At 47.2% G+C, this 144,179-nt stretch overlaps 1 protein-coding gene across 4 annotated transcripts; it reads right to left on the reverse strand.

Moving 5' to 3' along the window:
- Positions 1-5,461: 5,461 nt before the first annotated feature.
- Positions 5,462-103,907, reverse strand: Gfod1 (Gfo/Idh/MocA-like oxidoreductase domain containing 1). 4 transcript variants are annotated; one of them, XM_057787569.1, is made up of 2 exons: positions 102,900-103,907; positions 5,462-11,610 (listed from the first exon to the last, which is right to left on the reverse strand). In XM_057787569.1, exons 1-2 carry the CDS (start codon positions 103,150-103,152, stop codon positions 10,691-10,693), a joined length of 1,173 nt encoding a protein of 390 aa, XP_057643552.1. In that variant the 5' UTR covers positions 103,153-103,907; the 3' UTR covers positions 5,462-10,690. The 4 variants fall into 4 exon arrangements, with proteins under 4 accessions (XP_057643552.1, XP_057643553.1, XP_057643554.1 ...); XM_057787570.1 differs by lacking the exon at positions 102,900-103,907 and adding an exon at positions 102,433-102,841; XM_057787571.1 differs by lacking the exon at positions 102,900-103,907 and adding an exon at positions 102,298-102,411.
- Positions 103,908-144,179: the final 40,272 nt, after the last annotated feature.

Genomic DNA, 144,179 nt, shown 5'->3' on the forward strand with positions numbered 1-144,179 from the left:
TTTCCAACAGTTGTATTAGCATCCATGTCTTCCTGTAGATCTAATCATGTGTTCAAGGGGCTAGGGGAAGAGGTGAGGCGAGGAACCAAAGAAGGCTGGGAAGGAGATCCATCAAAAGCAGGGAAGTGACCATGCTTACTTTGTTTCTCCGTGTAAGATGGAGAGAGTACAGTTTGTGTCAGGTGAGCAGGAAACAAAAAAGGGACTTAACTAAAATGAGCTCAGTTTATATGGGTAGATTAGATGCATGGCTGGATGGATTAGCATTGATGGATGCATGGATGGATTAGCTGCACAGATTGATACATGACTTGATGGATTAGATGCACAGCTGGATGGATTAGATGAGTGGCTGGATACATGGTTGGATGGATTAGCTGCATTGATGGATGCATGGTTGGATGGATTAGCTACACAGATTGATACATGATTGGATGGATTAGATGCATGGTCGGATACATGACTGGATGAATTAGATGCATGGTTGGATACATGGCTAGATGGATTAGATGAATGGATGGATACATGGCTGGGTGGATTAGCTGCACAGATTGATACATGACTTGATGAATTAGATGCACAGCTGGATGTATTAGATGCATGGCTGGATACATGGCTAGATGGATTAGATGCATGGACAGATACATGGCTGGATGAATTAGATGTATAGCTGGATATATTAGCTACATTGCTGGATTCATGGCTGGATGGATTAGATGCATGGATGGATACATGGCTAGATGGATTAGATGCATGGACAGATACATGGCTGGATGGATTAGATGCACAGCTGGGGGATTAGCTGTTGGGTTGGATACATGGTAGATGCCTGGATGAATGAATATGACCAAGTAAGAGAGTCTTCTTGCAAATAAGGGAGAATCTGGATGTCACAAGAAATCCAGGAAGACAGAAGATCTAGACCTATCTAGGGACCAAGTTAGGTAATCCAAGAAAAGAAGCCAGAGACTCACCTGACAAGCTTCCAGTTTGTGGATCAGGCCTGCTATGCTGGGAACTTCCCCAGAAATGTCTGGTGTAGGAAGAGAAGGGAGACGAGAGTGACAAGCTTGTGGGCAGGTTCTCTGAAAGCTGAGGAGGACCAGGAAGCCCTGGGAATGCCAAAAGACCCAGGAGAGGGTGAGATGGCAGCCTTTGTGTCCTTGCCAAGTTTGGGGAATTCGCAAATAGGAAAAGCAACAAGAAAGGAGAGAACACAAGAGACGTCACTTACTTAAGGCCCAGTGGGAGACACTGAACATTTTTCCGTAAACGCCAACAGCTTGATAGCTTCAGACAGCCAGATTTCATAAACTTCCTGCAGGGACTCCTCCGTCATTCCTTCTCATTGCCATCCTCCTCCTCATCCAAGCTGTTCTTAGAGCACGGATTACAGCCTGCTGTCTGCAAGGGGCATTGGCTTATCTTCATAGCCTCTCATATCTTGAATGCCTCACTCTCTGGCCTTTCATCTGCTGTCTCCCTTCCCATCTATTTTTACCCTTGCCATGATCCTATCATTTTGCTGCTGCCCATCCCCCTTGCTGTCCTGCTCTTGCCATTCCTCCCCTATCCCCCCCACACAGGGCCTCTTCCGTGATCTGAATAGTGCTGTCCTTTCACAGGTGGATTCCCACACAACTGCCATTTTGGGGTTAGTTCTGTCTCCTGCTTTGTACCAGAAACCTGAGTATCAATCCCAGACTCCTCATCTTAGCACACAGAAGAGCCACCTCACCTGTTGGCAAGCCTGTCCCAGATGGAGCCCAAGAACACAGTGGGTCTCTAGGCTTACTGTCTTCCTCAGGGTGACCTAGACAATAGATATGCTTGGTCTTTTCTGGTGGGATAGCTGAAGCGATTAACCCTTTCCCAAGAGGGTAGTGTCTTCTCCTAACCTGACTGAGACCCTTTCATTCTAAGAATTAGTGACTTAGAGGTGGTTTTGACTGAGCCTTGACTTTGGACGCAAGCTCTGTCCATCAGCTAATCCACACAGGGTCATCTGGTGGTTCCTTCTTCTTAGGGTGCCTATGGCCAATAAGAAATGGATGAAGATAATGGTATAGACACATTGTGGTTTTTATGAATGAGGTCCATTGATGATCAAGAAATGAATCCATCTGTACCCACTTGTTAAACTGTGAGTTGACACTTCATGGGGTCACCTAACTGATTAGGCTGGCCACCAAAACACAGCAACAGTAAAGGTTTATCAATGTGCTATCACCAAAACTTAATTCAAAACCAAGTCCAGGTGTTTTGAGAAGTACTTGCCCTTGTACCTTGTAACTTTACTGCCTTGGTTCTGAGCATACAACGTGTATTTTACACAGAACGTACTGTCTTCATGCTACATGCTACTCAGGAATGCTGTTCAGGGCTCTCAGCTTGGAGCCAAGGTTGTCCTGTGTTCAGAACTGCGGTGTTTCCACTGCGCAAACATTTCTGCTTATAGGAACAGTGGTTTAAGTACAGAAAAGGCAGCTTTTAATGTCTCCTGCTATCATTATCCAGCAAGTAAATATCAAATTAGTTTATCTTTGGATTGGATTGTGGTAGAATTCCTGATTGCAAAAATCAGTTTGAGTTGCTGACTGGAGTCTTGTTAAAACATCATGAAATGTGGGCTGGCCATTGCAGGTTATCTCGTTGCTATTCCTTATGCAATAAGACATAACAGCTATTTGCATAGTATTCGCATTGCCTTTGCTATTTTAAAACATTTGAGGTGTGTGTTATGGTGTGTGTGGTGTGTATGTGTAAACATACACACAGATTATGTACCACATCGTGCATGTGGAAGTCCAAGGACAACCCTTGAAAGTCGGTTCTTCCCTTCTACCATCCACATGACCACTCAGGAATCAAACTCAGGTCGCCAGGCTTAGCAGTGAGCACCTTCACCCACTGAGTCATCTCAGCTGACCCTGTGTTTGGTACATAAGTAACCCAGGAACGATTTAAAGTGTATGGGAGGCTAGTCTAGGTTCTGTGCAATACCATGCCATTTTACAGGAAGGACCTAAGCACCCGTGGGCTTGGGCATATGTAGGGATGCTGGACCAAATCCCCCTTGAACACTAAGGGACACCTGTAACTGCCCTAGGAAATCTCCCTTTATCATTTCTGTTTTCACAGATAACTGAAGGGGAAAAGTGTGGTTTCATCCAAGGCAATCTGAATCTGTATGTAATTAGGAGATAAAGGTATTTCTGTAATTAGTACAACATTTTAGAGGAAGTCCAGGCGCACCAGGTTAGAGTCTGTGGGGTTTATCTCGCAGACCTGTGGTTAGGTCTCAGTCTTGCCACAAAGGCAATAGCTCAAGTCACCTCTCAGGAATTTACCCAGCAGCTGCAGACTCAGAGATAAGAGTCAAAGGAAGCCCAGACTTGAATGAGCAGGCAGAGGCATTTGAAGGGTTTTCACTGGCACTGGCTTTCTGGGAGCAAGGTTTGGTTCCAGAGAGCTTTAAAGCTGTGTTCGTGACTTGGCACCAACTCTGTGGAAGGATGCCTTTTTCATCTCATCTAGATGTCTTGAACAGCCTTTCAACAGGGGGTGGGACAGAGTCTGGGGAGACCCAGGCAAAGGGACCTTTTCTGCTCAGGCAAGAATAAGGCAGACATGATTCAGTAAGTGGGACCTTATTGCTTAGTGATTTTCCCACTTTAACACAGATTTCCACATACTTTGTATATGTAATTCACCATAAAATATTGCAATATGGTGTTCTTAAATGAAACCAAGCAGACTTGTCATAATAGATATTGAAATACAGAATGGTAATGCTGATGATGATAATGTAGGTTAATCCCAGTACTTAAAAGGCAAGCCTGGTCTACTTAGTGAGTTTCAGGACAGCTGGGGCTATGTAGAAAAACCCAGCCTCCAAAAAGTTAGGAAACTAGAAGGTAAGGCTATTTGCAGGACTGGGATGGGGTTGACAGACAGATATGGGAGGACACACGGAGTTCCCATTTGGCCTGTGGGGAACCTGGATGGAGTGCTTGAAAACTGGCTGTGGCCTAGGGCAGTAGTCAAGAGCCTGGAAGTAGTCCTAATGTAGTCTGTGGCTCAGCATGAGGCTTGACAGAGTAGTCCTAATCCACGCTTGGCCCCTGTGGCCTTCAGATTCTTGGACGTGTTTCACTTGTTGGCTTTAGGGTTTTTTTTTTTTTTTTTGGTTGATGTTTGCGAATTTGGGAATACGTGAATACAGGTTGAGCATCCCTAATCTGAAAATCCATAGCCGAAATGCTGCAGAGTTCATCACGCTGGTGCTCAAAAGGTTTCAGATTGTTCAGGTTAGAAAGGCTCAGCCTCTATGATTCTGGTTTACAAAGCAAGAAATGATCCCAGTTTGGGAGCAGTGAGCATCACACAGAAAGCCCACCACCTGAGAAAGAATAATTAGCCCCTAGACTGAAAATGTTTAGAAGTGTTTAGGTTTGCGATGTGCATTGAGTGCTGGTACCCAGGACAGTTCACTGGGAGAAGAGGAGAGGCTGGAGTTCTGTCTCAACAAGCTCCACCATGTGGGCAAGTGTTTTTCACTTTTCTGCATTGCCTTGATTAGGAGTGGCGAGGTTCACTGGAGAATGCTAAGGTGTGGTAATGTACCGTACTCAGGCATGTGGATGCAGAAATTTGCAGTTTAAAATGTTATGAGGATATGGATTTGTGTGTGTGTTGGCATCTGTGAATAAGGAGGTTTTGAATTTTGTGGTCCTAATTATCTTTTTGAACTGTTCACGGAAAGGGAGGGTGCAGACCAGAAGAAATAGTTGTGCGCTTTCTGCTAAGACACAGCAGAGGGAAGGCCAAGCCCATTATGAGACTCTATGCCGTGCAACATTTCCAATTAAGTTGAACTCATTCCAAATGGCCACTCTCAAATGCTCCTAAAACACAAGGCAGACAAAGACGCTCTTAAGAAAGCTTGTCAGGAAGTGCCTTTTCGTTGGTTTGGGGGTTTTTGAGACAGGATTTCATGTAAGGCCGAGGTTGGACTTAGTAAACTCTTGATTCTCCTGTCTCTACTTCTGGAATACTGGGATTATAGGCATGTGTCACTAAGCCAACTTTGATATTGAATGAGAAAATTCTAAAAACTGCTCCTCTGATGTAAAAGCTGTGTTTTTATCTTCCCTGGTCTAGCCTTTCACACACACACACACACACACACACACACACACACACACACAACGCTATGCATACATGCCCAAAGTCTAAGTAGTCTCTATTTCAACAATTTCAGAATAATTTGAAGCAGATTGCTCCAGTACATATTCAACTATTCCCACACCTTTGTAGCTTCATGAATGCTGACAGAGCCTCACCCCAACCCTCCTATCTCAAATGTACCCCCTTTCTGCTTCAGAGCCCACATACTGAGCCGACCCCCAAGTCAAGAACATCTGGGGTTAGAAAAACACGACCAGGCAGGAATCACCTCTTCTTTAAAGACTTTATTTGCCACGTTCATCCTTTTTCCCACCAATGCTCATCCCATCAAATCCATTCATGAACAGCTGGAAGCAATGTTGGTGCAGCCCAGACAGCTGACTGACATGCCTACCCCAGGCCAGAGCATCGTACAGGCATCAGTGGGTACCATCGACTCAGCCTGGAACTGCAGAGGGAGGGTCCGGCCAACTCCATCTCCCTGATGGTTTCCCTTGAAAACACTGAGCACAGTTGCATTTCTTCTCCTGTATCTTTTAAATACCTTTTAAAATTCTTTCTTTTTTTCATTTAATAATAGAAAACAAAAAGTAAAACCTTCTATAATTTATAAGCTATCTTTTGCTATCTAACATTATATATAAAATATAGACTCTGTTTTACTTTATAACACACATCTTTTCCCTTTGATAAATAACTTTAAAATATCTAGTATACATGCCTTGACTTTTTATATATACGTTTGGTTTTATACATATACATACATATATACTCACATTTGTAAAACAATAAATATACCCTTGACAGTGACAACCAAACCGATGCAATTTTGGTTTTAGAAAAAGGAAATGACATACTATAAAAGCACCAGGCAGCAAACAAAGCCATAATTGCTAGAAAGTTCTCCCTCCCCTAAACAAGGAGCAGGGCAGAATAAAGAGGCAGGGTAGGTCATGGGCTTTTGCTTCTTTACCTGGGATGTCACTCAGCACTACAAATAAGCCATTGCATTTCTTAGAAGCTATAGGGCTCATTGGACAGCCTAGCCCTTGTGGTGGCTGCAGGGGACAGCAGAGAGCTGAACAGGGCCCAGGAGACAACAGTGGTGTGGTGGTGACTCCGTGGCCATGATGGCTTCCCTGCTCCAATGGCCCAGGCAAGCTTTGATCCCTGCACTAAGCATCAAGCATTTCATCTATAATGTTCTTTTTATCACTCTGTTCTCTGCTGGTGTAAACAAAAGGTTGCAGCAGATTTGAGAGTATTCAGTAGTGCAACATGTCAGTAGCCTGGAGGAGAGCCAGAGGCTTCGTTGGCTCTCTCAAGAACTCCAGCAAATAAGACCCTGATGCAGGGGAGAAAAGGCCAGTGGGGTTGGCTACCTTCTCTTTACTGATGCCGCCATTCACATTGCCAAGCTCCAAAGAGACCACCAACCTCTCACTTTTACAGAAGTACAAGGTGGCGTTAACAGCTCTGCAGAGAAGTTCTGGAAGCCCCAGCTAAATTCGGAGCATGGCCCAGGGTGGGCCAGCAGAACAGCATAAGCTGAAGACCCTAGAGCCACCCTGCAGACTCCTGAAATGGTCCCTTCACCCCCTTTACTTGCCCAAAGGAAGCAAACAGGATGATCTGGCAGGTGCTATTTTCTCCAGTGTCATCACCCTGCCAACTTCAGGGATTTGGTGGGCAAAGGAAATCAGCAGTGGGTGGAACAAGAGTCATACGCTAGTCAGGGTCAAGCTTCATATCCAGCCTGGCACAGCAGGCGATGGTGGCAGAATAGGCCTCAAGTCCTCCTCAAGTCCTGAGTGCATCTGACTCTGTCTCCTAGCCTCCATAAAGGCACAAATTTAGAGATGACCCTTCCGCCATAGTCACAAGGTTTTTGAATACTTCCAAGACACAGCTGAGGGATGGGTGGCAGAGAGCGTGCCTAGTATTCACAAAGCCTTGGGTTCTGTCCCTAACACACACACAGTCTTGTAGCATGTTTGTAAAATATGGGTGTATCTGTCACAGCTCAGTGAATACTGTCCGGTGCGGGTCTGTGCTCTCACCCTGGCCTCTCTATACCTAGCCAGACTGTCTGGATGAGCCTCCCTTCCCTGTGGTAGCCCTGAAGGGGCAGGTCAGTCAAGAAGAAACTGAGGCTCAGAAAAATGGGCTTCTCAACCTTGAGTCTACCACGAAAGAAGGAGACAATCGTGGCCATTACATTTTTCTCTGGGATTTCAAAGGAAGAACCTGGCAGATGCCACCCTGATGTCCTCTCATGTGTATTGGGTTGACTTTCTCCTCAGGGCATCCTTAACAAAGCCTAGTTCCCACTGGAAAAAGAGACAGATCAGAAACCTAATTTATAGCCACAGGTCAAGTTCAATAGCTACAGTCACTGGACAAGAGTGTTTGACGGAACGACGCACACAGCTTCAACCCAAGTCCCAAATTAACCCCGAAGCCCTGCTTCCTGGGAAAAGACGTCTTCCTATGTTACACTCAGCCCCCCAGCAACAAAACCCAAGGCCATCTATCATAGCCGACAATGCTTAGAAAGTTCCCAATGCCCAGGGTGGCTGAGTCATTCATAATTAAAAATCAACATAGGAAATCCATCTTAAAAGAAGCTGAGTGACATTTCCACTTGGGAAGGGGAAGATCAACCAGCTGCTTCTGTTGGCAGTTGTAATTGTCAACCTGCTGGCAGGACATCACCTTTGCATCCTGCTCAACAAGGAGAGCGTGGTGGATCTCAGACCACGCCTCTTACAGTTGCTCCTTGGGGTGGGAGCATGCTCCCTACAGGGCTTCATGAGAAATGCTTTTCCTGGCAAGAACAACAGAAGTACACATTGTGTTTTGCTCACTCATGTGGCTTTGGGCATGTTACATCTTCATATATACAGAGGGAGTGAGGCAGTACCCAATACTATTTTATAGATAATAAGATGATACACCTACAATACTCTGCATTCGGTGGGAAGGCCAGGTGACGCTGTACCTTGAGTGTCACAGGACCTGACACTGGGGGATGTGCTGCCAAGGAGACAAAGGACCTTTGAAGGAACCCCAAGATGCAATTTTACTAATGAGGGGAGAAGTCTTAGAGGAACCGACAGTAGCCACAGAGGAGTCCTAGACTCCAAACTTTGCAGATAAACCTGGGGCATTCCCAAACCCTTGCTTTAAAATCTCTGGGAATCTAAACTTTCATATATATCAAGAAGGAAAGGGGGAAATGAATAAAAAAAAAGCCCCAAACAGCTTCCATTCCACCAAGCCTTTAAACCATGTAAAAGAAATTAGGAGTGCCTGGGTTGCTGCCAAGACTTAGATCAAAGTCTGTTTGCAGAATGTTGTCAAAAGCAGCCTCATATTGCTGCAGCCGATCAAGAATCTGCACGGGGGACCCCGAGGGCTGAAGGAGCACTTCAGAAGCCCCTGAAACCATCTGTTGTTGTTCTGACATTCAGAGAAGCCCCTGCCTCTCCCTCCTGTCTCTCCCTCTACCCCATGCCTTCCAGTAGATACAATTTCAGTCTGCTTCCTCTTTCCCATGCTGCTTTCGAAGAACGCATATTCTTTCTGCAGCCCCTAGCCTCAAATGAGAGTTTGGGTTTTAGACCCGGCATGTTTATCACAGAGATCAGGGGCCTCTGGAGGGAAAGCCCCCAATATCATAGGGGAAGGAGAGAAACAAATTGAACTCTCAAGAACATCTACTTAGATAAATGACTTGGAAAAACGAACTCCATGGAGTCATCTACCATGCCCCAATTTTACCTTCAGTCACAGCTGTTCAGGGTAGCTAAGGGGGATTACTCCCTAGAGGGCAATTTATGAGAGAAAGAACCACCCCTCCAAAAAAAGTCTCTGATGTGGCCCTGTGCACAGACTCCCAGATTCAGCTGACTGACTTTACCATATTGCAGAAGGGTTCCTAGCAAGGCAACACCCGCTAGAAACCTCCTTCCTGCTAGAAAATGACCGCCATTCCACTGGTGTGTGGCTTCCAGTATGACGATGCCCAGGAATTACCAGGGAGGAGCACTGACTGTTCCAGGCAGACAACTTCCAAGGACTAGTCTATATATCCAGCCTCAAAACTACCACACCGGGTGAACATTGGCGAGGTCAACCGACAAAAAGAGAAGTCCCTGTTTTCAAACTGGATGTGACTGACCAGGCTCGAACTTTAAAGACTGATTTAGTGATGTTTGAGGATAGCAAACATTTTACAAGGGTGCGTCTGTAGGCTTGGACTCTGCCTATTTCTAAGCCAGTACTTGACCATCTCTAGTTTCACACGGAGGGTAAAATGACAAGGGGATCAGGAGAGGAAGTAAAAGATTGCCTCCCCCCCATGTGAACCTTCTCCACCTATGTATACCCCCTCCTGGGGATCTCAAGCCCCATTTTAGAAACACTGAGAATATTTTTTTCTTAATACATAGTCAAGTTTCCAGCTATTGGAATCCTGAAAATCAAGACCCAGGGTAAGGGAAAGAGCCCGACTCTTCTTAAGAGAAAAGGAGTCTATGGGCGTGAAGCGAATGGCTTCCTATCTAAACTTACAAACGTATTTCCTCCTAACTGTTTCTTCTGCTTGGCAGCTGGGCTTACAGCAACTCTGGGGCTGGGCTCGTGTTCCCTTCTTTTGGGGCTCGTACTGCAACACCCAGGAATGCAGGCAGCTACAGTCAAGCCCATGCTATGTGTGGCATTCTTAGCACTGCATAGAGAGTCTTGCGGCAGGACGGTTTGACTGCCACTCATGCTGGTTCCACCCCCTTCTGAAGTGGCTCCTTGAAGCCTGTATGTCATCTGGGGTCACCTCAGGGGTACAGATTACCACTTGTTTGCTCTCCATTACAGACGCTGCTTACCAAGTAAACAGCATTGAGCCAGTTAGGCCCTAATGCTTCCTAGGACACAAAGCAAGCAAGGAAGCCGAGCACTTTGCTAGCAAGTACTCTTCCTTCACATCCTTAAAGTAAAACACACAGTGGCTTCCCCAATGACAACTTTCTCAATAGCCCCACCCACCTCCTCTACATCCCTACACAAAAAAAAAAAATAAAAAAAAGCAAAAACAAAAAACCCCTTTGAAGACATTTGATGAAGTGCCCTCTCCTGCCAGTGGGGGGCGCTGACAGAGCCTAGCTCCCACTGAGCTTATCAGATACACAGCCTTGGCTTGCAAAGATGGCCACGACGGATGGATGAGGTAGGACGGGGGCGGCCCCTCCTTGCTTCTCACAGTAATGGACTACAGAGGTGCTAGTTACACCCCCTTCCTTTCACACGCCTTCCTGAATATGAAATCTCGGGCTCACCACCACCTTTGATTGGGGCCCTCTACCTAGGATGGGGACTACCTTCTTACGTGCCGCGCATTCATGCTGCCCCTCCCACAATCCCCACCCACAGCTCCCCTCTCCACAGTGCATTTCCCCCTAACTGGCACCATGCAGCAGGTCGAGTCCACCAGGTCCCAGTGCTAACAGTAGAGGGACATCCTGCTTCTGCGCATGGCCTCGCTGATCAGGTAGGCGGGGCTCAGCTCTGGCTCCTCGGTCATGATGGCAATGTTCTGCCACTCTCCAGTCTGGCTGGACCTCTTGATGGTGTCTACCACGCAGAGAGCATACAGGCAGTCGTCGAAGGTGGCGGCCATGGTGAGAGGCCGACCGTCCCACGTGCGGCGGTCATCCTGATCCTGGAAAGCCTGGCGCACTGCCTGCATCATCTTCATGGTGCCCCGCAGGTAGGGCGAGGGGATGTCGCTGAACGCCTTCTCGGGCAGCAGGGAGTTGCTCACGGATGTAGTGTCCTGCAACAGCAGCTCCTGCTCCGGGGCACTATTGCGCTGCCCGTAGAGGTCGGTGCCCACTGCCAAGAGCCGTCCTGCAGAGCCCACCACGGTCACATCCTGCTTGAACTCTCCAGGAACGTTGAAGTTCAGGGTAACGGTGCAGCACACTCCACCCTCCAGCACCATCTGGAAGGTACAGAAGTCGTCGCTGGTGATCTGACGGATACCCTTGATATGGTCCGTCTGCTTTACAAAGGTCTTGAGCAGCCCGTGGACTTTAACTGCCTTCTGGCCAGTGAGGAAGGTAAGCAGGTCGATGATGTAGGTGCCCACGGAGTGCAGGCCGCCACCGCCCATCAGGTCGTCGCAGCTCCAGTTGTACTTCTTGCCCAGCAGGCTCCCGCTGTGCACCTGAACCTCACACACCAGCAGCTCGCCCACATAGCCCTCCTCGATCAGCTGCTTCATGCGGACGAAGGCTGGCAGGAAGCGCAGCACGTTGCCCATGATGCTCATGAGCTTGGGGTAGTAGTGGGCTGCTGACATCATGCGGAAGGCGTCCAGCGGCGTGGCGGTGCGGTCACAAATGACATTCTTGCCTATGCCTGAGAAGAGCAAAAAAACGGTAGATCAGTATGTTGTAGAGGAGAGAGCCACCCCAGGAAAGCAGAGCCCTGTGTCCGTTTTCACACTCTTTCCTAACATATAAAAGTAATTCATCCTATAGCCTAGCATGTGCAAGGACCTGGGTTTGATCACTGGCACCACACACACAAATGCATCATACATATTTCAATGTTACTTGAATTATTCTTACCATTAAGCTATTGACATTGATCTAAAGAGTAATGCTTAATATACTATGTCGCCTGCCTGCGTTTAAAAATATACTGAATTTCTAAATACATAAAATGCCTTATTTGATGGTTTTATGTTGTGGGGAGCTGCGGGCTATGTTCCCTGCCGCCCCAGCTCCCAGCCGCCTGGCTAGCTTATACCCCAAAATAACGACACACAAACTGTATCCTTTTAAACACTGCTTGGCCCATTAGCTCTAGCCCTTACTGGCTAATTCTCATATCCTGATCAACCCATCTCTAATAATCTGTGTAGCACTAGTCTTACCTGGAAAGATTCAGCATGTCTGACCTGGCGCCTGCCCCAGCGAGGGGAGCTGCCCTGCATCTGAGCTCACTTCCTCTTCCTCCTAGCATTCTATTCTGTTTACTCCACCCACCTAAAGGCTGGCCAATCAAATGGGCCAAGGCAGTTTCTTTATTAGCCAATGACCTTCATCAGTCTTACAAATGTGTAAAGAATAAGAAATGTTTATTTGCAGCTGGGCGGTGGTGGCACACACCTTTAATCCCAGCACTTGGGAGGCAGAGGCAGGTGGATCTACAAGTTTAAGGCCAGCCTGGTCTACAGAGAAAGACCTGGGACAGCCAGGACTGCACAGAGAAACCCTGCCTTGAAAAAGAATTCATTGCTTACAAACTGCTTTTGAAATCTTTAGTTACACAGTATCTTTTTCTGTGTAAAATATATTTCACTAAAATTATCTCATAGGTAAAAGTTATTAAGTTTATATATTACATGAAGTTTTAATAAGGTTGTGTTCTTAAAAATAGCCTTTTCTAGAGAGGAAAGAGAATACTGTATAGAACCAGGGTATGTAAGTTCAGGTCCTAGCCAGATAAGGCAAGTCCTAACGTGAGGATGTGCTTCCTTTGGAGGAGAGAAGGCTGACATCGGGGTTCACACTGTACTTCCTGCTTCGGACCCCTGGGTCTGAGATACCAGGCACGAGCCTCCAGACTCAACCAAACGAGTCTTCATGGCACTCTGAAAGCTTTGTGGCTGAATAGAATCCTGGGGTGGGGTGGGGTGGGGTGGGGGAGGGACAGAGTTTAATTTGCATTCTGTTGGAATGGTTGGATCTGGTCACTGGCAATGCTTAGTTGAATATTTTTCTCATGCCATCAAGAGCCTGGCATTCATTCCACTTTAGGGGAGGGTAGTACCTGCTTCCTCTTCCATCCCCATCTGTCTCTGGATGGTCTTATTACAAGTAAGAATGGGCACCCTACTATGTCAGTAGTGGGTGTATAAATTATAGGGCATGGCAAGATGCCTCTTGGAGCCTTTTAGAGACTAAATGCTTCTGGGTCTGGAGTAGAAACAGATCAAAGGAAGAGAGAACCACAGAGACTGAGAATGTGGTTTATTCTGCAGAAGCCAGGAGCCTAAGAGGAGGAAAAACTCTGCTGGACCTGGAGAAACGGCAACCGGAGTGTAAGCACACAGACCTGCTAACCAGCCAGGTAAGACGTAAAGGGAGCTACTGACTCAATGCATGGCATGATGTATGTAGACCCTCGGCTGGAGATGTGGTCACTCAAGCTGCAGAAGAGAGAGGGACCCCAGGGCAAGGGGACTCTGATGAACCATAAGCCCAAAACTCACTTGTCCAGACTATGGGTTTGACAGAATCCTTGAACTCCTTAAAAAAGCTGAGTTTGTGGCAGGCCTGTAATTATAGATGCCTGAATAGGGGGTTTCCAGGACAAGGGGTCCTCTCATTTCCCCACTGGACAAGTTAGCCAAACTGAAGTGATTGGCACAAGGTGGAAAAAATCCACACAACAGATACCCATGATTGTAGTGTGAATTCTAATTGGTCTTAATAATAAAACCCAGAGTCAGATATCAGGAAGTGAAAACTGAAAGATCAGAGAAGCAGAGCAGCCAGCTGCTAGAGTTCTTTTTACCTCTACCAAATCCTCAGATGGAAGGGGGCAAGATCCTGTCTCCCTGAATCCTCAGATTGAATGCCATGAGCTCCTGTCTCTCCTGCCTTATATTCCTCTCTTTGTCTAACCATATCCCTTCCTGTCTCCACCTCCCTAGTGCTGGGATTAAAGGAGAGTGACTCTCAAGTACTGGGATTAAGGCTGTGAGCCACCACCGCCTTGCTCTGTTTCTCTTTTAGACTGAATCAATCTTATGTAGCCCATGGTGGCCTTGAACTCGCAGAGATCTATCTGCCTCTGTCTTCCTTCCGAGTGTTAGGATTAAAGTGTGTGCCACCACTGACTGGCCTCTGTGGCTAACTGGTGGCTAGCTCCACACTCTGATCTTTAGGCAAGCTTTATTTTTTAGATCACAAACAAAATATCACCACACATGATCTTCCACACGCACACTGAGTTGCAGCCCTCAGTGCCAGCATTAGGCATAGAGTGTGCCTGACTCTGCTTGCCAGTCCCATCTGGCAGTTTGGCTGTCCCTTCTGAGGATGGAGGCTCCAGCAGTGGGATGAGGTAATGATGGCTTGCATCACCAGCTGCCATCTCCGTGTATCACACAGTGTTCTGACAACAGGTTCGTGTTGCCAAGGACAGATGTGCGTGTAAACAGATTATCCCTACGATGATGGGTGACTGCCAACATCTGTATTACTCCTGTGGAGCATGGGTTCTGGCAGATGCTAGACCCAACCCAAGTTCCCCTGAATCAAACCATCTCTCTTGCACATGTGAATGACACTTTTGGAAATGTTTTCTAGTATGAAAACAAAACCAATCCACTTCACCACATATACCCCAAATAAGCCATGAAAGGGCACCTGTATAGATGAAAGGATCCCGAGGAGTGTTCTGGAAAACGGAGGATGAATATACACAAAATAATACCCCATCCCCAAATCTGTAGATAGATCCTCATGGGTACAGCATCCCTCCCATTGGGCTATTGCTGCATGCCGTGAGTTCCCACATCCAGTAAGATCCTCAAGGATATAAAGTTGATGTTGTCAATGGTATGGTCATACCCAGCCCTTGGTCTGCAGTCTGTGACAGCCGTGCTTTGCAGATGAGTTTTGGTAACACCTTTGTATAGTTATCCTTGAACATTGTAAGCAACTTCTAGAAATCAAAGAAAAAAATCCCAAACACAAAGAGTTGCTGCTCCGAAGGTGCTTTTAGAGAAAAAAAACCTGGGAACTGCATAGGTGACCAAGAATGGATAAGGAAACTGGACTGCAGCCTTCCAACAGAATAGCGAGCCACCACAGGAGATGGCACCCACGAAGACCGTTCAAGGACACGCAAGATGACTGCGAGGCAGTGGTGTGTGAATAGGCTGCATTCAACATGCTATGACGCCATCACCCTTGAAGGAGACAGAAGCATGCGTTGGCAGGGAACCCTCACAGTGGTTTACTCTTTTATTTTTATTTCAGTGGTGACTCTTAACTCTGGTCACTAGAGTTTTGCAGTCTAGAGGCTGAATGAGGGCTTGACACAATCATCGTGGGTACTCTCTCACTGAGCTGAAGTACTTCCAAGTCCAATTTTATCTGTTCTTCGTAGCCTGCAATGATCAGAGGGAAAAAATGCCCTTTTTTTTGGTTTTGTTTTCTACACTTAAAGGGGACAGGGAGACTCTACTCAGAGTGATGGGAAAGGACCCATATCTCTTGGACTCCTTGAATTTGCTACGTTTCAGAGGTTCAGGCTCTGCACATGCTCCTCCCCTGCCAGCTGTTCGACTCTCTTTGCATGTGGTCCTGGGGGGGCATGAAATACAAGGTCTTATGGCATGCTAGGAAAGACTCTGCCAGCGATCCAATGCCCTACCTCCCTTCCTTTTTTTGAGGCAGGGTTTGTTTGGCTAGGTTACCCAGGCAGAACTTTAATAGCCCCATTAAAGCTGGAAACTGTGATCCTCCTGCCTCAACTTTCCAAGTAGCTGGGATCAGAGTGCTGCATCACCAGAGAACACATTGTTTTGGACTCACCATATGCAGTCAGACTGACTGTGCCTTCTCTAAGAAAGGATGGGAGAGCCATTGCCACCACCCCATATCCTTGTGGCAGTATACACATGAGGTGTAATAGCACACCTCATAGCGAATGTATCTTCCCTCAAGGGCAGAGGACCCCGACCCTGGGAACTTCCAACAATCTCCTAGAATATTCACACGGTGGCAAACTCAACAAAGGCCCTTGGAACACATGGATTCCATCTCTCTGCACTCATAGGAAGGGCAAAGCAGATGAAAGGCCAAAGAAGTGGCTGAGAAGAGACATTTGTGGTTTTGCAAACCCCAAACATTTTGCGAACACTGGGAGAGTTCCATCAAAGTCCTCTGGTGTTCCCAGCAATGGGATCCGGCAGACATTCTGCATGCCCACTGCAGCTGGGACCAATGCTAGCCACACTGTGACCTCACCCCAGTGGCTGGGGACTGTTCTCACAGCTCCAAACTCAGCTGGCTCACTGAGACCTGTCCCCATGCCCAGAAATAAGTAGCTTGGGATACTGTCACATCTGTCCATGTGGTTCTGTGTGACCAAGAGTTAGTGGTAGAGAAGACATCTTGGTCTTCTGGGGAAGGCTTCTTGACTGTTTTTTTTTTCTTCATGGGCCTCTGTCCTTTGTAGAATGATGCAGACCTTAAGACAGGTCTTTGGAGACCTCTGTATCTAACCTAACTTCACTTTTAGGACTGGAACCCCCACCAACAAATAAAGTGAGAGCTACATGGTTATTAAGGAGAAAAATAGGACCCTCCCCCTGTAGGCACACGGCTGAAATGGGAGCCTAATGGATGGTAAACAAACTCTTGGCAGGAGGTGTGTGTGTGTGGGGGGGGCTCTTCATCAGAAGTAGAAGCTTGATGCCCTCCTAAGGTCCCTCACAGTTTCTTCCAGTCCGCTGAGTGTGTTTTCTGTCACTGGGCTAAATGCCCATGGCCTTCACAAGGAATCGATGCCACAGATGGAAGACTGTACGATACTAAAGCCATCTGTAAGCAGCTGTTCCCCTCGTCTCCTTCACGCTCAGGATCTCCAGCTTGTGACTGGGTTCTGACTCAGGTCTTGACCACCAAAGAACCAGAACTTCTGCGGGCCATCCTCCATGCAAATAGTGCCTACACATCCTAGGAACCTAGGCGAGGAGTTTCCCATGGACACTCTGGGAAGAGACACCTACATTCTGAGATCCCAAGGAGCAGGCAGAGGGTGGTGGCCACCCAGGATCTTCAAAGTACCCCAACTCCACAGCTACTGCCACTGGCATAGTTCCAGCTACGCACTCCCTTATCTAATCGGGTGGAATCTTCAAGACCAATGCCAGGTTCCCAAGCTTCTTCCTGGTCATTCCACTTGTGCAGACGGTCACTTATGATCTGGAAGTCCCAGGCAACTGTCCCAGCAGACTGGCAAAACCCCCAAAAGACATTCCACCAGATGGGGTTTCCTCCCTGTCGGAGGATATAGAGAAGTCATTTCTGAAGATAACTCCTTACCCTAACTTATACCTTGACTCTTGACCTTTTCTGCAGGTAGCACCTTATCCTAACTTATAGTTGAACCTCCAGCACTCCCAGACCCTGGGACCAACAAGTGAGGAAGATGGACAGGAGCTCCCAATCCAATCAGTAGAGGAAACCAACCAGGCAATGAGTGATTACAGGATGCAGGTCATCCAAGAGATGAGCAAGCAATGCAGTACAGCATGAAAGAGGGGCTGTCTAGCTGTTTTGGGCAAGTAAGAAAGCTCTCTGTTCAAGAGGTAACATTTTAGCTGGGTTCTGAAGCTTGTGTAGGAGTTTGCCTATTCAACCTTAAGAAAATGATCTAAAACAGAGGTTCTTGAGATCCTAGCAGCCACTAAATCTGGATTGTTTACAAAAACGCTGTGCCTATTGTGAAGTGCAATTTTCTCAAGGTTAGACTCATTAGATTCCTAAAAGAACCTGTCATTCAAAAATGATTGAGTTGGGGGTCTAGAGAAATAGCTCAGTGGTTAAGAACGTGGACTTCTCTTCCAGAGGACCTGAGCTCAGTTCCCAGCTCACAACAGCCTGTAACTCCAGTCCTCTATAGGGTGGGAGGGACTTGACACCTCTGATTTCCATACATACTAATATACACAAAATTTTTGTTGTGTGTTTTGGGGTTTTGTTTATTTTGAGACAGGGTCTTCCTATGTAGCTCTGGCTGGCCTGGAACTCTCAATGTAGACCAGGCTGGCCTCAAACTCACAGAGCCTCACCTGCCTCTGCCTCCTGAGTACTTTGACTGGAGTCATGCATCACCATACCCAGCACTAATTTTTTTTTAAATAAAGTCTTTTTGTTATTTTTTAAAGGTGAAGCAGAACCAGGTCTTGAAGTGAAGGAGACAAAGAGGAGTGAGAACCAAAGTCCTGGACACAGTAGATGCCAACTTCTCACTGTCACCCAGAGGTGGGACAGGTGGCCAGCTCCTGCTCACAGCAGCTAGCCCTTTAGTCTAGCCCTGTCTCCATCCATCCTTTCTCTCTTCTCCCAACTCTCCCCTAGCCCTGCTCCACCCCCACCTTCAACCCTCCAGCCTCCCCCGCCCCCACATAGTTTAAGTAAAAAGCCTCAACACAGATGGCTCGTCCAGTCCCCCTCGCTGTACAAACTCCACGGAAGAGACAGACCACACTCCTCATGTGCCCGAGCATCTGACAGAAGCAACTTCCCAATTCAGAAGACTCATCTGATCCTGGAAAAGAATTGACACTGCTTTCAAATAGTAAGTACAAGGGACTGGAGAGATGGCTCAGTGATTAAGAGCACATACCGTTCTGGCAAAGGACCGAGTGAGGTCTATCCCTAGCACCTACATGGGGCAACTCACTACTGCCTGTAACTAACTGTGGGGTCTCTGATGCCTCTTGGCCTCTGCAGGCACCTGTATCCACATGCAATACCTACCCCCAACACACATGTAATTTAAAATATTTTTAAAAATAGCAGCCACAGCCTTGAGTGAAGCATTTACTTTCTGCCAGAGGAGCCCTCCATGCTTTTTTTGCACTTCTACTGTCCAGCCTGTACCAATCCCAGGAAGCAGACACAAATGCTTAACTCTGGAGGTCACCGGTGAGATCTGGAATCCATCTGATCTTGTACCACAACCCCTGTCTCTGAGCACCCTAGTTTAAGACTAGTGTGGTGGTTCTTTGCAAGTTGTACACCCTGCTATGTGTTCCCCATCATCACTGGTTATAGGGGGGTCTATGCGCACAAGCAATGTCTGCAGCCCCAAAGGACGCTGGGAAGAGTGTGTGTGACTGTAGTGACTGAGCATGGGAAATCAGGACAGAGGGGGCTGGGGAGCCTCATGCAGAGCTTGGTGGCATTGCAAGTCTCAGAGCGACTTGATTAAGTTTCCACCCTAATTCTGAACTTGAGATGGAAATGGGTCAGGGTGACCCATATTCAGCTCCTTTGTCACAGCCCTGGGTGCCGTCACTGGGCTCGGAAAGAGGGTCACCACTAATGAAAGGAAATGAGCGTGGTGGACAGTGATGGGACTTGGAACTGAACTGAAGTAGCCGTGTAGACTTGTCTACACTGGGTGCATCCCAAGTCCAGCGTGTGTGTGTGTCCCCACCGCCCCTCCGTATCCATTACAGACCCCCCTCCATGGAGGCAGGATGGAAAGATTGATGGAAAATTCCAGGGGCATGGGAAGGGCAAGGGGCCCTCTACTCTGGAGTCTGCTTGGAGCCCCTCACCAGCACAATTCACAATGGTTGCCTGCACACAAAGAATATTTATGTAGAAATCCTGATAAATAAGAATGCTAAAATATCAATAAACCCAGCTCAAGGCCTTAGTGGAGGTAACCTGAGGAAGGGCCTCAAACCTTGCAAACAAGCCTATTAATGTGTTGATAGTGGAGGGGCTCTAGCTTCCTGCACCCCAATGATCCAGAGTTCACCTTCTTACAGCCCCGTCAGGTGCCGGCACCTCAGGAACCAATCTGCAATTCCTAACCAGAAATAACTGAAATTCCACATATAACTGTTGTAAAGACGGTGACCTGTGCCTCCTTCCAGAAGCCCAGACCTGGGTAAGTCGCCTTCATTCCCTAACACCTCCCTGTTGACTTGGCTTCTGGCATTTACTAAAAAATGCCTTTTAATAGCTCCAGCTGGGCTTCTTACTGGCTCATCCTGAAATTCTTTTCTTCAACAAAGCCAAGGATGGGGCTTAGCCCAAGCTAAGATCTCTAAAGGCAGACTCCTCGGGTCCTGGTGGCAGCACAGAGCGGTATCTTCACACCCAACGATGCCATGACTCCAGTCCATTGCCCCAGTTCCCCTTTGTACAGGCGCTCTGTGAGGAACGGAAATTTTCTATGCTGTTTCGTGAGCATTACTATAACAGAATAGTGGGGATCATACCCCAAATGCTAGACATCTCCACGAGGCTACGGTAACACTGAAAAATGTGCTGTTGGGAAATCTCCAGACAGCTCCTCCCAGCCTGGACATTCCCAGATGTTTTGTTTTAGATGTGAAATCTCTCCCTTCCTCCATGGGCTCACGGTGTTTGCTTGGAAGGTTGTGGGACCGAGAGAGAGGAAGTGGGTCATGGAAGGCCTTGAGGTTTTTAGGGCACTTCCGCTTCCTGTCTCGTCTCTGTTTCCTGTTTCTTGGAGTTCCGCTTGCATTCTCCCTGCTGCTGTGCCTTCCCTTCCCTAATGGACAGAATCTCCTCAGACTGCTAACCAAGATAAACCTCTCCTCCCTTAAGTGGCTTCTGTCGGGGATTCGGTGACAGCAACCAGATGCTGCTTCTGGCCTAGGGTAGGTGTAAAAAAGGTGTGAAGACAGCAGGGGAGTCTGCCAGAACCAAGCTCTGAGTAGTGGCCAGGTCCCCAGGTAGGCGGATCTGGGGAAGTCTTTCCATGCCATCAGGTTACATATGGGGATTCGCCTAGAAGGGCAGAAAGATGGAGGAGTGGGGTACGGAGCCAGCTGGGACTGTGAACGCGCAGCAGTTGAGTCCTGCTAAATAACCAGATGATGCCCACCGAGCTTGAGTGGCCATGATGCTGGGGGCAGCCACTCATGAGTCTTGACCACTATCCCCCACTCAGACAGGACAGAGTCCAAGGCACCAGATGGATCCCAGGAACAAGAGAAAAGAAAAGTGACGGCAGCCATAATTTCCTCTATCGAAGTAGTCACTCGGGGCAGTGATGGAAGGTGGGGCAAAAGGCAGAGTGTCATCAGTCAGTAGAAAAAAGAACGGAAACGGTTGGGTTCCATGAGGTTACCAGGTCCAACAATAATTTCATTCCCCCACTATGGGTGGAGGGTGAATTCTCACCGCAACTGCTGGTGTCTCCAGAGACCCTCACAGCCTTTAACACAAACTACCTGCTGCTTGAAGCCAGTGTTGCCAAGAGAAACACTATCCTCCCTGTAGGTAAGAAAGACCATAGACTTCAAATTAGGCGACATCTCAAAAAAGGGAGGCTGGGGTAGAGCAGCTGCTTAGCTTGGCCTTCGCTTCATCCCCAGGACTGAAACAAAAGCAGTAAAAGAAGAAGAGGGGAAGATAAGCCAGGAGTGGCCGGTGGCTCACACCCATAACCCCAGTACTCAGGAGGCAGAGTCCTCACAAATCTGAGGCCAGCCTGGCCTACATCACAGAGTTAAGACCCTGTCTCACAAAAATAAAGAGCAGAAAGAAGAGGCAGAGGCAACCTTCTAAGAAGGATTGTGCTTTAGATGGGAAATCTGTGCATATTTACCCCAAAGGTGTTTGGTTTTGTTGTTTTAAAAATGAGAAATGTTATACAGCCCAATTGACAAGGGATGCCTCTCTGTAGGCTGTGAATATGTTTTATTACCATTGCTTAATAAAGAAGCTGCTTTGGTCAATACCAGGCAGAATAGAGCCAGGCAGGGAAATCCAAGCAAAGATACAGGGAGAAAGAAGCGGGGAATCTGGGAGAGGTCAGCAGCTACCAGAAAAGCAAGATGGAGGTAACAAGCCACAAGCCTCGTGATAAAATATAAACTAATAGAAATGGGGTAATTTCAATTGGAAGAGCTAGTTAATAATAAGCCTGAGCTAATAGGCCAAACAGTTTGTGATTCATATTAAGCTTCAGAGTGGTTATTTTAAAAGCAACTGCGGGACTAGGTGGGATGAGAAACATCTGGTTTACACCCAAGTTTCTGGCCTCTCTTGAAGAGTGCAGTGCTCTGGAAACATTGCTCTTCTTCCCCAGGGCCCCCAGCATAACATGGCAGATGGCACGTGCATCATTAGTTCTGCCCAGTCCCCCTGCATGGCTTTCCCTATTGAGGTACTGCTCTGCACGATGCTCCTTGGCTAGCACTCACTTCTCTAGATCAGAAGTTCAAGTGGGCGAATGGGGTCCCTCATAGGGGTCCCGTAGGCTATCTGGGGAAGAATCTGCCTCTGAGCGTAGTTAGCTGTTGGCTAAATTTGGTTCCTTGCAGTGATCAGATTTCCTGTTTTCTTACTAGTGGTATAGCTTCATCTGGATCCAACATCCCTGCCACATGCCCACATCCATCTGCCCAATGCAGATTCTGGAGGCTAACTCCTCCTCCTACTGGCCATCTGACTTCCTCTGGAGCACTGGCTAGTTAGAATATTCTGCCTTAGACACTTCAGTTAGATCAGCTATTGCCACCCATGGTCTCCTTTCTGCCGCTGAGCTGGTCAAGGGAGTGCTACCAAGGGGCAGAGGTCATCCTAGAGGCCTGTCTATCAGCGACTCTCAGCAGTCTGTTCATTTGCACCTCCTGCAGGGAGCTCTAGAGAGTGGCTTTGAGGCTGCAGTCACAGGAGGCACGGAGCCTTTGGCATCTGCCAGCGTGGTGCCCCTCCCTGTGTCTGTCTTGCATGCCTTTCCCAACGCTAGCTCTTGCGGGAGCTGTTACTCCATCAGAGAGATGTGGTGAGGTACTCCAGGGTTTTAAAAAGAACCTATTATTAACCTATTATTAGTCTCCTTGTTACCAAGGTGACTGTGTCCCCACTCTGGCTCACTCCATACAGCATGAGCAGGTGCAGGGTGGGGCAGCAGTAGGAAGGAAAAGAGGACTTGAGCTACTCGGTGCCCGCAAAGCACCACACTAGTGCATGCGGCCTGTTTCTGGCAGAATGGGGGGAAGTTGAGGTTTTGCAATTGTGACTAAGACCAGCGATACACACCAAGTCCATGCTGCATGGCAGGGCTATAATCTCCGAGCCCTATGCTTCTCATTAATTTTTAAAAAGGATTTTGTTTACATTCATCATTTACTGGGTGCACGTGTACCATGGCACAGTTGTGGAGGTCAGAAGACAACTAGAGGGAGTTGGTTCTCTCCTCCCTACTGCCAGTCAAGCCAGGCATGGTGGCAGGTGTCTTTACCTGATGACCCATCTCGCCAGCCCCAATGCCTCCCATTTTCTGGCTAGACAGTGGCTGCCTGGCGAAGAATTTGCACCAAATGTCTGAGCCTCGGGGCTGCCAGAAGCATTCAAGAAGAAGTTCCTAGCTCATGAGATGGGGGTGAGAGGCCACGGAGGTGGCAAAGCCTGGGGCTTGAAGAGCAGAGGGGGAAAATAAGAAGGAGACAGAGGGTGCCCACAGGACAAGAGGGCCGTTGCTCTCTCTTCCTGAGGTCAACTGTCTGATTACTCCACATCTGAGGCAATAAACTGGCCAGATGAACTGAAAGATTACTCTCAGGGAGGAGGGTGGCTAAGGAAACTGGCCATGGTGGTGACAGGGCTCCACAGCAAACACACGCCAAGGCTCTGTTCTCTACAAGTCAGCACTCGCTCTCTTGGCCAAAGGTGCTGTGTGACTTTGTCCCTGCCCGAGGCTTTACCGCAAGGCTGGGTACCATGGGAGGGGGGCATTGGAGGGTCATGCTCATAACACCTAGGGTATCAAGACTCATAGTATTGCAGGCCCTTGCAAGAACCAAAGTACCTCAAGTGGCCAAATCCTACCCAAGGAAGTGAAGAACCCCCATTCTCGTTCTTAGTCAGGTGAGACAGGTGACATACACTGTGAGGACCCTGCTCGCCTTACAGCCTCTGACCCAAAAAGAGCAGCTTAGCTAGGAGACAGCCACAATCCCCTCCCATAGCCCCAGGCAAACCACAGCCTGCGCCACTCAGAACAGCTGGGGATAATTATCAACAAGCCATCTCCTAGAGCACCTTCACCTACATTGTCACCACACTGTCCAGTCTGTGACCAAGCTCAGGGACAGTCATCCAAGGGTATGTGTGCGTGTTTAGAGACCCAGGAAGAGTCATTTGGGGAGTGTACCCTGCCCCTCTATCTTCTTGGAGACCCAGGAAGAGTCAATTGGAGAGTCTGCCCAGCCCCTCTATCTCCTTGGTATGTTGGGATGTACCCCATCTAAGGTTCTTGGTAGGAAGCACAGTTTCTGTATGTTAGGTCTCACAAGAGGTCCGAATATCCAGAAATGAGAGGGGACATATGGCCCTCCAGCTGACATATACCTGTGGCACTTAACAGTATGCCAAAGCCCATGCTGGCCTCCAGGCTCCCTCAGCATCACAAGTACCTGGTCCACACTTCAAAGTCCACAGCAGCATCCTGGCCTTTCAGCCTCTCACAGCCACTCCTCTGTCTATCTACAGGATTTGCCCACCCACACCCCCTCTATCGCTCTTCTTGGTCTATCTCTTGCTATTCTCTCTCTCTCTGCCCACTCTTGTTCTCTCACCATGCCCCATTCTCTAGCTCTTGTTATCTTTCTATCACCATTACTCTCTCCCATGGCCCCATGTCCAATCTGCTTTCCTTTTTCTATGTTCTGGACTCTTCCAGATGCCCCTGAATATTTTCTCTCTCCTCGTCACAGTAAAAACCTTCCCCTTCATAGTGGAATGCTCATGTCAGCAGTTTATTTACCGTTCCCTCTCACACACACTGTACCCTGTATTGAAGCCAAGCCAGTGGTTTTCTTCCCCAGTAGCCTTTGCTGTGAAAGCGTGGGCACACCCATGGGTTTGCCCAATCACGGGTCTCACCTGAGTAGCATACATGAGAGAGGGAGAAAGGTGGAGACCTGTGCTGACCGGGGGCAGTCATAGTACCTCATTTGCAGGCTATGGTGGCAGGGATGCTAACAAGGGCTTTGGATGCTCTGTGCCAGCACCACTCTGTGACACAAATTCTATTCATATTGGTTGAGGTTCTTGGTGGGTTGGGGACTGTCATTCTAGCCATTCTCCTGCCTCCCGGAGATGTCTGTAAAAGAACCACCGGCTCTTTAAAAATCTCAGTCAGCTAAGCTCAGCCCTCTGGCCTCTGTGTGGGCAACTAAAATGCTCCTCAAATACCACATGTTCCCTAACTTTCTAGACACTTACTGGGATTGGTCAGGGGAAGCACTGCACACCCACTAAGAACCCAACATGTGCCGAGCGGTGGTGGCGCATGCCTTTAATACGAGCACTAGGGAGGCAGAAGCAGGTAGATCTCGGTGAGTTTGAGGCCAGCCTGGTCTACAGAGCAAGTTCCAGGACAGGTTCCAAAGCTACACAGAGAAACCGTCTTGAACCATCCCCCCCCCACCAAAAAAAAAAAAAAGAACCCAACATGCAGAAGACAGAATAGAGAAAAATGGGGCCACATGATACAGGCTCTAGTTTGCAAATGCTGTAAGCACAGCCACTGGACACAGAGGAAGCTTGCTTGGCTGCCATGTGTATAAAGCTTAAAGTCATCACACCCGTTCCTAAGGGCTGCAGTGAGCACAGGGCGAGGGCAACCGACCTGAGGCACAGAAATGCTCCTAATGGCCTGCTGAGGTCAATAACAGATGCAAATAAAAACTGCACATGTCAGCGTTTACTGCCAGAATTCAAAACAAGTCATTGGCTGAGCGCTAAGGGAGTGACAGTGCAGAGGACAGGCGGGAGGGGTAAGTCTGTAAATCCCAGGAGCTCCTGGGCCCCGCCTGGCTGCAAAGACCATCATAACAGGTGGCCTGCAAGCTCCCTAAGAGGCCGAAGAGGGTGAAGTGAGCCACGTATAAGAATTACACACGGTAACCAATGCTAAGTTCACTTTACGCTATGCAGAGCCCAGACAGAAGCTTTGAAAGCTTTACTATCTGTCTGGAGTGGCCACGAGGAGGCCAGGCTGGCCAAATGTAGGGCAAAGGTTGCCCATTAGCTGCTTCTGGTAAATAAAGGAGGCTTGGCTAGCTATGAGAGACGCTGCCGCTTAAAATTTCTCTGGCTAAATCATAAAACTCAGCTTGGGTTGCTGCTCACGATTTGATTTGTTTTGAGATGGGGTCTCCAGCAACTCAGGTTGGCCTCGAGCTCCCTGTGTAGGAAGACCTTCCAATCCTCCTGCCTCCACCTCCCACGCGCTAGGATTATGGGCACACACCCACAAGCTGTGTTTATACTGCGGTGCAGACTGAGCCATATCTCCAGCCTGAGGTTTGGGTAGGGATGTGCTACCGTCCTCCATGGGTAGTAATTATATCCTGCCAGCCGAGCTCAGAGCCTTAAAAACTGAAGGTGAGGAATGGCTTGAGAGGGTTTTCACAAAGTACTTGACTCCTGGCAGCCCCGAAGCCAGTTGATATCTTCTCTCCTGTGGCCTTTATCTCTTAAAGGGACAGCACTTAATTTTCCCCCTGAGGTAAGGGTTTGGGCAACCCTAATCATCCAAAGGAAGGCATAGAACCTGGGAGAGCTGAGACGAGACTCACTGCCAGAAAGAGGCCTGGCTGTTTGCTTTCTTTTGCAAGCATTTCCAAGCACAGCAGGCTGTGTGGTGTAAGTAGTCCCTAAAAAAAACAATGTGCCGGGCTGGAGAGATGGCTCAGTGGTTAAGAGCACTGGCTGCTCTTCCAGAGGTCCTGAGTTCAATTCCCAGCAACCACATGGTGGCTCACAACCATCTGTAATGAGATCTGGTGCCCTCTTTTGGCGTGCGGGCATACATGGAGGCAGAATGTTGTATACATAATAAGTAAAAAAAAAAATAAAAAAAACAATGTGCCTGGGCTTACATGGCCCCAGCAAGTCTCCTTCGGAGCTAGAGCAGCCTGTGGCCCTCATGTGACTTGTCAGGTACAGAGGACCTTACCTGTAGTTGAGGAAGTGGGGTAGGAATAGACTTTTTAAATCTCTCTCTCTCTCTGTGTGTGTGTGTGTGTGTGTGTGTGTGTGTGCACATGGATGCATGCCATGGCACACATGAAAGTCAGAAGATACCTTGTAGGTTCCGTTCTATCCTGCTACCTACTGGGTTCTGGATATGGAACTCAGATCCTCAGGCTTGGTGACAGTCATCTTGCTGGCTCTGAAATGCCATTTTTGTTTGTTTGTGACAGGCTCTCTTTGCCTAGCCCTGGCTGTCTTGGAACTCACTCTGTAGACCAGGCTGCCCTGGAATTCAGAGAGATCCACTTACCTACCTCTGCCTTCCCCGAGTGCTGGCAGTAAAGGTGTGTGCCACCATACCAAGTCTGGAGTGACATTTTAATACTTTTTGTTCCTTATGATGCTCTGAGGCCCTTTAAAAGAGGTCAGAATGAGAAAGACAGGCTCCATCCCCAGAGTCCCAACAGGGCTGTAATGGTCTCTTGCATATTAAAAGGCACAGTAAATAGAGACTAGGAACCTGTATTCTAGAACATTCGGTGTCACGGCACCTACCCATCTATCAAGGCACAACAACAAATGTTTTTTAGAAAGGAGGTCATTTTATGCCAGTCAGTACTTCAGTTTACCCCTACCGTAATATTTGAGTTTTACAGAGGCTCTTTAATACTTACTGGTAATTTATAATAAAACTGGGAACTTGGCTATGAGAAGCTTAGCAATGAGTAGAGCTCCAAGGAGGTGTGAGAAAGAAGGAAAACAATGACTGTGTAATGCATAGGACCCCTGAAGTGGGAGTCTGATGGGGCTAGCGCCTTCTTGACCTCCAAAATAAAGTTTCCTGAGCTCTCTGGTACAAAGTAAAATAACCAGCTACCCCTTGGGTGGGTTTTTAATATAAAGGAAGACAGAGAATTTTGTTGTAAAACATCTTGAATTCCTCTAGAATTAGTAAACTTCTTGGGCCATATAGTTAAAGTTCGATCATAACTCTAGAATTTTCCACCATGTCAAAAGGCAGATCCAAGCTCCAGGAAGAAGAAGCCCCTAGGATGTGGAGTTCAGCTGTTTAGAGGTAGCAGAGTTCAAGTTTCAGCCCCTGGGGTATCTCACAGCTGGAAGTCTCCGATAGGAATTGTGGTATTGGTCTTGTCTTCTGCATCTGCTGACCAACCAGGCACTGCTACAGATAAGCTGTTGCTTAGCAACTACTGCAACCCAATGCCAGGGGAGAGCAGAGGAGTGTTGGATGCAAGGTTTATGGTCTGATGTCAGGCATGCACTATCTCAAGATAGGACAGTCAAGAAAAATTCCACACAGGCACCTGCTCCCATGAGCTTACTGTAGAAGAGATCAGGCAGCTAAGAGTGTCCCTGGAAACCGTCGTCCTCAGTACTGTCCTTCACAACGGGAAGAGTAGCTGTGATGGGAAAGGCCCTTAAAGACCATCCTACCTTCATGATGAACATGGAGTCCACAAAGGACTCTTACCCTGCACTTGAGCTTAGAGAGAGAAGCATTGTTCTGCTTTTATCGGTGGTTATGTGAGAACTGGCAGGATCGTCCAGTTAGTTCACTGAATAGTCGTGTGCTTGCTATGTGTGGGCTTAGACTCCACAGGTTTTAAACAGAGTGCTATAGGTGGGGCATGGTGTGGACAAATCAAAGTACCTGAAATAAAGCCAATCTAAGGCCTCTCCCATCCTACCCCCATCCCCACGTCTAGGACTTAGGTCCTACAACAATTCTGGGTATGATGCTATTCACCTGTAGTCCCCAGCACGTGGGAGACAGGTCAAAAGTTGAAGGTCACCCTCAGCACAAAGCGGGGTTTCAAGGCTAGCCTGGGCTATGCAAAACTGTCTTAAGCCTCTTCTACCAAAATCAAATAAACAAAATCCTAAAGAACACTGGCTGAAAATTGAAGCACTGTTCCAGAGAAGAATAAGATCTAACAGTCGGTAAGAACAGCACCAGGTTGGCAGCTTTCTGTTTCCGTAACAGAGAGCTGAGATGAGCGACTCATAAAGAGAAATGTTTGCTTTGGCTCCATCTTGAAGGTTTCAGCTCATGATCAGTTGGTTCTGTTCTCGAAGCCTGTGGGGTACATGATGCCAGGGACACATGGAGATGTAAAAGGCTGCTAATCTCATGACTGGGAAGCAAAAGAATCAGGGAGAAGAAGGGCCTGGAGTCTATCCCATTATCCTCCTCAAGAACATATGTCCCAGTGACTAGGCCCACCCCATGAGCCAAACGGTATACACTGCCCAGTCCCGGGTATTGTGTTATAGCAACACAAAATGGACCAAGATGGGGCCTGTGTTTTTAGAGGGAATTGTTAAAATGAATTAAATAGGAAAAGGACATATCCATCAGGATGACAGGCATGGCCTTCTGTGCTGTCCTCAAACAGGAAGTGCGGGCTAGGAAATGAAGAGCCTATAAACCCCGATAAATTATTACAGACTTGCCATAGAGACAAAAGGGTGCAAAACTAAAGGCAGAAGTTCCCACACCTTAACAACCAGACCCTGACTATCTGGAGCCTGACCTCAATGCCTCGAGATGTTTACACAACTCTTTAGAGCCTAGCTCCTCAAGACCCATGACCCTTATCCCAATCAGCCAATCTTAGTAGACAATGGGAACTGCAAAATTAATTTTGTGACAAGATAGCACACTTATCTCTCTGGATAAGGGCCCCATAGAATCATGAGACAAGATCAAGTACTTTCTCTTAACTGTGGCAAAAGAAGGCCTATTCCTTCCCAGAATCAGTCACCACCGCCCTGTCGCTCTGCCCACCGGCCATAGCTGTCTCTCTAAGCAGTATATTTTCTTTAATAAATTTTCTCCAAATAATCTTTTCTATACTTGTTCTTGTCTGGTGAGATCCCTCCCCCATCCCCAGTGACATTTGTCTCCTACAGGGGTATCTCGTTTTTCCTTTCTTGTAATGTAACACGAGGTTCCTGGCTTAGGCTGGCATTCAGGTACTAGAGAAGCCACACTTGGCCCTGGGAAGGCAGATGAGGAAGTCAGTCCCTTCCTCAGCTTTTAGTTTCCTCCTAGATAAGTGTAGAGAGTAACATCCTGATTAGCAAAGCCAGCTTACCTAACTCTGATGCACAAATGTCAGCCCCCTTCCACTCACCCTAAAGACTCCAAAAGGACGCAGTTTAGAGACCTTGCAACCTCCTTTCCCTTCCTTCCCACCAAAGAAACCTCCCCACATAAATGTTCCTGTCCAGTGTACAAACCCCGGGGAGAACAAGCAATCATGTCTGCTATCTGCCAAACACTGTCCACCAGTCACTCTGCCAAATGCTTCATCTTTGATCATCCCTGCAGTTAGATCGCTGTCCCCATTTTATAGGATGAGGAAATTGAAGTTCAGGGGTCATATCTTTACCCTGTGCCACATCACAGAACCAAATACAGCAGCCAGGTCAGAATCTGAACTTGAGCAATGGGGTAAGGTGTGGGGTGGTAATAACATAGCAGTACTATCACCTGCAGGGATAGGGACCTGTTTCCAGGAGCTGGGGCCACCCTCAGTCCTACTGAGAGTGAGAAAAAGATACCTCCCTGACAGGATGGCTGGCGTGATAGCTACCTCTGAATCCAACGCCTTCCCATCTTCCCTTGATACCGCAGACAGACAGACAGACAGACAGACACACACACACACACTGCTTCTGGGATAGGAATTGGCTTTCTTCAAAGCTTTCTTATCTGCCTGAATTCAGGCTTCTTACTGGAAAGCTAGTGGCCACAGAAGACTGGACCCTGCAGCAGACTCATCCACACACCTGGACAGAGTCCTGCCACTCCTCAATTCCTCTTCTGCAGGAAGAGAACAACACACTGTCTCTGGTCACCGAATGGTCTTCAAGTCCACTGAGTTCCCCTAAAACCCACTAACTCTTATCCTAAAAGTTACAGACGTTTCTCACTCTCTCCCTCCCCAACAGAAAAAGTGTATAGTTTTCCAAGAGATGTTGGACCAAAACCACTTAACGGTCTACCCTGCCCCTGTGCGTGTAATACATTTGTGAGTCTTCTGTGTCTCCTTATCTCGCTCTGACAGTTTGTTCTAAAAATCCTTCAGACTGGAGGGGACAATTCCTTTTGGTCCCTACAGTCTTGAGGTAGTGCAGGTTTCAGAGGGTCAGTATCCTAACCCCCAAAACCTGTGAGCATTCCCCTCTGTGAGGGGGAGAAAGGGGACTTTGGGGATGGGATTAAGCCAAGGGTCACGAGAAAGTAACGAGCACAGATTACCCAGGTGGCCCACTGTAATCACGGTGCCCTCCCCAAGAAGGAGGCGAGAGATGAGCATGAGTAACCAGAGGTTATAGAGCAAGATGCTGGGATGAGCTTACACGGAGGTCACAAGTCAAGATGGATAGGCAGCTGGTTGAAGCTCCCGGAGCAAGCCAGTCTGCCGCCATGCTAAACCTAGACTTCTTACCTCTGGGATGGTTAGAGAACACATCTTTACTGTTTCAAAGACACCACACCCGCAACAGCATCCAGAGGAGAGTCAGAGGTAGATATGGGGATGTGTTATATCAGGGGAGAGGTGCTCACCTCCCAGGAATGGAGAGGGAGCTGAGCAGCAGTACCGACTGCAATTGTGCATGGTGGCCCTCAAAGACCCACACCTGCAGAGTCACGGAGAGGACAGGTGTCAGAGAACACTCCAGGGAAGGGACAAGGGCACCTGAGACAGGCAGCTACCTGAACAGGGGCTAGAAATAGGCCAGGGAGCAGGCTTCGGGACCATGGTCTCTGCACCTCAGGACAGGGGCCTGCTGTGAGAAATTGCCCCAGACTTCCCAGGTGGCCTTTTGCTGCTTCTTTCACTTTCAGTCCTTAGCCTGATCCTGAAAGGCTGGAAGCTATATCAAATCGTAAATCAGAGAGACGGCTGGGGAAGGCCTGAGGCCCTAGTACCAACTGGTGAACAAGCATCTGGCTTCATCTGCTTCTTGGCTAGACATTAAGCCAAAATAAGAGGGCAGGGTGGAAACAGGAAACACATCTGGCTAAGGGCCAGCAAAGGCTCAGGAATCCTGACATGGCAGTGGTGGCCTGCAGCAGAGGTGGCAGGAAAGACACATGGCCACTGGCATCACTCCAGAGTGCCCTTTGATGAGTCTGATGTGTTTCAGGACAGAAGAGTGGGCTTTGGCTTTTTTTTTCTTTAATACAATGTATTTTATATGAAAAGGAACCAAATGCATTTGGAACTAAATCTAAACTCTGCATTGATTATTGCTATTGGGTTTTGGAGCTAGGATCCCATTGTATTTCTCAGGTTGCCCTGGAACCCCAATGCAGCCCAGATTGGCCTTCAGACCTAATTCCCCTGCCTCGGCCTCCTGAGTGCCGGGATTACAGGCCTTTGATAGCACCCCAGTGTTGTATTTATTATATTTTCAGTGGTGTAGTGAGGGGAGGGGCATGAGATAGGCCCTAATGTACAGCTTAGACTGACTTTAAACCCACAGCAAATCTCTTGTCTCAGCCTCCTGAATACTGAACTTTGTATTAATCTCATTTTTATTGTATATGTATGTGTACCTGTGTGTGTGCAGGTGTGTGTGTGTGTGTGTGTGTTAGAGGCTGATGTCTGGTATGTTCATCACTCTCCATCTTTTCCTTTTATTACACTTATTTATTTAGAGTGGGCGGGTGATACACGCCACAGCACGTGTGTAGACGTGAGAGGATAGCCTGTAGGAGCTGGTTCTCTCCAGCCATCATGCGGGTGCTGGAAATCGAACTCAGGTTGCCAGAATCAGCCACAAGCACCCTTACCCATCAAGTCATCTCACAGGCCCTTATGTTTACATTGTATGGTTTATTTGTATGTGTGGACATGTATGCACACATGGAGGTCAGAAAGGACAACCGGGTCCCTCAGAACTAGAGCACAGAGGCTCTCGTGGGATGCCAGCCTATTGCGCAGGTGCTGGGACCTTCACTTCAGTCTTCCTGACGGAGCAGTAAGGGCCCTGAACCTCTGGCTCACCTCTTAGTCCTACCATCTTTTTTTTTTTTTTTTTTTTTTGAGGCAGGGTCTCTCAATCGAACCTAGAGCTCACCGATTAGGCCAGACTGACCAAGCTGCAGACCCCATCTCTGCCTGGCTGACCCAAGCCCTGAAGACCGACACCATGGCAACTGCTCTTTATGTGGGCACTAAGACTGAACTCGGGTTCTTATGCTTGCACAACTAGGCTGTCAGTGACTGAGCCATTTCCTCAACCCCTGCATTCAAATTTAAAAACGGAAATGTTTGGGGGCTGGAGAATGCCTCAGCAGTTAAAAGCATTGGCTACTCTTCCAGAGGACCCAGGTTCAATTCCCAGCACCCACATGGCAGCTCACAACTGTCTGTAATTCCAGTTCTAGGGGATCTGACACCCTCACACAGACATGCACACAGGCAAAATACCAATGCACATAAAATAAAAAATCAATTTAAAAAAAAAAACCACAAGTTGTTTGTTTAGAGAAAGAAGTCAGAATCTAAGTCACATCCTCAGACACTCTGTTTTTCAAAGGACACATTCCATTTTCTCTGTCCTCAACAACATTGCAAAAGAAAGCAAAAAGCAGCTGGATGGAGGCACAGAGCACAAAAGCTGGGTGCTCGCCAGGTTTACCTGCAGGCTCCGCAAGGGACGAGCCCTGTCGCGCTGGCTACTGCCCTGTGCGTGTTCTGTTCACTGGTCCAGTTTGCTCTGTTCTGTTTCCATGACTACAGAGGAAAAACGGAACTCTGACCTCACGGGCCTTGTCTGAGCACTGAAGGATAAGTATACCCCGTGCTGCTCCCAGGCACTTGGTTCCTATCAGTCGGAGGTTTGTGGCAACTCTAAATATGGCATTTCCCCAATAACTCACATGGCCAGGAGCAACTATATATTTTTTTTTAAATTTATACTTATTTATTGTGTGTGTGTGTGCATGTGCGTGTGTGTGTGCGTGTGTGTGTGTGTGCGTGTGCATGTACCTGTGTCTGTGTGCATGCATGCCATAGTATTAATGAAGGCCAGAGGACACCTACGGGGAGTTGTTTTTCTCTTTCTATCACATGCACACTAGGAATCAAACACAAACCAGCACACTTGGTGGCAAGCGCCTGTACCCTTCTTTTTTTTTTTTTTTTTTTTTTTTGGTTTTTCGAGACAGGGTTTCTCTGTGGTTTTGGAGCCTGTCCTGGAACTAGCTCTTGTAGACCAGGCTGGTCTCGAACTCACAGAGATCCGCCTGCCTCTGCCTCCCAAGTGCTGGGATTAAAGGCGTGCGCCACCACTGCCCGGTGCCTGTACCCTTCTGAGACATCTCTCCGGCCCTCAGTAGCATTCTCTCTCTCTTTCTTTTTAAGCAATAAAATATTTTTAAGTTAAGGTATGAGCAGGTTTTGAAATTCTGCTAATATGATGTCTCTTTTCCTTCGTGAATGTGTACATGCGTGCACACTCATCAGTGTCTGTTCGTGTCCACATCAACATGTGTGCTCACAGGCCAGAGGCTAGCTAACCTCAGGTGACATTCCTCAGAAGCTGTCTCCTCCCTCAGTCTCTTCCTCCTGTCCGTCCTGAAACAGAGCCTCTCACTAAGTCCTGGGCTACCTGATTAGCCTTGGCTGACTGACCAACAAGCTCCAGGGACCCACTTGTCTTGTCTCCCTGTCGACAGGATCACAAGCATGTGTCACCATACCTGGCTGTGTAAGTAGGTGCGAGGGATCGAACTCAGGTCCTCGTGCTCGTACAGCCCAGCAAGCCCTTTATTGACAAAGCCACCACCCCAGTATGTTCATTTGGTAATGATATCAGGCCATTGCTTAACAGACTGCAATAGACTACAAATAAAACTTTTATAAGCCCTAGGAAACAAAAACAAAACAAAATCTTACTATGTAACTTGCTTTATGGTCATAAACAGAGCCTGCACTTCCTGGAGCACAGCCCTAAGTATCCCCGAGACATGCCTATCCTAGACAGTTGTCCCCGTGCTCCTGGCATTAACTAACACCTGAGTCAGATCTGTCACAAGACTCACTTCCCCTTTCAGTCCTGGGCTGGCGATGCAGGAATCACGAAAGTGCCTGCCCTGGAAGTCTACGTGTGTTCTTCTTTTCAAACTTATTCCTTAGACATATTAATATGACTTTTATTTACTTGCTTGTTTGTGAGATAAGAATTCACACTATAGCCCAGACAGGCTTGGAACTCAATCTTGCTGCCTCGGCCTCCCAAATATTAGGATTGCATATACCAATCACCTTGTATAGTTATAGATCTGTTCACATCTTGACTAGAGTTGTTATTTGAATGTATGTTTATAAAAATTCTTAAACTGCACACTTACTACCTTATACTTACCTGCATGCAAACGTGCCTCAATGAAATTATTTTAATGTTCCTTTGTTCTCAAGCATGCACTTGGCATGTTTAGCATAGGATGTTCCCTGTCACTGCACAAATTCAGCATCCAAGGAGTTCACATCAGGTGTCAAGTTTTGATTAATGGGCTTTCCCTGAACTCATAAAGGAAAGTCATTTAGACTCTCAGTGCCTGGAGGCAGAGCAAGATTCTGTAGAACAATCAGACACACACACACACTCATGTACACATGAAATATACATGCATGCAAGCATAGGCAACAGATTCTCTCTCCTAGTCTTATTGGCCATGACCAAGAGTAACACCCAGGTGGGACCCAGGCACAACATCCAGAGACCTAGGGCTGTTTCTCTGTTTAAACCACCACGGATATACCTGAATCCAGTCCTCTCTATTCCTAGCATAAGACAGGAGAGTTAGTTCCAGGAACCCTGCATATTTGGAAGAGATGCGCTAGCCAGGTATGGTGGTTACACACCTGCAATCCCAGCATTCAAGAACCTGAGGCAGGAGAATTGCCATGAGTATTGAAGGCCAGCCTGGGCTAATGAGTGAGTACCACATCAGGCAAGATATAATATGTGGACCTGTCTTAACAAAAAAACTAAAAAATAAAGTAAGGCCGGGCATAGCTCAGTGAATAAAGTGTTTGCCACACAAGCCTGAGGACTAGAGTTCAGAACCCCAGAATTCACATAAAAACTGGATAAGGCACCTAGCCATCCGTTATCTCAGCACTGGGGATTATTAAGACTGGAGGTCCCAGGGCAAGCAGGCTAGCTGGAGCAACCAGAATTGATGAACTCCAGTTTCAGAGGGAGATCCTGACTCAATTGGATAAAGTAAAGGGTAATGGACGAAAACACATGCTATCAACTCCGGGTCTCTACATACATAAACAGCACATACATGTGAACATAAACACACAAAGAGATAGATAAGCTGTACAACCACTTTGGTAACTAGACACAGTTTCCACCAGGAATACCGAGTATCTCTTCAAAAGCTCAACAATTTCACTCCCGGGACTTCACGGATGGAAATGAACGCATCCAACCACCCAAATGTGCACAGAATGAAGCTGGACCTGTGCCCCCCCCCACATCACATGCCAAAGGCATAAATTTATATAAGAAGGAGAAAGCATGAGGGGGATGGCTGATATCTTTGACAGTTGCTCTTTCAGAGAGGCCAAAATGACATGTTGTCAACAAGGAAAAGCAGCAATCAAAGTAGGAAGCACACTCTTCGATTTCTCTATTCCTGAGCCCTGCTTTGGTCTTAACTGCAGACTAGTGTCTTTCTCTTAGATTTTAAGGAAAGAGTCTTGGAGGACCAGGGAAGGGCAATGTCTGGAGTTAGAGGAAGCAGAAAGCATGGATGTGGAGGCCTTGAATGAATAACTCTTTCCATAGGGCAGGGTGGATGGGGAGTATGGTTCTAAACACACCCTATTAGCACCCCATTAAAGAACATGAGATGACTGAGGTCTCTCTCCATCACTCCGTATAACAGTTCCTCATTGATTCAAATACCAGGGGTGGAGAAGGAAAGACAAGAGGATTCTATCCAATGCCTTCAGTAAGGATTATGTTTCCCTAGCAGGTATCAAAGCGGTGGGGGTGTCAATCACAGCACCATCCACTTAAGTAGCCACGTACTAGCAGAGAAAATAATTCCATGTGTTGAGTTTATTCCTGTGAAGTGAACAGGGGAAGAGCCAAGATCATCAGACTATAGATGTTAGACTTTGTGAACACATGGGCCCACTATGCCCAAATAATAGGCATTTAAATAGGCAAAGCACAACAAAGGAAAGAAAAATAAAAGACTACCAGAGAAGGGAGGTGAGTTGAGCTGTGTTGTTCTGGAGTATAAGACATGGACTAATTTAGATCCTAACTGGGGAAAACAGCCAAGCATACACCACATCTTCAACACAAATCAGAGAAATGAGAAAAGATAAAGAAAGAGAACAAAGTCTATACTCTGAAAACTAAAGTCATTGTTGAAAGAAACTAATAGTGTTAATTGGGATGCATAGTGAATAACTATAATGACGCCCTGTGTCAATGAATCAGAAGACTTGATAAAGTTAACGTGGTAGTATTTCCTGGGCTGACTGACACATTCGCTGTGGTTCCTACTTACCAACTTGCTTTATGCAGAAATTGATTAAAATGGCTCTAAAATTTACATAAAAATACAAAAGATGTAGCAAAAATAATCTTGACAGAGAAATAAGGAGACCTGTATTTTGTGATTTCATAACTTACTACAGAGCTGAAGCCAAAAAGATGAATAATAGACCCATAGAAGACAACTAAGTCTATAAATGAATCCTGGCTTTTATGTCCCCCCAACTTCTTTCATCATTTCATGTGTATATGCATGTGAATAAGCACAATATAGTGTGTGTGTGTGTGTGTGTGTAAAGGCCAGAAGGCAACCAGTGTGAGAGTCCATTCTCTCTTTCTACCATGTGGGTGGGGTCTCAGGATACCACTCAGGTCACCAGGCTTGGTGGCAGGAGCCTTTACCAATTGAGCCATCTCTCCAGCACCCAGCAACTGAGTTTTAATAAGGGTGCCAAAAAAACTCAGTGGAAAAAGAATGGTCTTTTCAATATACAGTTCCAGTAAAACTGGGTATCTACATGCAGAGGAACGGCCCTGGATCCTTCCTTACGCCATATGCAGAAAAGTACTTAAGACGGACCAACAGCCTCCATATAAGAGCTGACACTCCAAACTTTTGGAGGAAAACGTAGTAGTAAAATTTGAAACCATGGGGAAGGGAAACCCTTTTTAGACTTGATACCAAATACAAAGGAGAGGGAAGAGGGTAAGGACATGGAGAGGGAGGGAGGGAGGGAGGGAAACTGGGCTTTTTCAACACAGAAAGTTTGTACTTGGAAGGACATCATCAAGAAAACAAAGCAACAGGAGACAATACTCCCAAAATCATACCTCTGAAATGGAAATAGTGTCCATAATATACAAATCTTTCTATAATATAATAATAGTAAGAAAAACCAAATAAACACTGATTGAGTAAAGGGCCCAAGTAGATGTCTCCAAGAAACACCTAAAAATAACCAACTCATTTGTGAAAAGATGCTTGACCCTCCTAGTCCTTAAGAGAATGCAAATCAAAACAAAGTGAGGTACCAACTCACGTCGACTAAGGTGACCAAGCTACAACCACAACCAAAGTAACAAGAGTTGGCCTGGTTATCACTAGGATATCCAAACCCTGCTGGCAGGATGGATGATGGTGTACGTACTTGGAAAACATTCCAGCAGTCTCTCCAAAGGTTAATCATACTATGACTCTCTGGCCCATTAATTGCATTCCTGAGTGTATATCAAAAAGAACAGAAGGCTACACTTGAGCACATACTTGCACGCCAAGTGTTCATAGCCACACTATTTATTGTAGCCAGCGTTTGAAACAAGCCCAGTGTCTACCAGCCAAGGAATGTATAAACAAGACAGTTTATCTACACGGCGGAATTCAATCAGCCACAGAGAGGAATGAGGTTCTGATGTATGCTACACCATGGATCAATTTTGGAAATGTTATGACATGTCCAAGGCCGTGCACACTCAAAAACCCACATGTTACAGGATGATTTCATTTATGTGAATTTTCCAGAGCTGGCAAACCTATAGAAACAGAAAAAACTAGGGTTTTCTAGGATTTCAGTAGAGGGAAGTTTGAGAAAGTAGTTGACAAGAGGATAAAATGTTCTAAAGTTAATTATAGTGATGGTTATAAACTGAAAACTGATTGGGGTGTGGCATGGAAAAGTGGAAAGTAAAAGATAAAACACATATAGCAAAAATTTTTGAGATTTTCACATCTGTTAAGATCTATTTTTATTTTATGAGTGTTTTGCTTGTGTATATGTATCATGTGTGTGCAATGCCCACAGAGGCCAGAAGAGGGCGTTGGATACTCTGGAACTGGAGTTAGAAATATTTGTGAGAGGCCATGTGGGTGGTTGGGACTGAACCTGGTCCTCTGGAAGAATACCTAGTTCTTTTAACTGGAGCCATCTCTCCAGGCCCCATGTTTTCACAATTTTTTTTTTAATTGTAGGGTGCTAAACAAAATAGTTGGAAATCAAAATCTACTTCTAAGTGAAAGTTGAAATAAATTTCTGTGGAGTGAGAGATGCTGACTAGCATGTAATGCACAGGAGAGGGCTCTGTGAGTACCATATAAACAAGCTGAGGGGCCCCCAGGGGAAGGATCTCCTCCAAGGGCAACATTTTCTTTTTAGGGGTAAGGATGTGGATACGGGGCTATGAAGCCCAGGTTGATTTCAAAGTCACCATCCCCTAACTCAACCTCCCAAATGCTGGGGCAGGGCAACATGTGTGCACACCACCAGGCAAGCCCTTTCTTCTACCTCGGAAGTCACAAAGTCACTAGTTTAGCACACATGTAAGTCTGTCCCCTTCTTGGAATGGAGGGAAATCACAGACAGACAGACAGACCATGAGAGAGAGGGACTGACTGGCCTGAGCCTTTCACAAGGGCACCTGTAAGGATCCCTGAGACCCTGTATGATGAAGCTTTTTAAATCCTTGTGATTAGGGCGCTGGCATCTAAAATATGAAGTCCTCAATCCTGGGTCTACTTTCTCGCAATGACCAAATAAGAGGTTTAGTTTCCTGAGCCCCGAAGGGTAGTCAATTGGATTTTTTTGGACAGTGCACTGTCTTTAAGCCAGTATATCCCCAATTTTTATGAGCATGTAACCATATAAACATGTGAGATATATGTGTGGCATTCAGACTATCCTTTGGAAATCTGGTACCTATTTTACATGTATTGTATTTGTGAAGGTGGCCCACTCAAGTGCTCAGGAACCACATGTGGCTCCCAAACTGCACAGCACAGATGAGGACACAGGCATGTGCTATGTGGCCTTGGAGGAGGCGATAGAGCGGTTCAGGGAAAAGACCACCACCCCAGAAGTCGCTCACACATCATCTCTGTGGTGACTAAGGGTGCCGTATCTCACTATTCTAGAAAGGGGGAAGGGGGAAGGTTGTGCCCGGGCTTTTGCAGGTTTTGTTTGTTTTTGTTTTTTTCTTGCTGCAATCCTTCCTTCTGTCATTACTTTTCTTCAAGTAACCAGGGTATAGAGGTCATGAAGATGAAGGTAGATGGTGGGCATAAACCTTCACTTCAAGCCCTGTTATGTGAGGCCTGAAGGATTCTGGGAGGCCTGAGAAGGCTGCTTCCTGTCACTTCCACTCCCTGCCCCCAGCTTCTGAGGCAGCATCCTCTATCTCCAAAGAACAGGCCTCCTGTTCTGCTATTCGTAGCATTCTCTGTTCTCCCAACTGTGATATTTTGGGTCCTTTCAGCAGGAGGTGGGGACAGGCAGGGGTGGAAAGAACCCCCGAATGTTCTCGCATGGACATCTGGTGCTTGGATTTTGCTGGCTCCAGGGACAGCATCATAAACCCACTAACAGTAATTGCTTTCCTGTCTGCCTCCGTTTCTAGTGGAAATAAAATGCCTCTCTAGCTAATGGAAAACGAAACGCCCGTGTACTGATGTACCTCCTTACGTAAGGGCTCTCGGCATCTGTTCGCTCCCCTCCTCCCCCCCACCTCCCCCGCCCCCGGACCTCCCTGCCCCCATGCGCCCCCCCCCCCCGTCACCCTGCCCCTGTCTTATCCAAAGCCCTTAAGGCCTCTACATGAACAGCAGAAAAGGGCACCCTTGTGCCTCCAAAGACTGTATGTAGAACTCCACCCTAACCTGTGTGGGTGGCAAGGGACGACGAGGCAGGCAAAGGGGGAAGGGAAAGCGAGGCAAAAGCCCCTCTTTGTTCTAAGCTCATACTTCCAGGAATAATTTGTCTATCCTGATTTGATGTTAATATACAATGACATAAAAAACTTTACTGGCTGTCCTCCTCCAAGTTCAGCTGCCTGGTAAACGGTAACTAACAGAAATCACTGACACTGAGGTTCAAGAAAAGGTCCTGATGTTAGGTTTAATGCTATGGTCACGGAGCCGGGCGGCGGTGGCGCACACCTTTAATCCCTCACTCGGGAGGCAGGGGCAAGAGGATCTCTGTGAGTTCGAGGCCAGTGTGGTCTACAAAAGTGAGTTCCAGGACAGCTAGGACTGTTGCACAGTGAAACCTTAACTTGAAAAACAAACAAACAAAAGTTCCAGTTGACTGCCCTGTTTTAGGTCTCACCACAAAAAGTGGTGATCAAGCCAGGTGGTGGTGGCGCACGCCATTAATCCCAGCACTTGGGAGGCAGAGGCAGGCGGATCTCTGTGAGTTCGAGACCAGCCTGGTCTACAAGAGCTAGTTCCAGGACAGGCTCCAAAACCACAGAGAAACCCTGTCTCGAAAAACCAAAAAAAAAAAAAAAAAAAAAAAGTGGTGATCAGCGAAAAGACACCCCCATCCCTCCTACCCTTGGCTATCTATTCCCCCACCCGCGATAAGTCCCTTCCTGCTCCACTAACAAAGCTGTGCATATTTCTTAGGCTGTCAACAATAAGAACTACACTTCCCAGTTTCCCTTGCAATAAAGAATGACCATGTGACTAAATCTGGCCAGTAGGGTGTGCCAAGGCTGACATATAATTGTCCCATGGGGCAACCCTCCAGCTCCCCTTTTCCTGTTATGAATTTTACCAGGAGCGAGGCCATATTGGACCCCAGAAGGCAGGCCAACATAGTTGGGTGGTGGAGCAACAAGACAGAATCCTGATCACCAAGGCTACGGAGCTGCTTGCCATACTGCTCACAGAGGGACAGCGATGTGCAAGAAAAAGTGGGTTTGGGTCTGGATTATGGAGGCTGGAATCTTATCCTTGGGTTTTTGTCTGCTGAAGAGAATAAGGGAGGACACTCTTGAAATAGATGATCCCAAAATTGGCTTCCTCCCCCCAGCCAGCATCTAGCTCCTGCCGCCTTCTATCCCGAATGAAGAGTCTTTCCTTTCTTGACTCCTGGGATGCAGAGACTCTCATCATCCTCACGGCCTTCATCTCCCTCTGCTCACGAGAGCATCCCTCTTTGACCAGCCCAGCTCTGGCATTTAGAATAAAGGTTCTCGTTAAAAACAAAGCCCTTTGTCAATGTCTCTCTGGCCCGCCTTTAAGGCACCCAGTTAAAATGACCCAGACAATAAGTTTATCTCGGAAGCCAAACCTTCAGAGCCAACACTGGGTTTTTGTTTAAACACCACTTTCTGCGCATCTCTGAAGTCAGAGCAAGCATGGAGGGAAATTGAGATCAAATGGGTGCAGGGAATCGGCTATGACAACAGGACTCACTAGGTACCTTTGTCCGAGTCACTGGGTTTCGTCAGCAGAGAATTGCAAACACAAGCCCTTTGTTTAATGGACTTGGCGATGAAGTAAGAGGGCGACTCCAGCCCCACCACTCCTCTCTCGCCAAGCGCACCCAACTGACTTTTGAAGATTGATCAACCAATGAACACAAGTTCACCGAATCTCCTCTTGGGTCAGCTCCCAAAGGACAGGAATGCTTGGCTCGGCTCCCAGAAAAAAATAAATAAAATAAAAATAAAATGCTGAGGCTGCCAAAGGTATGTAAGAAATGGCTCCTTCCCCACTGAGCACGGCAGAAGAGAGTGGCCTGCAGTCCTGTCAAGTGGCATTTGTCCTCCACGTGGAGAGTGCCTGTATGAAATGACAAGTTCTCGCTCCCAGCTCCGGAAATAGCCGCCTGATCAGGACACAATTGAATGCAACCTTGGGCCAGGCTGTGGCGGGCAGAGGTTAATGTCCCTTCCGTCTGAGGGCAGGACCCAGTTCCAGTTGTTTTGTTTAGACTAATTAAATTTGCTGCACAGCATAGCAAGTGCTTTAGCTCAGGTGCGGAGGCCAAAGGCTCCCCCCACCCCATCTTTGCTGTGATATCAGATGCAAGTGAGACAGCAAGCACATTTGGCCTCACAACCAACATTAATTTCAAACAGAGTGGCTTTTGTCTGTTCATGCTGCTGGCCTCTAAACGTTGGTGTTGGCCTGTAAGGACCTCCCAGGTGGCAGAAAGAAGAACAGCCCTGTAAAGGAGCTGAGGTGAACCACTCAGGCCCCAAAGGAAAGTAGGCCAGTGGGTCGAAATAAGATCCAACCAGAAGCAAACAAAAGATCTAGTACACATAGGTGCTAATCAGATGCCCAGCTCAGCTCTCAGGCCTCTGCCCTCCGTGACTTTATGGCTGACCCACTCTCGGGGCCAGTCTAGTTCTCTGTTTTTAAATTTGTTTATCTTGGAACGACTTGATTGTCTTTAGAGAAATGGCATCACCTCCTTTTTCTCCTCCTCCTTCTTCATCTTCTTCTTCATTAAAGCAATGCAAGCACATTTGAAGAAAATTAAGATAGTCCCCAGATCCTAGCACCCAATCTAGGATGTAGTACTAGGTTTCTCTCTTTTTTTTTTAAGATTTATTTTATTGTGCACACAGTGCTCTGTCTGCCATTGTTTCTGTGCAGGCAGAAGAAGACATCAGATCTGATGGTTGTGAGCCACCATGTGGTTGCTGGGAATTGAACTCAGACCTTGGGAGGAGCAGTCAGTGCTCTTAATCTCTGAGCCATTTCTCCAGCCCTACTATTAGGTTTCTTAGCCACCGATCCATCTCTCCAGCTTAGCATCAGTTTTCTTAAACTACTGCTTCCTCCATGGACACCTGGGAAGATGGAGACATTTATGGGCAGAAACAATTTTAAAAGGGCAATACTACATTTTTTTCCCTAATAAAGACGAGTCTGTTATTGGAACTTAGGTAAGCATGAAACCGACAGAAGAATCCGCAGGATTTCTGTAACCATAGAGAGATAGACATGTCCAACCAGTCTATCCCAGGATAGCTGTGAATGGGGCCCAACACATGGTGGATGACAACACCATATCACAGTGTCACAAGGCTGAACAACCTCCCGTAATCCCACCCTGAGACGTCTAGCCTTTTCAAAACTGACAGGATCCTGAAGGCGGCGGGGTAGAGGTCACAGTCAACTGAGGTCATCAGAAAGGCTGGTAACAGGACAAATAAAGCCCCCAAGCCCCAGGGGTTTGAAAATATTTTCCTTGGCATTCTAGCGAGATGCCTGAACTTCAGATAAACGTCACAAGCAGCGTTGGAATCTGCACTCCAACAATGCAGCGCTTCGCTCTAACAATGCAGCGGGCTCACCCTCTGCGCTTGACTGGGTTATCGGACTTTTTCAGGAAAGAGTGTACCTCTCATATTTAGGAAATCCTTAAACAACAACAGTTGGAAAGAAAAGGCATCCATCACCCTGTCGGCTGGCAGGAAAGCAGTGGAGGCCGATTTATAAGCTCAGGTCAACATCACCAGGCTCCTGGGATAGACCTGGGTAGGCTTGACCAGAAGAGAAGCAAAAGAGGAAAGAGAAGGCAGAGCAGAGACCCACTCTGAACATTGACCCTGAGAACCAAAGCATCCCCTGCTCCACTCTTCCCAACTTCTCCGTGGCCATTGGCTGTGACAGCAAAGCAAGACTCAAGGACATGGTGGGAACTCTCTTAGCACCACAAGAAACCCTGACACAATCTCATAGTGACGCCATAAGTTCTTTCTAGAAGAATCCACAAAGCTACAAACAGCCTAGCATGGATGTAGCCCTCATGTTCACTGTCAGTGCTTCCCAGAACAACTTGCACCAACAGAAGCATGGCGAAAAGGAGGAGACCCCAGGCAGAGCAGCCAACTCTAATCCTGACAGGATCCGCCCGAGGCGGCTGGGCCTGCCTCCTCTGTGTGGAGATGAATGCACACATCATGGTCATTCTCATCCAGCTGCTATCACCATCAGAGAGACTCCTGCTTTCAGGACTGCTGGCCTCACAGAGGAATCAGCTGAGGCCACACCAGGAACCAGGTAGTGGCATGGAAGGGCGGCTCAATATGCCCTTCTCACCAAGGGGCTTGGGCCAAGCCTTTCTATGGTTAGCACTGACAGGGTACCTGTGAGAGACCCGGGTGAAGCACCAACTTCAGAGGCCACATGGCAATCTCAGGGCACTAGCTGTACAGTGTGTGTGTGGCTCTGTGAGCAAGGCCATCCTCAGACCCTGGTCTGGGAAGCCATTGAGAGTCCTGTCTGCTTCAGAGAGCGTGTGCTTTGAGGACTGTGACAGGGTCACAACAATGATAGCCACGGTCGTGTTTGCTCAACACTGCTCATGCTTGAAAAGCCCCAGTGACACTCACTGTCTTCACAGGAAGTCCAAAGGTGCACCCCTCCCTGGGAAAGCCCCTCACCCAGACCGTCACATAAACCCAGGCGGACAATGGAACGGGTATTTCTGCCACTAGACAGAGCCTTACCAACACAGCCCCTCAAATGTCTGCATCTAAGATGTATGCCCCTCATGCCTGATATCCCCCCTCCTTTTGTACAGTGAAGTATTTGGTGGAGCATCTGTCGACAGTGTTCCAAACTTCCATGGTTTTCTGGGGAGCAGGAAAAAAGGAAGAGAGAGGATGTTTGTCTTACACATCTGCTGGGGACAGACACCATGGACTAAGTACCCACTGCCTGTCTCTGGCCTGCAGTTCTCTCTCCTGCCACTCAGCACTTGAGCATAGCCAGAGCGGGCACTCATGATGACAACCACAATAAGCGTATGTTCCCCATTCAAGAGTAATCAAAAGACAAGGCCTGATCTAAGAAAAGCCAACAAAACAAAAAACAAACAAACAAAAAAACCCTTGCTAAGGGATAGGACCCATAGGGCTATTTGGCTCCAGCAGGACCAAAAGGGCTCCCCTACTGGGTGCAGCTCAGTCCTTTACTCTCCTCCAGTAAGGTAAGCCCAGGGTGGTACAGGCAGAAAAGACAGGGTATTTCTTACCAAAGCAAGAGACCATCCCCCTCCCCCCACGGAAGCACTGACCCATCCCTTCAAGGCTGCACCTGCTACTAGCTCCCGGACCATCAGACAGCCTGGCTGCTATGATAGACAAGCCTGTGTACAAAGCAACACAGCACAGCCAAAGGACAACCTGGTAGATGTGACACACCCCCTGGGGGGTTTGGCCAAGCAAACCAGGTTCATCTGTGGAGTGTCCTCTGGTTCTGTCCATGGCACAGAGTAGCAGGAGCAGCAGCCCCCTTGAATACAACGCAGCACCAAGATGCCTGCTAGAAAGGGCGCAACACAAACTCCATGCAGAACGGTCAGGCCCCTGCAATTCACACAGAAACCAGGGCTGGTGTTTTCTATCTGCCGGGCAGCTGCCGAAGCAACCTCCTCTGTTCTCAGAGGAGATAAGAGCGTGCTCATCCCAGACACTCTCCACAGAGCTGGCACTTCGGAGCAGGCCAGTCCATTTCCCAGCCGAGCTAAGTAGCATGTAAGTATTTCTAGGGACTAGCACATGTATGTGCATACATGTGCATGTGTGGGCACCCACATGGGGGGGGGCATGCTCACACCTTTAATCCCAGCACTCGGGAGGCAGAGGCAGGCAGATTTCTGAGTTCCAGACCAACATTGTTTACAGAGTGAGTTCCGGCACAGCCAGGGCTACATAGAGAAGCCCTGTCTTGAAAAACATATAAAATAAAATAAAATAAAATAAAATAAAATAAAATAAAATAAAATAAAATTTTCTCATGTCCTCTTAAAGCCAGTCCTTTCTCCCTCCCGTCTTTTCGGTGACTTGAGCACACACACGGCTATAGAGCATGCTTCACTATGAGAAACTTGGGCTTTCTCTGCCACCCTGTTTGCCCTGGCTTTCATCCCCTGAGCCCCTCATCTGAGGCAGGGGGGCCAGCTCAGCCTTCCCAGTGGGTGCCTGAGACTAAGATAGCACTAAACCTACACATGCCCTCCTTTTGCCTACATACGTATATTGTATTCATGACAAAGCTTAATTTGTAAGTTATCATATGGGATGGCTAGACGGGACAAAGGGACATGTCACACCCAGAGTGGTACAGAGTCAGATGGTGTGAGATTCCATCACATTGCTCAGAATGGCACACAATTTATGACATGTTTTATTCCTGGAATTTTCCATGCAATATTTTTGAACTGCAGCTGACTGTAAATAATTCAAAGTCTAGATTTGGTGGGCCTGGAGTGAGGGGCCTACAGTATTGGAGAGCTCCCTAGCACTCTGCTTGGAGATTTGTTACCCACTTCTGGTGGCTGAGCCAAGCGAAACTGTTCCTAAAGAACCTGACAGCTGTTCAGTGGTCCAATTGATTGGACTTGGCTCTAAGGACAAACAGAGACTTCGGCTCAAGACACAAGTACTAGTGTTGTCTGCCGACAGGGATGGTGCCGTGGGTGCAGCCGGCAGAACTGAAGGTGGCAGGGTACTCACTGCCTCACACACCTGTCACACAAACACCCGGGACAATGACAGGCTGCAAACAGGAACAAAACCAGGGACACTTCTCATAATTACGGCAGGAGAAGAATTGCCGGAACACAGCCCTTTCAGCCACGGCCTGAATAGCCATGTCAGTTGTCACGTCATTGTTTAGACTATAATAGACATTTGCGTTCAGAGCCTGCTAGGAAAAGACTAAGCTAAAAGAGAATAAAACACCTCAGTGCAGAGACGCATGTGGACACACACCCCAAAGACACGTACTTAGGTAAGAATTCATTCTGGAAGACGTTGTCTTTTTAACACACGAGAGGATTTCACAGCAATATTTATCAATCGTAGTAGGAAACCAAAGCAAAGTGCGAGGAGAAAGAGACCTAAAGTTCAATTCCCCTGTCTCTCCTCCTGCTAGACCAGAGAGGAAGGTGTTAGCATCCAGGTAAGATGAAAGGTATCTGGCTTACCAGCCCAAACTCAGCCCCAGGCTGGACTATGGCTCTCATTTTGGAAGCTAGCCATTTTTCTACTTCAACTTTATACATCTAAGCACCTGCAGGGGACAAACAAGTCCAACAGATAGGACAAGGTGTGAACCAAAAATGCAATCTTGAAGGCTGGTGCTGATGGGAGCAGACCTGTTGGGGGGGGGGGCGTTAATTGTGCCATTTTCATTCACCATTCCCCTCAAAGGTGAACCGACAACCCAGACTGGCGAGACCAGGATTGGACGCAGAGCACATAGCTACCAGGAATGTCTCCTTTCATGGAGGCTCACTTGCTTTTCCCAGCTGTGGGTTTGCTCATCTTTTCAACAGAATATACTCAGTTGTACAGAATTAATATCACAAAGGGGAGGGATAAATGTGGAGGATTAATGGGTACCGAGGAGCTGCTCGGAATTCAAACCTGGGCCACCACTGTCAGGAACCTCCCAAGGGAGTGTGTTGGTTTCATCTGCCACCTCTGTTCCTTATTTCTTATTTATACTCGTCACTTAGAATTGTAAGATGTTAAAGCTGGCAGCATCTTAGAAATTTAGCTGGCTGGGAGTCATGTTCAAGTTGAAGACGAAGTCCCCAAAGGGATCCATGTTCCCAACCACACACCTGGCCAACTAGCAGGACAGCAATGGGAATCCAGACTCCTGAGCAGGGCTCTAGTAAGGGCTGTCGTCACCCTGGGAAATGGTTCCTATCTTAGTTAGTTTTCTGTTGCCATGAAAGAATGTTGTGTTTCCTGGCTGGACTCTTCAATATGGGCACCCCTGCAGGTGGTTCCTGGCTTTGTGACTTTTCAAAGTTCCTGTCCAACAGAAGGTTTGACACGGAGGACAAACAAGCCCTGACTACCATGTCGGACACCCATCACAATTGCTCATAAAGAAAGAACTTGGTAAGAAAAACAAGCGTCCATTTGAAATGGTGAGCTTCTCTCCAGAATGGCTGAGATGGGAGGATTGTTGAAAACTGTGATGGAGACCTGGAGTCAAGATTCCAAAGAGAAAGCTGACGATTACACAAGCCATTACTCCTCCCTAGGGGGAGGGGAGGCTGCCATGCCTACTCCTAGCTAGAGCTCTCCCACAGAGCACTGAGAGCCTATAGCATGTCCTGAATGGGCCACTTCACACACTCCACAGCTATCACTGCCTCTTCCTCTACAAGCTAGCAAGAACCAACACCCCCTTGCTGCCATCTCTGCCAACTATTAAGGCAGAGCCAGACCCAACCTTTTCAAACAACCTCTTACTTCCCATCAACCTTCTGAGTCAGTGTATTGTAGAATATAGAACCCCAAGTTCTCATAATGGCTTTTTAGGCTTTTACCCACAGTCCCACGCTTCCACTCCTCTTCCTTCTCCTTCTAGCCTCCTTGCTAGGATGGAAAATCCTCCTGTACTCTGGTGGCCTTTGAGCTACTGTTGCTTCCACATGGAACCTGCTGTCCCCAAACACTCACACCTCATGCCCCAACTCCCTTCCCATTAACACCTGCCAGTGTTGCCCCAACACCTCAACCCCCTTGTTCCCTATGACCCCCTTAGCTGCATGACTTTTGGTCACAAGCTTAGCTTCAGCAGAGGGAGACAAGCCTCTCTTTAGTGTGTATCTTCATCCTTCTAGAAGGTGAGCAAGCATCATGTGGTCAAGACATGGCCTGTCTGTTTCCGGGTTCAGTGTGTGGTTCAGAGAAGACACTCGGTGTGTGCTTCCTGGCCTTGTGGTCCAGAGAAGACACTCAGAACATGCTTCTTGGCATGTGTGCAACCCCTTTCGTGCTTTTAAACTAGATCTGTCCAGGAGAAAGTTCCTTCCGGGGGAAACCCAAGGCCAACAGGCCCCAAGCTTCTTTGTACATACAGCTTCAAGTCTGAATGCACATCCTCCTACCTTTCAAAGGTGACGACAAGCCGGGTAGTGGTGGCGCACGTCTTTAATCCCAGCACTCGGGAGGCAGAGGCAGGTGGATCTCTGTGAGTTCGAGACCAGCCTGGTCTAAAGCTACAGAGAAACCCTGTCTCGAAAAACCAAAAAAAAAAAAAAAAAACGGTGACAACAAGCCCGGGGTGTACTGCAGAGGAGGTTGGCAGGGGCCTAAGAACACAGAAGCTGCCATTTACTTTGGGGATGGGGTGTTGGAAGGTTAGGGGAATCAGCTAGGTTCCTGGGCATCTCCTTAAGGGAGGAGCTCATATTTTGGGCCTTCCAGATACAGCCAGCTGAAAGGGCGACATGCCAGGCATCTGGAGCAGAGAGGAGAGCGGAGGAGAGGCAGGAATAAACGTGAAGCAGTGCGCTTCCTCTTTTCCCTGTGATACCTTGAACTTGCAGCTGAAAAGAATCCAATCAGAGGGCAGCTCTTTCTAGTCCTAAGTCTTTAGAGCAGTGTTTCTCAACCTTGGGGTCACAACTCCCTTAGAATTAACTGACCCTGTCACAGGGATCACCTAAGACCATTGGAAAACACAAATGCTAACATTACAATTCATAACCGTAGCAAAAATGCAGTTATGAAGTAGCAACAAAAATAATTTTATGGTTGGGGGAGTCACCATAGCATGAGGAACTGTATTAAAGGGGTCGCAGTGCTAGGAAGGTTGAGAACCACTGCTATAGAATAAACGCAGCTGGGTTTTTGGCTTAAATTACCAAGACGTTGAGTCATACAGCTGGCTGATGGCTCACTGTCAACAAAGGGCTGGTTTCTCTAAGTCTCTGAGAGGAAGTAGGCATGGGTGTGCTCTTTTGAGTGGGACTGTAATGTCACACTGAAGAAAGTCTGCAATGCATTTCAAGGTTTTTTTTTTTTTAATTCCATGCCCAGTAATTGTGCTTGAAAGAATCAATTCTAAACAGGATGCTGTCAATCACACAATTATATGAAAATATATTTATGTACTACGTAAAGCCAGAAAAAAAAACTTGAAAACAACCTAAGTATCTAAAAATAGGGATGATGATGTACGTAAAAATCCTAGCCCAATGACTGGCCAGATATCACATTTGCGTTTTGAACCATTAGAGGACATTTTTACCACCATCTCTACTTGCATTTTCAGAAGGTCCTCATCAGTCTCGCCATCAATTTTCTCAACCTCTGTGTTTGACAGTTGCACAAGAACCACGGACCACCATGGACCTTTCTCTCCACCCATCTACTGCAGTCTTTGTGAGTCTTCCCCATGAAAAAAAATCCCTAATTTCACTGCATTTGTTTCATTGTTATTGTCATTTTAGCATCTGTGGGGAATGTATATATGTACATAAGCAGGTATGTATGCATGCGTGTATTGTGTATGCATGCATGTATGGACTTAAACTTCTGATCTTCCTACCTTTACCTTAGCGTATATGTGCTACTATGCACTATGCCCAGTTTACAAAGTGCTGGAGATTAAGCACAAGGCTTCTTGTATATTAGGGCTCAACCCTGGGATCAAACCCAGGGCTTCTAGCATACAGCTGAGCTCATCCTAGCTCATCTACAGTATTCTGCAGAGATAAACATTAACAGAAGCAACCGCTCAGGCTATTGGGCTGGAAGCCAGGGCCGTCGACAGAGGTTTCCCAATGGAGGAGGGGGATGCAAAGGAGTTTTCTGGGAAAGCAGGGCCTTCTTCCAGAGCTGTCAGTCAAGCACATCTCAGTTTGTAATGGAAAAGACAAGCGATAGTTTCTCCCCTAGGAGGCACAGTGAGCTCAAACATGAAATCAGGGACTATAGTTCCTTTAAGGAGAAATATATCCAGTGAAGGAGGGGAAAAAAATCAATAGAAAACTATGGTTAGGATGCATTCCCTTTTCACCTACACACACACATACACATGCGTGCACACACATGCACACACGAGCATGCACACGTGCACCCTCGAATACGCACACACGGATACACAGATGCACATGCATAAACACATGCACAATTGCTCTCCATCCCTGTTCATCAGGCCTTTCTTTCATTTAGGCTGCCATTCGGTCGCTAGAATCTGGTGACGATAAAATGAACAAGAAGCTCCCTCGGATGGCAAAATAAACATCCCCCAATGATCAAGAGGTCCATGGTGTACAAGTCGCCAGGCTAGGCTTTTAAGAGAGATAAGATGAGCCAGGCATCTTTAATATCAGCCCTGGGGAGGCAAAGATGGGGAAATCTCTGTAATTGTGAGTCCAGGCTGCTCTCTCTAACAAGTTCAAGGCTAGCTAACAAGACCCTGTCTCAAAACACAAAAAGAAAGCAAGGACGAGCCAAGAGAATAACCCTAAAGATGCAGAATGACATGGCCGGAAGGGACAAGAGACCACATACCCTGACAAGGAGCAAAGTGAGGTTCATTAAACCATTTCAGTGTCCCCAAACTGCTACATGGACACCTCTCTTCGCTCCTCATGCACAGCCCCACTCATCCCTTCCCTGTATACTCCACGTCCCTACTTGCTCATAATTTATTTTAAATAATGCACAGACAGTGCCCAATAGTAGAGATGCCTGTGTTTCTACACCATGACCCTTCACAGCGAGCCACTAGCGCTCAGAGGTGGATGAGGCAAAGGAAGAGGAAAGGAAGGAAAAAAGACTCAGGTTATTTCTATCTGGGTGGGAAGCCTGTGCAAATCCAGATACCCAGGACTGGTTTCTTTGTCAAACAATAGACTCCCCTCCCCCCTCCCACCAAGGCTGTGGGAACCAGGGGCAGGACTTTCCAGCACAAAGTTTCTCTTAGGGAAAGAGCCTGGTGGGATGTCTTTGCCTGGTTTGGCGATGCTGGGAGTTGGGGCTTCAGGAAAGCTTTGAGTGACTGTGTGTGCTGAGCAGGCACATTGGAAGCAACACTTGCAAACCCGTGTGCCTTAACTGGCAAGTCTTAACTGGCAAGCCCATGACATTTTAGGTACACATCCTCAAGGTGGAAGAGCACAGTCAGCAATGAGCACGGTGTACAGACAGTGCTGCTTGCCCAAGGGTGTCAGAAATACCCCTGCAGCTGGATTGCTGCTGACACTTAACCAAGGGAAAATGAACGTCTGTTCTCCTTACAAGATAAATGATGGAAAGAAATCCCATGAACCACTATATCTGAGATTAAATAAGGTATTTGACACAGAGCCTGATATGGAGAAAATAACATGCAAATACTAGGGCCGGGGTGTGGTTCAGTGGTAGAGCACCTGCCTAGAACACAGAGGAAGGCTGGGAGGTATGGCTCAGTGGTAAAGAGCTTGCCTAGAAACCCACTATGGAGGGGCTTGGGGGTATGGCTCTACAATGGAAAACTTGCTTAGTATGCACAAGACCCAAGGTCGCTATCCTACCACTTCAACAAGCAAACCAACCCCAGAACCTTGTACTCCAGCACTGATTGGAGTCCTATTGACTACTGAAACTGCTCACAGAGATCACACACATGGGCATGCCTGGGGAATAGAATAGTTGATTTGGGTACTGAACACTGAGAAGATAGATACAAGACTTGCAGGTGGCCATCCATCTCCCATGGGTATCACATGTCATCCTGAGAACGTGCTCAGAGCCATTCCACCACACGGAGGTGGGGGGAGGGGTATTCCAAGGGCACCCAGATGCGGAGCCATGGATACTCAGAAACTAAGAACAGATTGAGGCCAGCTCTACTGCTGTCTGGAATGTACACTCTTCCATACCGTGCACCATCTCCCATGAAGGAGCTTCATGAAGTATCTCAGAGATGAGCCCTTCCTTTGAGGCCTGCCTGCTACCCGACATAAAACCATCTCCACAGATGCCCATTCATGTTATCCTGAAAGAGTGAGTGACGGTGGGCTCAGAAAGTCAACACTCCATCACTGAGCTGAGATCTAGGAGCCATTCGTAGACATGGATGAGAACACAAAAGCCAGACAAGGTCACTTTCCCAAGGCCCTAGAACTGACCAGAGGCAAGACTTAAACCTGGGTAGTCTGGACACAAGAGGCCATGTTTGAGCTACTGATTAGGGATGACTTTCTCCAGAGCTGAGCTAAAACGGGCAGAAGTCAGAAGGGCAGGAAACAGCTCCAGACCCCATCTGGAAGTTGTGAGTTTGTTAAAGTTCTTTCTGGAGCAGCTGGAGAGAAAAAGCAGAGTCAGCAGACCTCATTCAGACATGAAAGTTTCAAGCTCTCCATCCACACTGCTTCCTGACGGCCAGATATTACCTAATTCCTCCACCCCAGCCCCTGCCGATCTCACCAGAAAACCAAGCGCTGAGTGGTCTCCATGTAACTCTCATAAGAATTAAATTTAAGGTGACAGCGTGTTCACCAGTTGTTCCTTGAAGGAGGAAAAGGACTCAGACCTTCTGGCTCACGTACAGCAGGCACAACCCAAGGACCATGGCTGAGGTTTGGGCCCCTGTTATGTGGCCTCGCCTCAAATCTCCAGGACATAAGAAACACCTTCCTGAATTCCAGGAGGCATGTTGAGGCAGTCTCTCCTGCTCTCTTGCCTTCTTTTTGGTTCAGTGGGGCCTCTAGGAATGTTCTGGATAAAGAAAGCCACTTGCCCAAGGCTATACACACAGCCTGGTAGGTCCAGGCTTGACCTACAGTGAAGAGAAGCAATTGCCAGGAAGCCATAGAAACAGCCATCAGTGTGGATTGGTGTCCCCAACACAACACCCATTGATCCTACTGCTGCTGCTCTTATGTCATGTAGACGACCATAGGAAAGCATGAACAGATCTCAAGCCTAGCCTGTTCCCGTCACTGATGGTGGCATCTCCTTTATCCTTGGGCAGCCTGGCAGGATACCAGTTCCTACCCATCTTTATGACTTTGTGGCCCAGGGGGGATGGATGGACGGATGGACAGATGGACGGATGAAAGATTCTCAAGGATGAACTCTGTAAATCACAGTAGTCATGTCAAAAGTTGAAACTTAGTAAGATGGTGCCTCCGGTCACCCTCAAAATGGACAGGATTATAGCAGAAAGAGAAATCCCTCTGAGAACCCAGAAGCAGAGATCTGGGTCGCTGGAGAGGGCAATCACTTGAGCTGGGCACAGAGTTTTCAGGCAGAATGAAGACCAAGAGAGAAGCCTGGTGACAGAGCCATTCGCCAACTGCTTCAGAGTCTCCTCGGGTTTCTTTTGCTCTGGCAAAGGCTGGCTGTGTCCACTGGGAAGAGCAGGCTGTCCTAGGGACAGCAGACAGGCTCTGTTTCACTATCTCTGTCTTGGGACACATCCCTCACTTCTCTGCCCTTCCATCTTTGCCTGTGTGAAGCTCTGTCTATGTCACAGTTGTGATAAACAAAACTGCATGGCAGAGCATCTTTCTGTAAACCATGCGGAAGTCGGCAATGCCATAATGTGTTCTGACGACCCACTGGACACAGCAGAGCAGCAGAGGTGACAGGGGACCGTAATACGCCAGTCACCTCCAAATCACACTTTCAAGGCCACACTCTCTTCCCAGAAGTCACCACATGTTTACCCCAAGCCTCTGAGAGAGGACATGTCTGCAGAAAAGGCTTGGCTCTCAGAAAATCCAACACCTTTGCAAACATTTGACAAGTAGGAGGGAGCCAGAATAGTTTAAAACATAATGATAAAAAAATAAAAATAAATAAACCTACCACTGTTGCAAGCTTTTCCTGTTTGCATTTTTGATAGCTCCATTCATGAATGTCACTCCCATGGGCTCATAAAAGCTTTACCCCACCCTCTGCCAGGCCTGATGCTTCCTTGGCTTGTGCATCCAGACTCCAAGCGTCCTTGGCTGGTACCTTTCTAGACTCCAAGGAATCTTTAACAGGCCCCAAGTCACCAGGATAAGCTTCGTGACACTGTGTCCACCAAGTGTGGGAGAGAAGACTATGTTTTGAGATCAACTCGACCGAAACAGAACATGACCAGTCCCAATGGAAAGCTATCCATTACACCCTTTCCAGAGGCTGCTACCTCTTGACTGAGAACTGAGGCCTGAAAACTCTCCCAAGCTATTTGCACATGAGCAACATCTAAAGACTGGTAGGGCTGGGTACTGGTTGGCTTTGTCAACTTGACACAAACCTAAACATAGCCGGAAGAGGGGATCCTAATGGTGAAAGTGCCTCCATAGGACTAGCCTATAGGCAAGTCTGTGGGAGTGTCATCTTGGTTAGTGATTGACATGAGAGGGCCCAGCTCACTATGGGCAATGCCAGCCCTGGGCGGGTAGTTCTGGGTTGTATAAGAAAGCAGACTGAGAAATCCAGTAAGCAATGTTCCTCCATGGGCCTGCTTCAGTTCCTGCGCTGACTTCTCTGGACAATGGATTGTTATCTGGAAGTGTAACCCTTTCCTCCCTGAGGGGCGTTTGATCATAGTGCTTTACCAAGCAATAGAAACCTAAGATAGACTGCATACCTTGGAGATACAAAGTGCTGATGGAAACAAGTGGTTCTCTCTCTCTCTCTCTCTCTCTCTCTCTCTCTCTCTCTCTCTCTCTCTCTCTCTCTCTCAATGCCTTACATATTTTGGGCAGGCATGCTACCTCAGGGCTGTAACCCCAGCCCCAAAGCAGCCTTTTCCTAGGGGCCGCATTTGAGTTGTGAAAACAACTTCTTAGTCTCAGAAAGAAAAGGGATGGCCGCTCTAGTCTCAAGTGGTCCTTAGGAGGCCAAAGTCCTTTCTGTGCCTCTCAGGCTCACATCGATCGTCCCCTGCTCTGGTCCTATTGACAAGATGTGAGTTTCCCTCAGCCTGGAGAGACACTAGGCACGGTGCCCTGTGAGGACGGAGGGGGGGGGGGGATGAGGAGAGGAGTCCACCCGAGGCCCTTGGGGCTAGCAATGGAAGCACCAACTTGACATTTACATTTTCCTGAGGGCTCATCTCAGGCGCCAGGGCAGGTACATGTGAGCTGCTCGTTGCCAGCGCCCTTCACACCTCGACTGCTAATGAGGGCTGCGAGCTAAAGTCTTAAACCATGAAGTCAGCACACAGCTCTTCTCAGGAATCCCCAGTGGTCACCTGGGCTGCGGGTGGCGATGGTGGAATACTGAGCTCTTATTTTTAAAAATGCTTTCCCACTTACATGCATAATCTCACTTATCATCTTTGTGTTTTCTTATATTTATCCTGTCACTCTTTTTTTTTTTTTTTTGGTTTTTCGAGACAGGGTTTCTCTGTGGTTGTGGAACTAGCTCTTGTAGACCAAGCTGGTCTCGAACTCACAGAGATCCGCCTGCCTCTGCCTCCCGAGTGCTCCTGTCACTCTTTTGTGTGATCGTCTGTGGATGTGTATATGCATTTGTGGACAACCTCAGCTGGGAGATGTCGGTCACCTTGGTTTTGAAGACAAGTCTCTCCTTGGCCTGGTACTCACCAAGTAGACTAGACTGACTGCAAAGCCCCCAGGGATGTATCTGTATCCACCTCCCCAGAACTGCAGCGTAAACATTTTTGGAGACAGAGGTTTGGTGAAGGAGTGGTGACCCACAGACTGAGACCCACGGCTCTAAGTCCTAGCTGGTGATACAACTTACACACCAGTACTGCCAGAAACAAACAAACAAAAATGAAATCACAAAACTTGCAAACAAATGGATGGAGCTGGAAGATGTAGTGAGTGAGGTGACCACAAGGCCAGAAAAACAAAGGCTGCAGGTTCTCTCTTGTTTGTGGGTCCCAGTTCCAAACCTCTGGGTTTGTATAGATAACCAATAGCTGCAAAAGCCAGGAAAGCAGAAAGGAAGGAGCGTGGGGGCTGAGGCGAGAAAGGAGTTCTAGAAATGGGGGCAAAAGGACACTGGTGTGATGAAGGGGGAAAGAGAAAACCAGGGATGAGGTTTAAGTGGGAAAGTGGAGACGGGGAGGGGAACAGAGGGGGTGATGGAGAGGGAGGGGAGATAATAACACGGAGGATATCTCTAAAAGCCATAGAGAAACCTATTATTTTAGAAGCTTACTTAAAATATATACAAGGGTCTCACTGTGTAGCCCTGGCTAGTCTGGAACTTGCTATGGCAACCAGAATAACCTTAAACTCAAAAAGATCTGCCTGCTTCTCCCACCCAAGTGCTGGAGTTGAAGGTATTCACCACTGTATCCGGCTACCCACTTTATTTCTAGAGACAGGGTCCCTCAGAGGCCTGGGACTCACTAATTAAGCTAAGTTGGTGGGCCAGCAACCTCGAGATCTGCCTGCCTCTCTCTCCCCAGAGCTGGGATTACAAACACATGCCACTGTGTCTGGCTTTGTTTTTTAAGCATTAGTTTGGGGTATGGAACTCGGGTCCAACTGAACAATCTCATGGCCCCTGGAAAGCACATTTTAAGAATCCTTCTTTTCATTAATTATGAGAAAAGTCCCAAAGTAATAATCCCACAATTCAATACAAGCTTGAATGGCCATTCCCATTTGGCTCCTGGTTTGTCCCCGGTATGAAGCATCACCAGCTAAGGACCACTGATGACTCCTTACTCTTAAGTTCTCCCACTTCCCTTTTAAAGCTGGAGAGAAACAGCTGCTTTCTCGGTGCCTGAGGCACAATGACACATTCCATTTAAAAAACAACTCACCCCAACAGCAATATTCAAAACCACTAAACAAGACCATTCCCCTGGTACACCCGGACTCTCTCTTCCTGTAGGTGCAGGAGGAGCTCCCTGGCTTCTAGGTCAGTCGTTCCCAGCCTGGCTGGCACTGCACCGTGGTTTCTGAGCCACCACACAGTCAGATGGCCAGAAGTCAAAACAATGAGCCCAGGTGGACCGTGTGGATCTGTCTAGAGGCAGAAAACAGTCGTCATTGCCTGACCTTGTCACTGGATTTTAACCCTGGTTACACGGTGTCTGTTCTAAAGAAGCAAGTGACTTTGGAATAGAGCAGAAGAGAAGGCAAGACAAAAGATCCATTTCCGCATCAGCCAATGGTGATGCTTCTGCTAATGTAATGTTTCAGGGAAGGGAGAGAAAAAAGTAAAAAGAATAACCTGCCCACCTTCCTCTCACCAGCACCCCTTCTATCCTGAGACCGCCCCCAGCTTCTCATCAGCACCCCTTCTATCCTGGGCTCTCCCCCGACCTTCTTCTCACCAGCACCCCTTCTATCCTGAGCTCTCCCCCACCTTCTCATCAGCACCCCTTCTATCCTGAGATCTCCCCCCACCTTCTCTTCAGCACCCCTTCTATCCTGGGCTCCCCCCACCTTCTTCTCTTCAGCACCCCTTCTATCCTGGGCTCCCCCCACCTTCCTCTCACCAGCACCCCTCCCATCCTGGGCTCCCCCCCACCTTCTTCTCACCAGCACCCCTTCTATCTTGGTGTCTCCCCCTTAAAGCTCCAGCCTATCACGTCCCACCCCAGCACCACGGCTCTCGCTGGAGGGGCAGCAACAGGAGGCCGCAGCCTGTCCTCACACCCTGCTCTGACATTGCAGCGTCTTCTCTCACACTCTGACCACATCTTCCACCAAAGCGAGGCCACCGGGGAGAGAAGGCCAACAACACAAGTGAAACAGCACCTCTGCCGCCACCCACTTCCTCTCCCCGGAGAGCGTCGTCAGTCACACACGGGCATGTGTCTGCTCGAAACATTTCACACAGCAGCCCTGTCTAAGATGTGGATTCTACATTGCTGGTCTCCCCTCAGCTGCACACAGCAGCCCAGCTGTGCAGCTAGGATGATGACCCTTGCCTGGAGTGCTTTACGGGGACTGGAGGCCACAGACCAGTGGATGTCCAATAGGGTGGGTGCAACAGGATAAAAAGACCTGAAATTTGTCTCCATACAGGACACGTTTTGTTTGCAGACTTAACCATTGTGCTAAAGATACCTACCAACACACACACACACCATAAACATACCAATGAGTAAATGGTTCAAATGGTGGCACAGGTGTGTCGTCCCAGTCACTAGAATCACAAGTTCAAGGCCTGCCTGGGCTACAGAGTGAGTACAAGGCCATCCTGGACAATTTAGTGAGATTTTTGTCTCAAAAAGAAAAATTGGGGGCAAGTCGGTGGTGACTCAAGCTTTTAATTCCAGCACTGGGGAGGCAGAGGCAGGTGGATGTCTGCGAGTTCAAGGTCTACAGAGCTAATTCAGAGGTAAGGTTGTCCTAGAAACCAAGGAAACCCTGTGTTAAAAGGAAAGATGAGAGAGAGAGAGAGAGAGAGAGGGGGGGGGTGGGGAGAAGAAGGAGGAGGAGGAGGAGGGGGGAGAGGGAGAAGGAGGAGAGGGAGAGGGAGAAGGAGGAGAGGGAGAGGGAGGAGGGGGAGGAGGAGGAGGAGGAGGAGGAGGAGGAGGAGGAGGAGGAGGAGGAGGAGGAGGAGGAGGAGAAGGAGAAGGAGAAGGAGAAGGAGAAGGAGAAGGAGAAGGAGAAGGAGAAGGAGAAGGAGAAGAAGAAGAAGAAGAAGAAGAAGAAGAAGAAGAAGAAGAAGAAGAAGAAGAAGAAGAAGAAGAAGAAGAAGAAGAAGAAGAGAAAAGAAAAAATAGAACTGGGCATAGAGTTCAGTCGTCAGTAGTAAAGTGTCATCTAGCGTATATGAGGTTCAATTCCAGGAACTGAGAATAAGCATCATCTACCTATTTGAAATTTCAGATCTTAAGTTTCATATGCCTTAAATACTGTCTTAGTAATTTTTCTTTTGCCATGACCAAAACACCATGACCAAGGCAACTTATAAAAGAAAAGAGTTTAATTTGAGGCCCATGGCTCCAGAGAGTTTGAGTCTATGACTATCACAGTGGGGAGCATGGCAGCAGACAGGCATGGTGCTGGGGCAGTAGCTGAGAACTCACATCTTGATCCACAAAACACAGGCAGAGAAGTAACTGGGAATGGTGTGGGCTTTTAAAACCTCAAAGTCCCCCACCAATGTCACACCTCCTCCAACAAGGCCACACTGCGTATTTATTCCCAAACAGTCCTCCCAGCTGGGGGCCAAACACTCAAACCTAAGTGCCTATGGGGGCCGTTCTTATTCCCACCACCACAGACACCCTTTCATGCCAGGATATGCAAATCTAAATTCTCGTTTTCTGGCCTCTGTAATCTTATACACAGGTCACTTAACCCACTCTCCTATACACAGACACAGAGGGATAACAGCTTCAATTATTCAATATCATAACCAATGTTGCAATAAACAACTCTGCTCAAGCAGCTAAGTAAATTCCCAGAAGTCGATTTGCAGTGGTGGAGGGCGGTGTGATTTCCACCTCTGACAACTATTCCTACTGCCCACTTGCCAGGCACCTACTTCATTATTCTGTGGCTTTATTTTCTCCATTTGTAAAGGAGGGAAAGTATTGACTGGCTCTCTGGTTACCCCTATAAATGTCTGGTGAGCCTAAGAAATAGGAGGATGATATTCCCGCGGGACGTTGTGTCAAAGACATTGTGTTAGTGCAAAACCCCTGCTCAGGAACCCTGCCCGGGTCAGCCCACACTGATAGCCAGAGGGAAGACTTCTGGTCCCATCAGTCTCAGGAGTTCAGGGCGGGTAAGCCTTGTGCGTCCAGAATCCTAGAGAACCCCACACTTACTCCTTCCAGTCACGTTCAGTGAAAACCTGCAATCATGAGATAAGAAGAAGAATGAGGCCACCCCGAAAGCAGGTAAAGGTCAAGCAGGGAGGATAGGTCAATAGCCCACCTTCAGCTCCCAAGTTTGTTCCGGATTTCTGCTGCTCTCTCCTTGTCCCCGCACTGGGACAAATCTTGACACACCCTTGCTCCTCTGCAGGAGACTGGTGTGCAGAACAGTCTGCAGACTGGAGCTGTTTTCTATCCTTGTGGCCCACCTGGGAGCCTCCAGCCCACGTAAACACTGAATCCTAGGAAGGCCACTACTCGGAATGAGGCAGAGAAGCTTTTGATTAATCACGACATAAATGGCTATGATGACAATCTGTGGCTAGCAGCTCCTGCTGGGCAGAGCCATTTCACTGGTTCCTAGAGTGTAGGTGACTTTTCAGTCCAGATAAATCAAGGTACCTAAAAGAGGGACTCAATTAGCAACCCCACCCTTTATTTGGTGACAAGATCTTAGCCCAGGCTGTCCTTGAACTCACTAAGTTACCCAGGATGCTCTTCAAATTCTCTCCCCTCCTCATACACACACATATATACACAAACCAAAAATCATAAAAACACACATATCATACACAGGGAGACTAAGAAGGAAGGAAGGAAGGAAGGAAGGAAGGAAGGAAGGAAGGAAGGAAAGAAGGAAGGAAGGAAGGAGTAAACGAAAAAAGAAAATGAATAAAGATCACCTGCCATTTCAAATAGACCGTGGTATGCCTATGGTCCTGAGAAAGGCTGGCAGCAGTGGGTGGTTGTCTTCGGGAGGCCGAGTTCATAGACACTCAAAAATTCAGCTCTCTAATTCAGCTTCTCTACAACATCACCAGAGGCTTAGAGTCTGTTTGTCTGTCTGCCTGTCTCAAATAAACCTCCACGCCTTCCTTTAGTAGACACGAGACACCCTGTTTGCATTTCAGAAGTTTCATTTGAACTTAAGAGATTCCAAGTGAGTGACGTAGGTCGGGCTTTACCCCACATATTCCACGCGCTCGCAGGTGGATGAAGTACCACGCATGGACTGTCTCCTCCAGTCTTCACAGAACCATCTGTATGAGACAACAGATTCCCTCTTTCCAGCGAGCACTGAGCTGTGAAGTGTCATTGTCTAACGGAACCAGGGTTTCTCAAGGCATCTGCCCCCACCCAGAAGTCCCCATAGTCCTGGCTGTCGGATGCAGACTGGGCAGCCGTCTGGGCAGGAGTTCTCAAGGTGGCTTTTAAGTTAATCTGTGTTTGAGGAGAGGGGCTATGACTTACCAATCAGAAAAGGTTCCCAGTGCCAGGCTGGCTCAGAAAGTGTCCCCAAAACAGAAAACAAAACAAACAAAAAGACTATCAAAAAGCAAATACGGCTGGGTTCCACCCAAGCAGTGGAGTATCAAATGGTGAGGCCAAAGAAAAGGAGCCACAACTCTGTGCATCACACAGCTGCCCACATCTGCAGGGCAGTAACTGCACAGTGAGACATCACACACATAGTGGCTTACCCTAAGAACCGCCGAGGACGGAACACCAACCAATGAAGGCTGCCTTCACTGATGTGGAAGGAATTACTGCTGGAAAATTAATGCAAAGTGGCTCTTCTAACCAACCCAACATGGACTCCTTCAAAATGGATGCCTCCCTGCCCTGCCCACTGCTGTATGTCTGAGGCTTTCCTGAAGTGTGTACTAATGACGCTTAGTTTCTCTCTACTGTGGTTTCAAGAATGAATTTTTTCACCAATCACTAGAATCCCTCAATCTGAATAAACTCCAGCTCACCTAGCATTTTCAAGGCCCTGGTTTCCGTCCCCAACATCACAGTGTAAAGACCGAGAGTCACTCCACAGGACCAAGCCTGTGTGGGCAGAACTGAGAGCCATTCCACAGGACCAGGTCTGGGCACAGGCAGTACTGTTTGCACCCGGGTCTCTCCAGTCCCAGTCCGAGACCATTACTGCTGACCAGACATTGCCCTCCAGGCTTAAATGAAAAGACTCTGGGTTCTAGAAATCAAGGAAAATTGTTCCAAGGAAGGTAAGGAAGGCCACCACCACCACCCCAGGTTACCTGACGTTCCTGTGTAGTTGAAGCCCATACCACAATTACCGTAAATCCTTTACTATTAGAGCACCCTCCTCCTGGATCATCACCCATGGGTCCTGGATGATCCTGGATCATCACACCCATGTTCCATGGCTGCCCACAGAGCTCTCTGACCAGCTGTCCTCATCTCCAGAAGACTCTGAGTTCAGACTGCTCCTTTTCTAGGCCTGGCCTGGTCTGCTGGAAGCAATTTTGCTAACAAATGTTTTCGGAAGTCAAAACCGGACATGTTTTCTATTAAATCAGAGAACAGCTTTCAATGTAAACAGTGCTGGGGCTTTTATCCAAGCATGGCTCATTTCAAGACATGCAGAGCCCTTGAAACACTTCAGAATAGATGCTTCTGCTGTTATCTTTCACCCACATCACTCTGGTATGTGTCTGTCCCGTGCCTGACACATTCTCTAGCCTTCTGAGCCTCCTCACAGGCAGGCAGGAGCCCTGGCAACTACTGATGGTCAGGGTGAAGAAGAAGATCTGGGCCTGATACAGCTCAGCTGCTGAACGTACTCCAATCAGAGGACCCGTTCTACAGTCCCTACCTGCTCAGGCTGGTTTCATGGTGTCACTAGCATTTACTGCTAAGCTCGTCTGAACACCCTCTCCATAGGCTGGCCTAGTAGGACTTGCTTCCTCGTGGACTCTAAGATAAGTGAGAGAGAGAGAGAGACAGAGAGAGAGAGAGAGAGAGAGAGAGAGAGAGAGAGAGAGAGAGAGAATAGTGAGGTAGAGTATTCCACAATGGATGCATATTTCGAAGCAATACAGCGTGGCCCAGCAACCCCCATTTCTAGTCACATGCTAAAGAATCTCAGCCATCAGGCTGGAGACCTCTGAACAGTGCTGAAATGGAATGCAGAGTGCACAGTCAAGACATGAAATTAGCATGGATGAACGAGAACACAAAATGAGGTATAAATAACGGGATGCTGTGTGGCTTGCTTTCTTGCTTTGGGGGGGGTGGTTTATTGTTGTTGTTGTTGTTGTGGTGGTGGTGGTGGGTGTTTTGTAGGGGGTTTTATTTTGTTAGCTTTGGCTGGCCTCAGACTCCCAGAGATCCACCTACCTCTGCCACCCACATGCTGGGATTAAAGGTATGTGCCATTACATCTGGTCATATAGCCTTTCAAAAGGGACGTGGAGAGATTGCTCAGCAGTTAAGAGGACCTAATGCTCTTGTAGAGGACCCAAGCTTGGTTTCCAGTATCCAGTTTACAACCATCTATCACTGTAGCTGCAGGAGAATAGATATCATAGGCACCTGTGTTCACATACACAACACCCTACAAGACAGACACACATACACATCATTTTAAAAAACAAATCTCTTTTTTTAAAGGACCTCCTGATACTCAAGACAATGAGTGGACAAATTGGGGGACATGAAGCTAAGTGACACAGGTCAAACCCTAAAGACAGGTACCATACTTAAAGGTGGGGCTACAACAAGTCGTGTCATAGAAAGACTGTTTCCAGAGGTGAGGGATGGGGGGCAAGAGGCAGAGCAGAACAAAGGGGAGAGGCTGCTCAAAGAAAGCAAAGTCCCCATTAGACTGGAGGAAGCTGCTTATGAAGAAACCGTCTTTAACGTTCTCACCACAAAGGTGTTGATCAGGTGATGGAGACACTAATTAGCTTGGCTGACTTTTTCTATAACGTATACAAAGATCAAAACCATACATTGTAGCCCACAAAAAAAAATCTTAGAAATAACTTTGTCAGTAGGAAGAGGTGTTATAATTATGTATGTATGTATATATGTGTGTGTGTGTGTGTGTGTGTGTATATATATATATATATATATATATATATATATGAATAAGATTTGGATACACACACACACAAATGCCAATCCTGCTATGGCAGCACTGATGTCAATAATAGGATGACATAGGGACACCTGCATCCATGAACTGAGACTAACAGTAAAAGCAACAGGCTTAGTAGCCACCACAGGGGGCACAGGTGAGTAAGGGGTAGTAGTTAGCATCTCAGTGTCCAGGGCTGGCAGCCTGAGGATCTTACAGACACTCAGTAGATGCTGTCTTCCAAGGGGGCCAGACTCCCTGATGCTCTTAAGTTTCTCATGCTTCCAGATGGGCAAGGAGGAAATAATATGCATCTAAATGAGATCTCCAAGCCACCCTGACTGTGAGCTTCCTCAATTGTAGTATTAATGTTCTGTCCTTGCACTGTGCCCATAATCTGAAGAGACTGAGATCCTGTCCGATGCATCCCAATATCCAAATAGCCACAGAATTAAAACAATCTGAAGCTGTTGTCGCTGCAGACTTCCCAGAGCCAAGAGCATGTATCTCCTGTCCTTGGCAACACCCTGGCTTCTGTACAGCCAAGGAGCAGGAGTGAGAGTGAGCAGGATCTAGACCCCCGCTAACAGACCTGCTTTGCATTGCCCTTTATTTTGTAGAATCAAGGTTTAGTCTATACCAAGGACTCCTCATGACTCTTAGACTCCTATATCCCGGACACACATCTAAGCTTAAAGAGACCAGCAATGTCGGGCCACATGGGGCACAGCTTTGCCCATGTGCTCAACAGCAGACCATCTGAACCTCTGGAGTGTGACACTAATGTGTAGATATGATCGCTCAAGACAGCATCCCTGAGAGTGGCAGAGCGTAGAAGCCATGGAGAGAGATGTGTGCCAGTCAGGAGAGAGAAGCAGGAGGAACAGGAGTTCAAAGCAATCAACTACATAATGCGTTCAAGGCCAGTGTGTGTTATGTGAGATCCTTCCTAAAGAGGAGGAGGAGGAAGAGGAGGAATGAAAGGAAGGCTGAGTATCCATTTGCTCAGCTGTATAAAGCCAAAAATTATGTGGGCAATGACATAGGACAGACAAAAAAAGAGGGACTCAAAGCCACCATGCTGAAGTTGGCACCTACGGTATTGTCTGTCCACTTTGCTGACAAGGCCAGCTGCATTCCTAGCCCAACCTGGCCAAGAACCAGAGGCTAATGATGCTACAGCCTGACTCCAGTCTAGCAGGGGCAGGCCTTTCAAAGACCTGAATCGTTATATTCAAAATGCTCACGCATAGGTCAAGAGTGGTGGAACACACCTTCAACTCCAGCACTCAGGAGGCAAAGGCAAGTGGATCTCTAGGAGTTCCAAGTCAGTCTGAACTACAGAGAAAGTTTCAGCCCAGCTGAAACTACATAGCAAGACCCTGTCCCTACAATACATAGACAGATAAATTTAAATAAATAGCTCAAACATGTATCTGTTTGCCATACCTTCCAAAACTGTGCCCTCGAACTAACATGCCGACTGCCCCTGCAGGACCAGAACAAAGCAAACACAGAAGTGAAGTGTTAGCTTGGGGATCACGTGGGGAGCTGACTGGGATCACACAGTGGCCCTGGGCTTTAAGCTGGAAGCAATGCAGTGTGGGAACACAGACTTTCCGAGAAAGTCATTCAGTGCAGAAGAACCTGGAGTGCAGGTACAGCCAGACCAGGCCAGGTAAGTGGGGAGATGTGGCCATCTATGAGTCTCAGAGTAACCTTCATGTGAGCATGCATGCATGGTCATGTGGGTACATGTATGTACAAACATGTGTGTGCATGTATATGTACATGTCCATGGAGGCCAGATGATAAGCTTTGGTGACATTCCTCAGGTACCTTTGCTTTTGAGACAAGGACTCTCACTGGCCTGGATCTCACTCAGTGAGCTGTCTGATAAGCCAGCCAGCCCCAGAGATCCACCTTTTTCTGCTCCCCTGGCATTGGGCATTACAAGTGTGTGAGTCACCATGCCTAACTTTACATGGGTCAGGGATCAAACACAGGTCTTCATACTTCTTTGGCAAGCACTTTAGAAATGAGCCATCTCCCCAGTCCATTGTGGTGGCCTACTTAAACAGTGTTATCTGTCAGACACACCCCCACCATGGGCCATTGAATCCCATCTACCCCACAAGTGCACACGTCTGTGAGTGGCAAGGAAGCCCTGTGTGTAAGTCACTCTTGGTCTAACCCAAACACCTACAGCATTCACTCTCCAGAGGATTTATTTATTTAGGCTCATGGCTTCAGGGGATTTTCATCCAGTATGGTAGAGAGAACATGGCAGAGAGGCTGGGTCTGTGGCATCACGTAGCATGGCGAAGTATGTGACGGATACTGTTCAGATGGTAACCAACAAGGTGGCAGAAATCATGACAGAACCAAGTGTAAGGTGACAACCTTCAAAGGCACCCCCTAGTGACCTGATTCTGCTACCCAGATCCCACCCACCCCCAACTATCACAGCCTCCTAACACAGTGCCACCAGCTGGGAGAACAAGCATTCAAAACATGAGCCTGCCAGGGGCATTTCAGATCCAAGTCAGAACAAGAAAACGGGATCCCAAGAAGCAGGAGAAGTCCGACTTGACATCACCTGTCTGTCTTGCCAATCGGGGTAAGGGATTTCAGAAACCACATGTGCAAGCCAAGCCTTTCATCTCACCACTGGCCACTGCCACATCCCTTCTTCTCACCAGACTCTTCTCTGCCCACATTCCAGCTGCCCAAAGCTGAAGCCACTTCCAGAATCCTGGGGCCACCCAGCTTTAGATGGCAAAGCTAGATCTGACCATCTGAAAGGAGGACTTTTTGGAACCCGTGTGCTAGAACTTGAAGCCTAATGCTAAAGCAAGCAGTTCGCTGATTTGTCCACCATTGCAAAAGAGCAGAGAAGATTCCAGGTGGAAGACAAGTTAGTTGGCAAGGGCTCCTGGGACAAAACACCAGTCTCAAGTGCCTGGAGAGCCTAGCAGCATGGGCCCATCTGACTCCTCCTGGGAGATCTGAAGGGAAACCTGTCCTGCATCTCTCCACAGCTGGAAGGATTTTCTTTTCTTTTTTCTTGTGGAATTGAATCTAGGACTTTGTGCATGCCGGGTAAGCACTTTACCACTAAGCACCCCAGCCCAAGCCAGCTTTCTTAGTTTTCACACATTTGATCATGCGGTGGATGTCTTTCTGTGCCTGGCATATTCCACCGGCCCTATTGTCAGGCCTGCTGTCCATGTCTCCACACATGACGGGAGTTTATTCCTTATGGCTGAACACATTCTAGCCAGTGTATGTGAGTTTCCCAGGCAAAGTCACTAGGAAGAAATGAAATAGATGAGCAGAACAGGGGCATGCAGCAGCACACATCTGGAGCATACCACAAGCTAAGTACTATCCATGATGGCAGCAGACAGGGTCAGTGGGGGAGGAGGGGTCAGCCAGCTGAAGAAGCACAGAGGACCTGAGACAAGGGGATGGGTGAGTTCCTTCTTGAGGAAGGAGATACAGTATTGTATTGTAATGATCTTTCCTGTCCCTTTAAGAGACAAGCCCCGCCCACTCCCTCCCCTGTCCACCAAGGCAAGAGGATCTTCCTTCTGCTTCCAGCCTGAGCTCCTTTTTTCTTCTGGCTCTCTCCAGAAGAGACAGCTTTTGCCTCTCTCCCTTCTCCCCACTTCTCCCCTTCTCCCCTTTTCCTTCCCCCTCTATAACCCACTGAATAAATACCCATTTTCTCTGCATGACATACCTATCCGTCTCTGTCTCTCACGGGCCTTGTGGCTCCCTCCCTGGGACCCGCTGCTCCTCGTGGCTTGTGGGGCCCTCAGGAAACGGTGCTGTTTTAGTTTAACCATTACATGTATACCTTATCTGAACTTGGTTTCTGCAGTTTCAATATTCATGGCTAACCACAGTCCAAAGATATTACATGGAAAATTCCAGAAATAAACAATTTGTGTGAGTTTTAAACTGTGAGCTGTGACGGAACCTCCCAGCATCCCACTCCATCCCACCCAGGATGTGAGTCATGACTCTGTCCGGCAAACCCACTCTGTCTTCACCACCTGCACCTGCTTGTCACTTGTGAGGCGCCCCCACCCCCTCACTGCTTTTGCTCTTACTGGTCTTCCACCAAATAAGGATATTGAGAACAATTCTAAAAAGGAAATGGAAGTTTCCAAATGCCATAGCAACATGCAGCCTTCCTCACAAATGCCAAGAGGGGCAGTCTCTGCCGCCTCCTTGTATGTTCCTAATAATCGCTTTGATTGTGACTTCCCCACTTTCTTGGAGCACTTATAGGTAAACTCAGTGACTTCTTCTATTCAACTGTTCTGTAATATACAAACTCTGAGCACAACCTTGGAGGACAGGCAACACTTCTACCTGGGGTTAGGGATGGCAGCCTGGCTGTCCCTCTGATGCGTTCTGGATAAAAAAGATAGCCAGCCCCGCCTGTGGAGACTGAGCCAAGGGCTCTCTACAGCAGGGCTAATTTTAAATGCTGGAATACAAAGCCTCCTGGAATGACTCCTTCTGACCTTGGAGAGTCAAACATCAGGGCAACCTGGGACAACTTGGACCAACCGCAAGCAAAAAAGGGATTGCCTGAAGAATCAACCTGACATTCCTCAGCTTACAGCGTGCTGGAGTCCTGCCCTGCATCATTGCTGTAAACTGAAAATATCCTAAGGTGAAAAGTGCACCATTTATTATGCCTAGCCTGTGGAATGTTCTAGCTTAGACCCTCAGAAGATAATCCTGCAGTGTCATGACCGTGGGGCTGGTCAAGAGCTTGATTTGCTACCACCACTCTGGAGGGCCAAAAATGCGAGCCTACTTCTACCTTGTCTAATGGTCAGAGAGTTTGCAGGTTGCTCAAAATGGTTGACAAGATAGCTACGTGTTGTGACTCAGGATGTGATTACTCGGTTCTTTTGACATTAAGATGGCTCAGACAAGTAGATCCCTTCCATCCTGACAGATGGTCAGGATGTTCAAGCGTACTTCTGCTCCTTCTTTTGTAATATGAGGTTACTTGGGGAATGGCTGCCTTCAGGATACTTAGTCCAGAGTGGCGTCACTGCCTAAACAAAAGAATGCTAAGGACTTGATGTCTCAAAGTGTTGAAGCAATTGACTGTTCGAGTTGTCCTTTGCAGCATGTTAAAGAAGCCTTTTGTTGCCTTCTTTCCCCTTTTGTATTGGGTATAAAAGTGTATGGAAAAATAAACGTGAATGATTTCAGTACTCATCCTGCGGTTTCTGTTTATTTTTCATGCGTCTTAGTATTCTTTACTTATATTTCTAAATCCCCACACCCCTACCCTGGCAAGAAGTGTTTTTGTCCAGTTTGGGTCCTGGCACACCACCCAACATCACAGGAGAAGCCTGGAGTGCTTATCACTGACTGGGAAAGACCTCAAACCAAAATTCTACATACCCCAAACCAAAATTCCATGTCAGCGTCTTACTAAATGTGTGCTGCTTTCCCACCATAGTAAAGTTTAAAAAAAAAAATCATTAGGCAGGACCAGTAAGCCATCTGCCTGTACTGAAACTTAGCTTCTTGTGGTCCACAAAGGATAAAGCAGCCAAGTGGGAGAACTTGAATTGTCCTCAACAGTTCCCGTCACTCTAGGCACAAATCTTACCCTTCCCCCACCGCACTCTCACGGGTACCTAGAATTGAGGAGCAGGTATGTGGTTTAGTCAGAAGTCATAGCCACTGCCTTAAGTCTGCTTAATGTGTAGCCCAGGCTGGCCTCGAACTCGTGATCCTCCTGCCTCTGCCTCCTTCAGCAAATCCTACCTGTGTACGCCACCACAACCGCCGGGCGGTGGTGGCACACACCTTTAATCTCAGCACTTGGGAGGCAGAGGCAGGCGGATCTCTGTGAGTTCGAGACCAGCCTGGTCTACAAGAGCTAGTTCCAGGACAGGCTCCAAAAACCACAGAGAAACCCTGTCTTGAAAAACCAAAAAAAAAAACCAGTCTGTTTAATGGTGACACCACACTTGCTCCCACTGGTCTTCCGGCAATAATACTTCCTGACTTACAGGAGGCTAGGCTCCGGGGCATAGACAGCCACTGCGCTGGGGTGGCTTGAAAGTCATCACCAGAGTGAAGCAGGAAAAAAGGCAGGTGAGAGAGCACATGCAGGCGCGCGTGCACATGCACACACACACACACACACCCATCACCACTACCCCCACCCAGTTCTGTTCCAGACACATCCCTCCATGGTCTAGAACGTCCAGCTGGGCCATGACTTCCTTACTGATTTTCCCCAGGCATTTCCCCGCCCACTTTGGAGGCTGGGGATGGAACCCAGAGCATCATGCATTCTAGGCAAGGACTCTCCCAACTGAGCTGCGTCTCCAGCCACACCAGCGCACTCTTCAACAAAGCTGAAGTTCCTATGAGAACAGGCCGTGACCACGAGTCCACTCCAACACTCACACCGGATGGCTTAGCTCTCCCAGCACCCAGAGGTGACCGAGAGTGTGAAAGGCTGTCTATGAGCAAGCTTGTCACGAATCCAGCTCTCTTATCACAGACTCAGTTGCTGGGGTCTTAACATGTATCTGCTGTGCTTGTACCAGCCCTGGATACCAGACTCCCCGATGGAAAGTGAGTGTCCAGCAGACTGCTTACAGGATGTAGGCACAGGGAGCACTGTATATTGTTTAGTAAAGGGAACTGCCCACCAGTAGCCAGGTCTCATGCCTCCAAGCAGGTCCTTCCAAGCACACTGTCTTACTTAGGTTTAGATGATGAACCCGGTGGGTGAAGTCCAAACACCAGGTCTTGTGATCATCTTGCCACACCTTGACATTATGTGGCTCTCACCTGTGGCTGGTTCAATCCAATTCCATGTTGGGGTGATGCTCATGCTAGGGACCACTTTTGACAACCCTGACCATCCTGGAAAATCGTTAATAGACATTAAAGCTTCTCAGAACCAGAGGGCCCTGAAAGGAACTCAGGGTCATTCCCATGGGAATATGAAGGTGGAACAAATCCAGGGGGGTCTAGTATTGGAAATCTTTCCCCTTTGCCAGATGCTTCCAGCCCTCGACACGGGAAGGGCTTTGTGTGAATAGGTTAGTATGTGTGCCCTGTATCCATGTGTAAAGACACATATGTGCATGTGGAGTCCAGATGCTGACTTCAAGTGTCATCTACCACTCTCTATCTTCACTGCTGAAATGGAGTCACTTACTGACCCTGCGGCTCACTGTTTGGACCATACTGGCTAACCAGTACATGCCAGGGATCCTCCTGTCTCTGCTGCCATCTCAATCCCTTCCCCTAGTGCTGGAATAACAGATGAATGTTGCCGAGGCCAACTTGATATGGGTTCCTGGGATCTGAACTCAGGCTCTCATGCTGGAGTGGCAAGGAATTTACTCAACTCCCCTACCTTGGAAGTGATTTTGATGCTGTCTAAGCTCTAATCCATGGCCCTCAGCATGACCCAAAAGATCTAGGGAGAAAGGAACAGATACATACCACAGAGGCCTGTTTGGGCAGTAGCCTGGCTATGCAACTAACTGGGCCTGGTGAGGTCAGGGAGCAGGGCCGGGAACAAGAGGCCAGAAAGAAAAAAGGCTCTGTCAAGGTCACTCCATCCTGAAAAACACAGAGCCCCAGGAAGTGGCTTGGGACTTGCTGGGAAAAGACCTCCCAGAAGCTTAAGGGATGAAGACAATCAAAGGCCAAACTTTCTTGTCGTGGACCAAGAGCAGTCAGTCTTCACTACTGTGGCAGTTTGAATGTCATTGGCCCCCATAATATCATAGGGAGTGGCACTATTAGGAGGTGTGGCTTTGTTAGAATGGGTATGGCCTTGTTGGAGGAAGTGTGTCACTGTGGGGGCGGACTTTAAGGTTTCCTATGCTCAGGATACTGCCCAGTGTATTTCAGTTGACTTCCTGTCGCCTGCAAGGTGTAGAACTCTCAGCTCCAGCACCATGCCTGCCTGCATGCTGCCATGCTCCCGACCTTGATGATAAAATGAACTGAACCCATGAAACTGTAAGCGAACCACCCCAAATAAATGTTTTCTTTATAGGAGTTACCATGGTCATGGTGTCTCTTCACAGCAATGGAAACTATAAGACAAGTGCCATTTCTGGGGATGATGGTACAAGACTAACAAGGGAACCAACGGCATCAGTTAGAGCAGTGAGAACCAAGGGCAGGAATGTTCACTCCAAAGATACTGGACACACGCTAAGGTCAGCAGGTTACACTCCCCCCAGGAGTGAGGGTACTACATGGAGACTCATGCGGCGTGTTCTGTCCACTAAACCATACCCAAAACCTCTATTTCCCCCCTCTCAAGTGAGAGAAACAGGCATGTATCATCCCAGTTTCACCACAGGGAACTTCCTGAACATTCTATGTCAGACAGGAAACAATAAAACAATACCCTGCCTCCTACTGGAGTTCATAGTCTTGTGAGCATGTGTTTGCATCAAAACTACCAAATAAAAACATTCCCTTTCCAGGTGGCTTTCTGTCACATTTTTAAAATGCAGGTTGAGGAGAAGGGACTGTATTGCCCTCCATGAGGTTGTTTCCGAGACTGCCTTGATTGAGACAGAGCCGCAGGGCACAGACAGCCTTTTCCCCTTCGGTCCCGGTCCCCGCCTAGCATTGTGTCTACTTCACTCGCTACAGACATCTCAAACCCAGAGACAATAATATCTTTGCTATTCTGTAGTCAACTCAGCACCGAGCAAAGTGGTTTGCGCATAGCAACGCTTGAATAAGTGTTTGTTAGATGAATGGAGCAAGTTATAAAAGGTAATCTTTTTCAATATCCAAAATACAATGGGTCCTTGCAGATTTCCTGCAGGGACAATTACTGAATCATTTGATGATGTCTAGATCTAGACACACAGGCAGCAACAGTGTCCTAACTTCTTTCAAATCACCACTTCTTAAGGTTTCCCCAATAATAGTATGTTTTTATAACTTCAAAAAACAAGCGGACTAGCTGGGGGAGTGGAGGAATCCCAACAGGAAGCCAGGCATCCCTCCGGGTGCATGCTGCAATTCTGCGCTTGGGAGACTGAAGCAGGAGGATCATGAATTCAAGGGCAGCCTAAGAGCCGTAGTGAGACCCTATAACCGTGGGTCTCAGCCTGTGGGTCTCGACCCCTTATGGGGAGGGGGGCAAATGACCCTTCCATAGAGGCTGCCTAAGACCATTGAAAACACAGATCTTTACATTATAATTCCGAACAGTAGCAAAATGACAGTGATGAAGTTAGGGTCCCCACAACATGAGGAACTGTATTAAAGGGTTGCAGCATGAGGAAGGTTGGGAAGCGAAGCACTGCCCTATGCCAAAGAGTAAAAATAAGGTAGCAGCAGGAGCAACTCAGACTTAGGTAAGAGCTAAGGCAAATATACAGAGAGAACTATACAGAGAGAAAGAGAAAGATCCAAGAGAGAGAGATTACACAGAGAGGGGAAAGAGAGAGACACATACACACCACACACATACAGACACACATACCACCCACGTACGCACATACAAACACTCTTGTACACTTATCTGAAGGCTGTCAATCTTTTCTTTTTAATCTGCCCGTTTGCTGATATGCGCATGGCAGGCACACTGCACAGAGACACAGTCTGGCAGTGGTGGCTATCCTTCCCTGGTCATCACCCTACAGCCTACATCCCCATGGCCCTCTCACATAAGGAGAGCATGAAACTCCATCTGTCCTCACTATTGGCTGGACCTGTGTCTCTCCCAAAGCTGCTGGCACCCTAGCCCCTGACATCCATGAAGGCTACCTTATTTGAAAATGAAGTTGCCCCAGTCAGAGTGGCTGACATCAGGGTAACAAATGATGATGAGGCTATGGAGAAAGAGAAAATCGTATTCAGAGTGGTTGGGACGGCAAACTGGTACAGTCATTATGGAAATCAGTAACAGGGTTTATCAGACACTCAAAACAGAGCTACTGCATGGCCCAGCCACAGCCTGCACACACACCCAGAGAAAGCTAAGTTGAGCCACCACGGAGATACATGGGTGTACATGCTTATTGCTGCTGCAGTCAACAATAAACAAGACATGGAACCAGGCTGATCAGATAAATGCATAAATAAAATGTAATACACACATAATTAATTTTAGGCTTCTATAATGAAAAATGAATTCTGGACATTTGCAGGAAAATGGACGGTACTAAAAATTATATGTTAAGCAAATTAAGCCAGACTCAGACAAATACTGCTTGTTTTCTCACACATGCAGATATCATGTTTTTTAATGTGTGTGTGTAAACATGCATACATATGGGAAAGGTCATGAAACTAGAAAGGGGACCATGACCATAGGAGGAAGTGATCCTGGGAGCGGGAGTCTAGGGCAAGGAGGAAATGTGATACGTGTGACAGGAGAGTAGAAACAGGGTCAGCAGGGGGTAGGGGACAAGCAGGAGTTGGGCAGGGGGCCAGGAATGTTGACGAAGATGACAAGTAAAAACAAAGTAGATACAAAAATTCCATTCATAAAACCCACGACCTGGTATGCTCGTTTAAAAACCTAACCGAAAAGAAAAACAAAAGGTTGTCACAGATTAAGTCCTTAAGGCAGGCCCCATCCAATATGACTTGTATTCTTATAAAAGGGGGAGATTCAGAGACAGACATACACACAAAGGAAACACCATTTCAAATTAAAATAGAGACTAGGCATGGTGGCGTACACCTTTAACCCCAACACTCAGAGGCAGAGGCAGGCAGATCCCTGTGAGTTAGAGCGAAGGAGAAGGAGAAGGAGAAGGAGAAGGAGAAGGAGAAGGAGAAGGAGAAGGAGAAGGAGAAGGAGAAGGAGAAGGAGAAGAAGAAGAAGAAGAAGAAGAAGAAGAAGAAGAAGAAGAAGAAGAAGAAGAAGAAGAAGAAGAAGAAGAAGAAGAAGAAGAAGAAGAAGAAGAAATAAACCAAATTTTAAAAAGGCATAAGTAGATGCAGCTATGCACCAAGATTCCCCACAGACCCCCTCAGTCCTGGAGAGGACCACCCTCAAAGCTCCTGGATTTCCCTGGCTCGTGCCTTGCAAATTTAAACCTCTGTTGGTCAAGCACACGTCAGTCCCTCTACATTTTGTTACATTGGCTCTTGGAAATGAATACAAGCCCATCAAGGGGCTAAAACCTTCAAGAGCACCGTGTAATCTCACAGACAGCCCACCCAGAGGGTAATCCTTCCACCCTGTCTCCCTAAAGGAAAAGAGATGGGACACTAACAGAGCCCCCCCCCCCCCCCCCGTCCTGCCCCCTAAGCTACTCCCTAGCCTTTCTGGGATACCTCTTTTAAACCAAATCAAACAAAACCACTGCTGAGCCCGTTGGTACAGCCCTGTGAGCTTAGCCAATTTAGGAGACTGAGACAGGAGGATTACACATTCAAGACCAGCCTTGAACTACTTAGTGAGAGAGCCCTTCTTAAAACAAAAACAGCAAAAACAAGGGTCAGGGATACACAGGGCTCAGTAGCAGAGCACATGCCTAGTGCGTGAGGCCTTAGGTTCAGTCAATCCCCAGTATCTCACAAACGAAAACCAGAAACAAACAATTTTTAAAAATAGATAACAAGCATACCCCAGTTGCTCTGAATGAAAAAAGTACATCTGTGATCACATGGGTCCCCACACTCACACGTCACTTACAGAGCAGACACCTCCCACTCTCCAGTCCACTAACAGTGTTCTCCACCCGTCCACGTGCCACCCAGGTGGACAGCTGGCAGCCAGGAATGGCTGTCAACACTGCCCAGTCCTTTGTAGGCTGCAGAGATGGAAGGGAGAGATGGTGTACAAGGGATGCTAGGGAAGGAACCATTGAAGCTCCTCAGACCCCAGGGCCTTGACTTCACCTCTAGCTGCCACTGACAGGAAAGCTCTGGTGGTGTGGAGATGAAAACCCTCAAATACACGATGAAGGCATTTAGGGGAGACTTTCTTCCATCTGATTCTGGGGCTCTCACTGGAGTTGGGGACTGAATCATCGGAGGTGCTCAGACCTGGATCCCTCCCTCTGCACAAGCGTGATACACACGTGCACTCACAGCCCCCAGCTCTTGTCCTTGCAAGCATCTAGCAGGAGTGTATGCCTCCTGAACAATTCCAGAAGCTTGGCAGTGAGTGGATGAGTGTAGAGGGGTGTGTGTGGTGTGTGTGGGGGAGGGGGGTCAAGTTTCTGACCCAGTTGAACTGAGGGCACACCCACAATTGCTTCTCTCAGAAGTCCCTATCACTGAATCACCTCAGTAATTCCAGACGCCACCCTTTGCCCTTCTCAGGTTTGGTTTCCTGAAAGGGAAAGCCAACCCCAGGCTCAGAGAAACCCAGAAGCTCCTTGTGAGTAGGAAAGCCACCTTGTCACTGCCTTTGCAGGCAGGCACCAGGGACCAGGGCAGTGCTATTTTAAAGAGGAAACCCCACCCTAGCTCACCAAGGCTGTGACAGTTTGACAGGGGTGACAGAGACGCGAAGGGCTATCATTAAGCCATAACCATTGTAAACACCAAATCTCCCCACCGATGCCTGTTGACTGTCAACGCATCACCTGATGTCCTGTCTAAACTCAAGAAGCCTGTAAGAAACAAACAGTTCTGCCCAATGAAGCTCAGACGCCCACACACAGAGCTAGATAGGAAACACTCAAAGGTCAAATCGTGATGTCACCTGCCTGCACTACTTGTCCCCACTCCCACACACTAGAATCTACCCCATCCATCACCGCCTGCATTCCTAGCCAGTCAGCCTTTTGGGGGCCATAGGAAAAGACTCAGTTTCTCACACTCTAACTGCAGAATCCTGACGTCGGGCGACAGCTGCAGCAAGCAAATGCCAGCTGGGTTCTTCTAACATAATTTCATTTTGACAGGGTGAGCCTGGAATTGGTGACAGGTTGAGGGTTGAGCCCCAGGACTTTCTCCGCATACGAACACACGTGCTTTCGATGTTAACTACAAGCCCAGGCTGGCCGGTCTGCCTCTGGCTCACCTGCCTTAAATTAGGGCTCTATTAAAAACAGTAAAAATAAAATAAATAGGCTATGAAATAGCTTAATGGTAGCGTACACAAACAGTCCTGGGCTCAATCCTCAGCATCACTTAAAACACAAAGCCAAATGAATGAATGAATGAATGAGTCCCGATTCTATATCCAAGAGTGATAGTGCACGTGTGTAAATCCCAGCATTTCAAGGATACCGACAGCAGGATTGCATGTTTAAGGCCAGTCTGAGCTGTGTAGGGAGAGTGCGGCTCAAAATTAAATTAATTATTCAAACCAGGATTAGTTAATTAATTAAACCAAGGTTCCTGTCACCTCTTCCTCTGGTTCAATTAATATGCTTGAACAGTTCAGAGAATCCTGGGAAATGCATCTAGTAGTTTATCAGAAAGGGTTGCAGGGCTAAGTGGCAAAGTACTTGCTTCATGTGAATGAGGTCCTAAATTCAATTCCCAACACACACACAAAAAAAAAAAAATTACGAAGGACACTAATCCTGGGGCAGGGGCACTTGGAGCTCCTCCATGCCTTTCTGGAAGTGCCACTCCCCAGAAAAATGAGGGTTTGTAGGTACTTCATTACAAAGACTTAGTGATAAAAGTCATCAGCAATCAACTTGAGCTTCACCCTTTCTCTCTTCCTGGAGGCAGTGGGTAGAGCTGAGCGCCTCACCTCTAACCCTGCCCGTCTTTCCTATGACGGTCCCTCAGCCTGAAGCTGTGGACGGTCCCTCAGCCCAAAGCTGTGCTGGCACTGCCAGCCTTTGGTCCATTCATTCGCTTTCAAAAGCCACTCAGCACTGTGCGATTCTAAGGATCTTAGGACGTGTGCCAGGAAAAAAGAAGCTATATCAGATATCTGTGATCTACACTACCCCAGGATCCTTCAGCAGGATTTCCAAACAAGACAGGACTTGGCTCAATGACTCCTCTAACTTGCCTACTATTCGGATCCATGAGTGTATATTGCTGGACATGATCTGGGCACAGCTGCCCGGGGCTGGGAGCTCTCTGCACACTCGGCCCAGTTCCCACCCAAGACCGTCCTCAGCTCAGCACTGCTTGTCCCAGTGTGGATGTGGGGTGCAGGAGAACACAGACAGCGGGGTCTCCACCTTGCAGTGAAAGCCCACAGGGTAAAAGCAAAGTGAGGTTTCTGGGCTAGAGTGTAGCTCAGTTGTCTTTCACTGGACTGGCATGCACAAGGCTCTATTCCCTAGCACTGCAAAAGAAAGTGGAGATTTTTAGCTGGGCATGGGGGTGCATGCCTTTAATCCTAGCACTCAGGAGGCCAAGGCAGGTGGGTCTCTGAGTTCGAGGCCAACCTAGTCTACAAAAATAGAAAAAAAAAGAAAGAAAATGGAGTTTTTAAGACAATGCTCTAATCTTTCAAATTAATACACACATATACATATATTTAGCCAAATGTGGTTGTACACACCTGCCATACCAGCATTCAAGAGGTTTGAGCAGGCAGAGACGGACACACACACGGGGGGGGGGGGGGTGGAGGAAGGGGGGAATGGGAGGGAGGCAGAGAGAGAGACCCTGTCCTGCTCCCCACCCACTCCTCCATCAAATTTTTGTTTATCAATATTGCCACAGATACAGATGCAGGCTTGTTCCCCTTGTTTTTCATCCACTGGGCACAGGTTAACTTTTTAACTACCCATTGAAGCAGGAATTGAAATACAGATACAGGCAGCACTTGATTGTTCTTTTGCTACAGATGGTTAATGCTGAGCAGGTGTTGACTCTTGACCTATGACCTCATGGGCTTTATGGACTGTGATACCCTTACCATTCCAGAGTAGGCCTTAGAAGCCAGGACAGACTCCAGGGGTAAAAGCTGCCCCATTCAGTCCCCAGGTACTAGTAAGAAAAAAAAAAAGATTCCCAGATAAAATCAGGAGACTCAGAAGCAACAAGGCTAACCCTGCAGGAAGCTGAGCTATGTCCTGCCCCACTCAGGGATCCAAGAGCAGGAAATGGGGAGCCCATCAAGAGCATTCTGTTGAAATATGGGGAACACTGCAGCCCCTCCCTGCTCCCATTAACTAACAGGTAGGTTAGCAGGCACGGGGAAATCAAAGATGGAGTTTTCTGTCACAAATAAGAAACACATGGCCAGGGCTGCTCTGCCCGCGGCTCGGCTCTGCAGAGCCCAGCCTCAGGGCCCGGCTGAGAAGCAGGGAAGTGGCAAGGACAGCGCAACCTTCCCAGGCACACATTCCCCACTGTGCATCCTGACTCAGACTTCGCCAGAAGCAAATGGGCACTTGCCAGGGATCTGAGCCATGGCCTGGAATTTTCCATGGCCTAAAATGGAAGAACGAAGGCTAGGAAGACTCGTGACACCCAGAACTGTACTCTGCGGATAGCAGGTGCTTGGTAACTATGGGCGGGTGAGGGTAGATTGGCCTTTCATTGAGCCAAGAGCCAAGGAGAGGGCTTGACTGCTCAGGGGCCAGAGCCCCCAATATTCTGGTGGAGGGGTGGAGAGTCACCATCACACCCTCAGCCTAAGGCCTCGTGAGGTGGGGGGCTCGGGGTGCACCTGAGAAGCCCCGGAGCATGAGGAAGCCTGGTCTGGATAATGCTTGGTTCTCTTCTTGGAACCATAAAAACGACTGATTATCGATGGAGCCAGGGCATCAACGACTACCTCTAACCTATAGCCGAATGTGACTCAGCAAGCAGTTGATCCTCCATGCACAGACAACCCCATGACTGATGTTCTCCACAGCTCAGGCAGAGCCGGTTCTTGCAAGAAAAACTGAACCTGGGGCCTTCCCCTGGCTTGGTTCTGGGTGTCCTCAATCATTTTCTTGACTGTTGGGAGGACGGTAAAGCTGGGCTCTGGGTTCTTCTCACCCTTCCCAAGGCGTCTCTTTCTCTTCACTCCCATGTTAAACTATTACAGTCTCTCCTCCAACTCCAACTCAGCCCCTAGGGTTCATCCTGAAATCCTGTTCTGCAGCAAAGTCAAGAATCCTGGCTTCACTCGAGTGGTGTCTCAGACAGGAACCTCATTCCAGGCTCAGCTCTTCCCAGAAAACACACCAAGCCAGACTCAACCTTTGCCAAGCAAACGACAGCTCAGAAGACCAGCAGCCCACCTCTCAGAACGGTGCTTACTGTGACTGTCACACTGTCACGTGGGTGTCTGAATTCCAACTGCCCTGGGGTCTAGAACGCCAGGTGTCTAAGTAAAACACTGGCCAAAAGCAACTTGGGGCGGAAAGGGTTGGTTACAGTGCCGCATCGCAGTTCGCCTCTGAGGGAAGTCAGGGTAGGGACTTGGGCAGAAACCACCAAGCCTTTTGGCTGTGTTTCTAACTCTCCCATAACCACCTGCCTAGGAATGGTATCGCCCACAATGAGAAAGGCGTTCCCATCAAGAATGTCTACAGAGCAGGGCAGAGGTAGCTCACACCTTTATCTAGCACTCGGGGAGGCAGAGGCAGATGGATCTCTGAGTTTGAGGCAAGCCTGGTCTACAGAGAGAGTTCCAGGACAGCCAAAGTTACACAAAGAACCCTGTCTCGACAAAACAAACAAAAAGGAAAGCCTACAGACACGCCCCCAGGCCAATCTGATAGAGGTGATTCTTCACACGGGGTTCTATCCTCCCAGGTGACTCTGGATTGTGAATGGGTAACATAAAAGTAAACAGTACTGCAAGCAAAATTCTAGAGCCCCAGTTCCTCCCATCCCAGGGGATCTACTTCTCCTCCCTGAAGGGTCCAGTCTGTTTAACACAGTGACAATAGGTACATTAGCCGGAGAAAGGACAGGGCTTCATTAACGTGTGGGGACATCACCCAGGTGATTGCCCAAGAAGCAGTGAGATTCAGAAACACACCACCCTTCCCCATAAGCAGAGGGAGAGATGTGACATCCTTCATAAGAGCCAATATGTAGCATCTCACGTCACTTCTGGCCTGAATGAATATTGTGTCTTCACACCACTTGCCAATTCACTTTCATTCAGGTCAAACATGAGGGCTGGGAGCAGAACCCGGGCAAGCTCTGCCAAAACCAAGCTTTGGTACATGGGAACATTTTTTTTTTCTAATGGGGACAATCCCTCATTTCCCCAACAGGATTCCGGAATCATTGGGAAACCTGGCCAGGCTGGAATTTAAACAAACTCAAGTTCAAGCTGAACCACTGGCTTACAAACGTCACAGGACACCAACAAACAAGTGGCTCAACACAGGCCCCCAGTTCCCACCCTCATCCTCCTGGGGGCCAGTCCCAGTCTGGCCAGTAGGCTTCCTCCACTAGATCAGGAAGCAACTGATGGGCTGCTGGAGGTGTGGCTCAGTGTAGGGAGTGCTTGCCTAGCAAGGAACGGTTAGGGCTTGCATGTGACCCAGGCAAAATGGAACGTGTGCGCGCACACACACACACACCACTGTAATTCTAGCACTCAGGAGGCAAAAGTAGGAAAATCAGAAGTTCAAAGTCATTCTCAGCTACATAGTGAGTATGAAGCCAGGCTGGGCTTCCTGAGACCTTGCCAGAAAAGGAGCAATCAACCAGAACAAAACATCTCCAGCACCTCCCACTCCTTACAAGTTGCCCCCGCGGAGTCCAGCAATTCAGTGCCCAGGAGCTGCCGAGATGTCATTAGGTGGAGAACGCCCATCTTTTCGAGCAGTCTCACAGGTGAGCAATTAACCACGAATGGAGGAAGGAAAAGGTTTGGAGCATTTAAAGAGGCAAAGCAGAGTTACCTGCAACACAACCCAGTACGCCTCCTTAACAGTATCCCAGCACAAACATCTCCAGCAGGGTTTTTCAGACCCCCAGAATGTAGATGGAAGACCCTCAGGGAGTTTTGCTTAGAGGTTTTGTATGGACTTGGGCGTTATTGCCATTTTGCTAGGCAGTACCCTGAACCTTGCCACAGGAGCCACCGGTTAGTCTAAGTGAAACAATCTTTAAATAATTTAGAGGAGCGAAAATTTACATTTAAATGAACTAAAACTTAAATCCAGTTCATCATTTGCACTAACTATAACTGGGGGATCTGGGGCAGGGCTCCTCTGGACAGAACTGTCCATCATCACAGGAGCATCTGCTGGGCTGCACTGTTTCAGTTCCTACAGCCCTGTCTCAGGACTGGGCTCTCTTATCTCCCAGCAGGTACCCACACACTTGGCACTGTGAAAGTGGTTCAATAGGTCATGGGCGGTCCTTCTACTTCTTAGTAACTAGGATGTTCCACCATATGTCAATGGAAGAAAAGTGCATGTCATGAGACCTAGATTCCTCTTTATTCATCTATTAGATATCGGTATCCTATAGATCATATATGTGTGTGTAGCTACAGCATCAACTCACTCTCCAGTGCAGGCTGCCCTGCCCTGGTGTGAGTGATCCTCATTTTCCCCTTTCCGTATGACTGATCCGGAGCATGAGTTCTCCCCCATAAGTGATCATCCATGTGCTTTCCCTAGAATCCATTTCCTCTTGGCATAGACCCAGGCAACTGGACAGCTACATGTACTCATCGGGGCTCCTGTCTCCAGAGGTGGGAGGTGGCACACACAGTCAGAGGAGCCCATGCCCACTCTGGGGTGTGTGAAGCCAGAACAAAGGCTCACCATAGCATCCACAGCAAAGACCATGAGGTGCCCAGAAGTGGGTCTTGCTCCCCTGGATCAAAGGTCTTCCCTTGCCAGCTATGGTTATATAGTACTGCAGTGCATGTACACACACACACACACACACACACACACACACACACACATCATAGAGGGCTTATTCCCCCACTATGATGATTCTGTGTCTATGTGGACAAGCCACAATATTCAAGCATATAGTCAAACCTATTTCTAAATGTTTAGCTCTTTTTTTTTTTTTTTATGTGCGATTTTTCTTCAGATCTGAGTAAAGTAGATTCTCTGAACCCCGTGGGTGGACCTCATCCAATCCTTAACTCAAAATGTTTTTAAAAGTCTGACCTGTGAAGAGGAGTTCTGTCAGCAGACAGCCTGTGGACCAGCAGGACAATTCTTCCCTAGGGCTAGAGTGGCCCGCTCCACTCCCGAGCCCACTGGCTGGTGTTCTCTTTCCTCAGCTCTCTCTGTCCTTTTCCCTTTCTACTTTGACTCTGTTTTCCCCTGGAGAACCCAGGTTCCCTTCACTTCTTTCTTCATCATTCAATGCTCTCTCAAATGCCTCCTCCTCTTGGTAACCACCCCTGATATCCTCCACCAGAATTAAGAATTCTTCCTCCTAGGATCATTCTGGTATTTTATTGCTGGTATCCCTTCTGTGAATGCACACCTGCATGCTAGTTGGTGTGCATGCCTGCATGTGTGTATGTATGAAGTGCATAATGCATGCTAGTGGGTGTGCATGCCTGTATATGTGCATGATGCACATACCTACAAGTTTGCAGGTACATATGCCTGTATGTGTGCATGTATAAAGTGCATACCTGCATGCTTGTGCATGTGCATGTCTGCATGTATAAATATATGATGCATATACCTACATATTTGGGGATGTGCATGCCTGCATGTGTGCATGTATGATTTTTATACCTGCATGCTTGTGGGTACGCATGCCTGCATGTGTGCATGTATGAGGCTGGTGATTGAACCCAGGCCATCCAGTGTGCTAAGCAAGCAATTTAACACCAACAACACTCCAGTCCCTATGTCACATTTTCACAAACAGCGATGTGCCTCATATTACTGTTAACTGATCTACACTTATTTTAAACCCAAGTCTTCAAAGCTTGGTTCACGAGTCAGCTACATCCATTTTTATGATGCAAGCCAGAGATGCAGCTTCTCGGGCCACCTTGAACCTACAGAGCTTGAATCTACAGGGGCGCCTCTGTATGCCATACCTTGTAAATTCTGTAAAGTATGGTATGCGCCACTTGCAAGTGAGTGCTTCTTAACTCGGGGGGGGGGGGGGGGGGGAGAGAGAGAGAGAGAGAGAGAGAGAGAGATATCCACACCTTCAGTCCTATCCTGGCTATCAACATACCAAGTATCCCACAGGTCAAGAAGCAGCATCAGGGCTCACTAACATAAAAGGAATGGCTCCATTTAGGATGGATTGTAGGAAGCCAGGTCGTACATAAAAACCATCGAACACTGAAACAATGTGTAAAGTGAATCCTGGGAAAGATCCGTGCCACCCTGGTGTAGGGTGACCCACATGTGACCTGCGTGGCAGCAGATGAGCTTCCATTGGCTCCTCAGCTCTCTGCTGAGCCTCATGACTCACGGTTATATAACGTTTCTGGAAGCTACGCGGCAATCCGGTGCCTTCTGTGGGTGGCCATATGGCCTGCGTTTTCATCTCAGTCAGGAGAAGGCAGATGTACAAACCAAGAGAAATAAAACCTGATTGCTTTCCCTTCAAGTGAACTGAGTGATTCCTCTGGAGGGGTCTGAATCAGTAGAACAGGCTTCTCATGCCCTGAGGAGAGCAAGAGAATGTCCTCTGGCTTTTAGAACGGTGAGGGCATTCCTGGGAGCCAGTTGCAGCAGAGGGTGCCGGGACAGCACCTACTGGCTGCAAGCACCTCTCCAACTACAGCTGCTGTTATCAGCTATCTGACCTGGGCTTGGCCACCACCAATAGCCCTTGCTCCGCTCAGGACGTGCCAAGAGCACATTGTTCCCTAGTCTGGTGGAGCCCATACTTAAGAAGGCTCTAACAGAAAATACTAACACATCTTCAACACCTACTGGGCTGATAAATTTGTGCCCAGAAATTATACAGAACCCCCACTGAACTGTCGGCTTGGCAGTTGGTGGGAGCAGCTACCCACACGGATGGGTTCTCAGCAGTGTGCTTAAAGAAATTCTACAAAAACACCATCGAGGGCACAACACACATGGGCTGGTGTACTATGTACACATGTATGCTTGTACCACACAGGTGCATGCATGCACACACACACACATGCATGGACAAGCATGCGCACGCGCGCGCGCACACACACACACCACAGATACACGCACACAGTACTAACAAGCAGCCTTTCCGCTAAGCCTCATCAGCCCTGTGACTTTGCCCTGGGAATTCATCTCCTCCCTTGCAGAGAGAGGGAAGGTCGCTTCCTGGTACAGAGCCTACGGAGCCAAACTCTTGTGTTTTTATAAAGGATTAAAGAAGAAGCAGCAGCCGCCAAACTAATCAACTACATGACAGAAATGGCGATGAAACTGCCCCTAAAAATAGCTACAGAACCAAATGATTTGGTCCATTGGTGCAAGTTATTCGAATTGATATTCAAAGTGGGAACTAGAGAGGTGGTTTTAAAATCTACTCTAGCACCTGCCTGTTACAGAAAAAAAAAAAGAAAAAAAAAAAAAAAAACCTCAGTTGCAAGAAGGCCACCTGCCCAAGATGTGGGAATGAGCACGACTGCCACCCTTCCAGCCTCCCGCACGACCATTTCTGCCCTCAGCTTGCTACCCAGGACTGTCTTGGCTTGAGGCTCTCATTCTGTGGTTTTTGGTTTTACTGCTTTAGTTGGTTAATGGTCTCACGCATCCACAGAATGGCTCTTCACCGCACTCTTCCCCTCTCACTCCCCACCTTCTCCCCCTGGAATTCTTCTTCTCAATTTCCTACTCTCATGTCTTCTGTGTGTGGTCCACAGAATTTAGTAAGAGTACATCCCCAAGTGTGGGTGGGAGGAGATTCAGTGAATCAAAGGCAGTTTGGTTGTGGCTACATCATTGAAGAGAATGGCACCCATCCCCTCAAAACCACTAACAGCCAATGGGACTTCATGAGCCCCTTCCCCAGCAATGATGAGGATGTGATGGCCCAGACCCGGCAATTAACCACCTGCTACCATTGTCAGTGTCTCGTGATGCCCAGGCTGACACTGAATTTGCTATGTGGCTGAGGATGGCCTTGATCTCCTAATGCTCCTGTCTGTACCTCCTCAGAGCTGAGATTACAGAGGTACACCATGCCCTTCCATTCCTATATCCCTCAAAGGCAGAAGCTAACGAAACCTTCATTTTTCATACAAGTTCAAACAGCAAAGGAAAGGCTGAAAACAAGAGCAATTCCCTCCATCTGTGCTCAGGTTTGGGCCGTGCAAAGTTAGGGTTCTAAGCAGTCACCCTTCAGCCAGGAGCCTATGCCTCTCCCCAAAGTGAGGGGCAGGTACATCTAACCACCACAGGCCCATCGTCACCGATTCATCCCCTTGTGCTTTGGCAAGTCTGTCTACGCCTTTAAGCTAGATTCACTTTCCTGTGTTAAACACACGTGTGTGAGGGTCGCCCAGTTGTCCCAAGCCCAAAGGGTACAGAATCAGCCAGGAGGTCTCAGCACTGGGGAAGCAGAGGTAGGTGGATATTGGTAAATTTGAGGATAGCCACAGAGTGAGTTCCAGGACAGTCAAAACTACATAGAGGAACCCTTTCTCAAAAAAAAAAAGGGGGGGGGTATGGAATCAGAGAGTTAGGGAGAGAGTCACTCATTGTCACCAGCCCTGGTTTCTGGGCTTTGTTTTGTGGTGCTGTGAGCACTGAGTCACATCCCCTGCTTTTCTCTCCCTGGGAAAAATGTATTTCCGTTATTTCTGTCCTACTTAGGTTTCTACTGCTGAGATGAACATCATGACCAAAAGTTGGAGAGGAAAGGGTTGATTTGGCTTGTACTTCTGCATCACAGTCTATCCCCGAGAGAGGTCAAGGCAGGAACTCAAGCAAGGCAGGAACCTGGAGGTCAAAACTGAAGCAGAGGCCATGCAGGAGTGCTGCTTACTGGGCTGTTCCTCATTCCTTGCTGGGCCTGGTTTCTCAGGACCACCTGCCCAGGGATGATTTCATCGACAGTGAGCTGAGCCTTGCCATAGCAACTGTCAATCAAGAAGGAGCCCCACAAGCCAATCCGATGAGAGCATTTTCTCATTTGGGGTTCTCTCTTCCCAGAAATCGACAAAAAGCTAACTAGGACAATGGCCTAATAAATTCAAAATCTAGGGAAATAGTCCATAATTTTACTACTTTACAAAACCATCCTCAGGATTTGGGCTGATCACCTACCAGGCTTTCCTTGTATATTAGTTAAGGGTGTATATTGGTTAAGTATGTGGGGTTGGGGGAATTAAACAAGGTTATCACTGTCTGGTCCAAAGGAAGCTCCATTTTCCCCCAAATTCCAAAAGGCAGAAGGTACAAATGGCTGTGGTGCCTCTTAGCAAATCCGAGTGCATGCTGGCCTCCAGGCCCCGTCAGAAGCCCAAGTACCCTTCACACATCCCAAAGTCCACTCTGCTCTTCTCACCTTCTCCCTTACTCTAAACTCCGCCCCCCCCGGCTCAGAAGCTGCCCCCACCCCCAGCTCCCCATTCGCCTCATAACTGCTATTTCTCAAAGCCCCTCTCTGCTCTCCCACGCTCTCCCTCTCTCTGTGCTTCTTGCTCTCCCTCTCTCTGGTCCAGTTTACTGGCCATGCTCAGCCTATTTCTCTCTCTCTCTCTCTACTGACTGGGGAGGCGTCTTTTGTGACTGATACTTTATTACATCCTTAGAAGAGCTTCCTAGAAGTCAGCTCCTCATTTTCCTCCTTGTTAGAGAAGCACACGTGCCAACTGACAAACTAATCCCATAGCGTACGAGACTCCTCTCAGGAGACCTGGGTTTGGTCCTGACGTGGTTGTTAGCAATTAGGTCTAAGAACACTGGCAAGCCACTCAGCTCTTCTGAGACTTGGTTTCCTGAGGCATTAGTTAAGAGACAGGTATGACAGCACCCTTCCCCCAGCCCCCAGGGCCTGCCTGAGGTATTTGACTGTCAGCTGACTTCTCTTTCCACTATTCCACAGGGTCTCCTGTCTGAGGCACCAGATCTCATATCCACTCTCCCTTTTTTGCTCTTCGTATAGCTGTCCAGGAAAACGACTTAGTTGAAGCCCACTGTAGGACTATGCTAATGTAAGCATGGACCTGCAAGTCGAGTCAAGGGTGTACAAAAACCAGGGGTGGAACTGGCTGTTCCTCCTCTCACAGCCTCCTAGATGCTGCCTCCTTAACCCAGGACGGCTCTAGATTTCCACAAGTTTCCATCTGTCTACAGACAGAGATGGCTCCAGCGCACTGTGGCAATAAACACATTCAGGCCTTCACTTGGGAACTTCCCAGAATTCAACGTGCAAGGAAGGGAGTTGCCTGTGTCCCTTCTCATGGCTGTGTGCCCCATAGCTCTGTGTTCCACCTTGGTCCTCAGGGACAGTAAGGCAGCACTAGCCATATCCCTGATAAACCCAACAAAGAAAATCCCAGACTTTTCCCCAGAACCCAGTGCAAAGGGAGGTAAACATCAAGCGGCTCCGTTTGTACTTTACACAAATATTGGCCATTTAATTGGGCTTCTTTAGAAGGGGGAGGGGCTGGGTTCAGTTCCCACATCCTCAGCTCATGGGTGCCTATAACTCCAGGAGATCCGCTGGTCTCTTCTAGCCTCTACAGGCACCTACACATGCCCCCCCACCACACACACACACACACACACACACAAATCAAGAAATGTAAAAACTGACAAGCACCCAAGCCAGGGACCAGGAAATTCAATGTAGGTCTCCCGAAGGAGCCAGTATAATCCCACTAGAGGCCAAGAGGCTGGAAAGAGCCAATAAGGGCTCAGGATACAGATGACGCTGGAATCCCCCAAGCCCTGGGCTGTGGACGGAGGCAGCTGCATTTGGTCAGGAAGGAGTGGCTAAATCTCACTTCCACAGACAAACATAGCATTGTGGTACCCATGGGCCTTAGGGGGAAAGCCAGGCTCTCTGTACTCTGGACGTGAATAGCCCTGCATATTAAATCAGATGAGCGCATCCCCTAGGGCTCCAACCTTGTCTCCTAGGACTCTCGGAGAGGACATCACGATGGGGTGTAAACAATTGTCCCTCTCACTGGGGCTGGAGCGAACAGAAGCCTTTACAAACACACCGTGCAGCATCTCCCTCCTGTTTTTGTGGCTACTGCTCTTTTCTCCTCTGATGCCCTGGCTCTAAGAGCAGAGAAGCACAGCTCATTTTCTACCACCCAGTTATTCATATTCGTGTAGGAGATGAGCAGAGTTCCCTCCAAATAGCCAGCAATCCATGCTGAGTGCTGTGCACTTGGCTTCAGTGGAGAGCCACTCTGCAGACACTCAACTCTGTCACGTGTGTTCGCGCTCTCAGATGCACACTTCTCTCCTCCACCACCCCTACTCACCCCGCACCCCATGTGCAGGCTCTCTCCTCTCTGCTCTTCTCTTCTACCCCCTCCAAGCTCTGACAAGCTGGGATGCAACAGCCTAGGCTCCCTAAGGAATGTTCACACCGATGGATCGGGCTGCCTATCATTAACAGGACTTAAAGGGGGGAGCGGGGAAGGGAAGCCATAGTAATCAGCAAAATAGTGATGACCCTTCCTTCTGTTGAGGCTTTGTGCTCTAGATTGTTAAAGCCTCTCCCCTCAGATGAAGGAAGGGGGGATGGGGAGAGGAAGGATGAAGATAGAAGCCACGCTTTTCCTGGCGTCTTCCAGTATGTTGGCAGGAGGTAGGGATGAAGTTACTGTGAAGTCTAATTCCCCTCAGCTCAGATCCCAGGACTTGGCTGCCAAATATGCTCACAGGTTCTTTCAGGATCTAGAGGCCTGGCACTAACTGGGCGGTGGTGGCACACACCTTTATTCCCAACACTCAGGGGGCAGAGACAGGCAGGTCTCTGGTGTACAGAGTGAGCTCCAGGACAGCCAGGGCTACACAGAGAAACCCCATCTCAAAAAAAAAAAAAAAAAAAAAAAAAAAAAAAAAAAACACCAGCAACAACAAAGAGGCCTGGCAATGACCTGGGGAGATAGCTAAGTGAGGCAGTTACTGTGCAATCACAAGGACCCAAGTTCGATCCTCAGAAGCCACTTAAATAGTCCCATACCATGCTGCACTTGTAATCCCATCACTAGAGGAGGTGGAGACAGGCAGATCTCTAGGGGCCCACTAGCCACTAGCCAGCCTAGCGTAGGGTGCCAGGTCAAGTGAGAGACCTTGCCTCAAAAACACGGAGTGGACAAGAGCGTGAAAGTTAAACTCTGACCTCCACATGCCCGGTGGGGGTGGCGCTGGTATCTGCCCTCCTGCACGTGAAGTCCCTTTGTTCCTCTGCTTCTCTCTCTAGTGACTAGAAAGCCCAGTCCTTACAGGTTTGCTAAGGGTTCCCAACATGGCAGCCTTCCTTGGGTACCATGGCTACCTAAAGTCCTGTGGTGGTCGGGGAGGGTTCATTCCCAATATCTCAGGGTGAATTTAGGAAAACTCCCCAGAACGCGTTTCCTTCTGATTAATAAACTGAGGGCTGCACCCAGACCTTGTAAAACCTCCACTAATTAGTTCTGGGACACCAATCCCCCAATGTGTACACTCACTACCACCCTGTCCCTTGGAGACAGGGAAGCACACATGACTGGATTAATTTTGCATGAAGGCAGGGCCCCAGTTCTCTCTTAAAGATCCCACATGGTCCAGCTTCTTACACTCCCATTATGGGGATTAAATTTCAGTGTGCATTCCCAAGAAGATGCTAAACCTCTGCAAAGCTCCATGCAGCAACACGGGCCAGAACCGAGACCCTCTGCAGCACCCTCTCTTCCCCCATCCTGCACCCCTAATTCTGCCCCACATGGAGCATCCTCTTGAAGCCTTTCAGGGTGAATTCATTTTTGCAGGGCTTTTCACACTCACTAAGGCAGTTCCTTGGGCTCTTCCCAACCCAGTTCCTTCCAACGCTCCGCGAGCTGTCACCCTCGCTGACCCTAGAGATCTGTCACTAGCTCCCATCACTAACTGGAGCCTGAGCAGAGAGAATGATGCAAGTAGCATTGACAGTAGCTCCAAATTTTTTTTTAATTTTGGATTTTCTTTAAAATTTTATGATTATTAGCAAATGACATGAATATTTAGGAGACACAGAGTGGTAATTTGACACACGTCTACATATGTGATGCTCAAGTCAGGGTAATTCACGTTTCCGTTGCCTCAGCTCTCAACCATTCTGCAGGTGGGGAACCTTCAAACTCTTCACTTCTGACTTTTTTGACAAAGCTGGATATTCTCAATCCACTGTGTCCTGGGCGGTGGGGACAATACAGAGGGAGCTCAGCGGAGTTGGACAGGTCATCTGGGTGACTCTACTCATGGGGCCTTGTCTTTCTTAAATGCATTTTTGTATTCTCATTGTTTACTCATTTGGGGTTTTTTAGTGTGTTTGTCTATATGTGTGCATGTATATCGTGCACACAATGCCTGTGAGGCCAGAAGGCATCAGATACCCCAGAAGAGGAAGTGCAGGTAGATGTGAGCTGCCACAGAGGTGCTAGGAACTAGATTTTTTATAAGAGCAGTAAGTGCTCTTAACTGCGGAGCTATTTGTACAGCTCCTCATGTATATATTTATTCATTTATTTAGAGAGAAGGGTCGCAGCATGTAGACCTATGGTTTCTCAACCTGTGGATCATGACCCCTTGTGGGGGACCAATGGCCCTTTCACAGAGGTCATCTAAGACCATCAAAAAACACAGATATTTACACTACAATTCATAACAGTAACAACATTATACATATGAAATAGCAATGAAATAATTTTATGATTGGTGGTCACCACAACACAAGGAACTGTATTAAAGGGGCGCAGCATTAGGAAGGTTGAGAACCACTGGTGTAGACCAAATTGACTTTGACCCTCTTGCCTCAGCCTCCTAAATCCTAGAATTACAGGCAAGCATACCTTTCTTTTAAATTATTTAAGTCCTGTCCTCTCTTCTTAGTCAAGGGGAAGCCCAAACTCATCCCAAGCCCTCACAAACTAGGCCCAGCCTTCCATCCTCTCTACTCCAATTAAAGAGATAAGCAGCAGTGAGAAGCAGAGAAAGGGGGTCCAGGAGCTGGAGAGAGATCAATAGGCAAGAGCACTGGCTGCCCTTCTAAAGGAGTCGGCGCCCAGCACTCACATGGGGGTTCACAACCAGTTCTATGGTCTCCAATGCCCTCTCCTGACTTCTGTGGGTACCAGGAACACACTGAGTATACACACATACATGTAGGCACACCCTCACTCACACAAAATAAAAATAAACCGAGAGAGAGAGAGAGAAAGAGAGAGAGAGAGAGAGAGAGAGAGAGAGAGAGAGAGAGAGAGAGAGAGAGAGAGAGAGAGAGAGAGATTGGTCTATTCAAGTGGCCAGATGAGGAAGAGGAACAGAAAGAGGTCCAGTGACAGCTGCCCCACCCCTGCAGGTCCTTATTCCAGGTTCTGAGGTGAGTATTCGATTTAAATACAAAGCAAGAGGCACGCATAACTAAGCAGTCCTGGCCAGGTGTGGTCATGCCCATCACTAACAAGGCAGTGTCTGGCTCCAGCTTCTCTTGCAAGGTGGTCGGACAGGTTTTCACAACTGTGTGAAATCCCTTCCTGAGAGACAAGTTCCCACTCTGGCTGACTAGATGGCAGCCTTTTCCTTCTTCCAACATGAATTCCTGGAGATATGCTAATTCTCAGCAGGCCATTGTTTGAGTACACAGATAGCTGAAGGCGTAAGAGGCTTCCTTTAGATTATCCCCCAGGACAATTACACTGGATTAGAGTGCTTAAATCCTGGGTCTCTGCCTCTGTGCGGTATCTATGCATGCGTCTATGTTATATATGTGCATATATAAGACATATACATGACCTTATATTAGCAATAAGCGGTCTCGCTGGATCTCACATACATCAGTACTTTTTACTGTTTTGCTGTGATCAACTAGAAAGGCAATGCAACGATGCATTTCATTAAGTAAATAAAGGTTGAGAACCACTTCTCTATCCAAACACTGAAGGTAACCATAGAAATGACAGCCAGGAGACAGCACCAGACAGAAGAAGCAGGGAGAACTGGGAAGAGGGGAGGGGCTGTACTTCCCAGGTGGCTGAACCTGTAATGTGTGTAGCAGGAAGCCAGACAGTTTTCGTCTACCACATTGGAAGCCGAGGAGGCTGCTGCGAGCAGAGATGAATGACAGGTTGACGCACGGAGAGAAGCAAAATTAACTCTAGGAATGCACAGCCAAGGTGCCCAAGATCAGCTCTTGGTTTCTGTGAGATGCCCCACGGCCCTGTCACAAGCGACGGTCACAATGAGGATGTGGTATTCTGTGCCTCCTGCTGATCACCGTGAAGCTACTATGGCAGTCCCTCAGATCTTCAGAGCGGGTTTACTGTCCTGGAGAACGCCAAAGTCTTTGCTCAAACCCCCTTTGTGAAAAGAAACATTGTTTGCACAGAACCTACACATATTCCTTATGCACCTGAATCCCATCCAGATGTAAGCACCGTTTAAACTGGGGGACAAACGGTTTGTGTGTTCGGTACAGACGCAGTTCCTTTTTAATGGATGATTTCCACTTGTAATTTATTGATCTGAGAGTGTGGGATCTGTAGACCTTGAATGCTGACTGTGCTGAGTTTGTAGCAAACACAAAATGAAAGAAAAGCTCAGCTTAGAGACCTTCCCTTTGGGGGAGGGAGGGAGAGAGGGAGGGAGGGAGGGAGGGAGGGAGGGAGGGAGGGAGGGAGGGAGGGAAACTTGAAAATTATTTTCTGAATAGGGCAGAAAATAAAAAAATTTCAAAAGCACCACGGGGCTCGGTAGAGTACCCACCTGACATATACAAAGACCTGTGTTCTATCCCCTGCACTGCATAAAAACCAGGCATGGTAGTGCGTGTCTGCAATCTAGTATAGGAGGTAGAGACAAGATCTCAGAAGGTCAAAGTCATTCGCAACAACATTGTGGGTTTGAGTCCCACCTGGGATACACAAGAGATGTTTTTAGTCGAACCATTCACTCTAGGCATGGATGATGACTGACACCTGTAATCCTGGTACCCAGGAGGCTGAAGCAAGGGGACTGGCCCAAGTTCAAGGCCAGCCTAGACTAGAAGATGAGACACTATCTCAACACATACCCCTCCCCACACATACAAAAAAGCATCACATATATAAGCCAACTAGAGAGGTGATCACATGAGACAAAAAGAAATAAATATTTGTTGAGCCCATACATATAATTGATTGGGGACAACAGGCCAGGTCGTGACATCATCCTCCTCATTTTAAATGTCCCATATGGTAGTGTCCTTTGCTCCATTTCACTGGGGAGACTAATGGAGGCTCAAGAGCAATGGATACTGGGCGGGACTGATGAGAAGGCTCAGCAGGTGAAATTCCTTACTGAGCTGGATCCTTAGAACTCAGTTGTCCTCTGACCACCACACGACTGTCGTGATGCATGGACACCCACACACAATAATAATTTCCAAAGGGCTGGTGAGATGGCTCCGTGCATAAAAGGGCTTACTGCGCAAGCCTAGAAACCTGAATTCGATCCCCAGAGCCCACGTAACAAATAGAAAGGGAGACCAACTCGAAGTTGCCCTCAGACCTGCACATACACGCTAAAATAACAATATTTTTTGAATTTTTAGTAATTATTTTGAAGACGACTACCTCCCCCAAAGTCACACAGGAGTGGCCCACCAACCGTTTCTATAACTAGTTACTTTAACCATACACAACATGTTAAGTGGCAAAGCTCCTTCCTAGGTCACAGCTTGCAAACGTGTCACAATTTTGCTTGCATATTAAACATGCCTTTTCATTTCCTCTTTCACGCCATTCTCCCAGGTCAGGTATCAAAATGCTCAACTTTTTCATTTACTTTCTCCTTCCATGATACACTGCAAAATTATCCATCTCCAAAGTCCAACACATCCAGCAAATGATCACTCAAGTGCACCTAATACCGGTTAGATGCAATGAGCCTGGTCACGCCTGGGTTTTTCTAACCATAAACAGAGTAATTTCTCTCATTTACATAATACCCAAGGGCTTCCTCAATTCTGCACCAAACTGATAGACCGAAAATCATTTCCTGCTGTGCACAGGGGCAGGAACCCAGAGAATACAATCACTTCTTTTTTTTTTTTTCCTCCCAGTGTTAAGATAGGAAGAGATCCAAAAGAAACTCCAGGGAAAAACTGGAAATTCAGGGGCTGCTAGAATTTCAGAACAGCTCCCCTCAAATCCAAGTCCACCCTTGCCATTATCTGCAGCCCGAATAATCACTGGTGAGGCAACAATGGCCTGAGATCGTCAGTTCTCACCTCTCTCCCCCCAGTCCTTAGTGCTAAGGTCTCCACTGCTCCAGGTCCTTAGCTGAGGATGCCAAATGCCAAACAAGTTGGGGCAAGATTCAGGCGCAGGAAGATCAGAGCTCAAGGAAAGCCTGTAGCTTTACTGGCCACCCAGGGGAAGCCTTCCATTCCTGTGGGTCTTCACAGCCACCTCCAACTGTGAGGACAGAGAGCATGGCAAGTGTTGTCGCATGCCACACAAGGGAGCAGGTATTTCTGGCACAGTCCTGCGTGATAATTACTCAGGGAGGGAAGCCCCCTTCTGTCCCCCAAAGGCCGAGAGCTTTAGCAACTCCTTTGTCTAGCTGGTCCAGTATTGCAACCATGAGCAAGGCAGAAATTGTTCATCTGTTACCATCCAGGATTCTATATTGTGAAGGGCTCCCCAGGTAACACCAGTAAACAGTGAAGTTAGAAGGGGGAAGAATACCCCACAGGGCACAAAAAATTCTGTTGATAGGTGTAGCCTGTTCCTAACCTGTGACTCCTGAGGTCACATGTTCACACAATGAAAAGGTTCCGCGTTCACTGGTCATTTAACAGGCATTTGCAGCCTGTGTGCTAGATGGCTGGGTATGTGGCACTGTCTAGGGAGTAAAGAGTTATACAGGGAGCAAGACAGACAAAAGCTCAACCCTCAAAGAGCTGCCTTCCAGCAGAGGGACAAAGAGCAGTTAAGACGACACCCGTGAGGCTCCCCAGCTGTGAGAATGTCACCAAGAACAGCAAAGAGACAGCAGGGACAGAGATGAACCCAGAGGTGGAAGGGGAGGCCCGAAAAGTCACTCCCTCAAAATATAGATCTGTAGAGAAAGAGCCATTCAAAGGGAGGGGAGAGAGTCGTCCAACCATTCACAGGCAGGGGAGTGAGCCATCTAGACAATTTTCAGAGCCAGTACAACGATCCAGAGAGTCAGATAAGTGACTGGAGGAATTCCAGGATCATAACGGAGGCCTTAGTACTGGTGGGTGGTGCATCCAGGACTGAGCCCCAATTACTTAAGAAGTAAGAGGCAGAGAGGAGGCAGGGCAACTTGAATCCAAATACCTCCTCAGTATGAGTGTTAGCCCGACGCCCAAGAGAACAACGGACATGCCATTTGCGGGTGTAATTATGTCCAGACTCCTACACATTCACCTCTCCCATGGTACAGAGAATCCCCTGGGCCTACACGGGCAGCCAGATAGCTTGCCGCATTACCTAAGGGAAGAGGACCGCTGCAGGGGGACAATGTTTTGACAGGCTCGGACTGACCCAGGGCTAGCTAGAAGGTGGTACTGGCCTATGGTACTGGCCCGAACTACTAGTCTGTCTGGACTGAACAGTGTGAGCCAAACTATACTAGACTCCAGGGATGTGTAAGTCCAGGGCCTTGCTGGGAGCAGCTCAGGAGACTGACAAAATGCAGAATGTCAGATGCCAGCTCGTCTGGCAGTATCTATGTCACATGAAATGAGACTATGCCCCCCAGGCCGGCTCTCAGCTAGTGCGTGTATGCCACACTAGAGTATACAAAATGGCAGCGCCTCATGATGACTCACTCATTCCACGCTTGTGTAAGACAGGAAACAACCTAAATGTTGAATAACAGGGAACAGGTCAAATACGCTTTCATTTCACCTCTACCATGAAACCCTATATAGCCCAAAACATGACAAGGATGGATTCACATTCTAAATATATGTATGTGTATGTATATATGTGTGTATAACATAAATATATTACATACACAGACATATGTATTCAATTACCCCTATCTCCGGGTATCGGTTCCAGAATCCCCATGGGTACACAAAGGCTCATGGATGCTCAAGTCCCTCAGTACAGCCTAGTATTTGTGTGTAACCTACGTGTATGCTCCCTGCTTTCGCCCTCTCTAGATTGCCTAGAATAGCTAATAGGGTAGGAAGACAGTATGTAGCGGTCTTGTTAGGTTGTTCGGGGGAGATGACAAGACAAACATTTGCAGTTGTTCCGTGCAGGTACAATTTCTTTTGGTTTTTGAGTATTTTTGATTGCTGGTTGGTTGAATTCACATATGAGCTAATAATGTCATGATAGAAAGCAGATTTCCAGTAACACAAATGAGACTTTACCAATCACCCAAAAAAAAGGGGACATGAAAACTCTTAAACTTTTTTGCTGTTGTTTTGTTGTTGTTGTTGTTGTTTCGAGACAGGGTTTCTCTGTAGCTTTGGAGCCGGTCCTGGAACTTGCTCTGTAGACCAGGTCTCGAACTCACCTGTCTCTGCCTCCTGAGTGCTGGGATTAAAGGCATATGCCACCACCGCCCATCCAATATGAAAATTCTTACATATATATATATATTTACTACTAGCCAGAAAATCTTGAATAGAAGACACTGAAAGAAGTAGTAAGGTTGATGGCCTCAGAATGGGGTGCACTTACTCTAATGTAGTGTGCACATTTATAGTGTTTGAAACTTATACCATGTAAATATATAACCTATTCAAACTAACTGAACACAATTTGGGTTCTTAACAAACACATTCAAATTGGTTCTAGAAAGTACAAGGGTTCCTGGTACTGAGAGCTTAGAAGGGAACACAGGGGAAGGGGTGGGATCGAGAAGCAGAAGCACAACACTCAGGAGGGCCAACAGATGATCGGTTTTGAAGGCTGCACCATTCTTAGTCCAACTACAGGGACAATAGAGATCCTGACGAAAGCTTGAGCAGAGAGTCTCTCCAAGAAATCCCCATGGGTAGCTTAACTGTGACTCGTGGAGTTCTAGTGTGTGTGCATGATGAGTTCTAAGATATTAGGGTGAAGCCTGATAAACCAAAGCGGTAGCAGAGAAGCAACCAGCCAGTCTTCTCCCCATACTTCCCAGATCAATAAGGACCGGGAATCTTTTTCAAGCTCCTCCCTACTCCTTCCTGTGCCTCTCTATCGTATCCTGGGTCCTCCAAAATCTCTATGGTCAATTCTTGTCAACTAGTCACTGGCTCTGCCCTGCTGATCCAAATTTAACTTTATTAACACAGGCTCAGAGTGTCACAGTGTGATCAATATCCCTAAACGTGTGTGTGTGTGTACACTCATGCTACAGTGCATATATGATAGTCAGAGTCAGAGGGCAATTTCATGAAATCAGCTCTCCCACTCCATCTGCTTGTGGGTTCTAAGGATCACACTGAGGTCTCCAGACTTACATGGCAAGCCATCACTACCCAATGAGCCATCTTGATGGCCGAAGCTCACAGGATTCTGAATGTCTTGCAGGACATAAGCCTCAAGTCTCATCAAGGACTTGATGGCCAGTCTCATCAGAGGCCGGTTCTTGTTTGTGGTGCCATCGAGCTAAGGCTTTTCCTAAAAGCACTGACAATGGAGCAGTAGCTATGGCTCTGTACGATAACTTGAAGCACTGTGAAGGATGGCCCAGACGCCGTGAGCCAGGACCGTCTGAAAAATTCAGAAACTAGTTGAGGACCTTGATATCTATAGTGGGCTGCAACTTGGCAAAAAAAGGTAACAAAGACAGAAAGATTCAGGAGACAGCAGGGACACAGTGTGGGGACCCGATTCCAGGGTGGGGTAGAAAGCAACACAGGACCTCATCAGCAATCTGTGACAGGAGGAACCGAGGTAATGGAGCAGGCTTCAGAAAGAACTGGAGAGGCTGGCTGGTGAGCGCAGCTATCTAGGAATATGGCCATGGGTAGCTCGGACTCAGCTCTCTGAATCAGGGTGGCCTCATTTGTACAATCAGTCTGATGTCTACCTTAGCGACCTGTTTCATCACAGTAAAATGTTTTATACACAGCAAACTACCACCCAGGCCGGCCCACAAGAAGTTCTCGGTTATAGACAGCCCTGAATGGTGTACAAACTGTGTGTGGCAGAAAGATCTCTACAGCAGCTTCGCCACTGAGGCAGTGTAACTGGCCTGAACAGAATGAAGCTGCTCTAAGGAGACAGCCCTTGCTTCAGCTATCAGACTATTAAAACAACAAACCCCCAAGAAGCTGGAATTCCCCTAGGAATCTCATGCTGGGAGAAGAGAAAGCCTAAAACCTGAGTCAGCCAGAGGGGAAACTTCTCAAGGAACGAGGTGAGGTTCGCAGCTTGCCAGTCCACCTGGCAGGAGGGTGGAGCCAAAACAATGGATAGCCTAATTTGGGTGTTTTGATTGACTTATGGAGGACAGGTGGTTGAACCTGGCTTGCTGGGGAAGGGTGTGACCCAAAGTCTGGCAGAGGTAGGGCTTTGGAGGAAGTTTCTGGAACTCAAAGGAGAATGTGTGTGATTCCACTAACCTCACTTGTCTGGTACCCTCTCCTTATCAGGCCAGGACATGGACACACAGGTCTATCACTTTTGCTGGCTGTGGAAAAAGAAGCACAATTCACCGGGACTCGTTGAAGGGCGGCTCATTCAAATTCCAGGTAAACGTTAGTATGTGTAAACCCCCCAATGGCCAAGGCCAGACTGACAACTGTTTGGGGTTTTCCACTTCCTGTGTTGTGTGTGTACAACCTCCTAACCATGACTGTAGCCAGTCAAGAGCGGCCTCCAAGGCACAAGCAGGAGGCGCCTCATGGGGCTTCTAGGGAAGTCGTCTAGCGCCTGTGTGGCCACTTATAAATCCAGTGCCACTACATTTTTCATCGTCATAGACTACCTCGAGTCACAGGAAAACACGCTCACAAAGGAAAAGAAGAAAGCCTACAGCCCATCACGAAAGCATGAAGCCCTGGCTATACCCCTATCACACAGTAAACTCCGATAATAGCACCTCTGGTGCTTCGTTAAGAAAATGTAACTCACCTTGGTTTTGTCAATAACAAAAACTTATAAAATTCTTTTCTCCTTGCTGAGAGTTGAAACCGAATGCCTTGTGCATGCCAGACAGGTGTTCTACCATAATGCAACGCCCCCAGTTCAGGAGCTTTTGCTCTTTCTTCACCAGTTAAGACTCTAACATCCAAGGGTGAGCAATTAACGCCTGGGACTAGGCAAGTGGGGTTGTTTTAGGTATGGAAGAGGGCTGCTGATGGACAGGCTTGCTCAAGACATTCCTCTGAGCCCAGCAGAGTCCCAACCTACTTGTAAACACAGCGTCTGGGAATATTCCGGAGGCAAAACGCGGAGGTGCCATCGCACGTTTCCAAAGGAAATTGCAGCATCTGGCCTGTTACCACACAAAGCATCCCTGCCTCTGAAACAGCAACGCCCATCTCCTAAGAATATAAGGTATATTATTCCCAATTGGAGCAGAAGACAACTCCGGGAGGCTCGGCCCAAAGATTAAATTACAATCTTTACTAACCTCTGACACATTTGAGAATGTTCTAATAGACCCGCCCCCTCTCACTTCCACCATCCTTCCTTGCTTGCTTCCAGAGCAGAAAAAGGTCATTCCGGTCAGCTGTCACGTCTCTCGTCTCACACTAAACTCACTTACAGTGGAAACAAATGACCCAAATAGGGTGCCACAGCTGCTGACAACAGGTACCTCGGGGAAAACCCCTGCCACGTGTGCGGTCCTTTATTCAAGGGTTCCTGGCCGCGCGCTCGCCTCTCCCAGGCGCGCACGCACCAACACACCGGAGCACTAACACACACAGCTGGGGACCGAGTTTCCTCTCCCGAAACAGCAACCCATCTTCAGATCTCTGCATCTGATCCACCTGGTTCCTATACCTGGAACCCAAGCCTATTCCAGCCTCCGCACCACACACGTGGGGATACGCTTCCAGGTGGTGACAGGAGCGAAGCGTGGAGGTGGGGAAGGCCACGGACTGGGAATGGAAAAGCTGGGAGTAACATGCATGGGTTTGGAATCCCTGGAGTGTACGCTTCTGCCATTGGAGAGGGTGCGAAGCAAAGACCGGGGCTAATGAAGAGAGGGCTGGAGGGGGGGTCGCTCACCCAGGGTTTTGACAGCGATTTGCCTGGTGAGCGGCGGCGGCAGGTTGATGCACACCAAATCTACATCCTGATGCAACAGCACTTCATCGATGCGGCTAGTGTAGAAAGGAACACTCATCTCCTTGGCCAGCTCTTCGGCTTCTTCCTGAGTGCGTCCCCACAGTGCCTTCACCGCGAAGCCCTCATCTTTCAGCAGTGGGATGATGACACGGGCCGTGAGGCTCGTGCCGAACACGCCCACCCCGGGAAGCATGGCTGCTCAGGTCCGTCCGGCTCTGCTTCTGCCGGAATCTCCAGTCGAACACCCGCGCGCACGCCTCTCCGGCTAGTCCCGCAGTCCCCGGCTCCTGCAGCCGATCTCGCTGCGCTGCGCCAGTCGCCGAGCCCCGGGCAAGGCGCCCGCGTGCGGCGGTGTGACAGCACACAGAACCGCAGACCCTGTAGGCTCCGGGAGCCTCAGTGCTGTGATCGCTGCAGTGTCCGCCACGCAGGTATCATGTCCTTCCCAGAGACAGTGTCAGGAACTCCGCAGGGACGCACGAGGCCCCGAAGTCCCGTGGAGCCCGGGCTCAGGCAGCGGTCCCGCCGATGCGCCGGCCGTCTCCGTGCGCCCCGCCGAGGCCGCCCCATGGCCGGCTCATCCCCGCAGAATCTCTCCCGGGTCGCGCTCCCGCTTCCTAGCTCCCTCTCTGGGCTACGGATCTCCTTTTTCCGCGGTCCTTGATGCGGAATGAAATAACCCGGAGGCCGACTAAGAAAGCGGTTCGTGGCGTGCCAAGCGCCGATTGCGAGCTGCAGCACCGCAGCGGCGGTCACCACCCGGCGCAAGGCTCCTCATTCTGCTGCCATATTCGCTTGCTCGCAGCGCGCTTTGGGCGGCCTCAGCCCGGCTAGAGCTCGGGCTCCGGAATCCCGCGGGTACTAGGGCGGAGTTGGTTACTTTGACTGTCAGCGGCTGGGGTTCCTGCACCGCCCTTGCGGTAGCGCCGAGCACCATTGGCCGACAAGCGTCGCCCCCGCCCCTGTCTCCGCCGCCCGAGGCTCTCGTTGCGCGCAGCGCCAAGCGGCTGGAACCCGGCTTGACTCCTCCCAGCCCCGCCTGGCTAGCCTGCTGCCCCCGGGTGGCTTCCCTTTCTCTGTGCTCTCCGCCTCCGCCTCCTCCTTGTTGTGCTCCAAGCTCCGCCCAAGCAAGCAAATAAATATATCAAAGCGGGACTCGCCCTTAATGGGCTAGGACCGGGTCCCTTGGAAAAGATTGGCTGTCGCCAGGACCCCGGGGAGGCCGGAAAACCCCACGAGGTGTGAGCAGCGTGGATCATTGCCTCCTTTCCCGAGTATTTTTCTATACGGGCGCTGCGCGGGGGAAGCTTTCCAGGCACGTAACCCTAGGGTTGTTGGAAACCCATTTCACTGATGAAGAAAATGAGGTCCGGGAAGGTTAAGAGATTTGCTCAAAGTAGCACACATAAACAACAGTCCTGGAATTGGAATGCACACACCAGCGTCTCAGTACTGAATCCCTAGAGTTTTGACTCCTAAATGTGCCCAGTCCCATCCCAACCAAGCCAATTCTAGCTGCACAAGCTCCACCGGTTTCCCATGCCATGCTTGTGCCCCATATGGTATGGGTGACCTCACCCAGAACGGGGTCTTCGCACTGCCTGTGGAGTCTGGTTTCCAGAGACGTAGGTACTCACTGCCACTCCAGCCTCCTGCCCTCTGCTTCGGTTCCCAGCCACTTATCTTCTTTACTGAATCTGAGGCCCAGAGGATGCTGGGGACCCTCAGACCGAACTGCATGGTAAATCCTAACAGTGGTGCTGACTAAGTGGGCCTCTTATCTCCCGCCATATCCTCAGCATTTATCGCACGGCCTAGCTAGTTGATAGTAGGCAGGCGCTCAACTAAATGAATGAATGGTCACCACCTGTCCCTCGGTGCCCACTTAGTGCTGGGAGGACGGAGTCAGTGCCAAAGGGCAAGGGCACCTGCCCTCTAGCTCAATGTTTCTAGAAAGATCAGGTTACTACTGTCTGTCAAGTTCACCCCTGGCATTCAGCTCTCAGCTAAAGAGGCACGTGGCCTGCTCCAACAGAAGCGTGGAGAATATGACACTCCACAGCGTTCAAAGCAACTTGTAACAAATGGCAGCGAGGCAGGGCTGGTGGAGAGAGCTGTACGCCATAAAAAGCTTATGTGTGGCAATGGGAGGAGGCAGAGCTGACCTCAGGACATTAGTAGAAAGGACAAAGTGCTCCAGGACTGGCAACAGCCTGCGCAGAGTTGAGACAAAAGAGCAAACAAGTTCTGCTGAAGGCTGGCTGAGAAGCGTTAGGGGAACAGGAGTTAACTATGGAGTACCATGTAACCTGACATTCGTAAAGTCCTACAAAGGATACTCCCTAGAAAAATGCTCTATGTGATATATATGCCCTCTATTTTGATATTCATTTCTATTTATTACGTCTGCCCTATTTAAAAGTAACTATTAGCCTGTGTATATAACCTGTATGGATTCTGTTATAATTTTTTGTTGTTTGGGGATTTTTGTTCGTTGGTTGGTTTGGTTTTCTTTATTTTCATATGTATAGGTGTGGGTTTATACCACTTGAGTGCATATGCCCTCGGAGATCAGAAGAGGGCATTGGAGCCCCTGGAACTGGAGGTGAAAGGTAATCGTGAGCCACCCTATATAAGTGTCAGGAACAGAACTCAAGTCCTCTGGAAGGACAGCGAGCACTTTTACTTGCTGAGCCATCTTTTCAGTCCCTGTTTTTTTTTTTTTTTTTTTTTGTGTGTGTGTGTGTGTGTGTGTGTGTGTGTGAGATAGGGTCTCATGTAGTCCAGCCTGGTATCCAACTTACTCTCTAGGGGAGGATGACCTTGAACGAACTTCTGGTCCTCCCGTCTCCATCTTTCATATTACAGCCTTGTGCATATAAAGCTTCTCAGTCCCCTGTTACACCAGCAGTTCCTGGTGTCCACAGAGGAGATAAGAGGGCCTTTTGTTGACGTCTTTTAAAAGAAGGCTAGGGCTGGCAAGATGGCCTAGTGGCTAAGGGTGTATGCCACTAAGTCTGATGACTTAACTCCAACCCCTGGAACTTCCGTTGTAGATGGAGAAAACTGGCCTCTGTGAGTGTGCTATGGCATGTGTGTGCACACACATACACACAATAATTAATAAAATTTATTAATTAAAAAAGAGGTATAGTCAGGCCATGGTAGTGCATGCCTTGTTCCAGGACAGACAGGGCTATACATAGAAACTGTGTCTCAAAAAAAAAAACCAATAATAATTAATAAATAAAAATTTAAAATGCTGTACAAAAGTATCTCTCAAACTTACTGCCTTCAGGTATTTGGCTGGGTTTGCTAGAAAAATATTAGCATAGCTGGGCTTATTTCCTCATAGAAAGAATGGGTATTGGGGGGTCCCTAGGGGTCACCTAAGTATACAGCCATCGCTGCCCTACTGCATATAATTCTACCCTAACTGAATGTAGCCTTGGGGTCTTTGGAGAAGACTGGAGAACATTTAGGTGTGAACCAAAGAGAAGAGGAACCTCTGTCCACACAGTCAGGAGTCACCACCATGCTGAGCACAGGCTGTCCAATGTGGCTATTTTAAGAATACCCATGCTCCTTCTGGTGACCCCTTGCCCATGGCTCTGCAAGTCAGCCTTACAAACTCATTGGGTCCCACCTTGGTTTGTCACTGGGACAACATCTGGCTATAGACTCTATCCTAGCATGTTGATCTGCTAGCTGCACACCCGGAAGGCAGAGTTTGCTCTTATCTCGGGGCCTTTACACTAGCTGTTCCCCCGACACACACACACACACACACACACACACACGGGAAGGGGGTGGCTTGCTACTTACTCCACTCAGTTATGTGTTTGGATGTCCCCTCCTTAGATCAGCCCTGCCTGACCATCTCATCTGAAATGATGTCCTTGTCACATTTCATCCTTTATCACTGCTTCCCACCACGTCACCTGCTTATCATCCCTTGCCTCACAGATTACAGACTCCCTGAGCTCAGAAGTGAGCAGTCGCCTTCTAAATGCCCGGTAGCTGCAGACAAAGTGTGGCCTTTGCGAGGTGATGAGGGTTTGATAAAGTCATCAGAGGAGAGTCCCACGATTGGATCCCGGAGACTTCATAAAAGGAGAGAGGCCAGGAGAGACAGACATATGTGTTGTCTGTCTCTTTCCCCAGTGATGCCTGGAACCATTCCAGGAAACTGCTAGAAGGTGGCCAGCATCCCCAGATGTGGCCCTCACCCTGGGATCAAACCCTAAGCTTTTCTTTATATTGACCTGTTTCATAGCATTGTGTTGTTAGCCGGAGAATACTATAGCTGAGGATATGTAAAATCTTTAGGACTAAGCCAAGCATGTGCACAAGAGTGACGTGGGCACTGGAAACGCCAGACCGCCTCTCCCTCGGGTGCTAACATTGGGAGGCTTCTGGTTTAGGACACCATTGAGACAACATAGAGCTGCAGGGGCTCACGGGTGTGGGAGCAGGTGGGAGTAGGTAAGGCCTTCAAAGTTGAAAATGAAGGACTGAGGACGTGTGCAGAAAGAAAAGAGAGCTGGACCTGGGTGCCAGGAGGCACGCTGGAGTTAGGAGGGAGAATTTTCTAGACTCGAGGTGGAGGAGCCTGTGGAGTCTGGATAGGACCCGGAATTGCTGAAAGAGTTAAACCACATCTTTGAGCCTCCAGTATGGGTAGCTTGTGAGGGGCCTGAGCCACAGCCCTGACAGACACCCCTGCAGGCACCCAGGACTGAAGGGAAGAAAGGCCTGGGAGGGGATGGACGTGCTCAGGGAGTGAGAAGTGGTTAGATGATTTCTCAGAAGGGGATGTCATCTGGGCGTGCACTTGTGTCCTACGAGTTTGGCAGGTCTTGCTTCATCCGCTTCAGTGCGGGATGACTCTGAGTATGCCCTCCACCCAGGCCGTGAATGGACCAAATGTCAAAGAATGGACAACATTAGCGCATGCGCAGCTTTAAAAGCCATCTGTGTGGTAATCTTTACTGGTCTTACGTGAAAGCCTCGCCCTGGATTCCACCCAATACAGCCTGATATTTAGACATTTCCAGACAGTACTGACAGGGGCTGGACAGCGTGAGCTTGTAGAGGACCTGAGTTTGGTGCCCAGTGACCACATAAGGCGGCTCACAATCACCTATCTCTCCAGCTCCGGGGGATTCAATGCCCTCTTGTGGACTCAGTGGCTCGGGCACACGCAGGCACGCACACAGGCATGCATGTGCGTGTGTGTTTCATGTCCTCCCCAAGTTTCAATATGCTTAAGGCTCGTTCCCCAGAGTGGCATTGTGAGAAGCACTGAAATCTTCAGCAGCTGCGGCCTAGTGGGAGGTCCTTACGACACTCGGGAGTGCTCCTATAGGAACCCTGGCCTCTCCCTCTCTTTTCACTTCATGGTCATGAGATGACCATTTTTGCTCCATGGAATTTTCCCCTGCCACTCCACCAGTGGCTGAAGCAATGGATCTACTTGACCATGGTCTAGAGTCTCCTAAACCAAGAGCCTAGCTCAATCTTTTTTTTTTCTTGACTCATTACCTCAGGTATCTTAATATAGTTTTTTTAATATTTATTTATTATACAATATTCTGTCTGTGTGTATGCCTACACACCAGACCTCATTACAGATGGTTGTGAGCCACCATGTGGTTTCTGGGAATTGAACTCAGGACCTTTGGAAGAGTAGGCAATGCTCTTAACCTCTGAGCCATCTCTCCAGCCCCTTAATATAGTTTTTTAAAAAAAACAAAAACAAAAAAAAAAGAAAACACACACACACAATTGTCTAAAAAAAAAAAACCCAAAAGGCTCCACCACTTTCCCTGGGATTTAGCTCCCAACCTCTGTTCCTTTCATCTGGGTGGAGATTTTAGCTCCCTTTGAGTATAATTTAAAATAATATGGGATTGGGGAGATAGTTGTGCTTCCCATATGAGCATGAGGACTGGAGTTCAGATAAAAACTGGCTGTAATCAGGGCTGTAACTGGTTGTGCTTGTCTGTGACCCCAGGGCTGGGGAGGGCAAGACAGAAGATCCCTGGGACTAACTGGCCAACCAATCTAGCCAAAGTGGTGAGCTATCGGCTCGGTGAAAGATCTCATCTGAAAAGGTAAAAGGCACAGAGGCTGCTCTTCCAAGGGTTCTGAGTTCAATTCCCAGCCACCACATGGCGGCTTGCAACCGTCTATAATGAGATCCAATGGCCTCTTCTGGTGTGTAGTTATGTATGCAGACAAAGCACCCATCCATAAACATAAATACATAAATGGATCTTTAAAAAAAAATAATGACTGATGAAAACACTCCACTCTTGGGAACATTGGGTTCTAGCCTCCACACACATGTGCACACACATGTATTCTACATAGGTACCCCCCACATGTTTACACACAAAACACATACACACACCACACAAGAGTAATTGTCGCATGACCTAAATTTCAGGACCTTTTACAATTTTAGAAATAAAAATGGAGAAACTGGAGCGATGGCTCAGTGGCTAAGAGCACTTGCTTCTCTTCTAGAAGATTCGATTTCAGTTCCCAGCACACACAGCCAACAGCTTACAACCACTTGTAACTCCAGTTCTAAGGGTCCAACACCTCCTGGCCTGTGCAGGCACACGCATATACCCAAACACATACCTGCACACGCATACACCCAAACACATACCTGCACACGCATACACCCAAACACATACCTGCACACGCATACACCCAAACACACAAAAAAGTTAATCCAAAAGGTTCAGTAATAATTTAACATACCTTTCAGTGTGAAAGACACATTTGTAAATATTCATGGCAATTTCTGAAAAGGAGATGTGATGGCCAGATAGGGTGATGCACACCTATAATCCTCGCCTGCTCTGAGTGAAGGCAAGAGGGTCACAGGTCAACACAGGCCACACAGTGAGATCTTGTCTCAAAAGCAAAAGCAAAACCTGCTCCACCTCCAGAAAAGAGGGAAAACGGGACATGCCACTTCACACTGACATGGCCACGATAAACAACTGGGTTTTTATGCTCGAGGATTTTAAGAAATATGTTAGTATTTTAATAAAACACAAAGGAAGAATGTATTGCTATTAGATATGGTTTTTGTTCCTTTTTGACACAGAATGAAAACAGGCTTCGGTTATTTTTAACTGAGTCGCCCCAAATAGGCTATAACTTCATAAATAGTATCTACTGCGTGACATGGCTTTGACCTTTGCAGAACTTAAGCTGTATCAGATTGAAAAGTGGAACTAAGTTATGATGCTGGAAGCCATACAGCAGATCTACCAAGTAGTTTGCAAGCTCGGTCCTGAAGCTGAGTGCTAAGATGGTTTGTAAACTTGGTCCTGAGATGAGGGCTAAGATGGCTTCTAAACTCCGTCCTGAACTGAGTGCTAAGACAGTTTGCAGTAGTTGAGTCTTTTAAAGTACCCACTCATCTTTAACTTTCAACTCTTCCTCTAGGTTGAAAGTAACTGCCACCTGCTGAGGGCTTGCCATGTGTGGGACACTAAGTTCAGCTGGCGGAATGTGTTATTCCTCCTGGCTCCTTCAGGCAGGCACGGCTATCTCCATCATTACACCCAAGAAACTGGTTTTAAGATTTTAGTAGCTTGGGGCCGCCAATGTAGCTCAGTTGTTTTGCTTGCCTAGTATATACAGAATAAAGCCAGGAAGGGTAGTGACACACACCTACAATCCCATGTCTCAGCAGATGGATACAGGACCAGGAGTTCTGGATCATCCTCATTCTTGGTTATGTGATAAGCTGAAGGCTAACTTGGACTACAAGGGACCACACAGGCAAGTGCACAAGCCTGGGTAGCAACCATCTTGCCTGCCCTGGACTCCTCAGAGGACAGCCCTTCACGCTTTTGCTCCACCAAATCACAGGTAATTTGAGAGCTTTACAAAGCATTGGGTAGTCGCTGACAGGTTTAAAGTCCCTTTTCCCCCATTGCAACCCATCCAAATCCCCCTACAGATGGAGCAGGTTCCGTGAGCTGCTCCACCACTCTGATCAATACGAAGTACTTTTGCCCCAATGTCTCTTCTGCTCTTGTCATACTTGCAGCCTTTGGTCCTTCAGGCTTACCTGGTTCTACTTCAGGGCCTTTGTACTTTATGCTCCCTGCTCTAGGAATACTCTTCCTTCTGCCCTTCGACTTCAGAACGGGTTCACTTTTAGCCACAGGACTTAGCTCAGTGTTTCCCCACCCATTGGTGGTGGCCGGCTGCTGTGGTTTGGCCGTGAAATGTCTCCTGTAGCTTCCTATGTTTGTACACCACATGGCCAGCAGGTGACCCAGTCTTGGGAGCTTATAGAACACTTAAGAAAGAAGACTTCCTGCAGGAAGTGAGTCACTGGGGACGGACCTTCAGATGTCTTAGCATGATTCTACTTCCTGTCTGTTCTCTACTAGCTTGCTGCTTGCTTGCTTGCTTTATTTTTATTTTTTTCAGGTTGGAAGCTGGTGTCTCAAAAACATGAACCAAAATTAAGACCTTACCTGGGGATCTTTAGGACTAAGCGGGAGGCATCACATACCCCTTCTTATAGACAAATGTCCTGGGCCCATCGGTCCTTTTTGATGTCACTCATTGGTACACTAATGTCTTTTTTGTTTGTTTATCGAGACAGGGTTTCTCTGTGTAGCTTTGGAGCCTGTCCTGGCACTAGCTCTTATAGACCATGCTGGTTTTCGAACTGCCTCTGCCTCCTGAGTGCTGAGATTAAAGGTATGTGCCACCGCCGCCCGGCTGGTACACTAATGTCTTAAGGAGGACCAAAGGGTTCCTAGAAATAACTTCAGGGTGAGTAGGGCTGGACTAAACACAGCATCTAGGGAGACATCAAATCTGCAGAGGCCTTGAACCCAGAACTGGTCTGGGGTTGCAGGTGTTCGATGCACATCGTCTCCTTGGCAGGGGTGGGAGGGTTACGGCTATGGACGGAGGCTGCGGCTCTGGTGGGACCTTGAGCTGCAGTTGGATCGACAAAGGGGACAGAGTGCTAGAGCTTTTCGCAGGAGCTGAGTCCACTGTCTTCAAATGCTACAGATCGAACAGGTTCTGTGGCTTCTACTGATGGAAATGGACCTCAGGTTGCTGCAGCCCTGGCTTGAAAGAAGTGCACAAGCCTGGGTAGCAACCACCTTGCCTGCCCTGAATTCCATAGGACAGCCCTTCACGCTTTTGCTCCACCAAACCACAGGTAATTTAAGAGCTTTACAAAACATTGGGTAGTCTCTGACAGGTTTAAAGCCCCCGCTTTCCCCATTGCAACCCATCCAAATCCCCCTACAGATGGAGCAGGTTCTGAGAGCTGCTCCACCACTCTGATCAATACGAAGTACTTTTGCCCCAATGTCTCCTCTGCTCTTGTCATACCTACACCCTTTGGTCCTTCAGGCTTACCTGGTTTTAGTTCTTTTGAGACAGGGTTTTTCTGTGTATCCCTGGCTATCCTGAAATTCGATCTTTAGGGCAGCCTCCAACTCAGAGATCTGCCTGCCTCTACCTCACCCATTGAATGGCTCATTAAGGGCCTGTAACTTTAGCTCCAAGGGAAGCCCTCCTCTGACCTTGCAAGACACCTGCTCTCACGTGCACACATAAACACACGTGTGCGCGCACACACACACAATTTTAAAATAAAATTTTATAATATATATATACACACATTGTTTTAATACATACATACATATTATATATAGATATATAGATATAAATTGTTTTTGAAGACTGTTTCTCTGTGTAGCATTGACTATTCTGGAATTCACTCTGTAGACCAGGTTGACCTTGAATGAAGACCTTAATTGATTTGTATTTGTGGTATAGCATGGATAATAAAAATCCACAGACAGAAATTGGGGTTCAACTTGAAAACTAGAAAAGCAAAACAGCCAAACCACTAGAGAAGTCACGTTTACCAAGGCTGGGCAGCTGCAGATTAAGCAGACAGCCTCTCTCTCCTCCTATTTCATATTCCCTCTAATACTAGGATTAAAGGTGTAGGCCACCGCCACTTGGATTTATTTCTGCATTGATCTTGCTGATCTTGTGTAATCCACGGTGGCCTTGAACTCACAGAGATCCATCTGACTCTATCTCTTAAATCCTGGGATTAAAGGTGTGTGCCACCACTGCCTGACCTCTAGTAGCTTTAGCTTTGCTCTGGTCTTCAGACAAGATTTATTTATCAAAATACAAATAATATACCACTGCATTGTGGTTCTATAATCAGGCAATTTATCCAATAGAATTTACTCCATTAAGTCAGGCAAAGGAATCTGGTTTCACAGACGGAAAAAGGGAGAGAGAGAGAGAGAGAGAGAGAGAGAGAGAGAGAGAGAGAGAGAGAGAGAGAGAGAGAGAGAGAGAGAGAACAGCTGGTCACTTGAAAGCTATTTTCCTTGTAAGGTTAAAGCAGAGAGGCATTCTCCCCTTCCTGCTGTCACTTCTGGGAAGGACACTTAAGCACCCTAACTTAGGCTTCAGGATGTTGGCTTGCTCTGTTTTCCTCTGTGTAACAGTCCTGGTTGTCCTGGAACTTGCTTGGTAGACGAGGCTGGCCTTGAACTCACTGAGATCCACCAGTCTCTGCCTCCCAAGTGCTGGGATTAACAGCATGTGTGCCACCACCACCCTACCAGGATGTTGGCTTGCTTTGTAGGGCCCAGGCAGAAACTTTGTCCAAATCAATGACTCCTATCATTTTATGTGTATTTATGTATTTATTTTATGTGTGATGGTGCTGGAAACACAGTCACTGAAGGAAGCTACAGTTCTATGGAGTCTGTCTCTCAGGTTCATAGCCTTAGATGTCTGTTTGTGTCCCCTGGAGGAACCTCTAGACTTCCCGAACAGATTATCCCTTCAGGTTCTAACTCTGCAAATCTTTTTCTGCTCCTGATAAGGCCAGGCTCCTAAAAGCTACATGTGTGTTCTTTCTTTCTTTTTTTTTCAAACAACAATACTGTTTATTATGAAACCATGAATTTCAGAAAGGCTATTTGGAAAACAAGTAAGCAAGATACCTTTGAGGGACTAGAAGTTAGATTCCCTAGTAGCCAAACAGCTAGAAAGAGCAGCCACAACTTGGTAATAAAGATAACGAACTTCCAAGATGGCCGGTTTCTTTCTCCCCTTCTGACTCAAGAAAAAAGCTTGGCAGTTTAAAACAAAGGCTTGAAGGCTCTTTGTCACGTCAGCAGAACCCCTGATGATGGACTGTCCAAACAAGTTCAAGGTCAGATCAGGAAGTGTCACACACCAGTTGTGGGCCTATTGGCCAGCTTCTCTCTTCAAAGAAACTAACTCTAAATTAGGGGAGGAACACCTTCAGGAATTAAAAAAACTCTGAACCTTAAATCGAGACTGGTCCTCCCTGCTTTGCTTTGCAGAGGGTCTTTATGTCTGCGTTTCTGCTGTGTGCATGTGTGCATGACTGTGTGCATGCGTGCGTGTGTGTACGTGTCTGCCTGTGTGTGTGTGTGTGTGTGTGTATGTGTGTGTGTATGCGTGCATGTGTCTGTGTTGTTCTCACCTTCAAGGCAATATACAGCAAGCCAACAGCCAACGTCAAACTAAATGGAGAGAAACTCAAAGCGATCCCACTGAACAAGACAGGGTTGTCCATCTCTCCGTAAATATTCAATATAGTACTTGAAGTTTTAGCTGAAGCAATAAGACAACAAAAGGAGATCGAGGGAATACAAATCGGAAAAGAAGAAGTCAAACTCTCTCTGTTTGCTGATGATATGATAGTTTACATAAGCGACCCCAAAAATTCTACCAAGGAACTTCCACAACTCATAACCACTTTCAGTAATGTAGCAGAATACAAGATTAACTCCAAAAAATGAGTAGCCCTTCTGTACTCAAATGATAATAGGGCTGAGAAAGAAATCAGAGAAACATCACCCTTCACAATAGCCACAAATAACATAAAATATCTCGGAGTAGCTCTAACCAAAGTGGAAGACCTGCATGACAAGAACTTTTAATCTTTGAAGAAAGAAATTGAAGAAGACACAAGACAATGGGAAGCTCTCCCATGCTCTTGGGTAGGTAGAATTAACATAGTAAAAATGGCAATCTTACCAAAAGCAATCTACAGATTCAATGCGATCCCATCAAAATCCCAGCAAAATTCTTTATAGACCTTGAAAGAACAATAAAAGCCTTTAAAAAAAAAAAAAACTGTTGTTCTCTCAGCTCCTGTCTGCTGTGTCTGAGATTTATCTGACACTGCCCGTTAAGCTTAAGATTTTTCCTATCTTTTATTTCTTTAACAGGCAGAGGAAACACACCTGATCAAGACCCCTAGACAGTAACACCTTTTTCTAAATTGTTGCTGGCCATTTAACCCAGAGTCTTACACCTGCTCAGGGCATACTTAACCATGTGCTATAACCCAGGCCTTGGAGGATACCCAACTAGAACATTCATACACTTGGTCATTTATCGGACCACAGAGGAAATCACAAGACATTCCAAAGGAACGATGTCATTGGTTCACGTTCTTTTACCACAGTACACTGGAAACAGAAACCAAGAATAGAAATGCATTCTTCTATCCCGTGACTCTGACAATTAAAATTACCCCCTAAATAGTCTCGACACTGCAAAGAAAACTATGATGAAAAGAAATATTTAGAATGGAATGCAATGAAATCATGCATACAAAAATGTCCATGTGTCGGCTAAAAAATGTACCCAATGAGAGATTTAGATCTTTAGATACAAATACACTTTAAATTTAATGAGTTAAATGTTCACGTAAGTCAGAAGGAGAAAATGAAAAAAAAAATCTAGGAGAATAGAGAAATAAATATAAACACAAAAATAATAGACTAAAACCCAAGAATATAAAAATTGTCAATTATACTAAAATATTGTTAATAAAAGACTAGTGAGGTGGCTCAGTGGGTAGAAGTGCTTGATGTTCAAACCTGACCACCTGAATTGGTCCTCTGAACTCATATAAATAGAGGAGAGAACCAACCCTTAAAAAACTGTCCTCTGACCTACACACACACACATTGTGACATGCACCTCCCAACACACACACACTGGCATGCACCCCCAACATACAGACACACACACACACTCACACTGACATGCACCCCCAACACACATGCACATACACACACTGACATGCACCCCCAACACACACACATGCACACACTGACATGCACCCCAACACACACACATGCACACGCTGACATGCACCCCAACACACACATGCACACACACAAATACACACTGTGATATATACACTCCAACACACACACACATGCTCAATAACAACACACAAAAGTAAACTTAAAATAAATTGCTATTAATTAGAACACAAAACTTTCTGGAGAAACGGCAAATTAAACATCAGGAATAAAAGACTGTAAATAAAGTCTAGCCTATAGTTTTGAACTTTAATTAAGTTGACCCCAAGAAGAAACAGAAAGTCTGTATGTGACAGTGATTATTAAAATAATAGAATGGCCAATCAAACATCTCCAATAAAGGAAAACGGGCTTTACAATAATACCCCACCTCACCACCACCACCATCACTACCATGAGGGTTCCTCTGTGTAACAGCCCTGGCTGTCCTGGCACTCACTCTGTAGACCAGGCTGTCCTCGAACTCACAGAGATCCACCTACCTCTGCCTACCAATTGCTGAGATCAAAGACGTGCGCCACCACTGCCCAGCTAACACAAAATTTTTTAAAAATTATTTTGAGGCAGGGTCACTCTGTAGCTTAGTCTGACCTGGAATCATCCCAGGTTGGCCTTAGACTCACGGTGAGTCTTCTGCCCCAGTCTTTCCAGTGCTGGGATTACAGGTAAATGGTACCTCATCCAGCTACACCAATTGTTTAAGAAAGTTAAAGCCCATTTTAGCCAAATAGTTCCAGAGAATAGAAAAAAAAGAGAGAGAGAGAGAGAGAGAGAGAGAGAGAGAGAGAGAGTGGGGAATGCTACTTACTTGTTATGCTAATATGAGTAGAAAATGACAGTGTCTCCAAAGAAAATTAGAGGCTACTGCTATTTATGTAAGGGCCAGCAAGGAGGCACACCAGATAAAAGTGTCCACCTGAGAGCCTGGGAACCAGCATCCCATCTCAGGAACCCTGGTGGAGTTGGAAGGAGAGAACTAAGTCCACAGAGTAATCCTGTCTTCCGCAGCAGCATACTATAGCAAATTCCCCACAACACATCATACATACACAAATAATAAAATCTGCAAATCTACCTTAGTAACATATAAAAATAAGCATAAACCAGTGAGATTTGTTTGATAATTTATTTTTTTTATTTTTGGTTTTTTTTAAGAGAGGGTTTCTCTGTGCAGCCTTAGCTGTCCTGGAACTCCCTCTGTAAACCAGGTTGGCCTCAAAGTCACAGAGATCCACCTGCCTCTGCTCCTGAGTGCTGAGATTAAAGTGTAAACGGAGACTGCTCTTCTGTTTCAGGCTGCCCAGATCCGAATAATCACACGAAAACTATATTAATTACAGCACTGTTTGGCCTATTAGCTCTGGCTTCTTATTAACTAACTCTTACATCTTAAATTAACCCATTTTTTATTAATCTGTGTATCACCACGAGGCTGTAGCCTACCAGAAAGGTTACGGTATGTCCTCCTCCCTCAGCAGCTACAGGGCATCTGCCTCCTCTGGCAACTATATGGCATCTCCCTAAAGCTGCCTACTCTCTCTCTATATCTCTTCCAACCTGGCTATATTCTCCCCTGCCATAGGCCAAAGCAGGTTTATTAATTAACCAATAAAAACAACACATATACAGAAGGACATCCCATATCATTAAAGGAATATACCACCACTGCCTGGCTCTATAAAAATGTTTATGGTTTAAGCTTAGGAAAAAATATATCAATTTGTTCAAAAATATGAGATGTTAGCAAAAGGAAACCCACATGATTACCTTAACAGATATTTTTTAAAAGGTAGAAGGTGAAATTCAACATGTTCCATTGGCGCTCAGTGCTTAAGAACTGTTGCCGTTCTGGCAGGGGACCCAGGTTGGGTTGGGTTTCCAGCACCAACATAGTGGCACCCAACCACCTGTAACTACAGTCCCAGGGGATTCACCGCCCTCTTCTGGCCTCCTTGGGTATTGCACACACATTGTGCACAGATACACAGGCAAGCAGAACACCCATACATGTGAAATAAATTAAAATAAAAATAAGTATTTTTAAAAAGGAAATGTCCATCTCTATCAGTGATAAAAGGGTGGACTTTGAAAGCAAGCTGAGTAGGAGTGGATCACATTGCTTTCAACCGGGGGCAGGTTGTAAGTAGCATGGCTCTTTGCTGATCCTTCCTCCCCCACCCACTGAGTGTGGCTAGACTGTGACTCACTAAGTGAGTAGAAGGGCTATGTATGACTTTGGAAGCTATGTCACAAGCGGAACTGCAACTTCCTGCTCACTCATCCTGACTGGGAAGCCAGTACCATATCATGAGGACTCTCAGGTGGAGGGGGACCCTGGGGAGAGAGGAGACCTCTAGACAACAGCCTGTGAGCGCATCTTCTTCGAAGCGGATCTCCTGTGGACTTCAGATGTGCCTCCATCAACTGGATCTGCTGAATAAAATGTCACAGCCCTGATGGTTAAACATCACACACACTCCTCAGAGCTCTGGAAGCTGAGAGTCTGAGATTAGACCTGGTGTCTGATGAAGACCTGTTTTTTGGTGTGGTGTGTAGGGAAAGGATCTCTTCCTGTCCTTCTGGTGGTGTTAATCCATCACATGGCTCAATCCCATGGCCTCATCTATACCTAATTACTTCCCAAAGATCTGACTTTCTAATACCATCATGTTATCTTCAATAAGTTGGGATGGCGGTTCGGTCTATAGAAGATAATTGATGTGTCATGAGCAATTTATAGCCTTGGGAGAGGAACCAAGTTGCCTTCAGATTGCTGCCTTCCAGAAGCTATGGGAGAATAAATGTAGCTCTAAACTGTTAAATTTGGGGGCAATTTTTGTGTAGCAGTGGATAACTGATAGATCACTTCATATACTAATAAAGAAAACAGAGTGGATTCTCTCTTCACACGCAGAACTTTAGATTTTTTATTTGCTTATTTTTTGATTTTTGTCTGTTTTTGTTTTTTATTGTTGCTGTTGTTTTGTTTTGTTTTTTGAGATAGGGTTTCTCTGTGTAACAGCCCTGCCTGTCCTGGAACTTGCTCTGTAGACCAGGCTGGCCTCAAACTTACAGAAATCACCTCCCAAGTGCTAGAATTAAAGGCATGGTGGTGGTGTGCACATCTGCCCCAGCAACTTTAGACCTTTGTAAAAAAAAAAGACCAAATGGGCAAATTGCTATAGTCATAAAAATTCTGATACATATATAGACATAAACTATAGACATAAAAAGACCTGACACACACATATTTTATTAGGTTTTATTGTTGTAACAAAATGCTTGAGAAAGCCAACTTAAATGAAGGAAGATGTATTTTGTTTGGTTTGGTTTTGGTTTTGGTTCATGGTCTTTTGATCTCTTTGCTTTGGGCCTGAACTAGGGTGTGCCTCATGGTGGGGGTTGTGTAGCAGAACAGAGATGTTTATCTCCTAGTGGACAGGAAATAGAGACCAACTCTACTCTTCAAAGACACACTCCCAGTGACCCACTTCCTCTAATTATGACCCACTGCTAAAAGGCACATCAGGGTATGAGCTTATCAGTGGGTTAGTATAATGGTGGCTGGATCATGATGTCTCAAAGGATGGATTCCTGTGACTGGAGCCCCTGTCGGGCTATCACCTCTGATGTTTGTTACTAGATGTTCATAGTTCTACCCCACGAGTCTTGGGGTTGGGGTATTTCATATCCAACCCACAATACACAGGAATACCATAAAAGTAAACAAATTGAGGGGGCCGGAAAGATGGCTCTGCGGTTAAGAGCACTTGCTCCTCTTGCAGAGGATGGAGTTTGAGTCCCAGCACCTATGTCACAACTGCTCGTAACTGAGGCTCCAAGCTGATGCTCAATTCGGCTTCCATGGGCATCTGCATACAGCATACACATATGTATATGCTTACACAGAGACACACGGTTAAAAATAAAATCCTTTTTTAAAAAAAATTAACAGGTCAGGATGTGAGCAAAAGGAGCTCTCAAACACTGCTAGGGGAAGCACAAACCGTGACGGGCACTGTGAAAGCCATGGGGTAGGACGTAGGAGAGCTAACTATGTACACACGCCATAATTGGACAATCTTGAGCAGTCCCAGCTCCTCCTCTGGGAATACTGAGATTTCCCATGAAAAGGCCCAGCTCACGATAGCTGTAGCTGAGCTGCCTGTAGCAGGGAAACGCCAATGGACTAGAGGAATGGCCTAACAAAAGATGTTATGGTTAAACCAATAACACACCAGAGCAAAGGAATAAAGAGCAATTTTGCCTATCAAGATGGGTTGGTCTCAGGAAAGTAACTTTCCCTGGACACTTCTTGAGGTTTATAATTGATGAATAAAAATTGTATGTGATATTGATTGAAATTAAAAATATGATTGTTTTTATGTTGTTTTAAAAACCATATGCTGCTGAGTAGTGGTGGTGGCTTATTCCTTTAATCCCAGCACTTAAGAGGCAGAGGCAGACAGAGTTCTGAATTTTGAGGCCAGCCTGGCCTACAAAAACAACTCTAGAACAGACAGGGCTACACAGAGAAACCCTCTCTTGAAAAACCAAAAACAACAACAAAAACACAAAAACAAAAATGCACTATAGGCTAACAATTCTATGTTCTTTTGGGTATGTGATTTGTGTATGTTTGAAAAATTTGGAAGAATTCCCAGGCCTGCGCATTTAAAACTGTGTGTAAATTGCTGGGCCCAGTGCCAAGGGTCTGGGGTCCCAGGGACTCTGGAGGATGATGTGGGAGGATCCAGTGGATCTAGGAGTTTGAGACCAGCCTGGGCAACACAAAGAGACCTAGTCTTACAAAAGAAAGGAAGGGAGGGAAGACGAGAGAAGGGAAAAAGAAACAAATTAAACATTAATATTTACTGCTGGGAATTGTAGTTCAGGGCAGAGACTTTGGCCAGAGTGCACTAGTTTCTACATTTCAGTCCCTGGGAGTAGCGGATAAATCATCAACCTTAATATTTAATGTTTTAAAAAGACTGAGATGACCTTGGCAGTCAGCCTCTTATGTGCACTTGATTGGGCCACAGGGTGGCCAGGTATTTGGTCTAAATTTCTGGATGTTTCTTGTTTTTCTCGGGGTGTTTTGTTGTTATTGAGACAGAGTCTGGTGTAGCTCAGGCTAGCCTTGAACTTACTTTTGGCTGAGGATGACCTTGAATTTCTGATCCTGTCTCCAGCTCCCAGATGCTAGAATTACGGCTGTGTGTCATCATAATTTATGCACTGCTGATGACCAAACGCATGACTTCATGCATACTGGGCAAGCCCTTTATCAACTGAGCTATCCTCAGCTCCATCCTTGTGATTTTTTTTTTTTTTTTTTTTTTTGGTTTTTTGAGACAGGGTTTCTCTGTAGCTTTGGTTCCTGTACCGGAACTAGCTCTTGTAGACCAGGCTGGCCTCGAACTCCCAGAGATTCGCCTGCTTCTGCCTCCTGAGTGCTGGGATTAAAGGCGTGCGCCACCACCGCCCGGCCCTTGTGATGATCTTAATAGCCATCTATCACAGCAATCTCTTCTCAGACTGGGCAATGTTTCAGAGAATGCTTTGAGTTGAATATATTTAACAAATCTCTTATTTTAACTTAAAATTATTTTGTGTGTGTGTGTGTGTGGCTAGCAATGGAAGCCAGAAAAGGGGGTATGTCATAGCCTCTGGATCTAAAGTTACAAGCAATTATGGGTTGCTCAATGTGGGCTCTGAGAACCAAACCTGATCCTCCGCAGGAGCAGCCAGTGCTCTTAGTACTGAGCCATCTCTCCAGCCCCAGCAAATCCCTTATTCATATGGCCGTAAGTTGTATTCTGCTTTGTTAGTTTGGCTTTGAGTAAGCAGATATTGTTGCTCAGCAGAGGCAAATGGACCTCTGTGTGTTAAAGGCCAGCCTGGCTCACACAGTGAGTGATGCAATGAGACTGTCTGAAATATTAAAGAGAAAACCTACAAACAATATCATAACGAAAAATTTTATACATCGTATTTTTATTGCTCTCTGAAGCAGAATTGCTTGATCCAGGAACAGCTCCACTTGAATAACTTTTGAAACACACTGCCAACCCCCACTGCCCTCTGGGAAGCTGCGCTGGTTTTATATTTTCATTCCTCTTGGAGCGCTGCAGACCAACATCTCTGTGGCTTATCCATCACCTCCAGGAAGGGTCCTGCTTCCTGGCTACTAATAAAACCCCAAGATTTTAACCAATAACATAGACTTTCATTTATTTAAATTACTCTTTTAACCTTATGTGCCAAACTGGAGATTGTGACAGGCAAGCATTCTAACTCCTACGTAAACTTTTTATTTATAGCCATACCGATTTTTTTTTAAAAAAAAAAAAAACCACACAAATATGAGTTGCGTTATATTTCAACAATGGATGGTTGTATATTGAGTCCATGTCGTGCTGGTTTCTTGGTGCTCTGAGTCCATTTCCTTCTAACAAATGGACTGTCTTCCTGTTTAGGAGCTATGTATTTTCATTTGACATCTTCTTTGACGGTATCCAGCGTTGCTCAGCATATTCAGGCTCCTTTCTGAAACAAGACTGGCATTCATGGAGGACATAGCACGCCCAGTGTTCTGTGCCTACCTGGGCACCCTGTGAGGTCTGTAGTCTCTGAGCACTTATAGGCAGGGGCTCACCCTGGATACGATTGCTACCCTGTGGATTGCAGAGCTGGAAGCGTCCATTTCATCGTTAGTCAATTAGTCCTCCAGTGGCCCAGGATTCCTAAACCTCCCCTGACAAGTTTTGGCTTTGATCATCTTCAACCTTTGAAAGCCTCTCCTGTATCTGAGTCATGAGCAGGTGGCCTAGCTTGTTTTGCCCAGTTCACAGAAATACGAACAGAGTTGTGTCTTTGTTACATGGCAGAAGAGGAATCCATAGAACATATGTTCATCCCAGCCCTGTGGAGAAATGGGAAGACTCCAGGGGTCACTGACCACACAGCCTAGACATTATCTCAAAAATGAGTTGGAGGGCTGGGGAGATGCCTAAAGTACATCACAAGCATGAGGTTCTGAGATTAGAACAACAGAGAGCAAATGGAAAGTCAGGCAGGGCAATGCATACTTGTAATCCCGGCATGAAGGGGACAGAGACAGGATGACCTGGGGCTTGCTGACCACCACCCAGTCTGGAACTGGGGGGCTCCAGGTTCAGTAAGAAACCCTATCTCCAAAACATGAGGTGGATAGCAATCAAGGAAGACACTGATAGTAATTTCTGGGCATGTGTGCACACAAGTATATGCACATGCACGCATGCATGCACATACACACATGCACTCACATGCACATGCTCCTGAGAAATAACACCCATGATTGTCTTCCAGCCTCCACATGCACGTGCACCTGCCCACATATGTGTATACACACAAACACATAATACAGGACATTTGTTCTTGCTTTTGTTTTTTTTGTTTTTTTTTTTTTGTTTGTTTTTGTTTTTTTTTTTGAGATAAGGTTTCTCTGTGTAGCCCTGGCTGTCCTGGAACTCACTCAGTAGACCAGACTGACCTTGAACTCACAGAGACCCACCTGCCTCTGCCTTCTGAGTGCTGGGATCAAAGGCAGGCATGCACCACCACTGCCAGCAGTACAGAAATTTTATTGATGACATTGTAAATTGTGGCTTCTAAGGCAAGCTTGAGAATGGAAGAGTGAGAAGCTTCTCAAGGCATCTTCTTTATGCATAACTGGGCAGTGGAAACAAAGAAGAAAAGGCCTGAGCAGTGGCCTCTGCCAGTTAGAACTCACTTCCTAAGCCCATAGCTACCCATTACTCAAATGTCCACTGAGAACTGTGCTGGGCACTATGCTCCTGGCGGAAGGAGAGAAACCCAGATCCTTGAACCAACTTTCCCACCCAGTGCATCAGCCATCAGCACTGCCCTACCAGCAAGAAGATGGAAGCTGATCAGCCAAAGAAGGGCAGAGTATTCTCTCTCCATCTCTATGGCCAGTTACTATTGACTGACCTGGCCTACAGACCCCTTAGCTGAGAGAGGAGGGGACTATGCTCGAGGGTGTCTACTCAGAGTGTTCATAAACTAGTAGCTATTATGCCACAAATAGTAAACACTTTCCAGCATCGCAATGAACCATTTTGCAACTTCAAGCATCTTAGGAGAAGAGCAGTGAAAGCCTCTGAACCAATCCATTTTTAAAGAACATTTGCATAGTGTGTGTGTGTGTGAGAGAGAGAGAGAGTGTGTGTGTGTGTGTGTGTGTGTGTGAGAAAGAGAGAGAGAGAGAGAGAGAGAGAGAGAGAGAATGTGTATGTGTGTGTGAGAGAGAGAGAAAGAGAGTGTGCATGTGTGTGTAAGTACAGTTGTGCATTTGAGCTCCTGTGTGGAGGTCAGAAGACAATTCATGGGAGTTGATTCTCTCCTTCCACCAGGTGAGTTCTGAGGATGAAATACAGGTCACTAGGCTTGATGGCAAGCATGCTTACCTGCTGAGTCATCTCGCCAGCCCTGGATTTCAAAAAACAAAATACACACAAAAGTATAGTCTGTGGTAGACCTCCAGATGGGCCCTGACCTCAGTGGAGAATGCACCAGGCTGCCATTTCATTTGTTCCCTGTGGCTCCATCTGGCCATCAGATCTCTCTAGCAGCTGTGTGTACACAGATTGGCGGCACAGCGGAGCACACCTTGAGAGCTGGCTCCCAAGCACTGCCACCACCTCTTTCCTCTGAGAACAATGGAAGCATTTACTACTGTGTCCACCGAGTAGAGCGCTAACTACACAAAGGCACCAGGACCAGACACAGTGCCAACATCATGAAGGCACGCTCTCCAAAGATTCTGGAACTCTGGAGGAAGACTCGAGTGCTTGGTTTTAAACCTCAAGAACTCAATAAACAGCCTGGTGGGTGGTCGTGGTGCATGCCTTTAATCCCAGTACTCGGGATGCACAGGTAGATCTCTGTGAGTTCGAGGCCAGCCTGGTCTACAAGAGCTAGTTCCAGGACAGGCTTTAAAGCTACAGAGAAACACTGTCTCAAAAAACCAAAAAATAAAAATCAATAAACACCCTCTTAGCAAGAGTGTGGCTCATCAGTAAGCAACTATCACACACAGGATTCGGAAGAAATCCTCCCTATTAGTGGAGACTGGTTGCAGGGTACCACCACATCCCCAAATCTGTGGATGCTCAAGTCCCTTACATAGATTTATTTTTGGTACGTACACAAGTGCAGGTGCTCACGGAGGCCAGGGCATCAGATCTCCTGAAGCTGGAGCTACAAGAAGCTATGAACTGTGCAATATGGGTACCTGGAATTGGGTTGAGGTTCTCTGAAAGAGTGGTACATGTTCTTAATCACTGAGCCAGCTCTCCAGCCCCTCAAGTCCTTTACATAAAATGCCATGCTGTGGGGCTGGAGAGGTGGCTCAGTGGTTAAGTGTACCTGCTGCTCTCATGGAGAACCTGAGTTCAGCTCCCTGAACCTATGTGATGGTTCACAACTTTCTTTTGTCTGCAATTCCAGTTGTTGGAGATTTGGACACCAGTCTCTTTAGACACTAGCCATGTATGCAGTGCACATACATATATATTCAGAAAGCATAAAATAAATAATCTTTTTAAAAATGGCATGGTATTTGCACTAAGCCCTCACACCTTCCCATACATTTAAGACTTACATCTCTAGGTTACATTTCATACAATGGAAATGCTATGCAAACCTCTATTCTACTACATTGCAGGAAGCTGGCAGGTATTGGCACACACCTTTAACCCAAGCACTCAGGAGGCAGAGGCAGGCAGATCTCTGTGAGTTCAAGGCCAGCCTGGTCTATAAAGTGAGTTCCAGGGGCTGTTAAACAGAGAAATCCTGTCTCAAAAAACCAATAAATAAATAATGACAAGGAAAACAATTATTCGATAAAAATACAAACACCAACTACTGTAGGTCTAACTGTGGAGTATAAGTATTCAAACACAGGTAGAAGGGGAGCGTGGATTTAGAAAATGTATGAGAAGTATTCCTGCACACCACCTCACACTGTGGGTTCAGAGCTGGTGTCTTAGTAGAGTTTTTTATTGCTGGGAAGAGACGCCATGGCCATGGCAAGTCTTATGAAGTAAAACATTTAATTGAGGTGGTGGCTCACGGTTTCAGAGGCTCAGTCCATTGTCATCATGGTGGGGAGCTTGTGGCACGCAGCTAGACTTGGCGCTGGAGAAACAGCTGCTAGTCCTACACAGGAAGTCGACTGACAGTCACACTGAGGGGAACTTGAGCAAAAGAGACCTTAAAGCCCGCCCACACAGTGACATGCTTCCTCCAACAAGGCCACGCCTCCTAACAGTGTGCCAAAATCCTTTTGGGAGCCATTTTCTTTCCAACCACCACAGCTGTGCTCAGAGAACAGCAAATTCAAGTTTTACTTTCTGGAATTCTTTCAACTGCTTTTGGTCCAAGGTTAGTCCAATTTGTAGTGTGGATTCTGGGGGATTGGCAGCTTGATTGTACTGATGTTATTTTTTCGAAGATGCAGACCTTTTCTTTATATATATTTAACTTTATGGCAAGATTCAGAAAATTGTACTGCATGAGACAAGAGGTGAATTTTCTAAAGGTCAGTTCTTTTCAACTAAAAGAGAAAGAAGTGCTTTAATGAACTGTAAGAAAATCATCTCTGGGGCTGGAGAGATGACTTAACGAATAAGAACACTGGCCGCTCTTCCAGAGGAACCAGGTTCAATTCCCAGCACACATATAGTGATTCACAATCATCTGTTAACTCCAGTCCTTGGGGACCTGATGCTTTTTTTGAGTCTCTACTGACACAAGACATATACATGGTAGAAACATACATGGCCTACAAAAGCACACACATGTAAAATAGAAATAAAAGCAAAGAATACATTAAAAAATAACATCTGTGTCAAGAGCTGCAGTGGTCCTTAGCTACAACAATGATAGCCAGTTGATGAACTATTTTGTTCTAATCTAAGTTGAACACACTAAATTATGTTTGAAACAAAAACCATATAAATACAGCTGTGTTCACGTCTTATGTTCACATACAGCACAGTTACGTACTTTACAGTGAACACTATTGTCTACTAGATAAAGGGAGTGGGATGTGAAGAAAGAAATGGATTTTCTCAAACTTACATTTATCTCTAAAAATATTAATACTTATGATGTTTAATGAACTTTTTGTTTTTACTATTTTTACTATTAAAAACGCTTTAAAAATACTATAAGTATTCTAGAGACATAACTGTTGGCAGAATGTATGTGTGCCTCCCACCATCTGATGGTTCAGTCCCCAGCACCATATAAAATGAGCACTCAAGAGGTGGAGGCTGGTAGGTCGGGGGCATCTGTGTGCTTGCTGTGTAATATTCCATCCGACAACTTATTCATTCATCCTGTCATTCACGGAGATCTGGTTTCTTTGCAGTTCGAGATTGCTACGGTTTGTGCTTGCAGGGAGAATCAGACGCATGCCGTTTGGTGCATCTGGTACTGCAGCTACTTCTGCTGAGAGTGGAATAAAATGGCAGGGTCACGGGCTACACAAAGATTCAATTTTGAGAAGTAATGCCAAATGATTTTACAAAGTGGTTGTAAAGCTTTATTTATTCTTGGCAGCCACTTTCTGTGTTTCTGGCAAAGGTAACAGTGATTTTCAATGTCTTACAGCTTTCTTGGAAGTTTCTTTTCTGCAAACACCATTGGAATGAAGTGGGAAAGTTAACCAGAGGCCTAGGATGGAATTTCTTTCCAAATGACAGACTTGAAGGAAAAACAAAAAAACAAAACAAAACAAAAATCCAAACTAAACCCAGAAGTGTAAAAGTGCTCCAGGCAAAATACACTGGGGATTGCCTTGTTGCCAAAATATCTGATAAGTAATTCCAGACGGTCAGCTCAGAACGTGGACAGCTGAGCTGGCCAGCCCGGGCCTAATCTCCTCCTGTGGTTTTCAATAGAACAACAAAATACATAGAGAGACTCTGATCACCAATATCAAAGCACTGCCACTCATAGACAAAGCAAATAACAAGCCCTCCAACAGAACCACAGTGGCACCAGGAAGTGGAAGAGGTTTGAGAGAAGAGAAAACCTAACACCGGACTTCATCCCTACCACTAAAGCTAAGACAGATACCAAACTGGAAGCTTCAGCATTTTCAGTCTCAAAATGCTGTTGGAAAGAGAAAAGGAAGACAGCTTCCACAGGACACTAACACTGCCTTTGCAGTGACCCCAGAAGAACGGGGCATCTGCATCACTCCAGAGAAGCTTTGAAGGCAGTCTTTCACAGGACTGGGCAAGAATGGGCTCACCAGCATCCCCGAAGCTCTTCAACAGATGGGTAAGGTCTCCATATAACTAATTAATTTTCTTATGGAAGATGGTATGAAGGCTAATAGCTAGCTGAGAAAATTGTCGAGATATCCCAGCGTCAGAGAAAAATAACTGCCAGTTCTGGTGGCACAAGCTTTTAATCCCAACACAAGGGAGGCAGAGGCAGGCGGATCTCTGTGAGCTTGAGGCCAACCTGGTCTGTATAGTGAGTTCCAGGATATCTAGGCCTACAGAGTGAGACTCTGTATCTCTCTCTCACACACACGAAAGTAAATAACTTTTTGGAGTTTGCAATTAAAAGCATTTATTCATAAATGTTAATAGTTGCAAAAAAGTGTATTTACACAATAGAATAACAAGTAGCAGTGAGATTGAGCTACTACTATAGGGAAGGATGTGGACAAATGGTAAACATGAGAAAAAGAAGTGAGACATCTTGCAAGCCTGTACTTTTTTTTTCTTTGCTTTTGTTTTATTCAATTTTTGAAGATACTAGGGTGGAATCAAGGACCTGGCATAGACTCAGTATTGAGATACATCTTTAGCCCTGGGCTGTCTTTAGTTGGGGGTTTTTAGTTGTTTTGTACTGAGTAGCTTGACATATCCAATGCTTGCTCAGGAGTACTAAGCTGCCCTGAATTTTTGGTGGTGATGACTACTTTATGAAATTGGAAAGCTAAGAACCAGTTGTGGGGACCCAAGTCTATAATACCAGCATTTGGGAGGCAGAGGCAGGAAGGGGTCCAAAGTTTGAGGCTAGCCTGTGCTATATAGCAAGTTCCAGGCCAGTTTGAGATACACAGCAAGACATCATATGAAAAAAAAAAAAAAGAATTTATGTGGATGTCTCTCCGTAGGCTGTGAATATGTTTTATTTCCATTGGTTAATAAAGAAGCTGATTTGGCCTAAAGCCAGGCAGGAAGTCCAAACAGAGATAAAAGGAGAAAGGGCGGAGTCAGGGAGATACCAGCAGCCATTGGAGAAGCAAGATGTAAGGTAAAAAGCCACTAGTATAGAATAATTGTAATGGGTTCATTTAAGTTGTAAGAACTAGTTAATAATAAGCCTCAGTTAACAGGCCAAACAGTTTGTAATTAATATTAAACCTCAGAGTGATTATTCAGAAACTGGCAGGTGGGAGAGAAACCTCCCATTACAAAGAATGTTAGGTATTTTGCTTTATCTTAAATCTTAAGATCCTGTCCATCCAATATATCCAGTCTTTAGATTTATGTTGTGTGTATGGTTGTGTACCACATGAGGGCATAGAATTAGGGATTGCTGTGAGCCACCATGTGGGTGCTGGGAATCGACCCTAGGTTCTCCGTAGAGCCATAAGTACTCTTAACTGCTGAGTCATCTCTCCAGACCCCAGATCTTTGAAACAGACATTCCCAAACAGGCAATACTGTCCTCAGTTTGGACAGGAAAATTGAGCTCTAAGATGTTTAGCCATTTGCCCTGAGCCTGCAGCCACAAGGTGTCTGAACTGATGCCAAGGTCCTTTTTAAAGCATACGCCCTGCAAAATTCCCCTGTGGGCAGCTGTCCCACCCTGCTTGCCACTGAGGAGAACCAGGGTGAGCTCAGTTTATTTAAGCCACACAGAGGAAAGCACCCACAGTCTGACACACAGGTATGCTGAAGGCCCCACTGTCAACCTCTTTAGTACTGTCTAAATGTACAAAACTCAGATTCTGTGTGTGTGTGTGAGTGTGTGTGTGTGTCCGCTCAAAACTGTGTTACTTTGTTCTTCATCGCCTTCCAGCTGGTTAAGAAGGCCTTGGTGAGGCGTGGTGGTTCGCAAGTGGGCTCCAAAGACGGCATGGGACATGCGGTTTCTAAGTAAAAAAGGAAATCAGAATGGACCGGCAGTTTGCAGGGACACCCTCCAGGCACCTAGTTTTGACACTTCAGTCTTCTCCTCCATAGCTGACCATCTTTCTCTGTTCTGGAATACGTGCCATAAACCAAGAGTTACGTCCTGCCCAACCATGGGTGTGCTTCCTGACAACAGATCTCCCGTGGTGTGTTACCAACAGGGGCTGCATGAACGCCCGAGTTACAGACACACAGTACTCGGCTTTTTCAGCAAATGAAAAGGCCATGTCTGTAATCTCAACACTTGGGGGAGACTGTTTGGATTTATACATTAGTCTGGACTTAAAAGTGTGTGTGTGTGTGTGTGTGTGTGTGTGTGTGTGTGTGTGTGTGTGTGTGTAAGAGAAAGAGATAGAACCAGACAAACAGACAGACACACACACACAGAGAAGGAGACACAGAGAGACACACAGAGAGAGAACACACCTAGAAGGAGTGAGTCAGAGTAAGATCCTGTCTGAAAAAGAAAGGATGGAAGAAAAGAAAGGAAGCGAGGGGGCTGGAGGGTTGCATCAGTGGTTGAAGAGTACGAAAGTACTGTTGATGCAAAGGATCCAGGTTTGGTTTTCAGACCCATGTCAGGCAGCTCACAGGCACCTGTGATTCCAGCTCCAGGTGAATCCACCATTCTCTTCTAGCTTCCAAGAACACTGCACTCCTATACAGCAAATCTACACACCTACACAGAATCAGAAATAAAACCAAGCCTGATGCAGTGCCCCACGAAAAAACCCAGCACTCAGGAGGCAGAGGCAGGTAGATCTGAGTCCAAGGCCAGTCTGGCCTACAAACCGAGTTCTGGGACAACCAAAGCTACACAGGGAAACTCTGTTTTGAAAAACCACAATCAACCAAACAAATAAATAAATACGAAAATCTTAAAAAGGAAGAAAGAACAAAGGGAAAAAAAAAAAACTTCTAGGAAGGAAGATGAGTCATTCAATGGCTATGGAGAGTGGCCCTATCTCAAAAGAAAACTTGGACAGAAAAAGAAAAAAGGATTATGGGAAATAGGAAATACATCAGCGAGCTATCTTTCAAAAATACCTAAGCAGGACCATAGATTCCTCCTGTCAGCCCACGGCAAGGGAAGATGCACACACAGAGAAGAATATAAAAGGGGAGGAAGAACCCAGAAGAAACAAACATGTATTTGGGTCACTCAGATGCCGGCATAATCGTCCTGAGGAGACAGAGCTGGCAGAGCCTCATAAATGCCTTTGGTCCCTTGCCAGCCACAGTATTGTGTCAGGCCCCTGGCACCTCAGGAGGACAGACGGAAATCCCATGGTCTCAAGACACATGCAGGGAAGTCAGCAAAATCATAGAGGCGCTGAGGCAGCAGAATCTTCCAGAAATCTTCCTGAGGATTTCTTCCTGAAGTCTCTGTACCAGCGGTGCATACAGGCAGAGAGTCACCTGGGGACATGGCGCCTGTCCTCCCTACTCAGCATCTTGTAAAGAGAGACCCACTTGGGAGAAACTGTAAATACCAAGTTACATGGGACAGGGCCTGAGACTCCCATACGGTCCTGGGTTCCACTTAGGCTAAGCCACCCATGAACTGCCGATCTGGTACCATCAGTTATCCAGAATGGCCGCTGCAACCCCTTTAACTCACTCTCCAGTCCTGCTGGGCTGGGCTGTCTCCATCCTGACCACCAAACGCTCTAGGTCTGCTCTGGGTCTACCATTTCTAGTCCTCACTGCAGACAAAGCCAGCGAGTGCCAGCTTTAGGCTTCTAAGGAACAAGGGATCTTCAGGGAGCTGCGGAGCAATCGCACCTTACCTGCCAGTCCCTCCATTTCTGTCACAAGCGCCCTCATAACCTGCCGCACACCGCGCCCCCGTGTCTGCGCTCTGTGCGCTGGCACCCAGTTCGCGAGCTTCGGGCAAGGGGGCTGGAGGTTAAAATACACAGACACACACAGACAGAGAGACAGCGACACGGGTCATCTTTGAATTCCCCAAGAATGCCCCCTTTATTGTGTTCAGGGGTAGCTTATATAGGCATAGCCACACCCCAGCCAAACCCACCAGAAACCACTCTCCTACCATAAGGAACTCCTGAAGGTCTCGTGCTCAGGCAGCTGTAGGCACTCAGATCAGGGGAAAACAAGTTGTTTACAAGAAATTCAGGATCTGGGGTCTCACTACTCCCAACAATAACCCATAACCACCCCCTGTTTTAGTCTCCCCTTTGGCCAAGGAGGAACCTGAGAAAACACCCACTTACAGCACGAAAGGGATCTGGAACCGGTGTGTGGGCAGGCTACCTTCTATTTGTACAACGCTTTAGTGTCTACAAACATCCCACACGGGATCATATTTTTGTCTGCCGACTGATAAGCGAGCCAAGTAGTGCTAGCCCCACCCTGTGAATGTAGAAACTTAAACTTGAAAGGGCTTACGCAACAGCCCTAAGGTCAACCAACTACTTGGTGCCAAAGCTGGAATGCAAAACCCTATCATTTAATACCAAGTATAATCCTGTCTCTGATAAAATAATAGCTGCCATAAATTAAATACTTACTCTCACGGCTACGCCCCTGCCTCACATGTTAAATTTAGTTAGCCATCATGTAAACCCTATCAGATAAGGTAACTCTATTGTGTCCATTTTAGGGATGAGGAAAACTAAGGCTCAAAAGTCATTAAGCAATTGCATGAAGTCACATAGCGACACTACATATTACTACCTAAATTTTTCATCTTCACTTTTTTTTTTTTTAATAAATCAGGAACCCAGACAGGAAAGAAAGTAGTAAACAGATGAGAATCCTGAGAGAAAAACTGAAAGTATAGAATCCACAGTTAGCAACTGGGTCCAGGAGCAAGGGCTGTAATCTCTGTTACTCAGAAGATTGAGGCAGGAGGATCTGAAGGGCAAGGCCCGCCTGCCCTACAACGGGTGGTAGTAAGAAGTTGTTCAAAATAAAATGCACAAAAGGCACATGGGAGGGGGTGGGGAGATGGCTCCGTAAGCAAAGTACCTGTGGACAAGCGGGTCTAAGCGAAGTCCCTGTATGTCCCCAAGTATGGAGGTGTACACTTGTGACCTCAGTGATGGGGAGCAGAAATGGAAGGATCTCTAGAACTGCTGGCCAGCCAGCCTAATGGAATGAATCCTAAGCTTGACCTGTAGCTTGTACACACCACACACATATACACACTGCACACACGCACACACACATACCACACACACATACATACCACACACACACACCCACATACCACACACACACACATACCACACACACACACACACCACACACACACATACCACACACACATACATACCACACACACACACACCACACACACACACACATACCACACACACACACCACACACACACCCACATACCACACACACACACAAACACACACACACATACACACACACGGACCTTGTCATAGGCTCTTTATTCAAAAGTGTGGACCTCAGCAGGAAACTGCAGGCTTCAGTAATTAAATCCACAGACAGACATCCCCAGGTTACTGTAAACCCAAATAAAAAGCACAGTAGTGACAACAGAGGCCAGAGCCTGACAGGAAACAGATGGAATATTTCAAAGTATTTAACTGCAGGAAAGATAATGGAACAGTTACACACAGAAGCGTGGGCAGGGACAGCAGATGCTGGGAATGGCTTCCACCTCTAGGTCTGAAGGGATGTGGCAGTCAGTTCTTCCACACCGTGACAAAACAAGTGACCGGGTCACATTATAAAGAGGAAAGGACGCTTAGCCCATGGTTCCAGTGGCTTCGGGCTGTGGCTGGTAGGCGCTTACTTCTGGGCTCACGGTGAACCGGTGAACGGGGATACCACACCAGGAAGTAGTCCTTCACCACAGGGCAGCTGGGATGAGCTATAAACTAAAACCTCCCACTGGGCCCTACCTTCCAAAGGCCCCACTGTCTCCCAGTAGCACCAAGCCAAAGACTAACTCTCTATGCATGGGTCTCTGGGGGACATTCCAGACCAAACTACATCAGGGCAAAGGACAAAAGTGTCCTACTGGGGACCAGTGATTGCTGGAACAGGAGCAGGACAGCCTCCTACATGATGCTCTTTTTGACCCTTCCGTCCCCTACAGAAGCTTCCATCAGTAGGAAGCTACAGAAAGCCAGCAGGCAGTGAGCTACCCAGGAAAGCTGCCCCAGAGATCTTTGGGACCACATCATTTCATGTGAAATGAACAAGAAGCCGGAAGCGTGGAAAAACAGTCAGGAAAGTTCTGGGTCTGACCCTCTAACGCAGTGGAGAGACTAAAGCCGGCATTAAGCACCAAGGACTTCTTCAGGAGAGCTTCTATGCTTCAGCTCCTGCTTTAAATGCAACTGATTTGCATATACTGCATACTAAAGAGAGTGCTGATATTTCCTGCATTTCTTTTCCCAGAGAAAAGAATTTAGTGCCCCTCTTCTTGGGGCAAGTGCCTTCAGAGCTTCTGGCCAAGCCTCAGAAGACAAAGGAGAGTTCATCCACTGCCTCCTCCATCAGACCACTCAGCAATGCTACTCTAGGGTGCATAGTTTCACTTTGATTTACCATGTGCATAGGTCCCTATGAACTGATGGCAAGTTGACAGTGTCCTAGGTTGAACTGTACTTAATCCACTGAACCTTCCAGACATCCTAACTTGTGGAGCATGGCAAATTACAGTGTCGGGTAGCTATGGGGCTGACAGATGGCTGGGATCTGAACTGCCTGAATCATGAGCCGAGGAAAAGACCCAACTCCAAAATACGAGTACAGTTTCTACAGAATGCTTACTATTTTTGCATCGCTATAAAGAATATTAAAGCCATCATAAATCATGGAAATCTAAATCCAAAGGGATAAAATCAGTAACTCCAAGACATGTCTTCACTCCCAAGTTCATTGCAATATTAGACAGTAGCCAAGATCTAGAGTCAGCTTAAAGGTTTGTGGACAGATGAATGGATAAAAACCAAGGGTGTGTGTGTGTGTGTGTGTGTGTGTGTGTATGTGTGTTCCCGTGTCCCGTGTAATATTCAGTTATCAAAAGAAGGAAACCTTGTGACATGTAACAACATGGATGAGCCTGGTAGGCACTATATAAAGCGAAATAAGTCAGACTCTTCTAGGCACATGTGCTGCGGAATAATCCTTTTGTGCATTGTGAGCATTTGTTGCTCTCGTTGGTTGAATAAAGGGCTAAATGGCCAGTAGACAGGTAGAGGTTAGGGGGGACTTGTGGATAACAAGAGAGCACAAGGAAGAAGGGGGCAGAGTCGCCAGCCAGATGCAGAGGAAGCAGATTAACACATGCTGAGAAAAGGTACTGCCCTGTGCTAGAGTGTAGACAAGAACTCTGGGTTAGTTTACGTTGTAAGAGCTAGTTAGTAACAAGACTAAAAAAACTATTGGCCAAGCATTTAAAATTAATAAGACGCTGTGCGGTTATTTGGGGAGCCAGCAGTTCCCAACAAAAACTCTATATACAGTGATCTCATTTATAAACAGAATCTTACAGAAATGTACAGAAACAGATAATAGAATGAATTGCCAGAGGCAGGGAAGCAATGGGGGAAACGTTGATCCCAGTGTCTCACTTTCAATGGTAAGAATATCAAGGGCTGCAGATGGGGATGGAGTTCACTGAGCAGATTGCTTGCTTAGATGCATAACGTCCTGGTGTTGATACCCAGCACAGCATGAACTGGGAAGTAGAGGGTCAGAGATTCAACCATCCCTGGCTACTCAGTGAGTCTCAGGCAAGCCTGAAATGCATAGGACCCTGTCCTAAAGAAGGGCAAAGGGATAAGCTCCAGGCTCCTAGTACAGTCTGGTAACAGTTCAGTATTGTGCCAGGCATGGCAGTGTACAGCCTTAATCTTAACAGTCTGAAAACAGAGGGAGGGCAACCTGGTCTATAAAGAGTTCCAGGACAACCAGGGGTACATAGAGAGACCCTGTTTAAATATATAAATATATATATATATATATAAATAAATAAAAATGTTGTGTTGCTTACTTGAAGTTCACTAGGAGTTCATCTTAAGTTCTCTTGTCAGCGGGCACGCACACACACAAAAATCACAACCTATGCACTGTGATAGACACATTATCTTGATAATGGCAATCATTTCACAATGTATATATGCATCAAATTATCACATTGCATGCCTTGGATGCATACATTTTGTCAGTGGTATATTAATAAAGGCGAAAAGTAAAAAACTTCTCCTCCAAAAGAATGAGACGAGCAGAATCCAGTGCTGTCTTCCTCCTCTTCGTGGCATTAAACCCTCAGCGTCTCTACTGTTTCTCTCTTAAAAGGATTCATTGCAAGAACTCGGTGACAGTGAACATGTTAGTTTCCAGGCTGACTGTGCTTCCAGCTGCCTGTGGCCTCCAGTATCTGGTTGTCATGCAGGCAGAGGTGGCAACATTTGCACCAACACCTCCGATGGGATGACACCTGGCAGGTGATACTGCCAGGTCTTTATGCTATGGAAGGAGGCAAGCGGTCAGGGTGGCTCCCATGCCAGCTGTGACCATGGGAAAGCAAAGAAGGGCTTGCTGATAAACAGGAAAACGGAGTGGAAGGAGGCTTAGAAACAAAAGGCTGGCTCTGGAGATGACTCAACCTGGTAAAGAGGTTAAAGGTGCTTTGTCGCCAGCCTGGTGGCCTGGTTTCCATCTCTCCAACCTGAACAGTAGGAGAAAATGACTCTCATAGGTTGTCCTGGCTTGTGCATGCATGGCATGGCACATACATACCGAATCACACACAAAACAACAACAACAACAAAAACGTAAATCGAAACAAAAATTCACCTCCAATTTTCAAAATAAAAGGCCCTCACAACAGAAGGAATGCTTGGGGCCAAATTAAAAGGCCTCAAAAATTTGGTGACCCACCCAGGGTTTGCCAGAGCCCTTAGGAGACCCAGTGTCTCAGAGCTTAAATGACAGTTGCTCTGTCTTAAATGACACCTGGGTAGACTGAGGAGGGAGCAGAATGGAAGAAGAGTCTCTCTGCATCTGTTTGTCTGTGTGTGAATGTGTGTGTGTTCTTCTATATGCTTCTATGTGTGTCTGTGTGAAGGAAATGCCTGTATTTAAACCATAGACAGGGGCTTCATCTCCTGAGGCACTTTTACGTTTCATGTCAGAGCTCTCACGCTGTTTGACAAGAACAGCTCTGAAACAGACAGTATTTTTGCAAAATGCTAAAACAGAACGCAGCCGCATTTAAGTACCAGAGAGTCTCAGATACGCTGTCGCTTTCTTTGGGCACAGTGGCTGTACCCGAATCTACTGCTGGTCAGCCAGTAACTGTGGTCCAGTGGAACTTTTACAGTCCCTCCAGATCTGCCTCCTGCCACTGTCACCAAATGCAGTTTTTAATTAAATCTCTATCGTTTTATTTTTCAATAAGACTCGAGATCACAGGCTGGGGTGAAAACCTTCAAGTTCAAAGAGGTTGAGGAGCAGCCAGCTGACCTTCCCTCTTGCCAGTGTCTCAGAAAGCGAGCATCCTTCCACTCTGCCAAACCAAAAAGATCACCACACTCAAAGTCCCTCCCTACTACTTCCTGTGCATCTCTCTATCCATCTTTCAGACTCCCTCTGATTCTCTATGATTACTTTCTGTCAACTAGTTGCTGGCTCTGCCTCCTGACCCAAAGTTGATTTTATTTGGTTAATGCAAATGCAACCTCGGGGTTCACAGTGTGATGGAATATCTCACAACAGTATGCTAGCCTATGGGGCAAGGTGAGGTGGAGGATTGCAAGTGGTCAGTCTCTGATTTTAGTCCTAGTCTTGGGGGCCCAGCACATTTTCCTTTATGGCTTTTACCAGGCCCCACTGTCAGACTGCCCACTAGGGGCTTGCCGGAAAGATGGTTCAGGAGTTAAGAGCGTTTACTGCTCTCCCAGAAGACTCAAATTCAGTACCCAGAATCCATGAGAAGTGCCTCACAATCGCCTGTTATTCTAGCTTCAAAGAACAGATGCCCTATTCTGGGCTCCATGGCTACACACACACACACACACACACACACACACACTTTTTTAAAAGAAAGAAAGGAAGGAAGGAAGGAAGGAAGGAAGGAAGGAAGAAAGAAAGAAAGAAAGAAAGAAAGAAAGAAAGAAAGAAAGAAAGAAAGAAAAGAAAAATGCCCATTAGGAGCCTAAGGCCTGGAATGTACTACTCTCCAGTTTTGCTCTATTAAGGACACTTTGCCCTCCTCCCTCTGCTGTTTTCTATCTAAATGAGGAGCCAGCAGGCTTATCAGAAGAGGCAATAATAATCATGTAAGTCCGTTTATCTCAGATTGAGTGGCAGGTAAAAGAAGTCCGGTTCGTTCTTGTCACAGAAAAGACTAGAGGGGGATATGAATGATGGCTCAAAAATGTCAAGGGCTGGGGGCCTTGGAGAGAGGGCAGTTTTTGGCTACTAGCTGTCTGGCCTGTGCCCGTGGAAAGGTTTGAGCATAGAGGAGGTGTTTTGCTATTTCTCTGGGCCATCACATCTCATTCTTCATCTCACCTAGGCCTCAGAAATTGTTGGCAGCCAGGCTGCTGGTCCTCAGGGGTCCTGTCTAGGCAATGGGGTGTATTTGATGACTGTGCCCTGTGGTTGGTGCTTGATTGAAAAGAGAAGGCAGCTGTAGATACTTCACACAGCCCTTTAAAACTTGTGGCATCAACCCCGGAACTGCTCTCTGTATTAACCTTTAGCCACTCAGCTCACCCCACTTTAGCTATTCAGATTGCCACCTCTTTAGAAACCATGGTTCCATTCAAAGCGACTTTCTCCCTTTGGCCTGTTTAATCTTCTTCATCCCCATTAAGAATTATTTTTTTATTTGTTTAGTTTTAGTATTCTTTTTCTGCAATCATTCCTCTGAATCCCAAAATGAAAAAAAGACCCAACTCTCACACCAGGCTAGCTGGCTGGAATTCTCTAGGGTTTGAGACCTGGGCTTCACCGTTGTTAAAAGTTCCCAGGGAGCAGACAGAAGCTCATTGACCTATAGCAGAGCTGAATACAGGCTTACCTGAGGAAAGTTTTGAAACCCTGCAACCTGGGAGCCCTCTGCTGGGACTTAGGGTCACCTGCTCGCCTGAGGACCTTCGTGTTTCAAAGGTGCCTGGGTTAGCCTGCTGTACTTTGAGTTCTCAGGTCTGCAACTACCTCCTTAATTAGGGTTAATACAAGCCAGGGAAGTTGCCTCTCCCACATCCTCTGGTCTTCTGTAGTCTCTGTGGCCTGCAATGATAGGAAGAAACAGGACTTCACAAACCTTCACTCCTTTTCTGTTGTAATTTGTATGTGAATTAAGCCTGGCACCGCCTTGAGCCGTTTGTCATTTTGTGCAAATTACCTCCTGGGCTCCCATCCTTTGGGATGCTACCTTGGTGGACTGTTAGTGGGTGTCAGCAAGTGCAGAGAAAGGCAAGCAGAAAAACAGCCCCAGATCCAGCAAATCTGTCCATTTGCATCATTGTCTCCAGAACTGCATAGAACTTTCTCATCCGGCTCCTCTATCACCCACCGGAGGAATGATTATCTAAGCATATAGTGCAAGGATAGCCTTAAACAAGTCAGGCGTGTGGTGCTCTCCCCAAACAGCTACTGGGGATTTGAAAAGGGAAAGTCCCTAGACCAATTAAACCCAGCAGCGGGTTATCTGAACATCAGACAACAATTCACACAACTGGGCAGCTCTCAAGCCAAACCAGAGCAAGGGTCTGTAGAACCGCAGCCAACAACAACGCAACTGGACGGCATTTATAGAAAACAGAGCACAGACGAAAGCTTCATCGGCTGCAGCTCAATCACCCACTAATCCACTAGCTTAACTGGTTGTTTAGAGCCGAATCAGTGCATTCACTACAGAGCATCTTGCAGCCAGCCAACCAAAGCCCATTTACTAAGATTGGACTCTCTACTGGCTTGGTCTGCTGGGCCGAGCACAGGGGCTCAGTCCAAGATCAGGGCTGAGGGAGAGGAAGGCATCGGTGGGGAAGGGGTGGGAGTTGCTATGGTGATCCCACACAGGCTCTTGTTTTGAGTGCTTGGCCTTCAGTTTGTTAGAACTGTTTGGAAAGGGCGGTGGGACGTAGGTAATGCAAGTAGTTAACTAGGAGTAAACCTGGAGGTTCTAGGCTGAGCCCTAGTTCTGCCTGCTCTCGTCTTTCTGATCTGCCAAGAGCTGAAGTCTCCAACACACTATAGCAGATGGAGTGGCTCCACCAAGCCTCCTCTGCTAGGATGGGCCAAAGTCCCAAAACACAAAAGGGTTAAAGAAAACTCTACCTTAAGTTTCCAGAAGCTTTCTCCGGCTTCTATGAGGAATCTTGGTCACAGTGATGCAGAAGGTTATTAGTCAAAGGGGTGGAGTTCATACATGTCAATCTCCCAAATCACCACAAAGTAGATGACAGGGTTAGGTTCAAAGCTAGGAGTCTATGAAACCAAAACCGGTTGTTACTTCCCTGAGTTGAGCTAGCGTCTTATTGACATAGGCCCGTGATTGCCAATGTTTTATAGAAAGTTGTGGATGTTGGAAGGGTAAGTTCATTAGCATTCCTCTGGCAGACAGGGCAATGTTTACACCAAAGGGGACAGAGCGACACATCAGCCTCTTGGCAGCTCATTTCAGGCTATATGGCCAGATTTAAGGCTTCAGAGTTTGACAATTGCAGATTGTCGGCATGAGTGTCAAAGAATCATATGTAACAGAAAAAAAATGTAATAGATAGGTGTGCTGGCTAGTTTTATGTCAATTTGACACAAACTAGAGGAGCAAACAAACCCTATTTGAGAAAAATACCTCCATGAGATTGGGTTATAGGTAAACCTATAAGGAATTTTCTTAATTAGGGATTGGTGGGGAAGGGCCCAACCCATTGTAGATGGGGCCATCCCTGGGCTGGTGGGCCTGAGTTCTATAAGAAAGCGCTGAGCAAGCCATGAAGAACAAGTCAGTAAGCAGCACTCCTCCATGACCTCTACATCAGCTCCCGCCTCCAGGTTCCAGTCCTGCTTGAGTTCCTGTCCTGACCTCCTGCAGTGATGGACTACAGTGTGAAAGTGGAAGCCAAATAAACCCTCTCCTCCCCAGCTTGCTTAGTCATGGTGTTCATCACAGCAATAGTGACCCTAAGTAAGACAAGGGAATGCCTTCCAGACATTCTGCGAAGCTCTGTGTGTAGGTGGCCTCACAACAGGGTTTTATGACAACAAGCTTTCATGCTAACCGCTGTTAGAGCCCTTGATCTGAAACCAGGAAACTGAGGCACGAACAGGTTAAACAATTTGCACAAAGTCCCATCACAAATTCGTCCACTTTTTTGTTCAGTCTCGATTTCAACTAAAAGATATATATATATATATATATATATATATATATATATATGCAGTTATGGTGGTGGAAGCCTATCATCTCAGTTACCCAGGAACCTGAGGCAGGAGGATCACAAGTTGGATGCTGGTCTGGAATACAGAGCCAGACCGCGTGTCAAAATAAAATTGCTTAAAAGGGGTAGAGATACAACATGGTTCTTGCCAACCTGTGCGAAGCTCTGGGTTCATTACCCAGTATGGAAGTACAGGTGAGAGCATACAGTTGAGCATAAATCTGAAATATATATATATACATACATGTGTGTGTTTTATTTTTATTTTTTTTACTGGATGGTAGACTATTTCTAGAATGGCGTGACAGAACATTGGGCGTTGATCTACAAGTCATAGCTTTACAACTTCAAATTTTCCTTCTCTGCAGGAGGTCTTGGGCTTGATCCCAAAATATAAAAGTAAAATTTACTTTCCCATTTCATTATTTGTCTCATTGCAGCAGCAGCCAAGCCACACAAATAGTCGTAGGCTCACCCTGTGAGCCCTGTTTGTAGTCTGCGGAGGGTGAAGAGGCACTCTTACCATGGCTTAGGTCATGTGTGAGTTGTTTGTTGAACACCCACAGAAAGCTGTCCCTCGCTTTACCAAAGTTTGACACACTTTGTGTAAAGTAAAATACAATGTGTGTGCACCCATTGATTTAGTAGGGACTGGAGAGATGGCTCTGAGGTTAAGAGCACTTTCTGCTCTTGCAGAGGACCTATATCCAAGACAGTGAGCGACCCATAGATGAAAATCAAATCAAATCAAAATAATACCATAAAAGGGAAGCTGGGCTACTGGGGCAGGGTTTTCCTTAGCCCCGAGACTATGCAGAGAACTTGGCACCAACAGTGCTTCGCCTTCAGCATAACTAACTCAGCTTCCTCCTGATCCCAAAGCAATCTTATAATGCTCCCAGAAGCGGTTTCCTGTCATTGTGCCTGACATTTTCAGAGTGCACTTAGACTCTCTCAAAGATTTATCAAAGAAGCATCTCTTCTTATCTTTACTGCAGGAGAAAGTGTTGAAATCACATCCTTTCAGAATTCTAGAAGAACTGTGAGCTTCGTTTAGTCTTTAATTTTGTGCCTCTCTAGGACTTAAAACTATCGTGCAAAACTTGGGAAAAAAATCTGCTACTGTTCATTCACTTCATGATAAACAAATTTTTTTTCATTTTAGAAAATTAGAAAAAAAATGGCTTTCCAGAAATGTGCTCTTTAAAGAGTTGCTACAGTCTGAAGAGTGACTTTATTCTGCTTAGGCATGGGTAATGTCCAGAGAATGAAGCCCAATGAGAAGAAGGGTTTCTCTACAGAAATGCAGTATTGGGGGGAGGGGAGGGTTGAGACAGGGTTTCTCTGAATAACCCAACTGTCCTGGAACTTACTCTGTAGACCAAGCTGGTCTTGAACTCAGATCTACTTGCCTCTGACGGGAGTGCTAGAATTAAAAGTGTGAGCCGCCACACCCAGCTCCGAAATGTAGTCTTCATGTCAGCTTGGAACAAATGTATTCTTTCCCATTTGAGATGCTGGCACTCAGTTTCAAGGCCTTGCACACATACAAGGCAAGTGCCCTGAAGTACACTCTCAGCCCTTCAATTCATCCTTATACAGATAATGATAATGTCCTTCTGCTGGCTTGGCTTGCCCTAAAATATGATGTTGCCTTCTTCACAAAGGTTCCCCTAGCATTTAGCGAGCTTCAATTTTCCCTGACTCTGGAAATGCGGACTTATAGACTCTTGCTCTAAACCAAGGAACCTTGGAAGAAAAGTGACCTTGAAGAAAAAAACAGCCTTAGAAAAAAAAAGGTCATTCAGTGCCCAAATTGAAATCTGCAAGGGACATCACTTTGTTCATCCTTCATCTCTTTCATTGCTTTGTGCCAGGTGACACTCTGATGCTATGGTTACACCGGTGGGCAGATGGAGATGGTCCATCTTTTAAGGTGAGAGGTCCTCAGATGTCTGTGTGTCTCAGAATCACTCAGGGGACAGGCCAAGGATTTGCTGAGCATAGGCAGGCCCTTCCCCAGGGTCGCCTGCTCTTGCTCTCAGCTTCTCTAAAGAAACTGATTCAGATTCTCTAAACCTCTAGTCTCCTGCCTGACACTTGGGGCCCAAGGTGGAGGCACCTGAATTTCTTGTTTGTTTTGTTTTGTTTTTTCAAGACGGTGTTTCTCTGTATAGCCCTGGCTGTCCTAGAACTCACTCTGTAGACCAGGCTGGCCTCAAACTCAGAGATCCGCCTGCCTCAGCCTCCCGAGTGCGGAGATTAAAGGCATGTGCCACCACTGCCCAGTTTCTCCATCTACTTCTTAAAACTTAACATGATCTAGTTCCCATGGCCACAGCAGAGACTACAGTGTTCTTTCTTCTATACCAAATAAACATTCGAAG

Source organism: Chionomys nivalis, chromosome 13 (genome assembly GCF_950005125.1).
Source record: "Chionomys nivalis chromosome 13, mChiNiv1.1, whole genome shotgun sequence".
NCBI classification, from domain to species: Eukaryota; Metazoa; Chordata; class Mammalia; order Rodentia; family Cricetidae; genus Chionomys; species Chionomys nivalis.

What these genes read in the sequence shown, in the direction of transcription:
- Gfod1 (XM_057787569.1), bottom strand. Translation starts at nt 103,152, where the DNA reads ATGCTTCCCGGGGTGGGCGTGTTCGGCACGAGCCTCACGGCCCGTGTC. An exon ending in AATCGCTGTCAAAACCCTGG is followed by an intron (nt 11,611 to 102,899) that starts GTGAGCGACCCC and finishes TGCTCTTCTCAG; the next exon opens with GCATAGGCAAGAATGTCATT.